Below are 144,179 nucleotides of genomic sequence, written 5' to 3'. Positions count from 1 at the left end.
AATCTAAAAATCCTTGGCAGGAAATCCCTCCAACCATTCTGCACTGTGCACCCCCTCATGAATAACACTTACAGATTATTGGCTAAATGTAAAAATCCTCCAGAAAATGCTTACATGTGGAATGCCTCTGAGATTCCCAACCTCTCCTGATTTCTGCATTCTTTCTTTAAATGTTAATAAATTCAATCAGATACAAACCAGTTCTGCTAGGCTGTAAATTATTCAGACTTGTTCAGTGATTTTTGCATATGTCAGCCTTAATTTTAATTTCCAAGGGGCAAACTCATTTCCCTAGTATGTAGTTGAAGAGAGCTGACAAACTTCGGTGCCCATTTACTAATACTACCTGCCATATCCAGGCTGCATTTCATTTGGCCTCCCCAGCTAATCTTTGAAGTAGATGCTACTGTCTTTACTCACAAGAAAGCTTCTTTCCGAAAATTCAGAATTGAGACCTTTTGCTCTTGATTGTTCAGAGACAAGAAACCATGTCTGAGTTATCTTTCTAATTGCCTCAGTCTTTCAGTTCACCAACCTTAGGATCATGTTACTCATTCATGAGGCTCACCAATGTCTCCTTGCGTCTGATAATTGACATTTCACCGGGAATGGGAATAACTTTCTAAAGATTGTAGAAGATCTAATTACATGTATTGACCCTGCCCAGAAGCAACCACAAACAATGCTGTAATTAACCAAGTCTGGCTATCAATGGGAACCATGTGGGTGATTTTTCTTAGCCAAGAAGAAAGACAAGCTCAGTTAGCTGATGGGTAACTTACCTAATATTCTGAAATTTGTTCCTTGCTTCTATAGCTTTCTTTTTGTCTTCCTTGCTTCTGCCTTTTACTCCTCCACTCCATCCTAATTTAAAAATGTTTGTCAGCTATGAAATTAACTAGATGATCATCAGAGAAAGTTTTCAAAAATACAGGAAAATGGGAAGATAAAAAAATAATCCGTTGTTTCACTCTTTAGAAATGACCACAATCTTGAAAATGTGCCTTTCCTTTTTGTGTATGTGTGCATGTGTAACAGAAACCATTTTTTGTTTGTTTTATTGTATTTTATCTTTTAAAATTTATTTATTTGAGAGAGAAAGAGAGAAAATGAGTGGGGAGAGGAGCAGAGGGAGAAGCAGACTCCCCACTGAGCAGGGAGCCCAACATGGGGCTCAATCCTAGGACCTGGGGATCATGACCTGAACTGAAGGCAGACACTTAACCGACTGGGCCACACGGGCTCCCCTGTTTGTTTTTAAAAATATCGGTGTAGATGCCCTTTGGAGATTCCATCTATTTCATAATCTCTCTTTCCCAGAAGGGGTGAGTTTAGACAGGCCAGGAGGAGACAGCCAGCTAAAGGAAGACAAGCATACATGCGAAGGCTGTGAGGAGTGTGATCACAGGGTACCAAGGAAAAATCAAGGAGTGCACAGGGCTGGAGTTTGAGATGCTGGAAAAGGACTGGTCAGGAGGTGAGCCCTGCGTGCCAAGCTAAGGGATGTGGACTGTCACAGGGAGGCTGGGGGAGGAGCCCAGGTTGGGGCTCGTAAGGGGCTGGGAGCTGTAGAACAGGGCCTGGCTCTTCTTACTGAGTGCATCCAGGGGAGACACGGTGGCTGCTGTGTTGAAGTTGGGAGGCTACCAGGGAGAGGCAGGGAAGCCCATTAGGAGTTACTCAAGGTCCGAACTAAGGTTCTAGAAATGGAGATAACGGGGACAGAGTCGGTTCTAGGGAGGGGAGACGAGGCTCCTTTCTCTCACCCAGTGCTGTGCCCTTGCCCGGTGGGGAGGATCCCCGGCGTGCTTCCCCTGTTACTCTGCATCGCCCTGCTACCTGGCCTCTGAGACTGAATTGAAACTTTTGGTTCAATGGACTCTTTGGTGAATCCGTGATTAAATTAACATGCAGAGTGTTTGCGACTTTATTTTTATTTATTTATTTATTTATTTATTTATTTATTTTTTGTGTGTTTGCAACTTTAAATACACATCTACATACGATACATTTCTGTCCTCCAGGCATCTACTTTAATAGATTCCCATCGATTTGAGTTATGTCTGGTCCTTCCTTGATCTAGAAACAACTTCGGACTATACAGTAGAATTTGGATATTCTAAGCAAGCAAAAAACTCTTGGTGTAGTAGAGATTTTAAAACCGATTTAAAACATTTCAAGCCATAAGGTCCTGTCACTCCCTGTGCTTATTTTAAATCCAGTTAATGAGGGAATTGTGAGCAGGGCCTCAAGGCACAGGCATTTGCAGGAAGAAGCTTGCAGCGCAAAATTCTCTAAACCATTTAGGTGGTGCACTCCCTTGTTTGCTGGTTGCTCTTTATTATTGTGTGTTTTAGACGGGATATATATATATATATTCACATGTATTGGAGTAAATTTAGCCAGCATATCAAATTGTGATTGCACAGGTGATATGGCTAAGTAGAAACCAACTTAGTGAATGAAGAAAATAATAGTGCAGATAGAGATTATGGATGTGCTGCATGAATGTCAGAAACAAGCAGTTCTCAAATGCGAGCCGTAGAACTGATACTTCCTGTATTTCTTTTTTTAAAAAATCTTTAGTTTTTATTTTTATTTTTTTAAAAGATTTTATTTATTTATTCATGAGAGAGAGAGAGAGAGAGGCAGAGACACAGGCAGAGGGAGAAGCAGGCTCCATGCAGGAAGCCCGACATGGAACTTGATCCCAGGTCTCCAGGATCACACCCTGGGCCAAAGGCAGGCACTTAACCGCTGAGCCACCCAGGGATCCCCACTTCCTGTATTTCTTAGTAAATTGCAATCAGTTTTCTGCAGAGTCAAAGTTAATTTGTTTTTTAATTATAATAGTAATTGTTTTATTATTATTATCTACCTTAGGCAATTGGAGTTTTCACCCGTTGGATCTGGGTGTGTATCTCCTCCCTCGTCCATGCTCTGCTCTACTGAGTACCTACCTCACTGTACAAGGCATTTATATGCTTTATCATTGGATTGTTGTCTTTCATGTTCATGTTGAGCAGGGAGCCCAACATGGGGCTTGATCTGGGACCCTGCGATCATATCATGAGCCAAAGGTATATGCTTAACCGAGCCACCCAGGAACCCCAGTAACAGTCTTTGAAATGGCATCATACCTCATTGGTTACAAGGAGTCTCAAATAGAGCACCTTCTTAATACAACCACATGACGTGGAAGAAATAGAGACCAGGCTTTCTATTCACAGTGTAGACCAAGAAGCAAAAATCTCCAGGGAAACTACAGGCTTGCCCAAGGTTATAGGCTAATTTAAAGCAGATTTCTGATTAAGCATTTAAGGCAGGATCCTTCTGAGAAACACCCTCTCCCCCCCGCCCCCCCATATTCTGTGACACTGTGTGGTGTTCCTGTACCCTAGGCAACATCCAGCAGGCTGGTAGTTCAGTAGAAGGCCAGCCTCAGGCCTTGTGGGGGCAACTGCCCCAGATGGACTCTGCAGCCAAGGATAGCAAGACAGAGGGCCAGCATAGGAGCCACACTGGGCCCCACATGTGGTTTGGGTTGGTCAAGTCAGATATCTTGACTCTTGTCAGTGTATAGTCTTTCATTCTCAACGCATTCAACCATTCATCATCATTACCATCATCACTACTAATATTGAAAGTTGCTTTGTGAAGATTCTGTGGTAAGATATGAAGTCATAAAGCCAAATAAGACTGGTTCTGTGCTTTTAAGGATCTTCCATTATGAAGGAAGAGATAGATATATAAAAATAATTATCTTATAAAATGGACAGTCTAAAACAGTGGCAGAAGGATTGCCGAACCTTCAAGAAGGAACAAGCAACTAACAGGGAGGGAGAATGCGATGTAGGGAAGGCTCCATGCAGGAAGAGTGACCCGAAGAATGAATAGTTTTTGGTGAGGAAGTAGAAGGGGCTTTGCAAAGATGAGGTTTGTACTGAGGCACCGAGTTACTGAACACACTGATATGTTTGGACAAACGCATGTGCTTCTAAATTACTGGCTTGTAAAGTATGAGGAAAGAAGTGTAGAAGTTGGGAGACAGAAATAGTACTGGGCCAGAACAGATCTCCCAGCAAGAGGGAAGCCAGGAGGAGAGCTGATTCTAGACGTGCAGAGTTTAAATGTGCATCATTTATAGAAAGTAGGGAATGTGGCAGTGTGTGTGTGTGTGTGTGTGTGTGTGCGCGCGCGTGTGTAGTGCCAAAGCTTGAGAACACTGAGAATGAATATCTAGGGGGAATCAAGAGGGTCTCAGACCTATTCGGAAATTGAAAGACAAATTGCTGGCTCTTTCAAGATTCTTAGGTCGTTTTACATTAGTTGCTTTTCAGTATTCTTAGTGATCTTTTATTTTTTTTTCTTCTAGAGAGTTTTAAAGTAATATAAATACATGTAGAAAACAAGAGAAAGATATATATATATATATATATATATATATATATATATAACCTCTGATCCCATGCACTGTTGCAGTAAGAAATTTTTTTCCCCTATCTTGTTCTTATATATCTTCATAGAAAATTGAAGGAGAGAGAAAGGAGTCCCCCATAATCTATTATGACAGCAGTTTATCCCTTGTTTCTTAAAAGAAATAAAAAGGAAAGAGGAAGGGTACAGAGGACCCAAAAGAAATCTGTGGCATCACCTGCTCATCCCTATATTTGTCCGATCTCCCGCCCAGCACGGGTCTTCTCACAGGACTGCCCGGTGATGTATGACTTGGGAGGGGTGCGATATTTGTGGTAGTTAATATTTTGTCAGTAATTTCACCACAAGGAACTCCCTTCTTTACTTGGTGTTCTTAGAGAAGCTAAAGGGTTGGTTTCCAGTGCATCCTTGTGATCAGCAGGCTGTGCTCTGAAGCAACACTGCATTTTAGGGGCTCACCTTCCACGTTGGCATCACAGGAAGGGGGTGCTTCTCCACGAAGGTTCCCAGATCAGGACATCAGAAACTGAGGTTTTGTTCTTACTGGCTTCGTTACTTCTGAAATCTACTTAGCAAAACCAGGGACATAATTGTTATTGTCTCAAAGGCTTGTTCTTGTTTGGTGAGACAAAGCTTAGTGACACTAGGAACTAGAACATTTTCATATTTAGAATTTGCTGACCCCAGTGAGCTTGTTAGGTTTGCTTTCCTTATTCTAGTATATACCATGCATGGAAAACTTGACATTTGTTCCTTTATCTCCTGAAGGGAAGTTTTTATGCATATATTAAAAAGCTTTCAAAGAGAATTAACATAAATTTATATCACATTTTGTTTTTTTAAGGATTTTTAAATTAAGGATTTTTAAATTATTTATTCATGAGAGATGCAGATACATAGGCAGGGGGAGAAGCAGGCTTCTCAAGGGGACCCCGATGTGGAACTTGATCCCAGGACTCCAGGATCACGACCTGAGCCAAAGGCAAAGGCTCAACCATTTAACCATATAGGCATTCCTATATCACATTTTAAAAAGTTATTATACCATAAGTCTTTTACATGTTTATATTTATTACATATATATACATATATGTAATATATGTTTTAGAATTCATTCATTGTTCTCCATTGTATGATCTTTATTTGGCTTCCAGTTTTTCACTATTATAAATAGACCTCTATATGCAAGTAGCTTTTTTCATAGTTTATTTTCCCAGCTTTTAGTCCAAGAAAATGAATAATGAACCTAAGTTTGCATGGTTAGGAGCACAGGTCTTAGAGCCAAATAGACCCCATGCAAAATCTCAACATCAACATTTACCTGTGACACAGTTTGTTCTGTTGTTGTTCTTGACATTTTCTTCTGAAATGCTGTGGTAATATTACCTAACACACAGACCTGATTGTAATAAATAGGTAAAATAATCTTTATACATGGCAATTTAAACACTGCCTGGAATAAGTAAATGCTTTGTAATTGCCTACATCTTAATTTTACTAGATTACAGAAGTTTAACAACACAGAATGGCACTAAAAAGTGTGAGAGTGCGACCGGCTTTGGATATTACCCTTTCTGTAAATCTTATGGGATAAAATATTTTCTAACTGCCCTACTTTTTACCTTCAGTAAAAATAAATAAAATAAAATAAAATAAAATAAAATAAAATAAATAAAATAAAAGTGAAGCGACCAGAAGCCTAATTAATCCTTCTATATGGAGCATCTCTATTTGGAGTGGCTCCTAGCAATTATATATAAATGTGTCAATGACAGGAAGGCTGTCCAGCAGACCAGCTCTCTTCACCTAGAGAGATGAAAACGTATTCTCACTTTAGTTGTCCTTTATTTTATTTTTTTTTTAAGATTTATTTATTTATTCATTCAGAGAGAGCGAGAGGGAGGCAGAGACACAGGCAGAGGGAGAAGCAGGCCCCATGCAGGGAGCCCGATGCGGGACTCGATCCCGGGTCCCCAGGATCACACCCCAGGCTGCAGGCGGCACCAAACCACTGCACCACCGGGGCTGCCCAGTTGTCCTTTATTTTTTAAAAAAGATTTTATTATTTATTTTGAGAGCAAGATGCTGAGCACGAGTGGGGGCTGGGAGGGTGGGGGACGGGCAGGAGGAGAGGGAGCAGCGGACTCCCCGCCCGCAGGCAGCTGGGGCGGGGGGGGGGGGGGGGGGGGGGGGGCTCAATCCCAGCGCCCTGAGGTCAGGACCTGAGCTGAAGGCAGATGCGTACCCGACGGCGGCACCCAGGCTCCCCTTTAGTTTTCCTTTAAAGATAAATATATTTGGGGGGAGTGAAGCAGCCTAGAAATCGCACCCATCTTCGCACGTCGCCGTGCACACGCCAGCGCTCGTGCCAGACGGGCCACGTGTCGCTCCTAAGGCCGCAAGTCCTGGCACCTCCGCCTCGCGCGCATTGCTCAGCCGCTGGTGCTGGCCTCGGTCCCTTCGGGCCTCTCCCCTCGGCCGTGCAAGGCCCTTCCAGCCGTCGAAACAGACCGGCTGTGTAAGGTCTCAGCTGCTCCAGTGAGAGGTCTAGATCCTTTGGTTCTGATGCCCCGTGGCACCCTCACCCCGGAGCCCACTTCCCCCTGGCCCAAGTATGCTAGCGCTGCAGCCCGCTAGCGCGAGCACCTGTCGCTGGGTCACCGATGAGACCACACCGGGTGGAGTGTCACACAAAGGAAAGGTTCTTTGCAGCAAGTAAGGAAACCGCGGGGCACGACTTTGCAAGCCAGGACTCCCTGAGCAGGGGTAAGTGAGGGCCCGGAATTTAGGATTAGGATGAATATTCAGGAAGGGGAGTTTTAGTCATCGCCGATGAAGGCGGGCGGAAGGTGGCCGAGGCATTTAGAAGACCAGCCTACTCCGCATCCTGGGTTATGTTGAGGAAGCTGTGCTCCTCCTGGGGTGGCGTCTTTACCATCCTAAGGAAGCAGAGGTAACTGTCAGACGAGGGGGAGAGGCTCTGGGCAGGCTCCCAGAGAGAGTGTGAACTGGATGGGATCCTGGGCTCCAGATCTCAGATTCAGAAAAGCAGGGTCTTGCTTACTTTTGCACCAGCACTGGGAATTTCTAGCACTGGCTTAGGGTCTCTGAGAGGGCGAGACTGTTTCCCCGGCCTGCTAGAGACTGTTAGGTTTTGCATTCCCTTTGTTCCCTTAAAATCCTTAACTACATTTCTGCATTTCTTTGTAATTCTGATACCTTCTAGGAAGTTCTACAAAAAGTCTGTTTGGGCAAGTAGGACGCAGATCAGGAAAAATCGCTAGGGGCTTAAAATGATTTGTCCTGTGTCATGAAAGCTGTGTCTTGTCTTTCTTCTTCCGGGGATCCTGAACTCTGCTAACTACTCCAGAACACAAGCTAATTAATGTTGTGCCAATACTGCTTTGTCTCACTGGAGAGGTGACTGATCATCCCTGTCACCTGTTTTTATTTACCTGTTTCATAACCCTAGAGGCAAAATACTCACTGTAGCAAATCCAGAGACCTACAGCAGGGAGACTCTTGATTTGGGGTCTCCTACTGATTCAGCGAGTGGCCTAGGCTGGTCCTTTCTTCAACTGGCCCTCACATTCCTCCTCTATGAAAATTAAGGAGTTGATTTGTTGCTTTCCTTGGCCCTTTTCAGCCTCTGCATTCCTCAGGCTAAAGTGATTAATAATAGGCCCGAGGCAAACATAGATTTTATGAGGTTCCACCTAGTGGCTTTGCCCCATATCGCAGCTCTAAGTTCTACTAGATTTTCCCAGGCCTTCTTTGAGTGGGGCCCTGGATGGGTTTTGGTCTGTCCATCCCACGACATTCATAATTAGTAAACAAGAGAGAATGGAGTGGGGTGGGGAGAAGAAGGGGACCAGGACAAATATTTATTCTGAGTCTCACATTTAGTAAAAGCCTCAAATTTAGACCAAATTTAGATGTTGCGTCTCATTGAGATAATCCAGACAATTAAGTCTGTGGCTGTGTACTTAAGCATTAACTAGTTAAAGGTAAACATTTGAAATAGGCTTCAGTTTTTGCAGCTATGTGTCAGCATTTCTATTTAAAATAATTACATTTGGAGCTTCAAATGATGAAAATAGTTTAGACTATGTTTTCTTTTGAGAAAGTCCGTACGTAGACAGCACAGTTGGTATATACGCCAAGCAGTGTTTGGTTGCGATAGATTCCTTGAGGGAAAGGGCCTTAGGGGAGGTCAGAGGCTGTATAAAAATAATTAGCCCTATAAAATACTTACCGTGTTTTCACACTGTACCTCCTTTATGGTTATGTTCAACACAAGGGATCGCAGAATGCAGGAGACAGTTCCTATTACCCTCAAGAGACTGATAATTCAGTGGGAGAGCACATGTTTATAAACACAGTCGCAATGCTGTATGTCAGCAGATGAGCTGTAATAGAGGTTTAAAAAATAACTATAGTGGTAATATAACAGAGAGGCCTATTTTGTTGGGAGAGTTTAGGAATTCTTGGGATCGGAGACGCAGACTAGAAGAACAGAATAGAAGGAAGCCTTCACAGAACAAGCTGGTAGTTTTCTCCAGGATCAAAGTTTTCTAACGGGAGGAGGAGGAGCTCTTCAGAGAAGCTGCCCAGCACATAAAGGCACAGGTTAGTGGGACAGGAGCCCCACAGTACTGCGGTCAAGTGTGGAAGTGTTTAGAGACCTGCAGAAGTTCATTTATCTTGTTCCTAGTCGCATTGCTCTTTTTCTTGGACAAAAGCCCCGCTCCCTTATGTTCCCCCAGCCCCAAAAGGACTAGACTCAGCATATGGCCATGACTGCCATTTATGTTTGAAGTGAGTATGGTGCCGTTGTGAAAAGTACCTTGCTTTGAGGTACTTTTGAGGTGACAGTCCTTGCTTTGAGTCCTGGCTCTGTGCTTCCTGGAGAAGTGAGTGTGGGCAGCTTCTTAGCTCCTTGAGGTTCATCTCCTCCTCTGGAGACTGAGAAAATTCTAATAGTGACTCCATAGGGTTGTTATGAAGAGTAAATGTGGGGGGCACCTGGGTGACTCAGTGGTTGAACAGCTGCTTTTGGCTCAGGGCGTGATCCGGGGGTCCTGGGATCCAGTCCTGCATCAGGCTCCCCGCAGGGAGCCTGCTTCTCCCTCTGCCTGTGTTTCTGCCTCTCTCTGTGTCTCTCATGAATAAATAAATAAAATTTTTTAAAAAAGTAAGTGTGTGCACAAATAATATCAGGAATGAAAATGAGGGCATTCTTATGAGAGTCTAAAGAAATTAAAATAGAGGGATGCCTGGGTGGCTCAGTGTTTGGGTGCCTGCCTTCGGCTCGGGTCGTGAACCCAGGATCTGGGGTCGAGTCCCACATCAGGCTCCCTGCGAGGAGCCTGCTTCTCCCTCTGCCTGTGTCTCTGCCTCTCTCTTTCAGTCTGTGTGTCTCATGAATAAATACATAAATCTTAAAAAAAATAAATTAAAATAGAGATAATGAAAAACATTTGCCATCAAATGACAATTTTGATAAAAGGAGCAAATTACTTTAAAATGCAACTTATTAAAAATAGACACAAGATGTGTTATAAAAATTGTCTAGTTCTTTATCTACTAAAGAAACATGACAGAAAATAAAAACCTTCCCACAAAGTAAACTCCAAGCACAGATGAGTTTATTGGTAAATTATTCCAAACATTGAAGGAAAAAGATAGCACCAATCATATCTAAATTCAGAATAGAAAAAGAGGGAACACTTCAGATTTTATTAAGCCAGTATAATCTTTTTTTTTTTTTAAATTTTTATTTATTTATGATAGTCACAGAGAGAGAGAGAGAGAGAGAGAGGCAGAGACACAGGCAGAGGGAGAAGCAGGCTCCATGCACCGGGAGCCCGACGTGGGATTCGATCCCGGGTCTCCAGGATCGCGCCCTGGGCCAAAGGCAGGCACTAAACCACTGCGCCACCCAGGGATCCCAAGCCAGTATAATCTTGATAACAAAACCTGATAAAGACATATTAAGAAAGAAATATTACAGGTTAATATCTGTCACAAACATATGCCAAAATCCCAAATTATACTGGCTGATAACAGAATCAAGTGAGATCAGAGTGGGTTTATATCAGATTGTTTCAATATTCAAAATCAATATGAGAAAATTAAGCAGAAAATTATATGATTATGTCAGTCATTGCAGAAAACATTTGATACCACTTAACCTGAAGTCACATGATAAAATTCTAGCATACTAGAAAAAAACTACTTTAGCCTCATGAAGAACATCTGCAAACCCTCCACTGATTAATGGTAAAATCTTTGAAATTTGCACCATGAGATAGGGAATGAAAGTAAGATGCCCACCTACATCTTTTCTATGTAAATTGTACTGGGGCTCCTAGTTAGAAGAAAATGGCCTGAGTTTTGGAACGGAAGAAATGCCATTATTTGTGGATAACATGCTTATAGATGTGGAAAATCCCAAAGAGTCTCCAGATAAACTCTGAGAATTAGCAAGTGAATATAATAAATTCAGCATACAAGTATCAATTTGCCTTTTTATATATCAGCAAAAAGTAAGTAGAAAAAATTAAAAAACTACATAGCTAATGAATGATGTGCAAGGTCTCTATCTACACAGAACACTATAAAATTTGATTGAAAGATTGAAAACATTCAGTCAGAATCCAGATCAAAAGCACAAATATTCAGAGATACCCTATAACCCATTAGCACTAATTGTACAGGAGCCCCAGTAAGAAGAAGACAACCTATTAGCTGCTCATCATAGAACAGCTGTTGACAAACTTCCATGAAAAGTGTCATTGACCTCAAAGCTTTGATCACGTCTGGCAGGAAACATTGTGGTACGTCTTGTGAATGTCTGGGACATCAGAGGAGATAAAGAAGATAATGTTAATAGTGACCTTCAAACTACAAATGAGGGAAAGGTCAGGAAGATGGACAGGGTTGTTGGAATAAATTAATTTCTGTGTATAAAGTGATCATCAGGATCTGAAGACAAAGTATAGGTCACCTGACTTGATTTTTCTGCTCTAATGAAGACATTGTCTTAAGAGTTGTTTCAGCCTTTTGACTCAGCATTAATGTGTGCCCAAATCTGGCTTTTTGTTACTAAGAATCATCTATAGTTGCTCCTCTGTCTAATTGGATTTATTGGTGAAATACTAAGACCATGAGGCAAGAAACACCAGGACAATGCTCTTCAAGTGTGGACAAATTTTCTGTGTGAACTGTGAGGCCTGTGAATTTATTGAGCACCTATTACGTACCAAGTGCTATAGAAGTTTTACATAGTGTAATATCTGTTAGATATTATTGTCTCTTTCTTAAAGATAAGGAAATGAGATTCAAAAAGCATATGCAACTTATTCAAGGTGCTCAGATGGTTAAGGGTCAGTTTTGAGCTCAAACTTACCTGACTCTCAAACATTAGCTCTTTTCATTACACCATGATGCCTACAAGCTTGAATTTGGTGATAAACCATTCAGCTCAGTATCTGATGCATCACAAGTTCTATTATTATTGTTTAAATATGACTGAGCTTCAAGAGGAGGCTACTTTTTCCTCCAATGATGTAGAGCCTGCATCTCTTATCTAACAAATGATTGTTTCTTGTTCATAATACATATTATGAAATTTTGTAGGAATGATAATGCAAAACATGGTAGAGATAAATTTCTTTAACCTTTTCTCTTAAGTGACACTTATGGTGGCAATTTGATACCTTTGAAATTTCAGGTAGGATTTAGCAAATTCTAGGTGGCAGGCTATTTTTCCCTCTACTATATTCCCATCCTAATAAACTCTTAAAAACCCATGACACTTTTCAAAGAGAAGGATGTTTTGCTCTAAAACTCTGAGGATTGTTTTGTCTTTGCAGTGTATAAGTCATTTGATGACTTTTGATGAAATCTTAATTTATTTAATAGATAGCAATCCTGAAAGCACCATAAATATACTACTAGGAACTAAATTAGTTCTTCCATCTTGATTGGGTTAGATTCAGGTGGTCGATAGAGTTGCAGAAAAGGACTCTTTTTCTGCCTTCTGAGTAGGTGGCAGATTGGGCAGATCAAAGATAATTTCCTTTTCATATTTGAGTGAACTTTAGAATTACACCTGAGTAGGTATATTCTAAACAGGAAGAGGATTATGGAAAATTGCCAGTTGTCTTAAATTTTTTCTATAAGAGTGCTCAATAGCTAAATAAAAAATGTTTCAAGTCAAAAGGAAGAGGAAATATGTAAGTTGTTTGATATTTGTTAATGCAACACATCAAAATTGTATATTAGCTTTGTATAAGCCAGAAAAATAGAATCTAGAAATTTAATTCTTTATATTTACTCAAATTTTCAGGAAGTATTCTCTTTCCTCATATCTCATTTCTACTTACCCTGATCCTGTATCTCTGCACTGCTTAGCTCTGGAAGATTTTTTCCCCCATGGCATGAACATTAAGCCGTGTTTTGTGGTGGTTTTTACACATCATTTCCCTGTAAATATCTTTTTTTCTCTCTGAAATATACAGTCCTTAAAGACAGTTGACTATTTTAAAATTTATTTTTTGTAAACCCTAGGGAGCCTAGTGCAACGCACTGCATGTGGTAGGTGCTCCACAAATGTTTGGTTGTTGGATAAAGAACAGAAAGATTCCTTTGAAAAAAGTGAAGTAGAGATTAGGAATTGAAAAGATTAGGTCTTAAACTCTCCGTGGGAAAGAAATATTTTTCTTTTTCTTATTTTGAAAAAGATATTCCAGTAGAAATAGAAGAAGCAGTTTAAGATGCATGTATGATAACATATAAGAATAATAACACTACTAATTCATTAATTATTTTTAGGGAAATAGGCATTTTTTTAAATTAAAAAAATGCAATTAAAAATGCTATCCATATGTGAATACACATTGTGGATTGTGACAAATACTTCATCTTCAGCAATCTTTTTATCTGTGACATTTAGATATTCCAAGTAAGAGAGAATTCTGTTAGTCAGCCCCATTACCTTTAAAACATGCAAGCTCTTTCTTAGTTAAGCTTAACAAAACAGTTACTGGGCAGCCCTGGTGGCTCAGCGGTTTAGCGCCAACTTCGGCCCAGGGCATGATCCTGGAGACCCAGGATCGAATCCCACATGGGGCTCCCTGCATGGAACCTGCTTCTTCCCCTTCCTCTCTCTCTCTCTCTCTTTCTCTCTGTGTCTCTCATGAATAAATAAGTAAAAATCTAAAAAAAACAAAACCGTTACTATTTCTCTAGTCATTCCTTCCTGGATTCATTTCATCTCCCACAACCTAACAGCTACAGTTCCCACTTTACACTTCTTTCTCACAAATCTCATTCACTGTTAAGAACTCAATTAGCACATTATCCATGTGGCTATTGTTTCAAAGCTCACATGTACCCCAAGCTCCAGTCCTGTGTCTGTAAATGTCATCAGGCGGTGCCACTTGAATGCCAACTATCTCGTGGGCATTTTCTAGGCAGGCCAATCTCTATCATCTAATTGCAAAATGAAAATACCTAAAATTTAAATACCAAATCTTCTCCCCACCGCATACAGTGTTGCACTATCATAGGAGCTACTGTGTACTCAGCCACCTAACTGTGCCCTATGTACATGTGCAAGTTACCGCTTACACTGGAGATCTCTTTAACTAAAAATAAATGAATGAATGAATAAATGTAGGTAGGTGGTATTATTTTCATCTTTCAAAAAAATATTTAGACTCAGAAAGTTTCACGTGCCTGAGATTTCATATGACAGAGAGGGGATTCAAGTCAAGTTTATTCCGAAATTAGAGGTCTTTCTGCTTCTCCTCACTGCCTCCAATCTTCATTGTCTTATTAAAATACAACATAGTGGTTAAGAACATTTACTAGAGTCAGACTCCTTGAGAAGTCTTAATCTGAGGTCAAGTTATTTTCCTATGCCTCTTTGTTCTCATCTATAAAATGGGTCTATAAAATACATATCTCACTGGATTGTAAGAATTAAATGAAATACAAAGCATAGGGGGATCCCTGGGTGGCTCAGCGGCTTAGCGCCTGCCTTCAGCCCAGGGCGTGATTCTGGACTCCTGGGATCGAGTCTCACGTCAGGCTCCCTGCAGGGAGCCTGCTTCTCCCTCTGCCTGTGTCTCTGCCTCTCTCTCTCTCTCTCTCTCTCTTTCTGTGTCTCTCATGAATAAATAAATAAATCTTAAAAAAAAAAAAAAAGAAATACAAAGCCTAGTACAGTAACTGGCACATTGTAAGCTCTCAATATATCATTCCTGGGAATCATCTAATAGTTATGCTATGTTATCAACCCATTATTTAAAATTCTCCTCTGTCTCTTTTCATCTTTTCAGTCATTTATTTATTTATTTATTTATTTATTTATTTATTTATTTATTTTCAGTCTTTTAAAAAATATTTTATTTATTTATTTTTAGGGAGAGAGAGACAGCATGGGGAGGGGTAGGGGGGAGGGAGAAAGAATCTCAAGCAAACTCCCTGCTGAACACAGAGCCCAATGCAGGGCTTCATCCCACGACCCTGAGATCATGACCTGAGCTGAAATCAAGAGTCAGATGCTTAACCGACTGAGCCACCCAGAGACCCTGCATCCTTTTTGTGCTGTGCTTCCTTCCACAGACACCCTCTCTGTTCTTTTCTGTCTGATTGTATCCCATCTACCTCTCCAGGCCAAGCTCAAATTTATGCTTAACCAAATTTTTCTCTGACTAATGCAACCAAAAGTCATAATTTCATCTTCCCACTGAGAAACCAGGAGTTGATCTTGTTTGAAATTTGGATAGGGTTTGGGCAGCCTGGGTGGCTCAGCGGTTTAGTGCCGCCTTCAAGGCATGATCCTGGAGACCTGGGATCGAGTCCCATATTGGGCTCCCTGCATGGAGCCTACTTCTCCCCCTGCCTGTGTCTCTGCCTCTCTCTCTCTCTCTTTCTCTGTGTCTCTCATGAATAAATAAATAAAATCTTTAAAAAAAATAAATAAATGTGGATAGGGTTTAATTCCCAACAGACCTCAGCCTTTCCTATGGACCTCACATAGACATACCCTACTCTTCTCTCCATACAGCAGCCTTGCGGTGCAGTGCTGGTGGCTGCCCACTAAAGGACAGAGTTCTGTGATTCTGTGTTCTCATCTGGCTTTAGGAAGAGACCTTTGGTTCTCCAAGGAAATCACTCTCTACTTAGTATTACCATTCACTGATTAATCACAATCGGTTGTGAGTATGATGCATATAATTGCTAATATTGTAGAAAGAGAGCTAGGCTGTGTGTTCGCCGGGATAATTATCTCTAGCTGCTGAGGAAAACAAATCGCAGTAGATAAAAATAACAGAGGTTTATTTTTTGCTTATGTTACAGTCTGCAGGTGTCAGATGATTTGCTGGGGATTTTTGGGTATTACTGGCTTCCAAGCAGTGACTTGGGGATACTGATTTTCATCATGCAGCATGATTTGCATCATCCGTGGTCCCAGACCTCACCCTTCTAGGCATAAGGTTAGAGAAAATTAGGATAAGAATCATTGGGATGGTTAGTAGCCAGACCTATATAGTAGTACATCCCCAGTCACTTTTTACTGGGCAGCTACTGCCCAGATTCCAGTCACACGACCTTAACCCAACAACAGTGAAAGCTGGGAAATTACTTTTCTTGTGTTTCCCTGGAAGAGAAAATGGAATTGATCTGCATCTAGTTAGTCTGTGGTAGGAGGCTGAAGAAACAACTGTCTCCTTACCACCAATACCAATTCATGTAACAACCATGAAGCCGTTTCTTCCTTTGCTACCTGTGAAAAATAGATCATATATTAAGACAATTCCAGTCACTCCCAGATAATGAAACATCACTTCAAGTCCAAGAAAAATCTCAGTCTAGTCATTGAAATGTCCAACCTGAAAAAAGAAGACTATGAAATCCCTTTGAAACTGAAATTTTCCTTTTCTTCAACTTGCATGAACATCATGTTAGGATAAGCCTGTTCTGGGGTAGGAACCCATGACAAGCTTCTTTTCACCAGATGAGATTCTTGAATTCTCTGGGATTGGTGTAGGGAAAGAACAAAGAGATCAGATTCAGGAAATGCCATGCTTTAATTGTATGCTTGTGACCTGGAGCTAGTGATCTCTGGTCTGGGCATGCTAGATGGTCAGTGGTTCCTCCCCACATCATGAGGCACATTTGTGGCTTCCTTGGAGATTTCTCAGTTGGAAACATCTGATTTTCACACCCTTGATGTTGGCAATGTCTTCCTGTTGGCTGTCCACTCATGACTTCTACCCTTTTCTTTATGAATCTAATAAACACATTTATAATGAGGCTGACTCTTGGGCAGTCTATTTCAAGTCTGTTTCTCCATGCTGGCTCCCTACTATTCAATCCTTATTGGGTCTTTGATGTATATATCTTTCCCTATCATCACTGGAAACTCAGCTGCTCCCCACCGTGGATACCACTTTTCTCTCTGGCACTATGACAGTAGTCACAGCCTACCAGGTTCAGAGTTCTCAAGCATTAGTTCCAAAACTCCAAGGGACCTCTATCAAATTGTCTACGTGGTCTTCTTGCGCCTTTTCTCAATAGGCCTTTACTTTTTGTCTGAGAGCAAGTAGTGGGGAGAAAGTATCATTACATCTTCAACTGCTTTCCTCTCAAATTTCTGTCATCCTTTAACCTCAACTCAGGAGGTGTCTCTTTAGGCCACAGATTCTGTGAAGAATCTGCCTTGCAGTTTAGCATCCTTGTGGAATTTTGGGGGAGTGGGTATTGACATACATTGTTTGATTTCAGCTTTAGGTTTGCCCTCAACTAGTACTGAGAAAATGACCAATTTAGCATGCTTTTTAGGTTAATATTAAGTAAAACTTCCAAGCTGTGATTTACTTTAAAAAATAAATTAGAATGGATCGACTAAATGTCATGTCACACTCTTTTGCATTCTGACTGGGAGAGAAACAGAAAGAATTAGAACTTCGCACGCTGAGAATTTCTGGGCATCATCTTAAGTGTGCTCAAGAGATTGCTGAGTGTGGGAAGCTCATTGCTCATATGTGTCTCTGCAAAGTGCATGTTGAAAGCATTATGTGGAAGGGATGTGAGAGTCACACCCGACTTCATGCCTTTCATGGTGTGGCCCGCAAACATAACCATGCTGGATATTCGGCATGCAATGTGAAGCCTTTCTGATCACTCAATAAATTGAAGGTACCATACCAGATTATTAAAATATGAGAGAAACTGCTGTGGGAGAAGGAGATGTGTACATTTGTACCTAAAACTAATCAAAAGAACTTGTGTTACTATAGTCATGTCAAAGTAGACTTTAGAAGGTGAAATATTACCATAGAGAAAAGAGTCCCATCACATGACAACAAAGAGGACAATTCACCAAGAAAGCGTAACAATCCTAAATCCTGGGGTTTAAACTGAGAGATTGGCAAACCTTTGTCTCTTTGGTATTAAAAAACCGTGGGGGATCCGACTATGTTCTTCAGAGGTTTCCACATAACTTTTGAGCCTCCTATGTCATGCAACTTCAAAATCTGGTAAAATGTCTCTAGAGAGAGGTTGGCTGTGTGGTTACATCCAACTTCCTCCCACTGGTCTTTGTATTTTCATCACCCTGAGACTAAGGGAGTTTTACCATCCCCTCATAGAATCTTTTGCTTAACTTTCAGTCTCTGTGCGCCCCAGAATTTAAGAAATATTTTATGAGGACTTTGTGATATTGTGATTTATAATAAGATATATGTACTGAGTCTTTGGCCCAGTTTCAGGCACAGAACTCCTAAAATCCTTAGACTTTCCTAAATGCCCAGAGATATAAAAGTATTCTGTTATGTTAATAAAACAACTTAGGAAGCACCCAAAGATGAGGGTGGAAGAGAGGGGCTGGTTCTCTGATTTGAGGGTTGAAACGTCCAGTCCTATCCCAATCTCCTGGTGATGGGAGGAGGGTTGGAGATTGAATTCAGTCACCACCAATGGCCAAAGATTTAATCATACCTATGTAAAATAGCCTCCATAAAAAAAACCCCAAAGGGATGGGGTTTGGAGAGGTTCCCTTGGTAGACACATGGAGATGTGGAGGGAGTGGTGTGCTTGGAGGGGGCATGGAAGCCAGGTCTTTTCCTCGTATCTTTCCTGTGCATCTGTTCTATCTGGCTGTTCTTGAGTTACATCCTTTTATAGTAAACCAATGGTCTGATAAGTAAAATGTTTCTCCAAGTTCTGTGAGCCATTCTAGCAAATTAATTGAATCCATGGAGGGAGTGGTAGAAACCTCTAGGCTCTATATAGCCAGTTGGTCACAGCCATAGGTAACAACTGGGGCCTTCAACCGGCAGGATGAAGAGTCTTGTAGAACTGAACCCTTACCCTGTGGAATCTGATGCTATCCCCCAGTAGATAGTATCAGAATTGAGTTGAATTGTAGGCCACCCAGCTAGGGCTTTATAAAGAATTGATGGTGGCGTGGAAATCCATCCCCCACAACACACTGGAAATTGGGAGCAGAATCATTGAAGCCTTTGAGGTCCTTCAAATCTCCAACTCGTTTTATACCAGCCCAATATGGTTGTGACCAACTTTTAATTTCTCTTTTCTCTTTCCCCAGGAGAGGTCCTAGGCCTGGGCCACTCCTAGTTCTCAGCCTGGGGTCAGAATGAGCAAAGCCCTTCGTGGGGAACAATGACTGAAGATCATTAGCTCACTCACCCAGGACATAAGCTTTTCAGAAATTTTAATCTAATCCTTGTTCCCACAGCATCTTGATGTCTTCAAAATTGGATTTCTGTAATTTATCTGACTTTTTCTAGGCTTAGTTTTTTTGAGTCCAGTGGGAGTGTAAGTGTGACCCAGCCTACTACATTTGAAAGTAGAGATCCTTTTCTTTATTAATTTTTGGAAGGTAGACTACCTTTCATTATGTTAAGTTTATCCTAATTTTATGAATCTTCTCTTGCTTTTGGGAACTTCTTGTATTTAGAGATACAGTCACCAGTTTATTGAAATAGATCATTTTCATTGAGGAGCAATATAAAAGGATTTCTTTGAAATTCAGTCTCTATCTGGAAACATGAGTTGATATTTGCAGAGTTGTGAAACTAATATGTATGAATAGGCTTTGGATATACAAATACAAAGGTTTTTTTTTTATTATAATGTGGAACAACAAAAGTAGGATATTTCCTTTTATATTATTTATTTTTGTAAGCACTATAGAGATATTACATCCAAAGTAAAGTCATAGACAGTCTTCTCCTAAACAAAGGCTTCTCAGACATATAAATCCAAAAGAGAACAAATGTCATTTTTGAGCATACAGTTTTTATTCAGCTATTTTCATGTAAATTTTACATTGTAAAAATAAGACAATTTGGGCTGCAAAGGGTTAGGAATCTTACATAGAATCACACAAGCAGGAGACTGAAGGGCCAGCATTCAGACCCCTGGAAGTAAGTACAAACCTAGACTCCTAGTCACATAAAAATGTGAAATGAGGTTATAACTCAAAGATTCTCTAGTTCTGTTCTGTTACAGTTGCAGCATAAAATACATAAGAAAGTTAAATAGTGTCTCCTATGATAATTCTAGGGTCACCGAAGCTCATTTACCTGGAGGTTGAAGGAAACCATCCTGGAAGTCTTCCTGTGGACCAATCTTTTCTTTCAACTACTAACCATATATTAATGTCTTATGACTACGTCGGCATGTTAGACAGCCACGGGGAAGACAGGATCCTTAGCAAAAGTCAGTTTCCAGAAGGTGGAGAGACTGTTGAGAGACACTGTTTTGAAGTAGAGGACTTTGTGGATGACATAATGGATGAGTTCCTGAGGACACAGTGGAATGATTTCAAATGCTGAACCTAGATAAGAATCGAAATGACAGTAGGGGATTCAGAGCCACAAGCAGGAGACAGTGAATGATCCAAGAGTCCTGAACTTTGGGAGGTGACTGATTGGAACAGGAATAAAGACACAATGGAATTAGTTCTGAAGGGCTTCAAGGCAGATGGCACAGCGGGGCTGTGAAGTTGGGTAGAGAGAAGAGTGAGAATTGGAACTAAGACAAACAGAGCGGGTCTTTCTGTGGGGAAGCCATTAGGGCAACACGCAAATCACAGAAGGGTAGGAAGCCAGGCCCAGCGAGGGCAAGAACTCCTGGAAGAAGCTGAATGAGCCATGCTCCACTTCTTCAGCCACGATCTCTTTTGATTATCACTTACAAGTTCTTACATTTGCAAATTTTCAAGCTCACAGTTCCAGTTTTTAGGGCTGAAAGAATATCACTGACTGTCATGATGAATAAAACCCTGTATTTCTCAGGTATTCCTTTTTAGTAAGACTATTTTTCCTTACCAGGTGTCTATTAAAATAGTCATCCCAGCTTTAGCGCAGTCAGTTTAAAGCTTTACCAAGTAATTTCGAGGGCACTCAATGATTCAATGATTGAAAAGTTAGCTTAGATCCAATCACTAATAGTGTTTTATACCATCAGCTTCCCTGGTTCTCATGCTTTCAGACTCAGATTGAATTCTACAATCAGCTTTCCTGGGTCTCCAGCTTGCAGACAATGGACTGTGGGGCTTCTCAGCCTCCATAATCATGTGGCCTATTCCTATAATACCTGTGTATCTATCTTTCTATCTGTCTGTCCAACTGATTGTCTCCTACTGGTTCCCTGGAGTACCCTAACTAATATGCTAGATGAAGTGTAAGATCTTAATGTTTGTAGCCCATATGCAAACATTTTATTTTTTTAAGATTTTATTTATTTGTTAGAGAGAGAGAGAGAGAGAAGCAGGCTCCATGCAGGGAGCCCGACATGGGACTCGATCCTGGGACTCCAGGATCACACACTGGGCTGAAGGCAGCACTAAACCACTAAGCCACTGGGGCTGCCCCAAACATTTTAAAATATAATTTTATCTTCTTTGGCTTTAGGAAGAAATTAGTTAAATAAGTATAGTATGTTCAACTAGGTAAATTCAAATATACTATTCAGTCTGAGTAAACATAGCATATTACTTTTCTGGGTAGTTTATTTTGTCACAGAATTCACCACTCCATACAGTTAGATCTTTTAAAAAATTTGACCCTTGTGTTTCCAGGGCATGTACTCTGCCTCCGCCTAGAATGGTCTTCATACTCTGTACCATTTATTTAAAACTGAATCCCAACATCTCCTCTGTACCTGTTTCCCTGACCCTCCTCCCTCTATTGCTACCATTCTGAGTGACTTATTCCATCATCTAAACAATTTCTGGATATATATATATATATATTTTAATATATAATACATATTTTATATAAAAATAAATATATAAATTATAATATTTGTCTTATTTTTACCATACTGTTTTTACCATACTGTTTTATAGTTTCTATGTCTATCTCACAGTGATTATTCATGGGGATAAATCATATCATTTTCATTTGTACATCCACAGCACCTAGCATAGTATATAAATTATAATATATCACTGAAATTTCAATACCAGTTTATTTTTTATTTTTTTATTTTTTTCAATACCAGTTTAGAATTTAATAGTACAAATAAGCATTGGCTTATTCTGTATTTTACATTTTGTGTACTTTGATTTGTTCTTTTGAGATGCCCAGACTATTCTTTGGTTATTTTTCACTATCACTATCATTTTAATGTGATTTTTAGTAGAAACATTTTTGTCACTACCGAAACATTATTTTGGCAGGCTAATTTGATTAGTGGTGCATTATAAAATTCAACATTGAAAAATTTAAAGGATCATTTAATAAAAATTCCTTCACTTTGTATTTACTGCTGTATATACTGCCAGTGAACTTGTAAAATTGGTAGGAGCAAACAAGTGACCCACCCAGCATATGTGCTTGCAACCTGCACTGACTGTTCTGCTACCAGCTCGGTATGAGTTCACCATGACTTACTAACATGATGTTTTGACAACTTTCAGCCATCACATAGCACCAAACTGGTAGAAATCCAAAAGTAAACCTGGCACTGGAATTAGTGGCAGAATTGATGTTTAATTTGGTTCTCTAGATGATTCATTTACTCCTATGTTTGATCTCCCAGATTCACTGCTACATCTTGAAAGTGTCTAGGAAACTTTCCTTCTTGGGTACTGCATCCATCAAAACATTTTGCACTCTTGGTCATTGTTGGATATAACACACTATATGCTCAAGAATTCCTGTCATTTCTTGTCTTGAGAAAAGGGGAGGTGGCATAGTTACATTTGGCACCTAAGTACTTTCCACTCAAAATAGAGGTATTGGTGGAACTCTTTGTAATTAGACCAGCTTTTCCTTTGTTGACCAAAAAAATTTTTTTTAAAGATTCTACTTATTTATTCATGAGAGGCAGAGAGAGAGAGAGAGAAAAAGGCAGAGACATAGGCAGAGGGAGAAGCAGGCTCAATGCAGGAAGCCTGATGTGGAACTCGATCCCAGGACTCCGGGATCACGCCCTGAGCCAAAGGCAGACACTTAACCACTGAGCCACCCAGGTGTCCCTTGACCAAAAAAATTCTGTCTCCATTAAGTCCTACAGGAATTTTGTTTGTTTGTTTGTTTTAAGATTTTATTTATTTACTTATTTATTCATGATAGAGAGAGAGAGAGAGAGAGAGGCAGCGACACAGGCAGAGGGAGAAGCAGGCTCCATGCACCGGGAGCCCGACGAGAGAGAGAGAGAGAGAGAGAGAGAGAGAGAGAGAGGCAGTGACACAGGCAGAGGGAGAAGCAGGCTCCATGCACCGGGAGCCCGACGTGGGATTCGATCCCGGGTCTCCAGGATCGCACCCTGGGCCAAAGGCAGGCGCCAAACCGCTGCGCCACCCAGGGATTCCCCCTACAGGAATTTTGATTCACAGTCTTCCAATCCTAGGCTGTCTCTGTGGTTGTATTCCTAACTTATTAAATGCATGCAATTAATTATAATTAAAGGTAGAAAGTTACAATCACTGTAAGAGATTTTTAAAAATATTTTTAAAAAATTTACTTAGAGGGTGTGAGAGTGTGAGCAGGGGGAGGGACAAAGGAAGGGGCAGAGAGAATCTTAAGTGAGTCTTAAGTGCAGCAGGGCTGGATGTGGGGCTCCATTTCACCACCTGAGCCGAAATCAATTGTTGGATGCTCAATCAACTGAGCCACCCAGATGCCTCTTTAAGAGATTTATTTATTTATTTATTTATTTATTTATTTATGTATTTATTTATGTATTTATTTATTTTATTTTTTATGTTTTCAAAGATTTTATTTATTTATTCATGAGAGACACAGAGAGAGAGAGGCAGAGATATGGGCAGAGGGAGAAGTAGGCTCCCTGCAGGGGCCTGATGTGGGACTCCATCCCAGGACCCTGGGATTGTGACCTGATCTAAAGGCAGATGCTCACCACTGAGCCACCCAGGTGCCCCTGTAAGAGATTTTTTATAAGATAAAACTGTATAAGATTTCAGATAAGTGAGATTGCTTTTATCTAGAATATCAGAAAAGACATAGGAATATAGTAAATGCATGATAGCCATACCAACAATCGTAACACCACGAGCATTGTAGTGGTCATTTTCTGGTTCACTTCACCCTTAGCTACCATTCTGTTCCTTTCCTTTTCCTACTAGAGTCTATCTGCCTGACCACTAGGATCCAGACCTACATAAGGTTGTATGTCAACTCTGTGCAATTAGAGAAAGATGTACCTTTCTTGCAGGTGAATGCAGTCCAGCATCAGATTTGTACAAGTTTAGTAAGCAGAGCGCATGCTGGGTTTGAGTCCTCATTTTTTCCCCTTTGGTTGGATGCCCTTGTTCAAGGCATCGCCTATGTAATTATCTATGGTGGTGCTGACATTGTAGCATAAATCAATTTAGACTAATAAGATACGAGGATACATACATGGAGGCTTTTGAAAATAAAAGCTCTTTCTCCTATGGAAGCTACTAAAAAAGACTCTATGTCCAACTGGACATGAATTAGAAAGCATACAGTCTTAGTTACTACAAGTTAATATCATGGGACCAGGTTAATATCTTGGGACAAGCCCTAGTAAAAAGCTATAGTGGTAAGTATATAACATACAAACAGGCAGAAATGGCTCAATACAATACAGGTTTGTTTATAACTTACATCAAGACTAAATTTTTTCATTGCTTTCCATACTTTTAGGGATTAAGATCTTTAACATTGTTCTTAACAGATTTATGGAGGAATAATTGACATGTGATGAACTGCATATATTTGAAGTATACAATTAGATAAGTTTGACATATGTATACATTTATAAAACTATCACCAGAGTCAAGAAAATTAACATATTTGTCACCCTAGAAGATTCCTTGTGCTCCTTTGTAATTCTTCCCAACAAGCCATTCTTATCCTCATCCTCTCCCTAGGCAACCACTATTCTGCCTTTGGTTACTATGCATTAGTTTGTATTTTGAAGGGGGTGAGGGAAATATATATATCATACAATGTGTACACTTAATTTTTCTGGCCTTTTGCACCCAGCATAATTATTTTGACATTCATCCACATTATTGCATGTATCCATACTTAACTCATTCTTATGGTTAGGTAATGTACTACTGTAGGGATATATGACACAGTTCCCCTGTTCAGTGGTTGATGGACATTTGGATTGTTTCCAGTTTTGAGCTATTACATATAAATGTACATCCACATACACGTCTTTGATGGGCATATGCTTTCATTTCTCGGGGGTAAAGACCTAGGAGCAGCTGGATCGTATGGTTGGTGTATGTTCAACATTTTTAGAAGCTATTAAACTATTTCCAAAGCAGTTGCTCTGTTTTACCTATTTTTTTTCAATTCTTTTACCCCTGTGTGTTTATGTAGGTTAGTTTTTGTTGCCATGGCCTCAAATTCACTAATAAGTCTCCTGCATTTGGTTAATATCATCTAGTGTGGTTTTCATTTCAACCATTGTAACTTTCACCTAAAAGCTCTGATCTTTTTAGTCTCTTCTCCACCAGTTTTATTGAGATACAATTGAAATGTAACACTGTATTAGTTTGTATACAACAGAATGGTATGATATATATATATATAAATAAAAAATATATTTATATATTATAAATATATGTGTTACATTTATAAATGTAAATGTATACAAATGTATACAAACTAATACAGTGTTACATTTATATATTTTATATAAAATATATATTTTTATTTATATATAAATAAAAAATAAATATATATGTATATATTATTAATTATAATTAATAATTATATTAATTATATTATTATAAATTAATATATAATATATTATATTAAGATAATATATTATATTATCTTATAGCTGGTTTTATTAATTTAATAAATTTCTGAACATATGAAGTATAGCTAGTACAATTACTGTTTTAATGCCTTTGTCTGTTCATTCTATTATCTGTGTTAGTTCTGGGTCGATTTTCGATTGATTGGTTTTCTTCTTCATTATGGGTAGTATCTTCCTGCTTCTTTGCATGCCTAGCAATTTTTGATCGGATGTCAGACAAGGTAGATTTTACCTCGTTGGCGGCTGGTTTTTGTATTCCTATAAACATTCTTGAACTTTGTTCTGCGATACCGTTATGTTAGTTAGAAACAGTTTTATCCTTTTAGAACTTGCTTTTAATATTTGTTGGGCAGGACTAGAGAAGCATTTAGTCTTAGGCTAATTTTGTCCCACTACTGAGACAAGACCCTTCTAAAACCTTTCCCCAGTATTTCATAAACTATGAGGTCTTCCAGCTTAGCTGATAAGATGTTTCTAGCCCTGTGTGATCTCCAGGAACTGTTTCCTCTAGAACATTCTTTTTCCAGCCTTAGGTAGTTTCCTCACACACATTTGCTGATGAGTATTTTGCTGAACACTAAAGGGGATACCCTCTGCATTTCTCTTATGTTCTCTCTTGCTGTTTCCTTTCGAGTACTCTATCCTGTAAACTCTGGCTGCCTGCGTTTCCCCAGATTACCATCTCTGACTTCTCAGTTCAGACAGGTGTGCTGGGTCCTCTCTGGGTTCCCACTCCCTCAACCACGTCCTGGAAGCTTTTGAGACAGTTGTAGAGCTTACCTTGTTGACTGTCTCTCGGGGATCACTGTCCTTCGCTGCCTGATATTCATTGCCTTGTAAATCATTGTTTTAAATATTTTGTCCAGTTTATGAATTGTTTCAGGAAGGAAGGAAAATCTGATCCCTTTACTTCATTCCACAGAGAAGTCGAAGTGCCTGAGCTCCTTAGATCCTATGACATCTTCATTTTCAACATACAGCTTGCAAGATCTCTGTGTTCTTTTCCATCAAGCTGTGGAAAGAGAAAGAACATGAAGGATTATGCATAGGTAATTTTATGAGTCAAGTCTAAAAGTTGTTGCTCATATCTGTGACATTCCCCTGGCCAGACATAGGTCACATAGTTATATCTGACTGAAAGTTCAGTGGGAAGTAGTCAAGCTATAATCTCAGGGAAACACAGGAAATGGTTTCGGTGAATGGCTGGCCAATTTCTGCTACTTGCACCTTTGTGGGCATCACATACCTATTTAACTCTTCCTGCCACATAGTAGAAGACAGTTATTTCATGTCAAGAGAGACTACCATCCGGGTATTTATGATCTTCAGGTGATGCTTTTTTTCCTCTACATTAAGTTTGAATCATTTTGCAGCATATAAAGCAAAAAGCAAGTTTTTTGCTCTTCCATGCTCACCCAGTAAGTAGTACTGGACCAGGGATAAGATAATTGCAATGAAAACTTCCATTCAAAGAAAAGAGTAGGATTCTACTGCAGTGTGTGGTCCTTGGCAATGTTGAACATTCTGGCAGGCAGGCTTTGTGCCTGCCCTCTTCCCTAACAAATGGAGAAGATTCCTCAATTAGACGTTTATTTTACTTTCTGAAAACATTTCATCTTTTATTTTTTGCATGTCCCGACTCTTCCCCTGGGAGGTGCCTCCCTATTAATTATCCTCCACTATCTTTCAGGAAGTTAGGTTTGGGGAGTAAACCTTTCTTAGGGGTTGCACAAATTTTAATTTTAAATGAGAGATAGAAAAGCATGAGAATTTTGTAAAATTTTAAAAACTATTCAGTTATCTAATTTACTATATTTGATAAAAAGTTACTATTTGCGGGACGCCCAGGTAACTCAGTGGTTGAGCTTCTGCCTTCGGCTTAGGGCATGACCCCGGCCGGGGTCCTGGGATCAAGTCCTGTATTGGGTTCCCAGGACTGGGCGAGAGCTTGCTTCTCCTTCTACCTATGTCTCTGCCTCTCTCTGTGTGACTCTCATGAATAAATAAATAAGTAAATCTTTAAAAAAAAAAAAGGTTACTATTTGCATCTATTTTAATATAATTATCATAGGTAAAAATGAGAATAAATGGGTTTATTTGATTCCATTTGCTATAATATTCATCTTGAAATAGAGCATTTATTTTAGTGCTCGATAAATTGAATCTTACCATATATTACATGTAGCATCATATAAAGGATATTTTTATAGATTTTTCTTTGTTGAATATCACTCTGGATTAAATCTTTAATTAAAAAAACTTTGAGTCTTTATTAAGATGTGTGAAATGCTTTGATGCTCTTAAGATAAGAAGTGCTAAGTGCGAAGTATAATTAGATTTAGCAAATTTGCACATGCTAAAAATTGTGTTCAAAGACCACATTGATTTTTTTGTGAAATTTGCATTTTGGATGAACTCCCAAAATATATGAAGGATAATTTATATAGCTCAAGAAGACTATTTTTATTACTCCCTATTTCAGTTTGGAAAAAAAGCCCCACAGATGTTTTATTATCTTTTGAAAAAGGAAATGATATTTCCTTAACATGCCATTTCCTGTGATATATCACTTCATACATATGGGGTTAAAAATAGAAAAAACTCATTAACTGTAGTGATGTTATACCTAAAAAGCTCTATTTGGGTTCAAAACTAATAATTGCCTGAGCATTATCTTAAATACACTTTTAAGGGACAATGGAAGATGACTGTTTGGAAAAAATACATTTCATAATGCTTGAAACAAAGGAAATCCCCATTATGTAAACAATTAGATTTAAGAAATCAAGATACCTATATGGTATTGTTTTAACTGTATTTACATATCTATGCGTATATACACTTCAGAGGAATAAACATAGAAATAAGTAATAAAATACAATGCAGTAAAATGTTGGCAGTGATTATTAGCCAATGAAATTATGAATGATTTATTTTTTGTACTTTCTGTATTTTCCACACTTCCTGAAAATGTGCTTACATGAATGTATAATTTTTAAAAATTAAACATAATCTGTTTGTCTCAATGTGATGAATAAAAGAAAGAAAATAAATTATTTCTTTTTTACTGACTACGTTTTGCTCCTTCATAAATTAGATAATGATGCATGTATAGAACAGACTGGTGAGAAAAAGTTCAGAAATCATTGCTATTAAGCAATGATTATATAGTTTTTAAAATATTTACTTATTTATTTGAGCGAGTGGAGACAGAGGGAGGGAGAGGGAGAGAATCCTCAGACTCTGCTGAGGGCGGAGTCCCACACTGGGCTCCACAAAGGGTGGGGCTGGGGGCGGGTCTCTAGGCTGGATCCCAGGACTGTGAGATCAAGACCTGAGCTGAAATGCTGAAATGGAGAGTCAGATGCTTAATGGACTGAGCCACCCAGGCTCCGCAAGCAATGATCATATTTTTTATGTACTTATTCTAAGCATTTATATGCATTAACTCAGTACTCAGAACAACCTGACAAAGTTGCGCTATTTTTATCTCCATTTTACAGGGGAAGAGATTGAGGCACAGAGAGACCCTCACTCTTAACCAGCATACTATGCTTGCACTTGCCAAATATCTACTATGTGTTCTGAACTTTTGATTATGCATGATTGCTTGACAGTAAGCGCGAATATCTCAGACCTGGACAGTTCTAGGTTTAAATTCCAATGCAAGTATTTCTATGTAGTGTGACTTTGGAGCAGGAACATAGCTTCCCAGTCTGAGTTCCTTCATAAATGAAAGGGGATAATGGTAAGATTCAGCTATAAAAAAAGAATGGGGCTTGCGATACCTACTGGATACAGACATGAAAACTCCAAGACCCATGGCTAAGTGACTTCTCCAAGATTATACAGATAGTGAGTGGGAAAACCACAATTTGAACTCAGGTCTGGCTCGATGATCCATCAGTAGCATGTGTCACAGACTTTTAGAGGGGCTAGAGAATCACTCTAGCCGGCAATGTTCAGTGACACTTTCTTAGAAGAGGTTGAATTCTTTTGGTTTTTTAGTTTTATAGCCTGGGCAATAAAGTTCTCTTAGCCTTATAATAAAGGCCTTAGTAGAGTATTAGTACTTAGTCATATAGCAGAGTTCCTTTGGTTTTATAGTGTGGGCAACAGGAGTACTGAGAAATCATAACTCACCTTTGTATAGTAATCTCCTTAATTTCCTAAATAATTGCTCAGTCATTTATCCAATTTGGTTTTTACAGTGAGGGAAGACAGATAATATTCATCACATTTTACTGTTCAAGAATCTGAGGCTGAGAGAGATCCAGGGACTTCCCAAGGTCAAACTGCAAGTGAATTGTAGAGCTGAGACTAGAGCAAATAATTTGTCTTTTTCAGTGGAACCTGAAAAGGCACGAATGAAAAGTTAAGAGTATCCACTGGCCTCCCTGCTTGTGTGTACCAGGGATCTGCTATAGATGTTTCCTCCTCTCAGCCAAGATGGCCGTCACTTCTCTTGCTGGGACCCATAATTACAGGCTTTTCAGTAATGCCTGTCAGCCCAGTGTCCCAAATCTTGTTTTTCTTAGTTCTGCTAACTTTTCTGTATAATAAATGCCAGGCGGCACTAGCTAATTAGCAAAGAGCAGACAATGCACGTTGATACATAACTTACTCTTCCAAGGCCACTATTTACTGCCAGTGACTTGTGACCTCACTGTGAACCCTGGTGGCAATAAAGCTACCACTGTGATTAGGGTTAGAATACATGTAATCTTCTTAGCCTTAGTTGAAACTGTGAAAATCCCTTTCATCTTCAATTATTATTTATTTGGCCCTTTTCTCTGGAGGGCAAGGGGCTGTCTAATCCCCCAGGCTGAGCCTCGGGAGTCTGTATCAGTAGAAAAGAATGCCAGCCTTGCATACCAGGAGCTGGAAGACTGGACCATGGATTGGGGAGGACATGACCCTGACGGGGGTGGAGATGGGGCTGCAGCAGGAGCTTGCTTTCTGATGGTTATTCTCCAAGGGGACTGCTTTGAAAAGGGCTCAAGAAAAGTTCCTCGCAATGTAAAGTTTTCATAAGGGGAACAGAATTAACAAACCATAAAACCTTTTATTAAAACCACACTATGTAACATTGAGTAGAATGAGGTACTACGACTCAGAAATGATGCAGCTGACTGAACTGTTGCACTCCAAAAGGATCCCGTGTCAGCACAGCCAAGATATGCTCATTGGAGATGCACAAATTTTATCCCAGAACAGTTGAGAGTGTTGGAAGATGTGCTCATCCAAGTTGAATGCCTGGATTGTATTACCTTAGGGTACCTTGACTTTAATGAATCAGTAGTAAAGACTTGGTTGAAGAATTATTTCATTGAATGAAGGAAGTAGCAGCCAAAAACACTTAGCAATGGCTGTCACCAGAAACTCTTAAACTCAGTGGCGGAGTCCCTCTTCCTTACTTTGCCCATGGGTCCCAGAGTTTTAAATGCCTGTAGCCCTGATCTTCCTGCCTTCTGGTACCCAACAACCTAAGGAACCTGAGCCTTTTTTTTTTTCTTTCTTTTCTTCCTTTTTAAAAAATTTATCATGGAATTACCAGGCTCAAGAAGCCCAACGGACATGTCTGGGAGACCTCTGGTCCTCTTTTTGGCTCTCTTCCTTATAACATAGGCCAGTTTGTGTAAGAGTGTGTCTTCCTGGGGAAGGTGATCCCAGCTGTCATGCTAAGTAGCTCTTCTCTGAGGGGAACTGGCCGAGGGAGGCTGGCAGCTGCTGACAAAAATCTGACCCGGGTACCCAGCTGCTGACAAAAATCTGGGATCCAGACCCTGATCAACAACATATTTCCAACCCCCTTTAAGGGGCATACTGGAGTCTAAACAGACTCGAGCTAAGAGGTTTATTTATTTTTTTAGAATGATGACAAAAACAAACTCCCATCCTTCCTCTGTGTCCACATTTTCTCTTTCCTTTGAATTATTCCTAATTCAAACTTCTGAAACAAAGAGGGCCATTTGGTAGGTGGGAGGAAAAACAGCAAAAACTAGTCAGTTTTCCCTGCCTTCTACCTTGCCCCAAAGTGAGCTGAGTTCAATGAAATGGTCTTCCAATATCAATCAAGGCAATTGAAGAATTCCTGCTCCCCAGTGGCCATCTATTACCTCCTTCACAAAACTCCTAGGTTATGGCTGAGGCTAGGGATTGTCAGAGCTTGTAGATCTGTAGGCATCATACAATTCCAGTGTTATTTAAACACTTCCACTGTAGTGGGGTAGGGATGGGGAGAGCTGGTGAATTCTCTAATAATGTTTAGGGAGCTGCTAGGAAATTCTTTGCAAAAATCAGCAGAGAGAGCTTATTGATCAAGGTTTGTATTTATGTTTTTGGAAGCCATCACATTTTAAAAAAGTAGTAGCTAATAAAAAAACTTTCAGTGGAATACTTGGAAAAGGAAAAGCAAGTTGAGCAAGTCTTCCAGAAAGTAAGATACAGAAATAAAAAGAATAAAACACTAAAAAGAAAAAAAAAGCCATAATAATAGTGGTTTAAAATTAGATTAAAACAATTTAAGATACTGCAAAACAGAAAAGAAGACCAAATTATCAAAGAAATAATGCAAGAATGCTGCTGCCAAAACGAAGGGCAGGAGATCACATAGTCACTTAAACAAAGATATATTACTGTAAAATTTCAAAATACCAAGAGTAAATAAAATAAAAAGGGTTTTAGTAAGGTGTTGAAAACAACTGCACAGTATACCTGAAGGGCTCTAATTAGAACCTCTTCTTAAAATTCTAAGATTTGGAGGGTGGCTGTGGGGATCCATTTGTCTTGCTGCTGCTCAAGACAAGCCTTATATGTAAGTTCCCTTTGCTTTTTAGAACTGCCACCTACCAACCTGGAGTGGCAGGCTCTATTCCTCTTCCTGCCCTCCAAGTATGGGGGTTGGTTTCAGATTATGCCTGGGAAGCTCCCAGGAGTGTTGTGAATAGACAAATGATAACATGGATGTGTTTCTTTTTTTTAATTTTTTTTTTAAATTTATTTATGATAGTCATACAGAGAGAGAGAGAGAGAGGCAGAGACACAGGCAGAGGGAGAAGCAGGCTCCATGCACCGGGAGCCCGACGTGGGATTCGATCCCAGGTCTCCAGGATAGCGCTCTGGGCCAAAGGCAGGCGCCAAACCACTGCGCCACCCAGGGATCCCCAACATGGATGTGTTTCAAGTGTAATTTCATAGTTTGCTTTTTTCCCCAAATAATATCCTAAACATTACATGGCACTATTTTTTACAAATGTGATATTTAATAGCTACAAAATATTAAGTTTTGTGGCTATGACATTGTCTTTTTTTTAAAGATTTTATTTATTCATTTGAGAGACACAGTGAGGCTGAGACATAGGGAGAGGGAGAAGCAGGCTCCCTATAGGGACCCCGATGTGGGACTCGATCCCAGGACCTGGGGGATCATGCCCTGAGCCAAAGGGAGATGGTCAGCCACTGAGCCATCCAGGTGCCCCTGACATTGTCTTTTTAACCAATTTTCTATTGATTGTACTTGGGTCACTACTAAAAATCTTGTGCATAAATCTTTGAAAGACTGATTATATTTTCGGATGGATTCTTAAAAAAGGAACAACTAGTTAAAAGGCTACTATTTGTTGCATAATCATGCCTGTTTTCAAGACTTTTAATAATGTATAGGGCCAGATAGTCTTAGAGAAGTTCTTACCAATTTAGAGAAGGTATTCAAAGGGGGTCTGATGGTGTAGGGTGAAGTGACTGGGCTGACCTGGGAGTTAGTGCCAGAGTTAAAAATGGAACAGAGCCCTTAAACTTCTAGTCTAGCAGTCATGGGATTCTCCCCCTCCCTTCCCTTTGCTTTCTCTGGAAGCCAGCAGCAATGCCCAAGTCCCTTGTAGAGAAAAACAAGCAGCTTATTGCATCCAGGGCTCAAAGTGGTTGGCAGTAACATAAGACATGGTCTCACATGGTTTATATTTTCCATTGTCTTTAAAACATTTACTGTCTACACAAGTCAGGACACTAAATGCAGCCCGGTCTGAAGAAGACAGACCTTGTCTTAAGTCCATGGGTGTGACATGGCAGGTACTGTGGCAGGTGCTGGTAAGGTACACGATCAGTAGGATAGACTGGGAGGAAATCCACAAAAGTCATTCTGGTAGGACGCAGGGCAGGGAAAGGCATCCATAGAACCTGCTGTTACACAGGTGTGCTACGGAAGGAGACGACCTTGTTGGACTCCAGGAGCTTTATCATTTAGGATTCGGTTTGGTTGCATACAACGGAGAACAACTCAAGAAGTGCTAAATAAGACCGAATTTGTTCCTCTCAAGCATAAAATAAGTTCAGAGGTTGTGAGTAGAGGAGTGCCCTACTGAAAGAAATTATTTTGAAGAAAATTGATCTCAGAGTGGTAACAGACAGGCCTAAGAAGGGGAAACAGAGGCAGGGAGATTTCCTTAGGAAGCGGCCGCTGGATGAGATGTCTAAGAGGGGCTGAAATGAAAGGCACAGGGCGAATCAGAGGGATATTGGAAGGAAGGATCAGCAAATTGGTGTCCAAGTGGAAAAACAGGACACAACAAGCAGGAAGGAGACGAAGATGATATCAAGGTTTGAGAGGGCCATCTCTTTAGGGGAAAGATGATGTTTCCTTTAGGGCACGTGGAGCCTGTGGGGCCAGCTTCCATCAGCGCCTCGTGAGCTGAGCCTGGGCTTCTGTGGTGGGGGCTCCAGGACCGCGTGGGGACCTCGCCTGACATTCTGGAGCCTGGGCCTGCTTGTGCCTCCCGTGAAATGGTTCTTTGGTACCCTTGGCAGGACAAACATCTCAGCACTGGTAAGATCAGTGGAATCAGGATGAGAAAGATTGGCTGGAAAAAGACAAACCTAAAACACTGATTCTAAGCAACTGGTGGAGAGGCCTAGAAAATGCTGTTACACAATGACCCCTGAAGCCTGGAACTGGGGCTGTTGGCCATCCTGCCCCAAAACCTGCACAGTGTACATTCATTTAAAGATATTTTTTTCTTCCTTTGAAATCAATAATGTTTTTGTTTTAAAAAGAAATAAAAATATATATAAATAGAAAAAATACAATACAGCAAAGTAGTAACCTCATCATCTAGAGATAATCTCTGAACAAATAGATAATTTTAGACACCTTTCTGGTATGTGTATTTATGTATATATGTAAAATGGAAATTAGATAGATATGCCAAATGGGGTATTTTAATATTTTATATTTTTAATATTAAATGTTTTTATTTTTTTCCAATTTTAAAATATTGTGAAAAATATTATGAATACCTTGCCAAGTCATTCAGTATTTTTCTTTTATCTCATTTATAAAGGCTATATAATGTGCCATTACATATTTATGCCATTATTATATTTAACCTGATGCATATTTAGGAAGTTCCCATTTTGTTCTATGATAAACAACACTGTAATATGCATCCATGAGATTAAATGTGTACAAACCTCTAATGATTTCATTATCACAAATTCATACAAATGGCATCATTTGGTCAAAGGACACATACATTTTTAAGGTTTTTGGTACATATAACCACATTTCCCTCCAACAGCTTTTTTTCAAATTATAGTCCCGCCACGATCATATGATCATTTCAATTTCTTTGCATCTTCTTCAATATTGGATATTTCTAATATTAAAACATACTGGTCTATTTGAAAAGTGGAAATGGTATCTCATTGTTCAATTTTCCTACTTCTATTACTACTGGCTTTTCATTTTTCTTGTGTGGTGGTGGTTTATTTATATCTCTGTCCCTTTACCTATTTGGAGTTTTAAAAATAATTTACAAGACCTTTGTATATGTAAAGTATATTCCTTTTTTGCCTGTCTTAAAAGCTGCAAATTCTTCCTCAGTTTGCATTTACCATTCATCTTGCCTCTGGTAATTTTTAATATATATGCATTTAAGATGTTTTTCCTTTTATGATTTCTGCCTTTTGCATAATGCTTAAAAATCCTTTGCCCACAATAATATTGAATAGGTATTCACCTCTATGTTTTAATAGTACTTTTATGGAGTAGAAGAAATACTCTCAAGAATTTGTCCGAGATAGAATCAGAGGACTCAGATGATGGGATGTGAGGTAATTCAGAGGGACGAGTGGAGTGTGACTGAGTTTTCAGGCTTGGTAGACTTTGGTGAGGGTGGAACCACTGACCAAAACCAGGAATACAGGAAAAGGAACAAGTCTGTTAGGGTAGATAATGTGTTCAGTTTTGCATATGCTGCACTTGACATGTCTGCCAGAGAGCCTGGTAGAGATGCCCCAAAGGCTGTTGGAACAGGGTATGGAATGCAGGAGTAAGGTTGGAGTCTTAAACACAGATCTAGAACTCATTGGCAGACGTTTGATAATTGAAAAACATTTGGTTTTCAGTGCATATCCTGGGTCAAACACAGGTAGAGGCACTTCACTGCCTAATCTCATGCAGATGTCTTAAAGATTTCAGGAGGTGGAAATGATTATTCTCATTTTACACCTGAAGAGGCAGGTTTCCAAAGGCTGTGTTTCTTTGCCAAAGTCTGTAGAGCTGTAGAGCTGGATGGTGGGGAAACTCCAGTGTGCTTACCTAGTGGGCCTGTTCCAGAGTTAAGTCGATAGCCTCATTGGCTCCATTGCCACAGGAGTGGAAGAGATCAGGCAGGGAAAGGCAGAGTCCCACGGATGGAGACTAGCACAGTCGAGTGGTGGGCAGCAGAGAAAGGAGGGAGCCAGAGAAGGGACATGGCAAGGAGGCCGAGGGGAGGGAGGAAGGCCATGTGTGTACCTGTTGACCAGTGCTCTAACCAGAGTGCAAACATGTTGATGGCAGGGACATGCTTTTTATTTTATTTTATTTTATTTTATTTTATTTTATTTTATTTTATTTTATTTTATTTTATTTTATTATTTTATCTTATTTTATTTTATTTATTTTATTTTATTTATTTTATTTTTATACCAGCTTATTATAAAATGACCGGCAATTTAGGTAAAGAAGATATCCTCCAATATGATGTATATTTAGAGAGAGGGATATTAGTCAAATTTTAAGGGAATAAGCTCTCAAGTCCAAAAATATACATGAGTTTTAAATGCACATTTCATAGGGAAGAAAAATATATTAAGGCTACATTTCACATCATTGGAATCTCACTGTATTTTGGAAGAGGGGGGAATCTAGAGGTGGTAAGCAGGCATGTGATTGACAGCAGGTGGAGGAAGGAGGAGGGTGGGTGTGTGTGAGGTGACTGTATTTGTGGTGATGTCACTCTCCTATACGGCACCGTGAGGGCGGCCACACCACACTGCTGTGTTGTCACAGCTCAGTAAACTGTACCCCAGAGCGACAGCACCTTCATGCAGGCAGAGAATGTCATCTAGGAGTCTGGGGTCCATGACGGGGCACAGGGTGACATCATTCCATCCACTGCTCCAAGGAGGTGTGACCCCATATCCCCGAAGAGAGAAAACAGGAAGGTAGGGATGTGAGGGAGTTTGAACAATTTGAAAAGGGAGCAAAGAACCTGCACATGAGCCCCTTAGTCCAGATGACAGAGTGTCCCCTGGGCTGAGGGCTCAGTCATTGTAATGTGTTGGAGCCTTGCCTGGAATTGAAATACGACGTCCATGGTCACAGATGGTGGGAGCCAGGGTAGGGACATGCTTTCTAAAACATTTTTATTTATTTACTTTTAGATTTTATTTATTTATTCTTGAGACACACAGAGAGAGGCAGAAACATAGACAGAGGGAGCAGGAGGTTCCCTGCAGGGAGCCTGACATGGGACTTGATCCCAGGACCCCAAGATCACAATCTGAGCCAAAGGCAGACGCTCAACCACTGAGCCACTCAGATGCCCCTCTTTTTTTTTTTTTTTTTAATTCAATTAGCCAGAATACAGTATGTCATTAGTTTCAGATATAGAGTTCGGTGATGCAGTGCTCATCACATCACGTACCCTTCTTAATGCCTCTCACCCAGTTACCCCATCCCCACCGCCCATCTCCCCTCCAGCAATCTTCAGTTTCTTTCCCAGAGTTAGGAGTCTTTCATAGTTTGTCCCCCTCTCTGATTACTATCTATTCAGTTTTCCCTCCCTTCCCCTATGATCCTCTGCACTGTTTCTTATATTCCTCATGAGTTAAACCATATGATAATTGTCTCTCTCTAATTGACTTACTTCACTCAGCACAATACCCTCCAGTTCTGTCTACGTTGACGTAAATGGTAAGATTCCATGGTAGGGACATTCTTGTAGATAAAGCTGAGACCCCACTCCTGCCCCCGCGCCTCAGAAAACTCCTGTCACAGAGCTTTGCACACAAATACTCTTTGATTGACACTGTCGGTAATTTGCTTGAGTTACCCTCTCAGTGAGACCGTACCAGTCCTGCTGTCCCCACTTGTTATGGCTGGGGGCTCACTCCAGGGAGATCCTGAGCATTACTAACTATTGCCGTCTCTGAGAGCATCAGAAGTAGACTCCTTGTTTTATGCTCTCTACCTTTGTTGATCAGCTCACTCCCACAAATGGACAGCATGCCGTTTTGCCTGAGTTTTGAGGGAGTGTGCCATGTACCTTTTTATGTTTGAATCACACATCTTTCTTTTACTCTTTTATTTTTTTTTTAAGATTTCATTTATTTATTCATGAGAGACATAGAAAGAGGCAGAGACACAGGCAGAGGGAGAAGCAGGCTCCATGCAGGGAGCCCAATGTGGGACTCGATTCCGGGACCCGGGGATAACGCCCTGAGCGAAAGGCAGATGCTCAACTGCTGAGCTACCCAGACGTGTCCATCTTTTACTCTTTTATTGGATGTTCTTCCCTCCATGCTTAGGACTTTGTAAAACAGAAATAGAATCACCTCCCCTTCCCCTTTAACAGCCTTGATATCTGGTATCATAGCAGAAACAAAGGTGGAGAAGTCTGGATCTTTACTGCGTCTATAGGAGTGTGTAGAGTAGGGAAAGCAGGGGTGATTTAGGAATCATGAGTTACAATTTTCATTCTGTCACTTTGGGCAAATTACTTAAATCCTCTGATCCCCATTTCCCTCATTTTCAGAAAGTGGGGAAACCTACCAACAGTTTAGTTTTGAAGGTTAAATAAATTAAGACAAAGGCTTGGTGCATTGTAGGCCCTCAGTACAAGGAAGTTGAAACTGTGAGTCATATTGAATCATTTCACTCAGTGTTCTCAGATGCTTGCCTTTAGGCCATTCCTTAGCCCATTTATACTCATCCATGTTGGGTGGGTTAGAAGGAAAATGAATCCCAGCTCAGCCCCATCTGTTGAATGCAAATCAAATATATGCAGCTTTAGCATATAAGTGTAGCTGACAATAAATCTACTGCTGAAAATGGTTTAGGGTATAATCTGCTTTTCTTGGTCCAAACTAAATGGTACATTAAAAACTCACCTGCAATCAATTTCTGATGATAACCAGTAAAAATCCTAATATAGTTTTTCTTTCTGGGTAAAAAGTCCAACATCAAAATTCTTGTAGACTGAAGTATATTCAATTCAAGCATTTTCCATACGGAATCTAACTTGGCCTCTCTCCAAATACTTTGAAAATGGTTGCCTTCCTCCAGACACCTGGAGGTCTACTTTCAGCCCTGGATACTGGATAACTCCCACTGCAAGTCAGCACAGGCTTCTGACAAACTAGTAGATAAAAGGGGGATTCTTTGAAGACAACAAGAAATTAGCTCCACCTTAACTTGGCAGAAATATTTATTAAAATGGTGATTTAAGAGATTTTTTAAATGTCACTCTTAGTTGTGGATTTTACTTGAGAACTCCAGCCCTCCGCTTCAGGACTAAACACTCTTTTAGACTCTGGCTTGTTCCTATGGTTTGGTGTAATTATTAATATGTCCCCCTTTCACTCTCAAGAGTCCCTGTTTGGATGATAAATTCTATGGCAATCTTTTACAGACCTTTTTCAGAAGATCTATTGCTTGCATTAATCTAAGAAAAATTACTTTACTTTTCCTCCAACCTCGTCTTTGGTACCCTACCTTGCGGTCATTTAAGTAATTCTCCAGAGCTATAATTAAGAGCTATATGAACAAGGGGCACCTGGGTGGCTCAGTGGTTGAGCGTCTGCCTTTGGCTCAGATCATGATCCTGGGGTCCTGGGGTCCTACATCAAGCTCCCCGAGGAGAATCTGCTTCTCCCTTTGCCTAGGTCTCTGCCCCCTCTCTGTGTCTCTCATGAATAAATAAATAAAATCTAAAAAGAAGAAGAAGAAGAAGAAGAAGAAGAAGAAGAAGAAGAAGAAGGAGGAGGAGGAGGAGGAGGAGGAGGAGGAGGAGGAGGAGGAGGAGAAGAAGGAGGAGGAGGAGAAGAAGGAGAAGAGGAGAGCCATATGAACTGATGAATAACTTCCTACTGCTCTCTTCTTGGTGAAGGCAAATAAGGTAACCTTATAGGGACTCGTCTAATACAACAGCCCTGGGAGAGAAACGTAGGCTTCATGTTTATGTTTGCAAAGCAATTTTCCAACCATTTTAATTAGTTTTACCCCTGAGTATGTGCAAGAATATATACCCACATTGGATAGCAAGGGAATGGAGATGTAGAGAAATCTCCATCTAAATCTGTGCTTTCTGGAGTGCCATTCCATGCTTGAATTCTGAGCACTTTGCGGTCTCATACAGCTTTGACAGACTTGAGTCACCTCCCTTCCTGTTCTTCAGGAGAGGGTGTACTGTGGTGTAGCAACTTGAGGGTAGTAACTATCAGAACATCGCCAGAGATACTTTAAGAGTTACTGCAGGAAAATGGGTTTCCATGGTGCAGGTGGCTGCTGGGAGCAGCCACAAGGCACAACCCCAGCCATTCTCTCTGGAGGCAGGAGAGCCAGCTTGTCAGGATAAAGCCAGGCATTCTTCCGGATAGTCCCGAGGTATCTGAGGCAGATGGAATCTCAGGTTGGGACAGATGGGATCTTATGGACTCTCATAATCTAGGAGTAGGGGGAGGATAAGAGGAAAGGACGTCTACTTGTTTGCTAATGTCCTCTTCATCTTTTTTTTTTTTTTTTTTTTATGACAGTCACACACAGAGAGAGAGAGAGAGAGGCAGAGACACAAACAGAGGGAGAAGCAGGCTCCATGCACTGGGAGCCTGATGTGGGATTTGATCCCGGGTCTCCAGGATCGCGCCCTGGGCCAAAGGCAGGTGCCAAACTGCTGCGCTACCCAGGGATCCCTAATGTCCTCTTCATCTAAAGGTGCTCTACCCTGAATCCAGCTGATATCCTGTCCTCAGCTACCCGGTTTCCTGATTGCAGCCTAGTTCTGAGGGTAGAAAAATTCAAAGCAAAGAAAGGGGACACAGAAAGGTTTGCCATCCAAAAAAATGTGCTTGGAGGGCCCTTATCTGTGGGACAAATATGTAGCAGAGCTGGGGAGAGAATGGAGCCTTGAAATCGGAAGCAAACCTTGCCATGATGTTTGTTTTGAAATGGCCCTTCCACAGCCTTCTCCCAAATGTCCTCACTGGGTCAGGGGAGCAGATGGAGTGCAGGGGAGAAAACACCACAGCTCGGGTAATGGTGCCATTGTGGGGGGTGGTTAGAATTGGTTGGGGTGTCACTCCTGCCGGAAGGTGTCTAAAAGGCCCAGACTTGAGTCTGACATGTTAGTCAGCAGTACACCCCAGAGATCTTGCAACCCAGTTCTCTCATTTTACTTGGAATCTTTCAGGATTTCACTGAACTGCTAGCCTGGCAAGCTCACTGAGCTGCTTTAGTCTGAAAGGTTTAAAAAATATAAACCAAGAGTAATTTCTTCCCACTGTGAAGAATTATCATGAGACCTAAATGAGTGACCCTGGAAACTAGTTGCAATACTTCCTGTCTAGCCAGGGAGCTTGCTCTCGCTCGTGGGCCACTGCCCGAGACAGAGGGCTCTCCTGCACCTGAGGCTGAATCTTTAGGACTTATTCCTTAATTCTGTGTTCTTTCGCTTAAAGGCTACTCCCTGCCCGCCCCCCAATTTCAGAAGCTTTAGGTCTCAGAAAACCTGAATCTTGGTCTACCTGTCCTATGCGGTAATCTCACCGTCTGGCGCTCCAGCATGCTCCTGATTGGCAGAGGAGGCCAGGTGAGGGTGGGGATGACTCAGCTTGGACAAGGCTGGGAAAACAGGCTGGGGCCTGTAAGCAGCTGGGTCAGGCCTAACATTGAGGGCTGGCTCATGTTGTGCCTCAAACTCCCACCCCCTCCCTGTATCTACCACCAGCTCCTTGCCCAGACCAAACTTGTCTTCAGATCTCCAGAGCCACGATTTTAGATCTGGGGAGGGCCTTTGTCATTATTGCTGTTTTCAAGCTCTAAGAAGGGCCTAAGGCCCCTCAGGATTGTGGACCCCCCTCCCTGCAAAATGAAGCCACAGCGTTGGCCAGCACTGAAGGTAGGTAGAACACTTGGTTCGCTCGTCAGATATAATCTGCTTGGTGTGTCCCTGCGTGGGCAGAAACCAAAGAATGATGTCTACCTATCTAAGCATTCAATAAAACACAAACCAGGGCAATTCTGCACACCTTCATGTAGTGCCCATTATGAGCAAAGCCTCTGAGTTACCCCCCGAGGGGTTAGAAAGCTGACCAGACATGATGTGGGTCTCCAGTATTCCAGAGACCGTGGTGTGAAAAGCTTGTCGGTCATTTGCTATTAATAGCTGTCATTCAGCACCTTCTACAGCCTTGGCATTTTATTATATGGTCTCTACTTTTACCAACAACTCTAGAAGGTAGATCTCCTTCTTCTCATTTTGTGGATGTGGAAACTGAGCTTCAGAGAGGTTATGTGATTCATCCAGGTCAGGCAGCGAGGGTCCCCCTCTGCTTGTCTGGGCTTATAGAGGAGGAAGGCCTCAAGCGCAGTGTCAGATGGAGGCAGAAAGCCAATGGGCCCACCAACCTTTCTCTTCTCCATTTCACACAAACCTTTATTGGAATCTCCGTTTTAACACTTCATGTGGGTTTGGGAAAGCTGCTCTCTGTCTTGCTTTCTTCATAAACTGGATGAAATCCTCCCTGACATAGCTGGGATGATGAGATGACATAATGTGGACGTTGCTGAGTTCCTGGAATATTCAGGTGAAAAATGACTCACTCGGGTACAGGATGCTCATCATCTAGATCTGCATGACACTTCCGGAGAAAAGGATGTTTTTACTCAATTGTTCCCTTCTCGGCAAGGCCTTCCCTGGCAACCCTATCTAAAAGACCAATCCCATTCCAACTCTTCATACCCATTCCCTTCCCTTATTTTATCACCCACTAATATGTTACAAATCGTACTTATTTCTTTTTGTTTGTCTTGTCTGCCTCCACCCACAAGGATGTAAAGTTTTTTTTTTCAAAGAAGCTATTCAAAAGTAGTTTTTAAATTTTTTACTATTTTTAAAGATTTTGTTTATTTATTCATGAGAGACAGAGAGAGAGGCAGAGACACAGGCAGAGGGAGAAGCAGACTCCTTGCAGGGAGTTTGATGTGGAACTCGATCCCAGGACCCCGGGATCACACCCTGAGCCAAAGGCAGATGCTCAGCCACTGAGCCATCCACGTGTCCCCTAAAAAGTATTTATTTTTATAAGTGTTCTCTCTGGCCAGTCTATCTCAAATTGCACTTAAGATACAGGAAAAAAAAAATCTGTATTTAATCCTGTGAAAAACTAAAAGAATAACCAGTAGCTTCCATTTCTTGTTTTAGGTTGTTATTAGCGTTAAGTTATATTCTCTTGGTATAAAAATCATTTTCAAAAAATCCCAAACTAACACGTTAACAAGCCACAAACCTACCAATGTATAAATGCGAACACGGCCAACACCCGACAGGTCAGGTGAAACAGGAACGGGGTTTCTGGGGGATCAACAGTGAGGAGTCTTTGTGTTATTTCTGTAGCATCCCAACCACAAATATATATTGGCTAAAGGAATACATTAAACAGAAACACACAAAGTCTTTGGTTCAGAAAATTGAGTTTTAATTTTTTTTCTTTATTAGTGATTGACATTGGGTACATTACGTAGAATGTCTAGAACTCAGTTTCTTCCTTTGTAAAATGGGAAGAATTATGGTATCAATTTTAAGACTGCTAGGATAGGGGATCCCTGGGTGGCTCAGCGGTTAGTGCCTGCCTTTGGCCCAGGGCGTGATCCTGGAGACCCGGGATCAAGTCCCACGTTGGGTTCCCTGCAGGGAGCCTGCTTGTGTCTCTGCCCCCACCTCTCTCTCTCTGTGTCTATCATGAATAAATAAATAAATAAAATCTTTCAAAAAAAAAAGACTGCTAGGATAATAAGATGATATGTATATAAAAACTGGCACATGGCAAGTCTGGATAAATGCCTGCCATTATTATCACTTAAAATAATCTGACTAGTTATTGACATTGTCTTTCGGGGCTTCCCGGAGCTTTAGGAGAGGAGGCGGCTAAAAGCCAAGGATGCCGGCTGCGGTTTCAGCCCAGGTGGTCCCCGTGTATGGCCGCTGACAGCTGCGCAGGTGGGGGGGCGCCCGCCAGTTCTCCCCCGCGGCAGCGCAGCCCGATTAGCGTTAGCGCCGCGCTGGGGAAGAGGCTGGCGCAGGGTCAAATGACTTATCCAGGGTCGTTCCCCTCCAAACCCCAGAGCTCAGGGAAGCAAGCCCCGGTGACGGTCTCCCCAGCGGTCCGGGCGGCGCGGGCTGCGGGCGGGCGGGGGCTCGGGACCCGGGGTCACCTGCCGCCCGCGGTGGCCCGCGCTTTGCCCACGCAGTTGTCGCGCACGCAAACAGGGAGAGCAGAGCCCGCGCCTCACCGCTTGGTGTTGAGGCTCACAGGCGCGGGGGGCTCTTTGGGAACCGTCAGGTGCAGCACGAATGAGCTTTGCAGCAGGCGTTGGGCCGCGAGCCCCCGCCTCGCGGGCCCGGGCCGCTCGGGTCTCCGCCCTGCGGGGCGGCGCGGGGAGGGACCGAGGGAGGGAGGACGAGCCCCGGGGCGCCGGTCGGCGCGTCCCTCGGCGGCGGGAGGAGTTCCGCCCCCGGCCCGGCCCGGCCCGCCCCGTCCCCGCCCCGCGCCCGCGCCCGCGCCCGCCACTCGGTGCGCCCAGGCCCCGGCTGCGCTCCCGGTCGGCTCGGCACGCGGGCGGCCCGCCAGGATGCAGGCCCCGCACAAGGAGCACCTGTACAAGCTGCTGGTGATCGGCGACCTGGGCGTGGGCAAGACCAGCATCATCAAGCGCTACGTGCACCAGAACTTCTCCTCGCACTACCGGGCCACCATCGGCGTGGACTTCGCGCTCAAGGTGCTGCACTGGGACCCGGAGACGGTGGTGCGCCTGCAGCTCTGGGACATCGCAGGTGAGCGCCCGCGGACGGCCGGGCCGGGGCCTCGCGGCGGCTCTGCGGGCCCGGGGCAGGGCGCGCGGGCCAGGCTTTCCTGGTGGCTCGGGAACTTGCTTCCACAACAAAACCAAAGTTTCCCTGCGCGACTTCCAGCGCAGCCCTTCCCCGGCGCGTTGGGGCAGCGGCCGCGGCTGGCCCTCCCTCCCACACCCTCCCCTGGGGTCTCTCGCCCCGGCGCCCCCCGCCCCCCGGGCCCCAGCGGGAGCCCATCTGCAGTTCTCGGTCTCCAGCTCTTGTTCCGGACTTGGGCGACGCCGCCGGTGACGCGGCCCTTCGTGTCCCGCCGGCCACGGCCACCGGAGGGGGGGGGGGAGCCCCTGGGCGGGTTAAGGGCTGCAGCCAGGAGAGCGCCAGGCTAGAGGGATCTGTCCTCCAGCTGTTTTTCATCGCTCACTTTGCTCCGGCTCATGCCGCCCCGTCCACTCTTCAGTCAAGCGAGTTGGAGGCTCTCAGCTTTGAGGAGCCAAGAAGGGTCCTTGTATGTAGGTGTTGGGGGCAAAGTATTATTTCTCGGTCTCTCTCGAGATCCCTGTGGTCTATGAAAAGGAGCCTGTGCACATGCCTTAGGGTCACTTTTGGCAAAGAGTCGATGACATTAGCCCTAAGGTTTCTTGATTTGTCCTTAAAGTTTCCACTGGGAGATCTGGGAAATGAGAAGCTTCATTAGAATGTCTGAAACCAGAATTTGTCTCCAAGGGAGGCGGGGGAGTTGGGCAAATGTGAGTCTACGGCAAGAGTGAGTCCTTGCTCGGACTGAAGCTGTTTGCAACCCCTGCCTGTTAGGCCCCTCCGTACAGATCCTGGCTCTGCCACTCACTAACCTGCTCACTGGCTTCAGACAAGTGGCTTCAGCTCACTTGCATCCCTGTTGAGTGGAAGGGGGTTGGGCAGCTCAGGAATATTCCTGCTCTGAGGTCGCAAGATCCTCTGGGATTCCTGTTTTGTGGTCTGTGGTACCAGGAACCTTTGTAAGTGCTGCATGCAAACCGGCCACTTCTCTTTCAGAAAATAGGGTCATTTTTAGCTGGTGTGTTTGCCTGGAAACACTTTATCACGGCTTGAAGCAAGAACAAATGTGGAAAATTTCTGAAAGGGCATTTCTGTTTTTGAGGGCCCCAGTTGCCTCTTTAATCATGAGCTGCTAAGTCTTATGATACAACTTTTGACATGTGAACAGATTCACGCACTTGGCCTCATCTTCGGCAGCTCTAGTAGCACAGGGGTTATCAGAGACCGGAAGATGTCATCGGCCACTATCTGATTGGGCTTTTCATCTGGAAAAGCCACTGTGAGGCTCTGCACTGGGTTGATGCATGTTTTAGCGTCTGAGACAGAATTCTTCTGGCTGCACTGATGTATGTATCCAGGACTGAAGCTTAGAATTAGCTTACTGTTTCAAAGGCCATGTAGCTGTCATGTAGACCTTTGGGTCAAATGCAAATAAGGATGTGACCTCAGGCATGTTAGAGAATGTTCATGTGTCTCATGTCCTCACCTAACAGGGAGGATAGAAAGGTATAGTAATTAAGAGCCTAAATTCCAGGAACACCTGGGTGGCTCAGCGGTTGAGCGTTTGCCTTTGGTTCGGGGCGTGATCCGGAGTTCTGGGATCAAGTCCCACATCGGGCTCCCTGCATGGAGCCTGCTTCTCTCTCTCTCTGTCTCTCATGAATAAATAAATAAAATCTTAAAAAAAAGAAAGAGCCTGAATTCCAGAGTTGAACTATTTTCGACTGAATCCTTGTTTTACCCCACACATCCTGGGCGATTTTAGGCAAGTTCCTTAACCTCCTGATCTTGGTTACCTTATCTATAAATTAGGGAGAACGCTTCCTCCCAGTAAATGAGAAGTGAGCAGCCAGCTAAAGGTGGTGCTCCCTACTATCAAGGAGAACTGCAAGGATTATTGTTAAACTAACATATATAAATGGTAGGCAAGAGGGCCATGATATACATGTGCAAAGTCATAATAAATGATGATTCCTATATTACACACATAATCTGTCCCCGAATACCCAGCACCATTTTTCAACTTTATCCATATTACAACATGCTGTCATGAGCAGTTTAAGTCCTAAGTCTAGAAATGCCTCCTGGGTGGTTCAGTCCATTCAGTGTCTGCCTTTGGCTCAGGTCGGGATCCCCAGGTCCTGGGATTGAGCCCTGTGTCCAGCTGCCTGCTCAGTGGGGAGTCTGCTTCTCCCTCTCCCTCTGTGCTTCCCCTCTCTCTCTTTCTCTAATAAATAAATAAAATCTTAAGAAAAAAAGAAATGCCTCCTGAGCCAGGTTCTGGATTGAACGAAGTTGCTGTGAAGGCTCTAGTGACAGAAGTCTGTGTAAATAAGAAATCTGAGGAGCCTTGGAAAGTCAGTTGTATGGGTACAAGGTATGTAGCATTTCAGTAGGGGAACTTCTTTTTCCCAGAACTCTGAAGTTCAGTGGGAACCTGTCTTTGGCAGCCTACAGCCCAGAGACCCCGTGAGCTGAGTTAGAAGCAGGGCATCGGGCGCCGCTCGTTGTAGGAAAGCAGGGCCCTTTTGGGAAAGGATGATTGGGGCGTCGCGGTGACATAGAGAGCCCTGTGAGGAGTGAATTCGTATGAAATCCAGCGTCAAGGGCCCATTCAGACTCTAGTCAGCTAAGTGTACCTTACAGCACCTGCACATCAGCCTGTCTGTCCAAACATGGGAATGCTTCGCTCTCTCCTTTGGCTCAGCTCTGGGGAGTGTGTGGAAAGAAGAGGTGAGGCTAAAAGATAACTGGTTGAGCTTCACTTTGAGATGATTGGGAATGTGGATGAGATGAAGAGGATGGCTCTGTCTTGATAGAATATCTTCTCTTTTTTTTAGGTATTATTTATTTATTCACAAGAGAGACTCAGAAAGAGGCAGAAACATAGGTAGAGGGAGAAGCAGGCTCGATCCCAGAACCCCAGGATCATGACCTGAACCAAAGGCAGATAGATGCTCAACCACTGAGCCACCCAGGTGCACCCTTGATAGAATATCAGATCCATCTGCTATAGAGCATATCTTTGCCCATTAGATCGTTTTTTAAATATTATTTATTTATTTATTTATTTATTTATTTATTTATTTATTTATGAGAGACACACAGAGAAAGAGAGAGAGAGGCAGAGACACAGGCAGAGGGAGAAGCAGGCTCCATGCAGGAGCCTGATGTGAGACTCGATCCCGGGTCTCCAGGATCAGGCCCTGGGCTGAAGGCAGCGCTAAACTGCTGAGCCACCCGGGCTGCTCTGCTCATTAGATTTTTGATATTCATTTGATTCAATGCCAAGTCAGGGCCTATTTGTCCAACTAAATTACTTGATAAATCTCAAGTAGCCACTTCAACTGGCCATTCTGTTCCTGAAAGACTCCAAAAAAAAAAAAAAATACCTCTCAGGGGGTGCCTGGCTGGCTTAGCCTGTAGAGAATGAGACTCTTGATTTCTGGATCACGAGTTCGAGCCTCACATTGGGCATAGAGATTACTTAATAAAAAAAATTATATATTTTTTAATACCTCTCAGGGCTTGTGAAGTAGGCCTGAAAACCAATATGGTAAATTCCATAAACCTCACAGGGAATGGCAATCACCCTGAATCCCAAAGATTCCATCATAGAGGAGCAGCTGGGGCAGCTCAGGGTTCCAAGGCTCTTGATGGCATCAAGAGAAATTAAGTCACTTTGCCTGAGGTCACCTAATAAGTGGAAGAGCTGGATTAATAGAATTTTGTGTGATTTGGAATCAAGCCATGCTCTTCAAGACCATAGGCCTGTGAGTGCCTCAGGCACAGTCGGCCCACTGGGGCTATACCCTCCTCTTCTTTAAAGCTGCTACTTCTTTAGATTTACTAAAGGTTATCCTTGGCGTCTCCTTCCTATTTCTAACATGTTTTTGGATATTAATCAGAACGACTGTGCGGGCAGTGGGAAGAAATAGAATGAAAATCTATTTCTGAAAATTTGACTCTAAGTTATAGGGTTTTTAAAATAGATGTATCAGGAAAAAAGTAAAAGAAAAGGTTCCCCTTTCAGACTCTCCTTTTCTATTCCTCTCCAAATCTAATACTATAATTATTCCATTAGCATTTTCAAAGAGAACTATACAATTTTGTCTAGAATTCTCGATGTGCTTTGGGACCCTAGCTGCAGGAATTAGGTCAGTCATAGTAATAGTAGCTAACATTTCTCAAGCATTTATTCTTACAGTTGTCCATACATATTTAATTTTTAATTCCCCAGTAAAATAGCTGGTTAAGTGGTACTGCTGAATTTTAAAATTTGGCTGTGGAATTCAGTACCAGTTTCCTAACAGCTTTGCTCTACTTCTCACGATTTAAAAATAAAATACTTTTGGGGTGCCTGGGTGGCTCTATTGATTGAGCATCTGACTCTTGATTTCGGCTCAGATCATCTCATTGGGCTCTGAGCTGGGTGTGGAATCTGCTTGAGTTTCTCTCTTTCCCTCTTCCACTCTTGCTCTCTCTCTCTCTCTCTCTCAAATAAACAAATCTTGAAAAAAAAACTTTAAAAATAGAAATAAAAGTAAAATGCCTTAGATATATTCGAAATTATTTTTAAAATATACTACTTGGCGTTGGGCAGGCCGTGAGAGCTTACTGAACCTCAGTTCCCTCATCTATGAACTGGCTCCTGATTCATTTTCCTGTGATGTCACGTATTTGTATTATGTAGTCTCCTGTGGTTGCTGTCAGCTCTGATATGTCTTGAGTGTGCCCAGGTAGCATGCCGCAGCTTATTCCACCTTCTTCCCTTGCCAGCTTTGGGACTGATGCAAGCCACTTAAACTTCTTTGCCTTGGTTTCCTGTCTGTAAACAGGGGACTGTAGCAGAACCTGCTCCTTAGTGTTGTTAAAAGAATGAAATGAGGTAATTCACGTGGAGCTGTGCCTGACACATAATAAATGCTGAATAAATGTTAGCTATTACTCTTATTCTTAATCGCCATTTCAAACTACCTTCACATACAATTTCCTTCTTGATCTGCCCAATATGGCTAAGGATATAGATGGATCAGGTGGTATGAAATCTATTTGGGGCCCCCGAGTGGCTCAGTGGTTGAGTGTCTGCCTTCAGCTCAGGGTGTGGTCCTGGAGTCCCAGGATCGAGTCCCGTATCAGGCTGCTTCTCCCTCTGCCTATGTCTCTGCCTCTCTCTCTGTTTCTCATGAATAAATAAAATCTTGAAAAAAAATCTATTTCATAATAGAAAAGAACAAGAATCAGAGAGGTAAGGGACTTGCCCAGGGTTGTAGGAGTTAGCAAGTGGCAGAGGAGGAAAAGTGGCTGAAGAAAAATAATTCCCTCAGGGCACGCATGTGTGCTAACTTTCCCTGACTGAACTCTGTGACAAACATTGGAGGACATTGACTGTCCCACAGGCCAACTGGTGGGGAGGTGGCCTGGGCCTAGCGTCAAGCCAGTGGCCAGGAGGTTCATCTGGATCACAGTGCTGTGTTGTTTCAGAGTTTATAAAATGTTCTTACACCTCATGAAATTCAACGGGGGGAAGCTTTTGGACTTGACTATCTCTTCGGTGTCTATTTCTAAAAGACTGTAACTCTCCAAGGTGTTTTAGAAGAAGGGTCTTAAATGTTAATAGATCTAGAAATGTAGAGGGAGCTAAATTTGGCAACCACACATCAAGCCAAAAATAAATAAGTAAATAAATAAATAAAAATGCATGTCAAGTCTGGGCCACTCTCTTCTGGGCAGTTTATTGCCTTGTTTCTAGCCTGGCTAATTATAGATTTTCTAAATACCATGTGGACTAACGTGGTCTGTGCTTAGAGGTAAGCAGTATGTACACTGAGCAAGATGGGGAGCTTTTCTTTTCTTTTCTTTTCTTTTCTTTTCTTTTCTTTTTTTTTAAGATTTTGTCTATTTATTCATGAGAGACACAGAGAGAGAGAGAGACAGAGACACAGGCAGAGGGAGAAGCAGGCTCCATGCAGGGAGCCCGATGCGGGACTCGATCCCAGGACCCCAGGATCATGATCTGAGCCGAAGGCAGACGCTTAACCACTGAGCCACCCAGGTGTCCCTAGAGGACTAGTTCTGACAAGAGAGCACATAGCAGTCTGCACAAGGAGTGCTAAGTCATTTGAGAGAAAGAAGGGATGAGGAGGAAGAGCTCTAATGTGTGCGTCTGGGTTCTTTAGCACAGATGGTAGGAAGTGGCACAGTGTGTATGAATGTGTTAGAGACGTTCTAGGTGAGAGGAAGACAAAAGTGGATAAAAAATCGAATAAGACCTGATTCCTGACCTCAAGAAATTCACAGTTCAGTGGGCACGATGGCACCAAAGCAAATCACTATAATAGTGAATGAACTGTATTGAAATAGGCCACTTGAAAATATTCTGGTGGTGCAGAGGGGGTCCAGCCTGCACCACATATGTCTGCTTTTTGAGCTTAAAACTGAGCAGCTTGGATAAAGCCTCTGACTCCTAGGGTATTTCTAGTGCTCTTACCCAGCACCGGTTACTCCCTGAGGGTGATTTCAGGGCCATGCAACCTGGGGCTTTCTTCAATTCTGTCTCTTTCTCTTGAGGATCTTACACATTCCCATGGCTTTAAATTCCATGCAGACAACTCCAAAAATGTGCATGTGACCTTGACTTCCCACGATCTTCAGACCTACCATTTGGTCTTCCTGCTGAGCATCTCCTTCATGATATCTCACTTATATTGCAAGATCAATATATCATAAGAAAGTGGCATAAAAAACCCAAAGATTGTTGGTTTTTCTCTATTGGTGAAGTAATATATGCTCAATGTATCAAAATTGGAAAGTAGGAAACAATAACAACAACAAACGAGTACAGAGAACAGCCACAATAACCCTTCCTAATGATAAGTAGTAAAGGATGCTATTGTAAGTCTAAACTAGGCATCCTTCCCCACTCGCTGGACTTGGTATACACCTTTCCTGTAGTCACATGGACTTAGAGCCTCTGCCATCTTTTCTTCTTTGACCCTCCAAGTCAGATAGTGATTATGCTTCTCCTGCCACTGCTCTAGACCAAGCACAGCAGTATTATTACTTCCCTGTTCTTCTGTAATAGCCACCTGGCTAGTTCTAGTCTCTTCTTTCTTCAGTTGTTATGTGTACCTGGGTCAAATTCATCTTTCCAGAAATTGTCTTGGTGGCCTTCCCATTGCTTATAGATTATGTATGTCATGAAAAGAGGAATTAAAACACTAGAGATGGGATGCCTGGGTGGCTCAGCGGTTGAGCATCTGCCTTCGGCTCAGGGCGTGATCCTGGAGTCCCAAGATCGAGTCCCACATCGGGCTCCCCGCATAGAGCCTGCTTCTCCCTCTGTCTGTGTCTCTGCTTCTCTCTCTGTGTCTCTCATGAATAAATAAATAAAATCTTAAAAAAAAAAAAACACTAGAGATGAGGTGATAGGAGGGCTGATGGCTAGAAAGAGGACAGATTTCAGGTCATAGAGCCATTGAGGGAGGAGTTGGGTTCTTCGCTAGTAGAAGCGAGTGGTGCCCTTGAGTCCTGACTAGATCAAAAGAAAACCCAGGATCCATTTCACTGTGGCTTATTGTCATGAATACAGTTATTCGCATTGAGGGTTGAAGTGGTACTTAAATATTTTTTTTGTTTTATTTTGCTGAATTTTATTGAAAAGGTCATTTTAAAATTTGAGGATTTGAGAAGTGTAAGATTTTGCCTGGGAAAGTTTACTCATTCACTTGATAAGCAGAGGGATTTAGGGTAAACAAAATGGATCAATTTTTGCACTTATGGAATCTGATAATCTAGTGGGACATAAAATATTTAAAACAGAAAGATAATTATTTAATCTCTGTTTTGATGAGTGCTCTGAAGGGGAATTGTCAGATACTGAAAGGAAGTCAAAACAGGACACCTACCCTAGCTGTGAGGAGACATGGGATGGACAGCAATAATCTGACATAGCTACAGGTTACAAGGTGTGAGAAGGGGGTGGTGAATGTGCAGTTTACAAACCATGAGAGGACACATATGTTAAGCTAGAGGTTAAAAGTGATGATCCGTTACATTTATCAGTTTGTAAAGGCAACTTTTGCAATTTAAACACCACAGTGATTCTGGCAAATAGGTCTTATTAGTTCCAATTTTGGAGGTGAGGAAACTGGGCCAAGCCTAAGTAAAGCATGGTGCCTGGTGTGTAGTGGTCGCTCAGTGAAAGTGGTTTGATACTGGAGTCATCACTCACCTGAAAAGTTTTTGAGAATGGTTGCTTAGACTTAGGCTTAGACTTTTTCTCCCTCTTCTGATGATTTACTCTGTGGAATCCTGCAAAGCTTTCAAGTCATTAAGAACTGCCCTGCCCCCATCCCCCTGTTTTTCTTTCTTTCTCTTGATTCTTTTTTTTTTTTTTTTTTTTAAAGATTTTGTTTATTCATAAGAGGCGCAGAGGGAGAAGCAGGCTCCCTTATGGGGAGCCTGATGTGGGACTCGATCCCAGGACCCCAGGATCATGACCTGAGCCAAAGGCAGATGCTCAACCACTGAGCCACCCAGGTGCCCCTCTTTCTTTCTCTTGATTCTGAGATGGAAACTGCCAGGAGGATATGCTGGCCCTGCTGCTCCTAGGGTGAAAATCATGTTTATTCCACCAACGGATGACACTCATCTTCCAGGTTGATGTACCAGCGTAGCGTCTGACTTGGCAAGGCCAAGACTATGACTGTAGCCTGGGTTTGAAATCATTGAGTTCGACTATTTTTTTTTCCAGCTGTTTGAAAATTTAATTAAGAAACTATGTGATTTTAAGTTACTCTTTGAAAAACACTCAGGTTTTAACCTCCCATTCCCCATTCCTTTTAGTTTCTTACAGGTAGATATTAATCAAATTCTATCTCTTCTGTCTTGAAAACTCACTCTGTCTCATCCCTCTATGAGTGGCCATGTCTTCTTCACGATGCATCAGGACTACTGTAGCAGCTTCCTAATACCGACCCTTCCTCAAGCTTTCCCCCACGTTGATTTGTAATCCACAGAGGTGAGACTTTTGAACATGGCCTCATTCTCCTTTTTGGCATTCTTCAGTGGATCCCCATTACTTTCAGAATTAGAGGCTAAACTTTACCATGAAATTGAGGTCACTCATTCCAGTCCCATTTTACATACCTCTGACTCTTGACCATTCCACACATCTTACTATGGCTTCAATTCACCTACCTCACCCTCTGTGTTATGGCTCATATGGTTGTCAGTGGCTAAATACACTTTCTTCTTTTCACTTAGATGACTCCTATGGATTCTTGGTCACTCAACCCGTCTCACCTCTTTTAAGAAATGTCTGTTGAGCCCGTGTGCCCATGGGAGGCACTGTTTCTCTGTTCCCATAATAGCCATGCTTTTCGTGGATTTGAAGCCTTCTACTACTTCTCTGGAATGTCTTTTTCTTCCAATCTATAACCCCAATTCTAACATAGTCCTTGGTAATCAGCAGGTCCTCAGTGAGTGTTCATTCAGAAGTTTTCTAGTCAACTATCCATCATTGCTTCAATTCCAAGATATATCATTGATCTAAAAATTTCTCCAGTAAAACAAAAAAAATAGAGCTTCATAATTTTATGAATATTAATGTATTACAAGTGCATACATTGTAAAATTGATAAATATGGTAGTCACTTTTCTTACATTGGCATTCTGTCTCATTTTTTCACCATAAAAATTGGGGAGCCACCCTAAAGACCATTCTTAAAAGCTGCACTTCATCATTTAACCAAGTCTTCGTAATTTGGAATGAAGTGTCATTCATCTGGAGGTCAAATGGCAAAGCTATCTTTATGATTTTTTGATACATTAGATGGAGTAATAATTTTGAAGGGTAATTTTCACAGAGTTAAGATCTTGAGAGCTCATTAAACCAAGCTCTGCACTGAAAGGGAAAAGGGAGGGGGTTTGTATTAGCTTCTCAGGCTTTTAGAGCTAGTTAATGGTAGAACTGGAACAAGAGTACAGGCATCTCTGGTTTACTAATGATGAGATTTGAAGAATTGATTTTTTAAACACTAGATGTTTTGATATAGTCTTAAGCACTGAGACAGACAATAATTGAATTTAGTGGGCACCCAGTCCTATGGAAATTCATGCAATGAAGAAGAGAAGATGAAGAGACTGGGAACATCCAGAGACATCCATGGTCTGGCTCAAATAACATTTGTAATATTTTCCTCTGCTCTCCATTATGAGGCTAAGAATCTGGCCTTTTTTTTTTTTTTTTTTTTTGCCTCCTAGTTCACACCCCAAGTTCACTGCCTCTGAGACTTTGTTCCTGCTCTTCCTGCTGGTTCACATGCCCTTCCCTTTGTTTCCACATATCCAAATCCTATCAAATGTTTGAGATCTACCTGGAAGGGCAACTCTTCTATAAAGACTTCTATAATTCTCTCATTCTTCTTCCCTTGAATTGCATGCAACCTTTTTTTTTCTCTCTCCCTGTAGCACTTCTTCCTTCAGCCGTGTATTAAGAGTTATTTCCTAGCTTCCCAGATATGCCTGGTGTGGCTTAGCTGGCCTTGCCATAAGTTGTGACATAGTTTAATTAAATGACTGTGGAGTCAGCAAAGAGGTAGAGAAGGAGAAAGCATTATACAGGGGAGAACCAAACAAGGGAAACCAAGTTAATAGTTTCAAATATCTGAGAGAAATCAGAATTATTTCTTTGTGCTGAGTCCCTACTTTTCGTAGTCTCTGTTAGCCTGATACATTATTTAACCTGTCTTCCTCATCAGCCTTACACAAAACTGCTCTCTCAAGAAAAGGAATGAAAAACTTTGCTTCTTATGGAGCTCCTCAGCCTAATGGGGACAAAGGAAATATCCATTGTCGAACGGGTCCACACAATTTGGAATCCAACTTCTAGGGCAAAATTTAAAGTAAATTGACAAGTTATTTGTCAATTTCCCTACAATGTAATGTGTTATTAATAGCCATCATTATTGAGTGTCAGGCATGATACTGTGTGTTTTTATGTATCATTTCACTTATTGCTCACAATGAGCAGATCCGGCGGGTCCTGTTACTAGCCCCATCACAGAGCCGAGAGAACTATGCTTAGATGAGTTAGAAAACACATAGGCAAGGACAAAAAACATGTAAAACTTTTCAAAAATCATACAGGTCATGAGGGATACTGCTGGGTAGGAACAGATTTGTTGGCTATTTTCTGACTACTCCATTTCTACTGTTTCCTGAGTGTGATACAGCAGTGCAGTCATTTTCACATTCCTGAGATTAAGTTGAATTTAGAAGATACACACTATATATTTTAAAGGAATAATTTATAATTTTTAGAATCTTTATATTTTTGGATAGAGCTAAGAATTAAATGAGCTGAATTCTTTGCACATATCACTGCTGAGACCAGAGTGTTGGCTTGGCTTAATAACAACTTTTTTTTTTTTTTAAGATTTTATGTATTTATTTGAAAAAGAGAGCATGAGTGGAGAGGGGATATGGGGTGGGAGAAGAAAGGAAGATGGGGAAGCAGACTCCCTGCTGAGCAGGGAACCCTTCATGGGTCTGGATCCCAGGACCCTGAAATCATGACCTTAGCTGAAAGCAGACGCTTAACCAACTGAGCCACCCAGGTGCCCCAACAGCCATTTGAATATACTCCTTCTAGGCAGAAAAACCACAGTGACTATGGGGCGCAAGTCTCTAGTTTGAAAATTAAAGGTAAGAATAGTTTTGACGCTTGATGGTATTGGAATAAAAATTAAGTCTTGTGTAGGATAGAGGGGGAGGTATATGTGTGTATGTGCATGTGAGTTTTAAACTTAAAGAAAACAGCACTCTAGACTCTAGAGGCTAGAGCAGAGGTACTCAGACTTCTTAGGTGTCAAAGTAATTTTTTCACGGTGCCTCTAGGTCAATAGGATTAACAGGCCAAGTTCTATGTAGTCAGTAGTTAGCACCAAACAATTCAATAAGTATTTTGTTCTAACAACTTAGTAGCCATTTGAAAAAAAATTGAAACACAAGTTTAAAATTTTTTCATTACATTTTTAATAATTTTAATTATTTACTATTGGCATATATGTGCCTTTGGGCCATGGGACAACATCACAAAGTTTTGAGTCAGAATAGACATCAACACTCTCATTTCCTGTTTCACGTGACTCTTGCTTTTTTTTTTTTTTTTTTTTTTGTAAAGACTTTATTTGACAGAGAGAGAGAGAGCACAAGCAGGGGGAGTGGCAGATAGAAGGAGAGGGAGAAGCAGGCTCTCCATGGAGCAGGGACCCTAACGTAAGGCTGGATCCCAGGATCCTGGGATCGTGACCTGAGCCGAAGTCAGACCCTTAACCGACTCAGCCACCCAGGCCCTTGAGTCTTGGTTTTTTTATCACCTAAACTGTGAAAACTCTAGTTTCGAAAAGATAAGATCACATCAGAAGGAATATAGCAGATCTAATGAGCTGTCTCAAGCTAGAAGTTCCTGAGATCAAGTTCCTTGATGGAGCTTGAGTACTGCTGTGTCTGGCTTGAGATTTTAAAATATCCTGTTTATCCTGTTGCACCCCTGTGGGTTCACTGACACACCCTAGAGCAACCTGGTACATGTTTCGGGAATTAGGGCTCTAGAGGAATCTGGAAATTCTTTAAGTGAAACCCTTAGAGTCTAGTCATAAATTTGTAAAAGTGTTATAACTCGTGAATTTTTTACTGTCTTGTGAGTTACTTATAAAAGTATCTTTGAAGGTAACTTAGAGGTGATGTCAAATGCTAAGTAATTCAAACGTACCTTTTTATGAATACATTTGAGCTTCTTGTTCAGTGGATATATTTTTAGGTTATTTGTTAGGCATTTGTTTAATTTGTTTAGGTGACAACATGGAATGCTGGTTTTTTTGTTTTTGTTTTTGTTTTTGTTTTTGTTTTTTTCTCAATTTGTGCCAACCTCTCTTCTGTGACTTGGTTTCATTTCCTCCCACTATCCAGTATTGGACATTACATTATTCTCTATTCAAGTGAGTTATTTCATCTAATCTGAGTAGTGTTGGACCTCAGTCAAAATAAATTCTGACCAAAAAATCTGGGATAGTGGGGTACTAATTGTCTCTCTCTCTTTCTGTTTCTCTCTCTCCCTGCCCCCACAACAGCCTGAAATTTAAATATAGAATTTAATTAGAATATTCTGTTATTATTTTAAAAATAGGTCACTACAAATCATTCACCCTTCCTTTCCATAATGTTATTGTTTATTGACACCTGAAAAATCAATTGTTACTTTTTATGTCATCTTACTCTCACACACTTTGGCTTCATTCGACATACCCTATCTAGCTATGAACTGAGGGAACTAAAGAAGTTGTGGAAAGAGCTTGAGTGGTTCTGAACAGGGCGGGAGGGCAGATTATTTTTTTCAAGGTGAATCTTAAGAATGAGTGGGAGTTTAGTAGGCATAGATAACAAATGAGTTGGATGAGAGATCTTGCTTTCTTCAGTTCACTGTTCTCCCCACTGGGGTTCCCCCCTCACTAATAAGAAATTAGTGTTAGTTGTTGCTTCATTATGTAAAGAGTCCTTGTATTATAGTCCCCTTCTATCACACAGGTTTGTTGTGAATGTAGTAGCCTATGAGCCTCTCAGAGGGTGTGTGCTGTGGAGACATAGGGAACAGCATTGAGTAATTCAACAGTGGGCTCAAGGCGTCTCTGTGCAATCAGGGACATAGGCTGCAGAGATGTGCAGCATATAAAAAGCCATGCAAGATGGGGGGGGGGTGCTGCATAAATGGGCAAACAAGTGACACAGTCAGTGCTAGGTGAGTACAATGGAGGAAAGAGTTAAGAGTGGGGTCAAGTTAGTCAGAAAGCTCCAAGAAGTAGGCCTTGGTACAACCTTGAAGAATAGTTAGGGTTTAGTTAGGTAGAGGGGAAAGGAATGGATCTGTTCCAGCAGGAGTGAAGGGTACCCTGGAGTGAGTGTGAATGAAAGCAAGAAGAGAAATTTAGAGGAAAGCCAGGCAAGGCATGGTTTCAGGCACGAGGATCCTCAGTCTGAGGATTAGCCTTTAACTTGTAGATCAAGGTATGCAACTTTGAAAATCCCATAGGAGCCCAGAGGGTAACGTACATGAACTCTTTTGTCTACCTGACAAACTCTTACTCATCTTTTGATGAGTTTCTCCCTGAAAAATCTGTTCCCAGTTTAGGACCACTCAAGCTACTGCTCCTTGTTTTCCTAGGAAGTGGGAACACAGCTTCCCCATAATCCTGGATCACGTTTTGTTTCTCTACAAAACTCCACTTATAGCTAAGTGAATAAGCTGGAACAAGCCCAGTGTGTTAAAGAGTATTTTGATGCAAAAATAAACAAACATGGGATCCTAGGTAACCATTTGGAAGAGGCTTATAGTAAGAAAAACAGATCAGTAGCAACAACTTTAAAATAAAATTATATCAATTTCATTAAATTCTAAATATTTTGTTAGAGTTATTTTTATAAAATGGATGCAATTATACACATTTAAATTTAAGACAGTGTTTTTGTGGTATATGACAATGCAAAAGGAATAGCATCTGAGCAAATTATCTTTCCTTTAAAATTGGGTGTTTGGTACTAGTTAGCTCAAATAAAATAAACTAGCTTCTAGACATCACTCTTATTATGTGAACTTGGTAGTTCTATATGCTCTGAGTTTTCAAGAAATTCCAATATCTGTCTTATTAGAGATCTTCCTATTTTTAAAAAGATATATTTATTTATTTGAGAGAGAGAGAGAGAGAGAGAATGAGAGAGAACACACCAGTGTGGGGAGGGGCAGAGGAAGAGAATCTCAAGTAGACTGACTCCCCATTGAGCTTAGAATCTGATGCAGCATTTATCCCATAACCCATAAAATCATGACCTGAGTTGAAACCAAGAGCTGGAGGTTTAACTGACTGAGCCACTCAGACATGCCTAGAGATATTCCAATTTATGACTGTTGGAAAATAGGTCAAATTGCCTTAATTTTGTGTGGGTCATAGAACATGTTAGCAGCCCAACCACCAGTTTGTGGCATCTGCTGTTAGTGTGGTGGCTCTCTGAATGTGTTTAATTATGGAAATGATAGGATGAAAATAGAGCTTTGGAAGGTGAATTTGGCAGAGGCATATAGAAATTAAAGTACCAGTTAGCTCTCCAGACCTGACCATCCTCTGGAACTTCAGCATTATATACACAACTGCCTACTCAACATATCAGCCTAATAGATGTCTCAAACTTAATGTATCAGAGTCCTGATCTACTTCCACAAAACCTGCACCTCCAAAGTCTTCTTTAAAAAAAAAAGATTTTATTTATTTATTCATGAGAGACACAGAAAGAGACAGGGGTAGAGACATAGGCAGAGAGAGAAGCAGGCTCCATGCAGGAAGCCTGATGTGGGACTCGATCCTGGGACTCCAGGATCACACCCTGAGTCAAAGGCAGGTACTAAACTGCTGAACCACCCAGATGTCCCCCCAAAGTCTTCTCTATCTTAGCTACTAGCAACTCTGTACTTTTGATTTTTTTAAGCCAAAAGTTCTGGAGTCCTGCTGGAATCATCTCATATTCAACGTCTCTCCTCTATTATCTTGATTACCAGTTATATCCAGGAAGCAACCAATCTTCACCACCTTTCACCATCACCATGTTGGTCTATATCATTGTTTCTTGCCTGGATTATTGTCTCCCCACTTCCAACCTTGACTCCTATAGGTCATTCCTTAATGCGACAACCATAGTATCCATTTAGTCCTGCCCCTGATCATGTTTCTAATCTGCTCACAGTCCTTCACTGCTTTCCTCTCTCATGCAGAATAAAAGGCAACCTTCATATAATGGCCTGAAATTAGCTCCCCTCTGGACCTTGAGGTCCGCCTGCCTCAATATATACTCTTCCTCTTGCTCTATCCTCTCCAACAGAGACTCCTTGATCTTCTCTAAACACTTAACCGACACATTTGTGCCTCAGAGTCTTTGTTGATGTTGTTCTGTCGAAAACACTCTTCTCCTAAATATCCATATGGCTTTCTCCTTTACTTCTTTTTGGTCTTTACTTAAGGGACACTTTTTCTGTGGGCCTTCATCATCCATCCTGCTTAATTTTGCCTTCACCCCCACATACCATATTCTCCTTTCCTACTTTATTTTTCTTCCTAACACTTAACCAGCTAGTGTAGCGTTATGTGTACCTTACCAACTTTTTATCTCTTGCTGTTAGAATGTAAGATTCATTAGAACAAGGCCCTTTAATTCTGTTTTCTGGTTGCTAGAATAGAGCCTGAAAAATAATGATTCAAAACTTTGTTCTTCAGTGAATGGATGGGATGAGATGAGGCGATCCTCCCTATAGTGGTGATGATGAAGGCAAGAGACATGGCAGAGGGTGACTCTTAACATCTTGTTAAGCCTGCATGTATCTGCTGGGAAAGGGGGGGAGAATCAGGGGCTATTCCTTCACTCAGTGAGGCCTTATTGAGTACTCACTGTATACTAACTGCTCAAGATACTTGTCATGGGGGCTGCTGAAAGGTGGTTCTGGCTAGGGGGAGCTTGTAATTTTGTGAGCGAAGATTACACATGGCTAATGCCAGTATGTCAGCATAGGTGATTTGGAAAAAAAAAAAAAAGTGATGGTTTGATGTGTTTCTGCTGCTTGCTTGGTGGGGCAAAGTAGGGAAGAGAGAAGATGAATGAGTTTCAAAACGATGGCCAGAGGGTCAGATGGGCTCTTAAAAACTGGAGGAAACCTATTCACGAGGATGTCCTCCAAACTCTGAGTCTAGTCTGTGGGTTTCCCTGAGTCTTCAAAACTAGTTAAGCTATTTTAAGTTCAGTGTCCATTTGGCCATCACAGTCATTAGATAGATTTGTTTTCTTCTAGATTCCTGTCCAAAGTCCATATATACTTTTGGATTCATCTTCCTGCCTTTCATACTATTATTTCCGAGATATAAAGAGAGTATCTTGGTAGTACTCTTAACTCTATGGATTATGCCGTGACCCAAAACATACGTTATTTTGAATAGAGTAAATTGATTCCAAGAGATTATTTTTTAAGAGGATGAGAATGATTACAAAAACATAACGTTCCAGTGTCAAACTTGTTACAACAGATATGCACATAACCCTTTCAGAATGTTAATTTTCTCCACTATTGATTATTTACTGGAAATGAGAGTATAACATAGAGTGAGTGTATTAGTACATAGCACTAGTTCGTGATGATACATGATGATGTTGTATTTTAGAGGAAGAAAGAACTTTAATTTCAGTTTATTTCTACAATAGTACCTTGAGTTTTTATTCTATCATACAAGTAGAGAAGAGGCCTCAGATTCGCAACATTAAAATATGATCAAGGCACCTGGGTGGCTCAGTCAGTTAAGCATCTGACTCTTGATTTTGGCTCAGGTCATGATCACAGGGTTGTGAAGCCTAAGATATTCTGTCTCCCTCTCCCTTTGCCTCTCCACCAACCCCTGCTCACATTCTCTATCTTTAATATATATATTTTTTCAATTTGCTCTTTAGGATTTTACAGTACCATGGTGGAGATATATAGATAATATAGCATGACAAATATGAATAATGTAGGATAAAGAAGATGCTGTGGGAAAAGGAGTTATTAGTTTCAGCTGGGGGGCCAGGGAAAGTTGCACCAATATAATGACATTTCAGGGCACAATTGCAGTTTGCAAAGGATTTCATGGAGCAGAGTAGGAGGAAAGATGGAGAAGGAATTCAGGCTTTGGGAACAGAGGTATGAAAAGGCAAGAAAATCCGGTGAGTACTGTAGAATGTGTTTTAGGAAGAATAAGTAATCCAGTGAGGCTTGGCTGTGGAGTATGTTGAAGGAAGTGACAGAGGGGTTTGGAAAGGTGATTGGAGCCAAAATCTCCTTACGTGCAGTGTTAATAAAGGTGTCTGTTTTTAAGCGTGTAAGAGTCAGTAAGGGCTAAAGCAGTAGAGCGCACTGTTAATGCTTACATTTTGAAAGTGAATTCTCCTAGAAATAGAGTTTTAAGACTTCACCTAGGGAGTGCTTAAAAACAGATTCCTGGGCCCCACAGAAAACTAGCACAGTAAAAATCTCTGAAGAGCAGGGCCCAGGAATGGGTATTCTAGAAATACCTAAGGTGATTTTTCTTTTTGGCTTTATTGAGGTATGATTGGCATATAACATATACATTTAAGCTGTACAACATGATGGCTTGATATTCTTATATATTTCAAAAGTGATTATCACAATAGAATGAATATCTCTATCACCTTACATAATTACTGTTTTTTGGTATGTGGTGAGAACATTTAGGAACTACTCTCTTAGCAACTTGCAAGTATATAATACAATATTACTAACTATAATCACCATACTGCACATTAGATCCCCAGAACTTATTTATCTTAGAACTGGAAGTTTATACCCTTTGGCTAACATCTCCCTGTATTTCTTTCTCCCAGTCCCGGCAACCACCTTTCTACTTTATGTTTCTACAAGTATGTTTTTGTTGTTGTTGTTGTTCTGTTTTTTAAGAGAGAGCACCTGAGCGGTGGGGAGGAGGCAGGGAGGGGCAGAAGGAGAGGGAGAGAGAGAATCCCAAGCGGGCTCCATGCCCAGCATGAAGCCCAGTGCGGGACTCGATCTCATGACATGAACTGAAATCAAGAGTCAGACGCTTAACGGACTGAGCCAACTAGGTGTCCCTACAAGTTTGGCTTTTTTGGATTCCACATATAAGGGAGATCATACAGTATTTTTTCTCTCTGACTTATTTCATCTAATACAATGCTCTCATTCCTTTTGTCCATGTTGTCACAAAAGTCAGGATTTCCTTCCTTTCCATAGCTGATACTATTCCACTGTACATATATGATATGTTTTCTTTATTCATTCCTCCACTGATGGACACTTAGGAGGTTTCTAAGTCTCAGTCCTTACGAACAATGCTGCAGTGAACATGGAGTGCAGACAGCTCTTGAAGGTAATGATTTCATTTCCTTCCAATGTATGCCCATCTGGTGATCTCTTATGAGCATGTCTGAACACCTGTGTTTATATTTATATTTATTTTAAGGGAGAGCAGGGGTAATGGAGCTGAGATGCTGGGAGTCTCAGTTAGGGAGCTATCAGGGCCTGAATGGGAGCAGTGGCAGTGCTGATGGTGGGGGAGGGCCAATCACAACCTGCTTCTAAAACAGAAACATTGGTAGGATGTTGGAGACCCATTAGGCAGCGGGGTGAAGAAAGAGTCAGAAGGTGACATAAAGGTACTAGGGGGGCAATATTACTAGTGATGTCGAGAACTGCAGGGAACACTGGGTAGTAGCAGGTGGAGAGCTGGATGCCTGCATCTGAGGAGGTTGATGGGAGGGGTGGCCAGAGGCAGTAATGAATTTCATTTCAGGTATCTTATCTACTCTCCCTATTTTACCAATGACAAAAACTGAGGCTCAGAATGATAAAATGACTCATCTGAGCTCACAGAGCTAGTAGGTTAGTGGTAGAGTGGTAAGAGAATGTGCCCATTCTAACAGAAAACCCAACTCACTTCCTTCTGTTGTTTCTATGTCTATGTAGAAGATTCCCAGCTTGGTTATGCCCACTGAGAACATCTATAGAGTACTAATTACCAAGTGAAAATACCATTAAATACACATTATAGCTGTATTGCTTGTGTATATTTTTAACTGAGTCTGTGAAACCAAATGGACCATTTAAGGCTATTGGGGCAGAGGGCCAAGCGTTGATTTACTAGGAATATTTTAACTCTAGATGCAGAAAGCAGAAAGGGAACTTAGAGGTCAGCCAGAACAAATTCATTTTACAGGTGAGAAAACAGTTTCAAAAAGAGAAATGCATTTGTCTAAGGCTGCACTTGTAACCAATGATTAAAATGAAGACCCATGTCTTCTGACCATTCGATTTATTGCCTTCTGCAGCAAGATTGTCCAAATTATTACAGCAGCCATTGTATTAACTTTTGTGATTCAGTTCATTGCTTTGTCATTTAACTTTCCTGGAAGCTGACACTGAATCATGAGTCACATCGACATGGCCATGGATGTATGTGTAGAGCCTAAGAGAAATGGGAACCTACATGATGAATCAGATCATTTTTGGTGCAGGCATTCAGTATGACACTTCCTAGTATAGAAGTTCCTTAAGGGCAAAAGATATGTATTTGCAGCACAAAATACGGAGCCTGGACCTATTAGCTATTCAGTAAATGTGTGTTGAATGAGTGATATAGCCCCACTGGGAATTTTTGAACTATATTTTTGTTTGTTTGTTTGTTTCTGTTTTTGTTTTTGTTTGTCTTAATTACCTGTGATAAATTCATTAGGTCTCTACAATGCCCATATGTAGGCATTCATGGAAAGTCACCTGGTTCTCATTCTTTAATAAGAAACAACAGAGAGACTATCAGCTGACAAAGGAAGGATAAAATGTGAGCTCTGGAAATGCCCTTGTCTGAATGTGACTTCCTGCCAGAACACTGGAAATACAGACTTTTCAAGTCGGCAGGCCCAGTAACCTCAATATACTTTTTTCTCTTTGTTTCTGATCTGGCACACTTGCCCTCACAAACTCAAACACACACAGAGGCATACACACAAACACACAGATGTCCTTTTTGAATTCCTCCAGAGGTGTTAAGCCGATATATTGCTTTTTTGCTTAGTCTTAAAAATGACCCTTTGCCATATATTTGAACTGTAAAGGTCTTCCTTCTTGAAGATATCCTTATTCTACTATGAAAACCTCTGGACAAGCAGATTATTGAATAACCCATGACTTTGCTTTTCATCTGATTAGTTCTCTGCAAGGGATCATAAGACAACTGTACAAAGCCTAGAGGCCTTCAGAGTCCTGAATGATCACAGAAGGCTTTTTTCTCCCGTCTTCCCGAAATGTCATGGCCATCCTGAGCAGTATCAAAGGGGATCACTGTTTGTATTAGGAACTAAAAAAAGAAAGTAAAAGAAATTTAAAATTCATTTGGGAGAAATGAAAGTTCATCTGCGGGTTGTGTGTCATATGAAGAGCATTATACCACTTTCTTTCATTGGCTAGACAATTGTGGAGGAGTACAAAGAAAGGCTTCTATGGTAAATCCCGTGTAAGAGATGTTTTAGGATCATCATGTGCTGGCCCTTACAGGATGCTCTTCTCTCCAGTGATACATGCGTGGGCACACAGCTCACCCGCTAGGGCAGAACCTTGATCTGCATCCATTTTTACTAAGTGCTCGTGGATCATGTCCTCCAAATCTGTAATGCTCATGCCCATGTGAATGTAACAACCTGCCAAAGTATTTGTTAATGTGAATAAAAACTCAGCATCACAACACGTTGTGCTCAAAGTTAAGTGTGAAGTGTTCTTAGAGCTGTTGACCTGGATATTCTTAGATACCTGCCAGTTTTGGCATTTTATTCTTTTTTGCAACAAATTGGCTTATTAAATACACACCTTGCTTTGTTTTAATTTATATAACTTTCTAAGACTCTTACCATAAATAAATGACCAAATCAGAAGAAAAGGCCTTTGTCTTGTCCTATACTTCTGGAGTTTTGGGTTAAAAAGAAATAAACCCCGCCTTCATTAGCTCCTGTCTTCAGCTACTATTAGTGGCTAGAGTTACAAGCAATAGGATTCATTTCATCAGCCGAAATCCCAGTAATTTTTTTGTCATAAACTCTGCTCTGGAACTCTGATTTCATATTGTCTTTCTTAATTTTTAACATGCTGGAGAAAGGCAGGGAAATCTCAAGGGCCAGTTAGTTCTAAGGTCCCGTGCTGGGCGCTTTCCATATGTTGATTCATTTCATCCACACCACAGTCCTGTGAGGTACACATTCTTGCTGCCATTTTGCAGATGAGGAAGGCTAACCTTAGAGTGTTTAACAAACTGGCCAACATTTACTTAAAAAATGAAGAATCAGAGCAAAAGTGATTCTGATTGGTCTGAATAAGACCAATGCCTGCCTACCTAAATCTTTCCTTCCTTCCTTCCTTCCTTCCTTCCTTCCTTCCTTCCTTCCTTCCTTCCTTCCTCTCTCTCTTTCTGTTTCTCTCTTTTTCTCTGTCAGAAGACTTATCTTATTCAATAGATTGTAGAGGACTTAAGGGTAGAGGCCATCTAGTTTATTGTTGTATTCCAAGCAGGTAGTCCAGAAACTGGCATCAATGTAAATATCTGTTTTCTGTTCAGTTGAGTTGAGTGTGACCCTCTTGGTATGTAAGCCTGGAGGAGAGATAGTCAAAGACTAATGGTTTAGTAGTTGAGAGTATTCAATGTTGGCAAATGACTATGGGCTCTGGATTCACGAAGTTCAGATTTGCATTCCAGCTCCAAAGCTCATCATCTGTATACTTTGAACAAGTTATTTAGCCTCTTGAGGTCCAACTTTTTCACTGTAAAATGGAGATAGTAATTCTACCTTTATAATTACTTATGAAAACTGCATTTTTGATGGTTATTAAATATAAATAAATGCCAACCAACACTACCCTTAATTGGAATTGACTGTGGGCACCTTTTAACATATTTCATAATTTAGGTATGTTTGTTATGTTTATAATTTATAATCTATCACTCCACTAAAACGTAAGCTCTATGATGGCAGAGATTTTCACATTTTAATCATTGTATCCCAAGTACTTAAAACAGTATTGTCCAGTAGAATATCCAGTGATAATGGAAATGTTCTATATTGGAGTTGTCTAATTCTGTAGCCACTGGCCACATGTGGTTACTAAATACTTGAAATATGGGTAGCTAGTGTGACTGAGGAACTGAATTTTAAACTGTATTTAATTTTAATTAATTGAAGCCTAAGTAGCTGTTTGTGGCTAGTGGCATGCTGTTCTAGCACAGTTCTAGAACACTACATGCTATAAGAAAATACTTGTTAAATGAACAAATCCCTTCCAGATTCAAAGATGAAAAACAAAGCTGCGTGATTGTATCTTCCGCTTACTCTTTAAAGATAGATACTGAGGCACTTTACTGAGTGATCTGCTCATATAATAAAGGCCTCATGAGGTTCTGGTATGAAACTCAGTTTACAATTGTAATCAGGTTTTGATTTCTATTTCTTTTTGGTGTTAGGTCAAGAAAGATTTGGAAACATGACAAGGGTCTACTACCGAGAAGCTATGGGTGCATTTATCGTCTTCGATGTCACCAGGCCAGCTACATTTGAAGCGGTGACAAAGTGGAAAAATGATTTGGACTCCAAGTTAAGTCTCCCTAATGGCAAACCAGTTTCAGTGGTTTTGTTGGCCAACAAATGTGACCAGGGGAAGGACGTGCTCATAAACAATGGCCTGAAGATGGACCAGTTCTGCAAGGAGCATGGTTTCGTAGGATGGTTTGAAACATCAGCAAAGGTAATGTGACCTTAAAGGATTAACTTATTAGGCAAGATTCCCACAGAAAATAATCATATCATCATCAGCATCATTATAATGATACTCATATGTGTTTGTCTAGTGGTTTATGGTTCCCAAATTGCTTGAAGCTCTTTCTGATTTCAAGGGGATGAGTGGGCAGGGTAGAAATTACTATCCACAATTTAAGATGATCTTGGCTAAGAGGGCAAAAAGTGACCTGGACATGGTCATAGTGATAATAGCTAATAACTTTGTTTGTTTATGGAGTGCTTATTATATGTCAGGCATGTTTTATATGCACATTCTCATCGAGTCCTCACACAGCCCTATGAGGTAAGTATGATTTTTAGAATGAATGAAAGAAATGGGTTCACATGCAGTGTCACTACCTTATCCCATGTATTAATTAATTTATGCCATCAACATTTAATATGATCCTCTGCCAGGAATTGTGCTTTGCCCTAGAAATGAAAAGATGGCAAGAACGCAGAGCTGTCACATTGGGAATACTGGCATAGTGGAGTAAGAAAGTAGATGGCAAGTGAAGAACATCGTGTGGTTTGGCACTGTTCACTCTCCTGGATGACAGAGGAGTAGCAGGGAGTGGGGCAGAGTCAGGGCTGGAAGATGAAGAATCTGATGTGGCATGATAAGTATATTATTCTTCCCATTATGCCCCAGGCTGCTATCTCATTTGTCAGATGTGTGGCTTTTGCTCTACTCCCTTTGTTTTTGCTTTTATTTTTGCATGTCAGTATCAGAGAGAGAGAGAAAAGTTTTTACGGTAAATTTTGAAAGTTAAAAAAAAAGCAAATTAGAAAAGTAAATGTATTTCACTATATTTTTTTGCTGTTTTTGGTGGGCATATAAATATATTTTACATTAATATATTTTTAATGTACATATTTTAAATAAAACATAAATATATGTATATTTATATAAATATAAAATATATGAAAATTTATATATAATTTATAAATAAGTTGTATGTTGAAATATATTATTTATATAATATGTATCTTTTATATATAAATGTGGAAATATATTTTACATTATTAGGATTACATTCTGCATAGTTTTATATCATAATTTTCCTATTTTTATGTATTTGTGGAAAACATATTTAAGACTTATGGAGCATAGGCACTGGGCTAGGTATTTGGAATTCAGCTGTGAATAAGATAGATATTGTCTCTCTACTTCTGGAAATCACACTAAGGCCTTATTGTAAACATTTATGCAATCATTAAAGAACGGTTTGAAAATATAACGAATGTCATTCAAATAGACTGAGGAGGACTCTTTGACCCGTTTTATGCTAGAGAGCAGAATGGTCAGATTTTCCCAGGGACTAGGGAAAGACGGGAGGCAAGTCAATCTGGAAACAGAGTAGTCATTGCGTTCCTATGGGAAAATACCAAGGCTTTGAACAAGGATAAATGCTATAGGGATTGGAAAGAAATACCTGATTTGAGACTCTGACTGAAGTTTATTTTTGGTTTTTTAAATATTTTATTTAAATTCAATTTCCCAACATATAACATAACACCCAGTACTCATCCCAATAAGTGCACTCCGTAGCGCCATCAACCAGTCACCCCATCCCCCCACCCTCCTCCTTCAAGTTGATTTTTTTTAAGATTTCATTTATCTCTTTGAGAAAGAGAGAGAGAGAAGAGAGAGAGAACACAAGCAGGGGGAAGGGGCAGAGGAAGGAGGGAGAAGCAGATTCCCTTCTGAGCAGGGAGCCCAGAATAGGGCTCTATCCCAGGACCTGGAGATCCTGGAGATCATGACCTGATCCAAAGGTAGAAGCTTAAGTAACTCAGCCACCCAGGCACTCCTCAATGCAGTTTGAACACCATCAGGGATTAAGCAACTGCTTGGGTTGGGGGATGATGGCGATGGAGAGGAGGATGGTGGTGTCACTTTTCGGTCATAGTTGGGATATTCTTTTATTCTGGCCATGTCCTGGACAGTTTTGGTGCCTGCCTCCTTTCAGTCATGTCTCTGAGCTGACCTGAGTCTGGAAGTTGCTACTTCCAGAAGTTCCTGGGGGTTTTGCCTTCCTTCTTGGCACACTAGAATGCTTTTCTCCTTCTCTCTTCCAAAACCCTTTGTTTCCCCTATTTCTTAGGATTTTTCCTTGGATTCAGGACATAGTATCCATCATTTGCTGCCATCTTTCTACTTTTCTTGTCATTGAATCTTTTTGATTTGTTTGTTTGGGGGATGATTCTTGTAAAGAGAGAAATGTAGAGCAAACTCACAGGTCTGATGAGGTTACAGAATTTGAGAAATACGACTTTGTTTTTTTTAAAAATGCAGGGCTTGAACTCATGGCTCTGAGATCAAGACCTAAGCAGAGATCAAGAGTTGGCTGCTTAACTGACTGAGCCACCCAGGTGCCTTAGAAATAGGACATTTTTTATAGTTTAATTTTCGGACATTCTTCTGGCTTTTTCATTTTAAATTGCAAAATGTATGTGAATTCACCTATTCCCCTTATTTCTTAGCTCCACACTCAGTTTTGTTCTATGGCTTCTGCATATCCCTTCACGTTTCTTTCTTTCAAAAGAATTGCTCTCCTGCATGCAAACTCTAGGTACAGGGGTAGAAGAAGAGGATTTTACAGAACTTCTTCTCTTAATAGATTACTTTACATCTGAAGGGTAAATTGAAATGAGTGACTTATATCTATATGGTGAGGGAGTCTTCCATCACTAATTCACTCATTCATTCATTCATTCATTCATCCAACAAATGTCATTAAACACCTCTTCTGTACCAGGCTTTGGAAATACAAAGATGTATAAAACAGACAAAATCTTGACCTCATGGATAATGATAACAAATAATAAAATGTAAGTAAAATATATAGGGTAGGATAGGGGATGTGGTAGCCAGAGAGAGAGAGAGAGAGAGAGAGAGAGAGAGGAGGAAGAAAGAAAAGAAAAGACCTATGAATTTGTAGGGAGGGCTGAAGTTGCTTGTGGACCAAAGGACCTCCTAGACATTTTCTTTTACCTCACTCTGACATTTCTTGCTCAACCACGGCATTCAAACTCTGCTTAAGAGCATGAGGTTCATTAACTTAAGGCCTGACTGACCCACTGTACTTAGGGGATTTTTAATCCTCCAAATCCCTGCCAGTGTAAACTTTGAAGAGAAGCTTTGTACAGAGAGAGGGTGGAGGGATTTCACAAGCCTGAAGTGTGCTGAAATGCTAAAAAGGGTACAAGGCCTCATTGTACTGCATTCAATGTCATCTTCCCTCCAAACATACCGCTATTGAAGTTGTCCTGAAAGTCTTAATAATGAACATGCCTTCCCAATGCCAGGTTAGTATTCAAAGTTAACATCTAGAATCTCAGGAACAATACTGCAGCATTGACACTGGAGTGTCAAACTGCTCAAAAAGTCTTTTTAAAAGACCTCTGATAAAACTCTGCTTAATTTCTGAGGCTAGTATTACAGCATTTACAAAACAGGCCCAGACCAGACTGTCTACCTGAAGACAAGATGGAAGCATTTGGATACTGTGATCCACTGCTTCTTTGATTACAATGTTTGGGATCAGGGAGCATTTCCCATAGAGATCTTAGTCTAAGAAAGTGAATCTACTAATAATTAAAGTCCTTTTGTGTGATCCCATAATCATTCAGTCTGGTCATCGACATCTGATTTCCTTTTTTTTTTTTTTTTTTAAAGTCTCTAAAACTTCGAATGAGCCAAAGGCCATCACCTTTGGCTTTGTCCCCATGGCCACATCCTGAAGCAACCCTGTATCCTGGCCATTTCTGAAGCTGAAACTTCCAGGGTGTTAGAAGACTTTGTCTTTGGGATTAGCTTCCATCTTGCTGCTGACACTCCTGCTGAGGGAAATTTGCTGTCTTGCTCTTCAGTCTTCTGGAATAACTTTCCAAGAGTTTTCTTTCCTTTCTTTTGTCTTTTTTTAAAAGATTTTATTTCTTTATTCATGAGAGACAAAGAGAGACAGGCAGAGACATAGCAGAGGGAGAAGCAGACTCCTTGCAGGGAGCCTGATGCAGGACTCGATCCTTGGCCCCAGGATCACTACCTGAGCTGAAGGCAGGTGCTCAGCAGCTGAGCCACCCAGGCATTCCTCCATGAGAGTTTTCATGTTTCATTGCTATTGCTGGAACACTCATGGTAGCCTCTGACTATGAATTAGGAGAGAAAAAGTAAAATGTATGCTAGCTTGCATCTCTGATTTTTACACCATCTCTTCAAATATTAAAACCAAAGGAATAAAAGGGAAAACTCTCTCTTAAGTCGAATGTTCTTTAGTTTTCAACCTTTGCATTCTTGTCCTTTCTCAGCCATGTTTACTTGAATTCTACTTGCAGACTCACTAGGACCAGATAATGTATACTTGTGGTGATCACATGTCCCACTTTCCAAGGACACTCCTGCCTTATCCTACTGTCCTAGAATAATTATGATAACACCCCCATTCCTGGTTTGTAATTTAGATTTGCGCAGTCACCCCATAGATCAGGAGCTCTAGTACATCTCACTGCTAAAGTATGCTTTAACTCTAATAATGTCTATTTTATGCAGTCTTGTGCCCAAGCCAGTCTTTACTGGTAGATTTGTCTCTTTAGGATGACAGCCTTGGTCTGTTCTTGTTGGAGCATCCACAACATTGGGAGTCCTATCTTCTGGGCCCTTCTCAGTGGCCGATAGGGTCCTGCTACCTGCTGACCCATATATCTGTATGTTGTGTTGTTGCCTGAATCTCCACCAGTTGCTCCTTTAGGATTCACTTTCTGGCCACACCCGCCCATCTTTTAGGGTTGTCAAGAGCATTAAGGACATAATGTATATTTTATGCCTGATCACACATATACGCCATACCTGCCCCTCAAACATAACGTCCCTATCATCTGTTCCCACAGCCCATCTGCTGGTGTAGATGTCACCATCCATACTTAGCTCTGATGCACACAACAGCAGCACTTGGTGGAAAGGTCTGTTTCTATATCTCAGTCCTTGCCAGGCTGTTCCACACTGCATTTATTGTGAGGGGGTCCATGTGTGGGTATGTTCAGAAACAGGACACCAGGAAAATGCCTTGGTGGATGGGAAGTAGTGGAACGGTAATATTTAGCCAGCGGTGGTGGTAGGAACCAAGGGCACAGAAAGAACCACAGTGCCCTTTCTTCATGCTCCCCTCCACCTCGTGCCCTACTCCTGGCAGATTTCTGTCCTATGTATAGTGACTTTTTAGCCCCACTCCCTTTCTCAGAATGTTCTCAAATCAATGAGTACTCCAGGAAGAAACTTTCTTACATTAAACTCCACTCAATTTTAGTCTCCCCCACCACCCCCCACACAGTTAAAAAGAAAAATGCTGATGTGTGTCCTTCTGGGAGAAGGAGTATATTCAGTAGTGTTCTCTATAAGAAGTTATTCATTTTTTCAAGGAGGAGTTGGTGGTCCTTAGTATAGTGGATATTTTTCATGTGTTTGGATTTCTAGCAATTAATACACGTTTGCTATCTTCGGGGAGCTTCTAGCCATAGCAGGCTTACCTCTCCAGGAAGAACCCATAAAACTTTCTTCTTTTACTTTCTTTGCAGCCAGAGCACAGGCATCTGACCTAGATTCCACCAGTCATACTGGTTGAGCAACTAGACGCAGAAGGTGCAAGTCAAAATCCACTTTTTGGTAGTGGGGTGCGTGGGTGGAGGCAGAACAGGCATCAGTCCTTGGGAGACAGCAGAACTTGTGCCTGACCCAGAAAGAGAATCAGTGCTGGCCCCGGGGACAGTTGCATTCAAGTTGAGCTCCTTGAAGCTTCACAGATTTACAGGACCCAGTACTCCATGGTGGCTGGCAGCTGTGTCCTCATCAGGCTTGTTTTATGTGGGGTTTGAGTTTCTGGAAGCTTAGGCTTGAACCTCTTTATTTACACTGCTGAATAATTCTGCAAGCTACACAATATCCCTTGAATAAACTGTTTCATATTTAGCCAGCTTCAGATTCTGCATTTTGCCACTGAGAACCTGGATTAACACACATGGTCAAATACATTTGAGAAAGCCAACCTGAACAACTGCTTCTCTTGTTGTGGGATTTCTCAGAACTTCGATATTCTAATGTACATTCTGAGTCTCCAGTAAGAACCATGGCTGTATTTTTTTTTATTTTTGCTCTATGTTAGCTTATGACAAGATTTTTCTGCATGTGAACCTCATTCAACAGTAGTCTGTACTGCATGGTGCTATGAACCTATGGAGTAGGCTTTATTATTATTTGCCATTTGAAAGAAAAAAAAGTTGAGACGTAGGTGACTTCCCTAAAGCTGTATAACTACTATCTTATTTTTATTTATTCTAACATACTCTTTTTGTTCTTTCACATGTTAACATTTCAAAATCAAAATATGCCCTAGAGCCAGTGTGGATTTCTAAAATAATGGTGTGCCAGACAAATAATAGCTTTTTCTAGTATCTCCTTCAAGAGGGGACTACATCATGCATCAGTTCCTAAATATATTTATCATGTAGAACACTTAAAAAAAAAAAAAAGATTGTATTTATTTATTCATGAGAGACACAAAGAGAGAGAGAGGCAGAAACAGGCATAGGGAGATGCAGGCTCCTCCCCACTTAACCAAATAGAGGGACTTGCTTAAATTCTGGTCTAGATTTCTTATTTAAAGGGAAAGTTTTCTGTGTTTCATTGTTTACTGAGTTCTTTATTATTATTATTATTATTATTATTATTATTATTCAGGCTGAAATATGCAGCAATTAAAAAGTGACTAGTTTTTCTGGGAGCTGCTTGAAGAGTAGTATCACATAGCATTTATTTTATAGGCTTCTAGAAAATAGGCACTTAGAAACATAATGTACTTATACACTTTGGAAACGCATAGATAATTGCACCTGGGTATGGGTGGAGAGTCATTCTAATTCACTTTTTAATGGAGTAAATATAGAACACCATTAAAAAAAACCTTTTATTTTTATATTGGGTAGTAGGCCATCTCTGATTATTCCCATTTTTCAAATGTCAAGCCATGAAAATATTCTTGACAGTCACTAGTACATTCACTGATTCAACACAATTTGTATTGAGTGACTGTCCAGGTCTGTGCTGTGAATGATGTATATTAAGGCCTTTCTGAGTTCAAAGCATGCTATGAGGTACCAGCTCTTAAAGTGTCAGAATTTCCTATAGGAAATAGATATTCCAGGTTTTAGGCATCCATTGCCAAAGAATTTAGATGAGGTTGTAGGATGTGCCTTCACTGACTTACTTGCTTCTGGCACACTTAACCCTGGATTTTTAGCTCATTTGATTAGAGCTCTGTACTTAGGGACATAAAAGGAAGGGCCCCATCTGAAATCTAAAATTGGAAGAAAGTTAGAAGACATCATTTAAAGGACATGATGGCCAGGGGCCTGGGTGGCTAAATTGGTTAAGCAGCTGATTCTTGGTTTCAACTCAGGTCATTATCTCAGGGTCCTGGGATTGAGCCTTGTGTCAGGCTCTGTGCTCAGCAGGGACTCTGCTTGAGATTCTCTCTCCCTCTCTCTCTCCCTGCCTCTCTCCCTGCTCTGTCTCTCTCAAATGAAATCTTCAAATTATTTTTAAAAATAATGGAAATGGTGGTAGTACTTAATGGTCACAACTGTTTCATACTCCAGTCTGGAGTACAACCATTTGAATCATTGCTTCTGACAGATTCCTAATGCCCTACAATGAAAAATGGGAATGGTTTCTTAAGTTGAGAGTATCCTAAGTACAATATCCTCAAACTCAAACTACTTACCCTATTTAAGAATCAGTATAAATTAATAATAATATTTTAATTTTTATCTTTAGCTAAGTTGGTTCTCCAGAGGCTTTCTAGGTCTGTGCTTACAGCTGAAATTCAACTATGACTAAACCATTATAGGAAAGAAGTTATGGATCCTCAGAGGATATCATCATAGCTTGGTGTGCAGGAGGCACGGTGTGACATATGTCCTTCTCTCCTGCATGGTTCACATTTTCATTACTTAAAGCTTAGGTCTTCCCTATCTTATACTTGGACAATTTTAATAGTCCATCTCCAGACTTTGCCCATGGTAGTCTGTACTGCATGGTGCTAAAAGCTCAACCTACCGAAGATAATTCAAGATCTTCTGTAGGCTCTACTTCTTGATTCAAGTTTAGACACCTTTAAACAGGGGTCAGTGAACTATAGCCTGCAGCTCAAGTATAGCCTGCTGCCAATTTTGTAAATGAAGTGTTATTGGAACACAGTCATGCTCATTAATTTATGTTTCTGGAATCAGCTTTCCTCCTGGATCTTGATCTCCAACAGTGACTCCCTTCCCAAACTTCACACTTCCATATTCTTCTGGATCTCTACTTGAATATCTTCAGACAACTCTTCAAACCTTACACGTCTGAAACTGAATTCATTAGCTTTTCTGACCATTATATCACCTGATGCGGAGACCTCACATCCACCTGGACATCTAAGCCATGCACCCTTAGAACTAGGTCACTCACCCTTCAGAACTCCCCATTCCTGAGCATAGAAAACCCCACAGTGAGGTTCTTTCTTGCCCCTCCAGGCCTGCCTCTGGCTACCTTGACCCTCCATGTGTCCCCGAGTGATATGAAACTGCATCACATGCCCTGTTCACATCTTGCTATTCCTCCTGCCTGGGACATAGTTTCCTTCCTCTTCTTTCCTACAGTTATTCTCCTGTCTCTCAATTCTTCCTTCGGGACTCGGCTCAAGCACTCTGCATTACTGACTTTCAGGTAGTTGGCCCCATCCCTTACCACAATTATGTTAAGGTTCTTTCTTTGTGGGGCTGGTTCCTGCACTGTCCTGGGAAACCGTCCTGGTCCTTCACCAGCTCTGTGGCTTACACATGTAGAGTGGTCACTTGGTCAGAGGTCTGTGGTTATTGGACGGAGCTGAACTGTTTGCCACACTGCTATTCAAGGACTCTTTCAGAAGATTCTTTTACTGTATTATTCTTTCCTTATCCTTTGTTGGGGTATTTCTGTCCTTAGAGAGCTGTGCAGAAGCAGAAAAATTAATTTACTGCTGTATTTCCCAGGAGGACTCCCCATTATATAACTCCTTTCATCCAGAAAGCTCTATAGACACTTTGCACAGCAGGGAGGTTGTAGTGCCCTGCAGTGTGGAGGGGGAGCAGAGAAGGAAAATGAAGATGAAGGCAACAGCCCCCCTTCAAGCCTTGGGCCGCAGACTGGGAACTGCAGGACTGTCTGCTTGGTAATGCCACATAGCAGCCTGCAAGAATCACCCATGAGCCTGTAGATCTGATTATCCAGCCTATTCCTCCTTCACACCCCGGGACCACAGTTTAACAATTTTTTTCCTCATTGAAATTCCCAGCATCTTGTTTACATGCATCTCTCATTTTCTTCAGCTGCCATCATTTGAGCCATGAACAGTGGCTATCATATTGCTTTTTTTCTTGCAACTAGTAAAATGGAGTTCCAGAGAGGCTTTTCAGTGATTTTCATTGGAGAAACCATGCTAAGACTTCTAGTCCAGAACTTTATCCAGTGACAATACTTTCTTTTTTAAAGATTTATTTGTTTCTTTTAGAAAGGGAGTGAGAGAGCATGAGTGGGGGGAGAGGCAAAGGGAGAGAGAGAGAATCTCATGCAGACTCCCCATTGAGTGTGGAGCCCAACTGAGGGCTCAATCCTGCGACCCTGACTCCATGACCTGAGCCAAAATCAAGAGTCGGACGCTCAACCGACTGAGCCACCCAGGCTTCCCCAGTGACAATGATTCTTCAAGAGTTGTACATGAGGAACTCCTGAGGAGCTTTCTAAGATTGCACATGGCTCAACCCTGCCCTGAGATGTCTGGAGGGGCACAGAATGTATGTTTTTGGAAAACAGTCCTTCGGCGATTGTGATATGCACCCTGGTTAAGACGCATTGTGTTATACTTTGTTCATTCATTCACTCATTTATTCATTCATTCATTCCTGAAGTATTCCTTGAATAGCTACTATGTATTCTTTGCCAGACACTGGGGCATTGATGATAAAGGGCACAGATTCTTCCCATTAAGAAGTTCCAAGTCTTCTGGAAGGAAACTCATAAACAAATAATTGTAATACAGTATCAATTTCTATAAAAACTGGTGGCTACCTCTGCCCAAGAGTGAGACAGCATCCTTGACGTTTGATCTGTGTCACCAAGAATGAGAGAGTCCCTAAAGGAAGTTCCAAGGGGGACTGGTGAGAGGAACTCCTTTTTAAAGGATGCTATGCAGAGGGGCGTTAGAAGCCACCATTAGGAGATTCTTAAAAGTGAAGCCAAGCTTTTCATCTTTATTCTGAGGTATCTTTTTTTAAAAGATTTTATTTATTTATTCGAGAGAGAGAGAGCTCATGCATGAGTGGGGGAAGGGCAGAAGGAGAGGGAGAAGCAGACTCCCCGCTGAGCAGGGAGCCCAACATGGGGGGTAGATCCCAGGACCCTGAAATCATGACCTGAGTTGAAGGCAGATGCTCAACTGGCTGAGCCACTCACGTGCCCCTCTAAGATATCTTTAGTAAGAACATGTCACTACTGCAGAATTAATAGCTTTATCACTCATCAGAAAATTCTCAATACAAGACCACAAAGAATCTCACTATTAAAAATAATAGTTAAACTTTATATTTATGAAACACACTCTTACTCTTCTTACTAGGCCTTGTCCTAGGTGCTTTATTTGTTTCATTTACTACTCACAAACCCAATGAACGAAGTGCTATTCTTCTGCCTGTTTTACAAATTAAAGAGCTGAGACTTACAGATGTTGAATAATTTACCCATCATCATATGGTAAGTGGCAAAATCAGAATTAGAACCCACATCCCTCTATTCAAAGCCCTTGTCCTTGTAAATCCACTGCTATTACCCATTATGTTCAGATTTCTACAAATATGTTGGAAGGTGCCTAGGTGGTTCAGTGGTTGAGCATATGTCTTCAGCTCCCTTCAGCTTCTGGGTCCTGGGATCGAGTCCCACATCAGGCTCCCCACAGGGAGCCTGCTTCTCCCTCTGCCCTATGTCTCTGCCTCTCTCTGTGTGTCTCTCATGAATAAATAAGTAAAATCTTTTTTAAAAATGTGTTGGATTTTCTTGAATACTGCTGTGCATTTTCTCATTCTTTTAATTCTTGGGAGTCTAAATGAAATATTTTGTCTCTTTGAAATAATTTTTTTTCAGCATTTTGGTAAGGAAAGGAAATAAACATATTTCCTCAGTCTGCCATGTTTAACTAGAAGGTACCCATGCTCCTTGGCTTTTTGTTGATTGTCTCCTTCATTTCTGACTCAGTCTTAGTCATTATATAATTTAACTCATTACAGTGTCTCTTAAAATTAGGTTTTATCCTAGGATTATGTGGAAACTAAAGCGCAATGGGATTTAATTAACTCACCCAAAGTCACACAGCTAGTGAGTCTCAGAGCTAGGATTTAAACTCAGGTCTGATTGATTCTGGATATGCTTGGTATTTTCTAGACCAGCTTTCTACCTTGAAAAGAAAAACCACAGGCAAAAGCTTTGTCTCCTCTATCAGAACCATTGTTGAAACCTTCTAAAAAGGGTTGCTTCCTGTGTCAGTGGGGGTTTTGTTACTAAGACATATTTGCCTTCTCCCTCCCTGTGTTACTTCATTTTTTTCAGTATTGATTTTGTTTGTCCCTGTTTTGTGGTCTTTTACCTTCTTTGATGCATCTTGTTTGCCATCTTTGAAGCAAGTGGTCTTAGATTTGTGGGCAGCAGCCCTGCTCTCCCAAGGCCTTCCATTTCATCTCTGTTTGCTTCACTGACTAGTGAGGTATTGATTTCTCAGGCTAGTCTGCTGGGATTGGAGGAAAAACCAATATCCCATTAGATATAAATGAGAAGCAACAGCAGCTTCTCAGCAGCTTGTTCATTGACCTCACATGCTAGGACACTATTCAAAGACTAGTTAGCCTGATGTGTCCACGGATATTCTGAAGTGATTAGATTGTCTGAGATATAAGGTAGAAAAGCCAATGACAGAAAAATCAAGGGTTGTAAATCTATTTCCTTGAACTAAATGAGGTGGAATCATCTTTGGGAATCATTTGCCTGTCAAAAGTTGCTCCAGGAGAAGGAAGTTCTCTGTGGAGAAGTTTTCCAATTCTTGGTCCCTTTGAATTTTCTAGGGTCAGCACAATCTTTGTGAATCATAAGATAAGTCCTCTGGTTTTCATATTCCCCAGGGTTCTCAAGATGAAAGGATGTCAGCAATGGGGTACCTAGCTTTACCCATACAATATGTTTCTGAAACATTGCATGTAAATCCCACTTTTTAACAATACCCCAAGATGCTCATTATGACAACTATCCCTGGATGAGTCCCTTTGAAAAGGAAGGGTTCCCTTGGAAGGACAATTATCACCTTCTGGCTCATCTGGTGATAAGTTTAGTTCTTAATTTTCAGATTTTGTAAATGACAGACATGAGCACTAGTATCAAATGGTCAAGGTCTAAAGAGACAGTAAGAGAAGCCCATAATTAACCCTCGAATTTTCATGTCATTATATCTTCCTCTACCATTGGCTGGAAACATAGGAAAAGAAGATTTGGAGAATACTTCAAAAGCATCTTGTGGTCTAACTACTTATTTTATAGTTTCATTCATTCAGTCTTAAAATAGTCATTGAGCACCTCTCCTCTATGTGACAGGCACTTTGTAGGCGCCAGAGCTATACTAGGGGACCCAACAGATCAAATACCTGCCTTCCCGGGGCTCGCATTGTAATGGTGCAGACGGCTAATGAAAAGATGAATAAGTGCAATGTGTAGTGTGTCAGTGGAGCTAAATGCTCAGGAGAAAATTCAAGCAGGGAAGGAGTGTAGAGCTAGTGTGGTACAAATGCATGGGACAGGAGAGTTCAAAGAAAGGAGAGCACTTTTGGGCAGGTCACCAGGGAAAGTTCCATTAGAAGGTATTGTGTGTTTTTATTTTATTTTATTTTAATTAATTAATTAATTAATTAATTAATTTTTGTTTTAAGTTAAAGATTTGAAAGAGGGACAATACTGAGCTGTATAGATTCCTGGCAGGGCAATGCACCAGGAAGAGGGTATAGCATATGATGAGGCACTATGGAGGGTTCAATAAAAATGAGGTCAGAGAGGTGATAGGGGTCATGTTGATCTTTAGAGCATTGTAACAACTTTGGGTTTTCCTCTGAGTGAGATTGGAAGACACAGAATATGGGATATGATTTGATTTAAACAATTATTCTGGTGGTTACATTGAGCCTGGATTGTGGTTGGAAGAACTGGAAACAGGAGGTGAGCTCGGACTCTATTGTAGCATCTATGAAAGAGAAATTTCATGTCGATAAAATGAAAGTAGGAACGTTCGACATGTGTCTTTGAACATGTAGTAGAGAGGATTTCCTAATAATTTGGATGGAAGTTATGCAAGAAAGAAGGGATTTGGGGAGGGCTCTGCAGTTTTTGGCCTGAGCAGTTAGAAGAATAGAGCTGCTATTTACTTTCTTAATTGGCTTTCACTCAAATCCTCTGAGTTTTCACTCTTTTGTGAAACTCTTTGTTAAGACTCCTGCTTGTTGTTCATGGGAAATGGCTTTAAGAACTCTTATCATTCTCATTCCCGATCTGGACACTCTGTAATCTGTCCATCTGCCTTTTTTTGAGGTAGTGGCCAGGTCTGTTGATAACATACCAGACAGACTGGACAGAGCATGGTATAACAAGGCTTTAACTTACCTTGCTTATGTTGTATTTTTAATTTTATATAGTAGTATATTGTATTAATTTAACAGGTGTAGCAAAACTGATGACACGTGTTATACTCATGGTCATCGAAAAGCCTCCTTATTTTTGCAAATGGTAAGCTGTCAAAATAAGGTCTTACTCTACTGATTTAAACTGCTGATAATTTAAGCTTAAGTGTAAGATTTTATACTAAGGTCTATTAAATTTTCTTCTGAGGCCTTAATCTATGAATCCAGCTTCATTTTTTTAAAGATTTTTATTTATTTATTCATGAGAGACACAGAGAGAGAGGCAGAGACACAGGCAGAGGGAGAAGCAGGCTCCATGCAGGGAGCCCGACGTGGGACTCGATTCCGGGTCTCCAGGATCAGGCCCTGGGAGGAAGGCGGCGCTACCACTGAGCCACCTGGGCTGCTCAAGTATCCTATTATATTCATAGGTCCTACCTCTACTCAATGGCAATGGACCCCAGAAGGTGGGAATCTTGGGGACAGTTTAGACTTCTGTCTGCTTTGTTGGTTTCTAGGTAGGAACAAATATGTTGGAGGGTTAAGGGTAAAAGACATGTAACAGTTGAGTTTGCCCATCCCACCTCCTGTTTTCTAAATTTCAGGGAACAGTAGTTTTACTAGAAGTTTACCTGGTAGTCTTCTGCTTATATTTCATTAGTCTTAACTACCCTTAGCGCAAAGAAGTGAGGGAAATCAAGTTTTTGCTACTTACACATAATCAGGATTCCATCAGAAAGGAAGAGGAGATGCTATGTAATGTGTAGATAGTCAGGGTGTGAGTGGAAATGCCAAAGTGGAGAAAGTAAATCTTACCTAGTTTAAGAAAATTGGGACTTAATAATGAAAAACAAAATCACACATAAGCTCCCACCCAGGATTAATCACTGTTAACCTCACATTTCCTAATTGCATCATATTATATGCAACTTTAAAACTTATCATGAGCATTTTTCATAGCAAACTCTTTGTAAATGTAATTTTTAGTAGCTGAGTAATTTTGCATCATAAGGATGCACCATAACATCCTCTCTATTGACCCTCCTATACTTGTTCTGCATTTAGGCAGTTTTCAGTTTTCACTATGATAAATAATGTCATTATGAGCATCTTTATACATAAGTTATTTTATGTATTTAAGATTATTTTATTGGGCTTTATTCTTAATAGATTACTAGATCAAAAGGAATGGACATTTGTATGATTCTGATTACATGTTTTCATATAGATTTTCAAAAATGATGAGCTACTTTATACTTGACAAGTATTTGTATGTCTGTGAGAACACTCTAAAATCAAAATTTCATCATGTCATTTCTGTCTGTTACTTGTGGGTCTACCAAAAAGTTGCTCATTATGCTTATGCCTTCATCCAAACTTCTGATGAAAATGAGGTTAGTTCCCAACCGGGATTTGAGCTCTGTGCCACCATCTACCCATTCTGCGTGAAGCCACCTTGTTCACAGAATGTGATGACGGGCATCATGCTAAACCTAAGATTTGAGAGGCAGTCTCCTGATTGTTCAATCTGAAATCCTTATTATTAGAAGAAAAGGAAGTTAGTTGGTTTGTGTTAGGTCTGCCTTCTCTGTTCATCTGTTATCCTTGCACCACATTATTTAAACATTAGGCTTTCCCTTCATGATCTATACTTTTGCTCTGAATAAATTCCAATACTGTCTCCTTCTGCTTTTATCTTTTTCTCCAGGCGTGTCCTTAGACTTGGTTTGAGCACCCTGACCTATTTGGATGGGTTCAGACCACCCTCGAATCTGTTCTGAGTTTACTTCCCTTCTCCTACCTGTTGTACATATTATTTTTAAATCTAATCTTAACGGAGATGTTCCTCTAGTCAAACGGGTTTCTTTTTGATCTCCTTCCTCTTTCTTCTTCACTGGGTTACTCGTGACTATAGAGTTAGAATTTCTGTTTCTGAGCTTCTTGTCCTTATTTTTCTCCAGACTCAATCTTATACTTTGCTTTCCATCTGTGAGAAAAACCTACATAAGTTTCCATTCATTCTCTATAATTCTGTTTTTCAGTTCATGAAATATTTATAGATGTGCTGTTTCCTTCCTGTTGTCTGGGCTTTGAGAGTAAAATAAAGATATTAGGATCTACCCTACTCATGGCTCAAGATTAATCACTCCTCTGTTCACACCTTTGAATGTGAATGCTAACATAGTATGTACACCTTACAAATAACTTTAAATAACCGGAATTATAAAATAGATGATTAAAATTATCTGTAATCAAATTACCAATTGATTTTGCTGTTAACATTTTCATCTGCCTTCTAATCAGCAATAAAGGTCTATTAAAAAGAACCTCATTCTATCCCTTTTAGGCTATATTTACTCTTAGCTCCTCAACACATAGAATTGACTTATTAGCTGTAGACTTAAATATACACAAGAGGAAGGAAGAAACAGGTAGTAAAAGGAACCTGGGTTCCACAAAAAAAGCTAAGTCATTTTCTGAATCATATTTTATAATGCAAGAAAGCAGGTAATACATCTTAAATGGTTCTCGGGAACAAAGTTAAGACTTTGAAAGTTTGCATTTGAAACAAATGTCCTTTACCTGGCAAAGTTATTGTCCTTTGAATTGACTGAATTCAGTGGAAATCTGTAAAAATAACCAGAAAATCAGAACTAAGTTTAAGTCTTAAATGCCAAGAGCCTCTTTTATTCCTTTTTTAAAAAAATTAGTAAGCAACTACTTCATACCTTTCTGAAGGGGGCTTCTTTTCAGATCATTTATATTTCAACTCTACTTACCTCTTTTTGCATATCCAATATAAAAACTCCAATGTCCACTTATTCTGCATATGTGAAAGTTATCAGCTGCCACTGGATATGTATCTGTTTAATAATGCACAACTTTATGGAAAAATATTTTTCTGTTTCTTTTTAAAATCATACCTTGCTTATGCCTGTCTAGAACATGAAATATGTATGTTAGTGTAGATGATTATGATGTTCATGAAGCTGTATAGTAAATACAACAGAGAGTTCCTGACTTTGCAGTGATTCCTCCGTGACCAATTTTGTACTTCTGCTCCCAAACATTCCCTTTCAGGTCCCCCCACAGGTTATCCAAATGGAAATTACCATTTCCTGCGTACTCTCTCTCAAGTCATTGTAATTGGCCAGTAGTGTCCACATGACCCGAGTGGGGTTTCCCCTGGGGCCATTCTCTCCTGGACTCAGAATTGCTCTAATCTTGAGTATGGGGACACCTAGGTGGCTCAGTTGGTTAAGCATCTGCCTTTAGCTCAGAGTCCTGGGATCGATTCCCACATCAGGCTCCCTGCTCATAGGGGAGTCTGCTTCTCCTTCTCCTTCTGTCCCTAACCCCCTCTCCAGCTCCTGCTCTTACTCTCTCTCTTTCAAATAAATAATAAATAAATAAATAAATAAATAAATAAATAAATAAATAAAATCTTAAAAAAAAAAATCCTCAAATGTGAACATGTGACTGAAGCCAGACTCATCCATGTTTTTCCCCAGCACTTCTCCAACCGAGTTTTGGGTTAAGAGGCCTTTTCTTTTGGGTGGCAAAGCTGTGGGAATGTAAGCCCAGAACCTGCTAAAAGCTCTCTCCCCCTTTATGTGCAAGAAGGTGCTGGGCAGATAGAGAAAAATGAAGCTGATCTGATGGCATTTGAGAGCCTGATTTTATTTTAAGTCTGGGTCTTTTAGGTAATTCCCTCACTCCCGCTGACTACCCTTCAGATGACTTAGGTAATTCAATGGATTTCTGATTTTTGCAACCAAACATTTATGGCTAATCATGTTGATAGAGTGTACTTGCTCTAGTAAATGATTGCTTAAATAAACATCTTGTTCTTAAACTCTCAATTTGAGAAATCTTTCCCATTAAGGGAACATTATTCTTAGGACTTCTACCAGTTAAAAAGCATTAGTCAAGGGCTGAAGATAGTCTCGAGTCACCTTCAATCCTGTTTGGGAAAAAGGCAGAATATAAATTCTCTCCTTTCACAGCTGATGAGACTGATGCCAAAGAGTAGACTTAACCTGTTCGTAGTGACTAAGCTAGTTTGTAGTAACATTAGGGCGAGGACTCAGCTCCCTTAATTAATTATCTGTCTAAAGCTGTCCTGAGTTTAAAGGAAGTTCAGTATAATAGACCTCAACATAAAAGACGTCACAATATTTTCTTGTGATTTTAATTGGTATTAGTCCATTTCTCTTTCCCTTTCACAGCTCAGTTCATTCATAAATTACTTGTTGAGCATGCAGGTGCAAACAAGCCCTATATAAGCTGCTGGTAACACTCCAGGTGCCTAAAAGTGCCACTTCTGCTCTCAAGAAGTTTAATATCTAGTGGGAAGGTAACCCTTCTAGAAGTCATTGTAACCATGCATGATTAAAGCTACTGTAGAAGCTGCTATGGAAGCACCTAAGAGACCTTGACCTAGCTCAGATTATCATCACCAATCAGGTGCTTTGTCTTTAAATTTATTATTAACATTATCTCTGTCTACTCTTTTAGTCATATTGAAAAAATATATATAAACCTCATTTGGGCCTAGGCCCAGAAAAATGAAAAATGGCAAAAATACCTAGCACTACCCTAGGTAAAGGTAGAAAACCGCAAGTATAACACAAAGTCAGTTAATAAATATCTCTATCCACTCCACCCCTTAGCCATCCACAACCACTTCTAGATATGTCACCACAACTCCTCATCAGTAATGGCCAAATTGTGCCAAGGCAAACACTAGCTCTGTAAGACAGAGCATGAAATAAGGGTTCTGTGATCAGATGAGTTGATGAAATATTGCATACTCATTCTCGACTTGGAGATGGGAGGAGAAAGTGGAACTGCTTGCTTCTCTCCAACCCTCCCATCCCAACCTGCATCTGCCTTTCCTCGATTCACGTTATTGTGTAGACCTTTACCCTTTGCTCCCCTTTCTTCTGTGTTGCTCTGGTTCTCCTCATGTCCTGCCACCCAAGATGCTAAACCTCTTTTCCGTTTAATGCAAGAAGTTTGATCACATGCCACATTCTGTGAGCTGCTAGGACTCTGAGGAGTGATAAAGAAACATTTTTGAATTGTTTTTAACTTTTCATTAAATGATTTAACCATAAGATGCCTTTTTTTTCTGTACCACGTCATGAAACCTCAGACATACTCACTCTAACAAAGAATTATGTTTGTTCCCCCAAACATATACATATCTCATATACAACCTAATATTTAAGCAGGTCGCTGTGTTGTTCCTCAGATGTCTTCTTTCTTTTTTTTCCCCAGAGCTTATTATATGCTGACACTATTGCTGAGTTCTTTCACATAGCTCACCTTGTTTTCATAACATCCTCAGCAACCTTGTAACAATTGACATTATTTTTTAAATCACAATTACAGGTAAAGAAACTGAGGCACCAGTTATGCACGATTGCCTGCCTGGTGACATTTGGTTACTTCCCTGAGGTTACATAGCTAGCAATTGGCAGAGCTAGAATAGTCTCTTAAACACACAAAGAGTAAAAATTCAAGATACCCTGAAGATTCTGAACCTGGGAAATGTACCCAGATTTCACCTAAAAGTTAAAAGCAGAGTAAGATGAAATCCTTGTGAATCAGTTAGATGTCAGTAGCTAATTACTTCCAAATGAGATCACTCTGTAGGCAGAGGACCTACAGACAGAGAAGTAAGAATAATCCAAGCAAAGCACATTAAGAGAATGGCCTATAGTTTTAGTTCATTTGGAGCCCAGCTAAGTAAGGGGCACCAGGGAAGATGAGCCAGGAGAAGTAAGATGGAGTTCTGTTGGTTGGCCCTCAGTTAGTGGTTTGGACTGATTCTGACCAGGCAACATGAGTCGACAAAGTTTTTTGAGCTGGGAATTGGGGCAAAGTCTGACTATTACTACACTTTAGGTAGAGTAGTCAGGAGACCATCTGGAAGGAACATGGAAGAAAATTGCCATGGGAAGAAAAATGGAGGCATGTGACCACAGAAAAGACTACACAGGTCCTGGCTCAGAGCAAAATGTCACGGTGATTGTGACATGGAGCACATAACTATCATCATGTCTAAGCAGAGGCAGGAGAGGCCTGGACTAATAAAATAACCACATAGGGACTGGCGCCAGAGTGTATTAAAGTGAAGATTATAGATACTTTGATGAATAGTGCTTGGTCCATGAAAAACGATCAATGACTCTTTGCTGAATAATAAATTATTTCATTTGGTTACATAATATTTCAATATTACATAATAGAAATTCCAAAATGAAGTATCTCCTCCTCCTTTGCTACTACAAATTTCTAGAATGAAAAGAAGTGAAGTATTATTCCCCATCATAAAAAAGAAAATCAAATAGCACATGCTAAGCGCTACCTCAGGAAGGTTTCCCAGTCTACAAATGACTAGTTATCTGAGTGTGGAATTTAGGAGTTAGACATCAGAGATGTGGTAGGGAAGTGGAGACTTAGGTCTATCCCTTAGTGTAGACCTAGGGTTAGAGAGTTCTGATAGTTAGTTAGTAGCATGACATTTGAACATAAAAAGGGGGTTAAAAGATCGATTTGCTTAATTTTATCAGCACATCACCTTTTACACATGGTTTTTGTTGATACATGTTTTTTCCCAGGCTAATTGTACTCTAACAATTATGGTTGGAGTTTCATTAATGCTATCCGGAAAAACAGGTTTCAAACTCTCTGCTGGAGAGGGCTGGACAAAAGGGCTGTATATAAAGATAAAGGACAGGCCTAAGAAGTGATCATGAAGCTTGAATTGATCATTCATTCAGTTTCATAAAAGTTCTTAAGGAAAGATGATACTAAAATATTCAGATATAACATACAGTCTTAAATATATATGATGTTGCCCAATTTCTACTTTTGCCTCATATCTAATTATGTCTCATTCTCATAATTCTGTCAGTTGGGTGCTATTACCTTTATATTATAGGTGACATGCAAGAAAAGTGAGTATTTTGCCTAAGTTTATCATCTAGTTATTAAATAGTGGAAGTCACCTGAAATAGCTTTTGAAGCATCAGGATATAAAGACATTTTTTAAAAAGCAAAATCAGTATTTAATGTCGGTCTGTTTGACTGCAAAGCATTTAATAGTTCAGCTTGATTTTTATAAAGTGGTTCAGTCAGTCTTCCTTCCATTTCACCCAAAAAGAATGGTGTCAAATCATACTTGGAAAACAAGATAAGAACAGGCAGTTTGACTTGAGAAATAAATTCTGTGGTGAATACGTTTTCCTTTTCACTCCCTGCAGATATCGCCCACATCTGAAGTTATTTTCAGGTTGAAATCTGGACTCGTTACTCTTTGGAGGGCCCTTGTTAACTTGTTCATTCATTCATTTGTTAGAATTAACAAATTTACCTAATATATTTGCCCAGTATTTTCCAAAGCTATCCACCCAAAGGTATTTTACCCAGTATCTTCCAGGTACCTCCTGTCTGCAGGCACTGTGCTATGCATTGGGATGCAGCCATGAGACCCACAGGAGCCCCCAGTTCAGTGGAGGATACGTACTAACAAGCCATTCCATACTGACCAGTGGCAGGTGCCAGATTAGAGGGGTGCTTGTCCGCGCCCGGGGGAGGCAGAGGCAACTTCTCACAAGAAATGATGACTAAAGAATGACCCAAAGGGAGAAGATGAAGAGAAGCAGACATGTTAAGGGGGCTTGTATTTATCTGAGGACCTATATGTAATGTCTAAGTTATTCATCTGTGTATCATTTAATTCATAAATTCTGACAAGAACCCTATGATGTGTAGTTATCATTAGCCCCATTTTCTAGATTAAGCAGGGGAGGCTCAGGATTTGGATTTGCCCCTGGTCCCGCAGTCAGTGACAATACCAGGTTTTAAAGCTTGACTCCAAAGCTCATTCTCTCTCTCTTTTTTCCTCTCAAAGCTCATTCTCTTTCCATTATATCCTGCTGCTTCCTGGGACAATATTCTAGTCTCGATCCTCCGACTTGTTCATGGAGGTGCTGGAATGAAAGCATTTGATTATGATAGAAATGAATTATTAGGTAATTTCTGCTCATAGCACTCGATAAGTGTGACTTTAAGTTGAATTAAGTCCAGCAAATCCTGTGGACACACAGCTTATCCTATATGTGTCTCAGTCTTCTAGTCTGTAAAATAGATTAGTAATATATCCAGTTCCCAGCATGTACTAAGGGTGAAATGAGGTTATTCATGAAGCATATATAGCATAGCATAGTACCCGAGTAAATGTTCAATAGTGAATGTTCAATAAATGTTAGCAAGTATTACTATTAATATTTTGTGTCTGGTGGGGCATTTATCTTCTTAAGCCTTGTAACTGAAGGCTTCTTTGTCTTCATTAATGGGATTTAGAAAGTCTGGCTAAATGATAGGTTTTCTGCTTATGTTTATTCTTTATTTTCTTTTCAAGACTGATTACTGTGTACCCTACCACTGTTTCAGTATAGGACTCACTGTGAGGGAGATTTAAAAAACATTAGATTAAAGCCAAAATTAATAGAGGCAAAATCTATGAATGCTTTGATTCTTTATAGCCATTAGTGGTAATCTGCACACTACATATTGAATTTGGCAATGTATCACAGGAATGGTAAACTCTATAAAAGATCTTGGGAACGGTGCCTGCTTGGTGCTAGTGTTGTCAGTCTGGTGTGAGAGAAGAGACGGGAATGGTAAACTCACATTCCTACAGGAGCCAGGAAGTTAAGGAAATGAGTCAGGTAGGTGGCAAGCTGTAGACTATGCATATGTGTCATTTAAAGACATTTGAAATAAAAAATAAACACCTATGGGCCAAACATACCATGTTGCAACTGCTCATTCATAATTTTTGAAATTTAAAAAGAAAGCACTGGCTATCAAGTTAAGGGACTTGCATCTTCATTCCTTTCACAGACATTTACAGAGAGGAGTGGGCACAGTAGGTTAAGAGCAAGGGCTCTCGGCTCTGATGAGGTTTGCCATTTAATACTGTTGACCTTTCAAGGGCCGGAGGAGAAGGGTTTGAGCACAGGCTGGGGAACCAGGTCCCAAAAGTTTGATTTCCACAGATGTCAGCTAACTTTGGTAATTTTGTTTAAAGAGTTCTTATGCACCAAACACTGTGCTGGGAGCCAGGAACACAAACATAATAAGATAAAATCCATTTTTAAGGACTTAGATGATAGGCACTTAGGAGTCACTGGTAAGTGCCAGGTGGTTAGAAAGTGCCAAGGAGCCCTGATGACACATTTCATAGTGCTGAGAGAAGGCTACTCTGAAGAGATAATATTTCTAGAAACAAGGAAGTGTGCAGACAGCAAGAGCTGAGAGGTAGTCTGTGTGATGCCAGACAAGTCACTGTCCTTCTCTGTTGCCTTGGTTTCCGGATGAGTCGATGAGAGCAGGTTGAATCAGGGGTATCTGATTTCCCTGGTAATTGGCATGCTTGGGGATGTTTCATGCCTGAGGTCGGGTTCCTGGGGCTGCCAGAGGGCTGGTGAGGAAGAGAGCTGTAAGGGACCAGGAAATGAACTTGGACCCCTAGTGAAGTGAGGACAGAGGCTGGGGCAGGGCTATGGTGGGGGCGGTGTGGGGGGAGGTTGTCAGAGGGACACTGTCTTCAGAGCTGATTTTATCTGTGAACTTTGCTCTTCTTCACCAGTATCTACATGTTGACACTGTGATTCTGTCCTGTTATTGAAATCAGAGACACTATGGCTCCATCTGTCCTTCCCAGAGCCTGTCTGGTAAACTAAAAGTTACTGCCAGATGACAGGGCATCATGAGGACCTGGTTTATCTGAAGCACACTCTCTAGTGTGGAACCATGGGGGTGGGGTTTGGATTCAGGCAGACCTTTGCCTGGGCACCAACCAACTGTTGGCCATAGACTCTAAGAAGTCAGCAGGGAGAGGGAAAAGAAAATACAGAAGCCCCAAGGATTGGAGCTGGAAGCCAGGTTCTGCCCCTTGCAGTCCTTGACACCTTGTGTGCATGCCATTTAGCCTCTGTGCTCCTCACTTCATCAGTAAAAGGAGGGCCATGCCTCCTGCCTCAGCTTTGTTGTGAAAATTAAATGAAATGCCAACTCCTGAGAACAACGTCTGAGATAGAGGACTCAATTTAGAGGCGCCCCCGTAGAAGCTCAAGATTGGGAGGCAGCAGTTATCGGAAGGATGGGGAGAGGGATATTAGGGATGAGAGAAGGAAGAGGTGCCAAGCAGACAAAGATACTGCTTGGTGTCTGCTGTGCCCTCCCCATGTTAGATAGGAGCTAAAGCAAATGGAAGCAGGCAAACTGTTTAGTGCTTATGCGCTCAATGAACAAGTACTAAATCTTAGAGAAAGGCTATGAAAACCGCTGTTCTGCGCGCGATGACTTCCAATGGTGGTGTTATCCTGCGGGCCATCTGCTCTAATTAAAATTTCACAGGGCTGAGGAATTTAGTGTCCTAACCTCAGAGCCTCTGGTACACTTGGTGTTTTGTTTGAGGTTGATGCATTTGGAAAGATTAGAGGAGGATGAAATCTTTGCCAGTTTCTAACTAGGCAGATGTGAAGGGTTTCTGCTAGAATATTTTTGCTCTCTGGCACTGGGGGGTCAGAGATTAAATAATTTGCCACCAGACAGATGTTCTGAAGAGCTAATTAAAAAACTGACAAGTACCCAAGACCTCAGATAGTTAGATTTATATGCCATCCTCTGCAGGAAGATCAAAATCACTGCAGCTTAAAATCACTCTATTAAATGATACTTCCAGAAAGTTCACCGTTGAAATTAAGAAAAAAAAAAAGTGCCATTAAAGACATTCCTGATTATACAAGTGTGTTTCAAATCTGGCTGTACATTTTAAAGAAACGGAGTATCTTTAGGATGCCTGGGTGGCTCAGCAGTTGAGTGTCTGCCTTCAGCTCAGGGAGTGATCCTGGAGTTCCAGGATGGAGTCCTGCATTGGGCTCCTGCAGGGAGGCTGCTTCTCCCTCTGCCTGGATCTCTGCCTCTCTCTGTGTGTCTCTCATGAATAAATAAATAAATAAGTCTTAAAAAAAAAAACTTAAAAAAAGGAAAAAAATGGAGAATCTTTTTAAAAGGTACCCATGCTGGGCCCCATCCCAGACCAATTATATCAATATCTGGGAGGAGGGCCCCAACAATAGTTTTTTTTTTTTTTAATTCTTTAAATGATTTGAATATGCAGCCGGGATTGAGAACTGATTTAGAAATGAAACTATTTTAATATCTGTTTTAATCTTGGGAGACAGTACAATGTAATATATGGAAACAGGAAGTGGAGTGAGGCCAGTCTTAGCTGGAAAGACAGATTGAGGTCATATACTGCTCTGGGTAAGTTACCTAACCTTGTTAAAGGTTAAAGTTTCTTTACCTTTAAAATATGGCTATTAGTTTTTTAATAGATTTTTCTGAGGATAGGATGTGAGCATTATTTCATGACTACAGTACCTGCTATATGCCCAGCATGGAGTAGGCACTCTATAACAATAGCAATAGTTACAACTATTTGTTTTTACTAAATTGCTTTGTTAGGAATTTTAAGCCTTTTTTTCAGCCATGCTTATTAATATGAATGAAAAAGTTCTGAGCAGAGATACAAAGAGAAGCACACATAAACCTGACACAGTGTGCACAATAACCATCCTGCAACTTGTAATAAATCAGTCAGATGCAGTCTAAGCGTACATATCTTGAAAGTCATAGAATGTATGCATTTCCTCTTGGAGATGTTAGTACTCTCTAGAATAAATCCAAATAAAAGTCCCCAGGTAGTGTTTTGCAATTAAGCCAGCAGCTGTGTGTTTTCACAGCACCTAGAAAATGTGAACTTGGCTGTGTCCACTGGGATGCCAAATAGCTCAATCGATTATATTGCAATATCATTGCCCAAAGAGTCTGAACCTGTAGTTCTAGCAGGCAAGTTTTGATTATCCATGCTAGGTGTAGACAGAAGGAGAGAGGAAGTTTGCTCTGTCTTGCCATCCCTTCCCCACATTTAGGCCCTTGGCTGTGATGTCAGTGGTGGATACAAAGAGAGTAGGACCTGCAATAGAAATCAACTTTGCTGGAGGCTCTGAGTGCCCATACTTTTTAAATGCGAGACACATGTGCTCAGACTGTACCGTTCTTTATTTATTTGGAAAACTATTCTGGAGGAGCTGAGTGTCTGGCTCTACGCCAGCACTCTTAACATTTTATACCTTGCTTCTTGTAGTAAGCATATGGTAAATATTGTGGTAGGTATTCGTGTTTACTCTTCTCCTTGATCTCACACCTGGCCCCATTGCTTACCAGTGTGTGTCTTGAGATCAGCCAGTTACTCCATTTCCTCTGCTGCAAAATAGAGGAATAGAATGCACACATTATTGTGTTCTGATGATTAAAAGACAATATCGTGATAACAGGTATTGATTATGTAGACCATGCCCTTGTCTGAGTATTTGTCTACATAGTTCATGTGTCCTAAATATGAATATGGATTAACTTACAATTACCTGTAAAGTAGATCTCTTAATTCCCTGTTGACAGATGAAGACACTGAGGCATGGAGTGGTTAGTCATTTTTCCAAGGTCACACAACCACAAAGTGGAGGAGCTAAGAGTTTGGCTTCATGCCCGTGCTCAGAACACTAGGTACCAGGCCTTTCTGTAGAATGAGTGCGATAAATGATCATATTTGCCCCTCTTCTAAGCTTCTGCTTTCAGTTTCTAATCTGAACTGGATATGCCATGGCAACAGCACCATGGTTCACCCAATAGGTATTTACTAAATACTTACTGATAGATGAATTGATCAGGCAGAGTGCTAAGGGTCTCTCTAGTAATGGATGTGTATCATATTGTGTTTATTGACACCTCACCTGCAGAAAGTCCTCAGTGACTCTACCTGGCCTCCTGAGCACTCGAGGCTCTGTAGTGATGTGATACCAGACACCCTTTCCAACCTCATTATATTTTTGCTGTTTATACAAACCTTGCTAGTGGTGAAGCTCAATTAAAAATGGGACTTATTTTATCATCTTTTCCTTTGTGTGTCTACTGCTTAGTGGGACTCTGAATTATATCAATTGAATGGGCTAATGAATGTCATTGAGCTGCCGTGTTGTTCATTATTCGTATGCACCACCTGAAAGCAGGCGATCCTTGGCTCTGATGCTTTCCTTTATTGACAGCCTCATCCTCCATGGTCCCGAATCCTAGTCCTAACACCAATTAGCCTTTATTAGGTGTGTTCAACTTAATGAACAACCTCAGCAGCATCATCTTATCTTTTGATAATCCAAGTAGTCCCACTACTTGGGCTTAGATTATTGTTGTCTTTCTCATAGTGCTGATGAAGTTTTATAAATTTATCCACACTTGCATTTCACTCACCTCATTAGTAGATTTTGCCAGTTTGCACATTAATGAAAGAAAACCCTATTTAAATGGCATGTTAATATATGAGTGGAGGTTTAAAAAATACTACTGACTAGTCTAACTTAATACTGGGGGCCCTTTTGAATGCTTAAAATGTGTTTTTCCTATCACATAAACATGTTTTTTTCCCCTAATGTATGAAAGAGAAAGAAACTAAGATTTATTTAGCACTGGGCCTTAACACTGCAGTAAGAACGTTTTATTTGTTTTTGCACTTGGTTTCCAAAGCAATCTTGGAAAGGAATATGGCATGGTAAGAGCCGGCTTTGATGTCAGAAAGACCTGGATGTGAGTTTTGGCCCCAACCCACTGTGTGATCTTGGGGAAGTTTTCTAATGATACCAGCAGGCCAGGTCCAAGGAGCCAGAGGGGGTCCTGTAGGACCAGCCAAGAGGGTCTTTGGCTATACATAGGATGGAAATCAAATGTGAGCCAGCATGAGGTGAAAGCAGAGTTTATTGAAGATGTTGAGAGAGCCGATATAGATGGAATGTCCAGGAGACTTGGAAAGGAAAGGAGCAAGAGTCTCGTCTTTGTTCAGGGTCTGGGGTTTTTTACTGGGGTCAGTGGTCCGGTGTACATGCCCTCTCGGGGATTCAGGAACTGGTTAGATGGAGGCCCAGGCATCATTCCTTGGAGCCGGGAGTCCTTGGTGTCAAGATGTCTAGTGCTGATGGTCTGGAACACACAAATGCTATTTTCAACTGGTCATCCTCACCTGCTCCTACCTTAGATGTTATCTATTCTAGAGAAGTCATCAACTCCTTGTCTGTTACAAGGAGGACGTATGCTATATGCATTTTGAGGCACTTGTAAAGTGGGGTGGGGTTGCAGGTCTTATCAACAATAGAAGCAGGGAAAGGAGCAAAAAGTAGATATTTACGGAGTCCTTTAGTTTCCCTGTCTCATTAATCTACCTAAACTTAAGTTTTCTTATCTATAAACAGACATAATAATATCTTGTGTTCAATATTTGAGGTGAGATTTTGTTGCCTCCTTCCCTACACACAAGCAATAGCCAAATGGGAACCCAAGTGTTGGTTTATTGATGGCTTGGCGAGCACCTAAAAACCAGTCAGAAGTAGGGCTTCCTCAATGAGATGTGCTGGCCCATGAAGCCAAAATCTGGAAAGCTGTGTGAGGCTACCCAATAGCACTTTCTTAAAATTGGAGATAGCAGAAGACCTGGATCAGGCTTCTAATTGTTCACGTAAACAAGTGGCTGGGTGCAAAAGCAGATGTTGAGCTGGGTCTCTCCCAAAGAGCGGGGCCCCATCTAAGTCAGATTACTTTCTGAGAGGAGATAGTTCAGGTGTGACCCCTGGGCATGACACCAGGCAGAGGAAGAGTGGCAGAAGGCATGCTGAGAGTGGGCAATGACTTGAAGGCACAGTAATCCACTCAGCAAGGAACAAGGCTAGAGGAAGCCGATCTCTGTGGACCGGCTTCCATGGAATGAGGCACATACTTGAGCTAAAGCTAACAAAGCCCAGCCTAACAATAACAACAAAATCAGTAAGAAAAAACAAACTCTTACCTTATATGGCTTTAACTGGAATTAAGTAAGATTATGTGTATAAAGTGCCCAGCGTGTACATATTGTGCAGGCATCAATGACTACTATACCCTGTAAGGAGAAGCAGTTTTTCATTAAGTAAGTATTGTCATCAAGACCATTGTATAGGGATCCCTGGGTGGCTCAGCGGTTTGGTGCCAGCCTTTGGCCCAGGGCGCGATCCTGGAGTCCCAGGATCGAGTCCCATGTCGGGCTCCCTGCATGGAGCCTGCTTCTCCCTCCTCCTGTGTCTCTGCCTCTCTCTCTCTCTCTGTCTATCATAAATAAATAATAAATAAATAAATAATAAATCTTAAAAAAAAAAAAGACCATTGTATAGTTGAGGAATGGGAGGCTCAGAGACATGAATTCTGGCCTGAAATAAAAACCAACAACAATGAGAACATTATAAACAAGCAAAAAAAAAAAAAAAAAAGCAACCAGAATTTTACCTTGTTTTATACTTAGAAAAAGTATTTTCACTAAGGCTCTGTAAATAAGAGAAAATAATCAGTCTGTTTCCTGGAACTCCAAAAATTTCCTTAAACTTTGGTCACAGGTGAACTCAGGATTGGGCTTGAAAGATGGGGAACATGCTAATGAATATTTACATCAACTGCCATTAGCCATAGGTAACATTTGCAAACGATCACTACCTCTTACATTTTCCATGAGGTATGACTTTTTGCAGTGATCTCAAAATATATCAACAAACATGACACACATACAAAATTCAGAGATAAGTAGTTATACTTCAGGCCAGACAAGGCCTTGTAGTAAAATAATTTGATAAGAAAATCCTTATCTCTTTACATTGACTATGAGGAAACACTCAGAGAAGTTCTACACATTTGACTTTACTGCAGATCCAGGTTTTTTGTTTAGTATGCCAGTAGTAAATATTCTGTATTGCTCAGTTTTCTGATTAGCAGGAACGATTTAATCTGGAAGAACTGAATAAGCAATGTATTTTTTAAAAAGATTATTATTTGTTTTAGAGAGAGAGAGCACAAGTGGGAGGGGCAGAGGGAGAGGGAGAGAGAATCTCAAGCAGCCTCCATACTGAGCATGGATCCCAAAGTAGGTCTTGATTTCACCATCTTGAGATCATGACCTGAGCTGAAACCAAGAGTTGGACAATTAAGTGACTAAGCCACCCAGGCATCTCCATAAACAATGTATTTTAGATTTAAATGTTTGCTCCATATTTTCCCCAGATTGAAGTTTATTTTATTCTTGAACACATACTGAAATTTCTGGTTTCATGTTTTCCTTTGAAGAGTTCTATCCACCTGGATTGTCTAGGTAATATCACAGTAATGACCTTAAATCTCAGTGGCTTGGAACAACAAGGTCATAATTCTGACTCTGCTACATACATCATCATGAGATACTTGTCTCCTCTTGACCCTCATTCATAGACCCAGGTCAAGAGCATTTCCATCTCTGTGCTTCCATGATTGCAGAAGCAGGGAGAAAAGATTGACGAAAGAAGCACTGCCTTTTATTCCATCTATATGAAAGTGAGCCACATCTTCCCTCACATTCCATCGTCTGATGAAAGTCACATGTCCATGAGTAACTTCAAAGAGGTCAGAGCAGCGTGCTCCTACTGTTTGATTGAAAGGCAGACAGCCAGAAAATACTTGTGAAATCACTATTGACCACTATAGGAGGTGTCTTATTATTCCTATTTCTTATCAAGGTCACAAAAATAGTATGTGGCAGTGGGCAATTATGAACCAAAGTCAGACTGAAGACACATACGTGTCTTACATGTGACACTATAGTGTGTAAGAGTATGTGAAAACAAGAAAATTGCCCTCTAAGTTAAATCCAACATATTAAAAGTAAGTGAGCCTGTTAAACACTTTCTCCTAAGGGACAAAACAAATATGTTTGCTTTTGTGAAGGACTGAAAAGGAAAGTTCTTCGAAGGAATGAGAGTGTGGAGAATAGAAAGAGGATGCATGGGTAGGATATAGAAGAGGTATTCCAATGAATTACCAAAAATACCGCCCTTTGTCACACATAGGACCCTGCTCCAGAATTATTTTAGTATATTGATAAGAAAAGTTGTTTTTTTTTTTTCCCCCTACAGGAGAATATCAACATTGATGAAGCCTCCAGATGCCTGGTGAAACATATACTTGCAAACGAGTGTGACCTAATGGAGTCCATTGAGCCAGACATCGTGAAGCCCCACCTCACATCGCCCAAGATTGTCAGCTGCTCCAGCTGTGCTAAATCCTAGTAGGCTTCTTCACTGGCATCTGACAGAAATAATCCCATTATCTCACGTCTTCATTCTTAGCAATTTGTGTAAATGTCAAGATAGGGATACACATGTCGCAAGCCAAAGATCTATGCCTATACCTTTCCTATAAGAGAGAAAAAAAGCAAGTGTTCTTTTTTATGTTTTTTCCAACACCAGCACAGTGTTTACAGGCTTGTTAAATATTTAGTCTGTTACAAAATTCTGTCTTGTAGCTGACCACAATTCTGCAAGGCCAGCATCAGCCCTGTTACTTGCTTCTTGGAATCAGCCAAGGCCTCAGGTCTTAAAGAGAAAGGGGAGAAGAGCAGTCTAGCTGTCAAGTTAAGCACTGGCTCTCACTTTGCCCCTGATGCCTTTGTCCAGACTCCAATACATTCTCTGCTGGGCTGACAGGCCTATTAAGTAGAAACAACTTTTTTCTCCAGAGATGACCTCCATTTTCAACAGACCTAAGAGTCATTTCCTATTTAGCCCTTTAGAGTCAGTACACAGGTTTCCTGAGCTTTTATGGCTTTTATTGTCACTTGTGATGCCCTAAATGTTGTTTAACTGAAAACTTATGAAAAGACCTGCCTCCATATGTGCCTTTCTGTTAGCTTTCTTTGATTCCAGCTGTGGGACTCTTCTGTTCATGTAATATATATTATATATATTTTCACAAGTGGAAAATAAGACATTAAAAGATGCTGTTTCCCTATTTCTGAAAAGGCTGTGTCTTAGTATTGTGATTTTTTTTCTTTTTGACTATGTATCCATGGTTCTCAAGACCCATTTCTAAAATTCTGTTTTGAAAACAGGATGAGAAACATACACTTAAAGGAACTTCTGGGCACTATTATACTGAGATGAGTCTGTCTATTGTTCATATCAACATTTAGGCCAAGCAGTGTATCCATATTTTCTTGGTTAGGCAGAGGAATATATTCTCATATATTCTCATCAAGAAAGGTACCAAATCAATCAACATGCAAAGAAACAAAACAGATATCATAATGTTTTGGTTTACACAATGGATATGGTGCTGATATGCTGTGGGTAGCTACTACTTTTTAATGGCATTGAATGGCAGCACTGAGGGGTGCCTGGGTGGGTCAGTGGGTTTAGCGTCTGATTCTTATTTCAGCTCAGGTCATGATCTCAGGGTCATGACATAGAGCCCCACATAGGACTCCACACTGAGCGTGGAGCCTGCTTGGTATTTTCTCTCTCCCTCTTCCTCTGCCCTCTTCCCACTCACACTTACAGTCTCTCTCTCTCTCTCTCTCTCTCTCTCATTCTCAAAAAAAAAAAAAAAAAAAAGAATGGCAGCACTGACATTCGTAATATGCTCATGGAGCTTTATCTTTTGTAACAGATGTTTTGAGCGTCCTGCCCAAATATTATCTTGGCATTCCCTGTTTCTATAAGCACCAACCACTCAGCCTCTTACTATGAATGTTTGTGACCCCATTCCCAGAGGGCATTCTCTGGCCTCTGGAGCACTTGACACATGAGGCAGGCAGGTGAGAAATTCCAGGAGTTAATGTCTCTCAACCAATGGTAACAGGAGTTGAGGGATGACTACCCTAGGTTCCTTGCTCCTCAGGAACATTGTTCTGAGGCATGCTTTATGAAGCCTTACAGAAGTTCCCAGTGGGATGAAGCCCCTGGTTCTCATAGGGGAAATCTTCCATCTGACTCATCCTGCATGAGCTTCCTTTTCTTTTTTCCTCACTTCTCTACTCCTCTACTGGTCCATCCTGGGTTCACTTCCCAAATAAACTACTTTTACTCAAGTCCTTGTTTCAGGGTCTTATGGGGAAATCCAACCCCAGCATAATAAGTTAGCTGGGACTAAGATGACCCAAGAAGCAGATTCTCAACACCAGCTTCTTGAACTGAATCATTCAGCAGCTAGGTGGTACTAAGGACCACTTTGCTGATAAACAACATGGTGGAGCTAATCCCTAACAAACTGTATGTAGCAACATAATTACTAAGACTGTCATCAAGTGGATTAGGATAGAATATAGATAGAAGGGGGATACCTGGGCGGCTCAGCGGTTGGCCGTCTACCTTCAGCCCAGGGCGTGATCCTGGAGACCCAGGATCGAGTCCCACATTGGGCTCCCTGCATGGAGCCTGCTTCTCCCTCTGCCTCTGCCTGTGTCTCTGCCTCTCTCTGTGTGTCTTTCATGAATAAATAAATAAAATCTTAAAAAATATATATAGATGGAAGGAAAGTCTATTGTTCTTGTCTTTGAAAGACATGAGATTATGGAGTTGGCTAACTTCCAGAAACTCTGTAGGAGGAAACGTTACAGTCTTGAGTCAGCCAACACTCATCTCAGGATTTGGTGTAGAAGTTCGAAGACCTCCAAACAATCAAAGTGATCCTCATTTCCTTCTGCTATAGGATAGAGAGGATGGATGCTAAAAATCAGGCCTCAGATCTGATTTTAGGAGAAGCAGAGTTTTAAAGGAGACTCCCTACACAGAGCTAGCAAGTCTCCTCCACTAAAATGAGAATTCTTTTAGGAAAGGAGTCAGACACTGAATATAGGAGGAGATATTTGGATAGATACTCTTAGGAGTCTTGGCCCCAAAGATGTTTCTGAAATGAGGCCCAGAAAAAAAAGACCCTTGCCCATTCCTAGGGGAGAAAAGTCACTTGCCACATGAATGCTCCACCTGAATAGGATGTTTTATAAAGTGATACTTTTCCTTCTCGAGTTCTGCTACCAACTGCCCTCATTGCTTCTGGACAAATAACTAGGATCAGGTCTCACTATGAACTGAGTAGAAAAATATGTTCTATGTTGCAGGGTAAAATGGATTATTAATCAAATGAACTATAGGACCTGGCTAATAAGTACTGGTAGGAATCTGGAGAATGTTCTTGATTTGGTCTTGAGATGCAATCAGGGAGGACAGAATGTAGCACAAGATGATAGATAATCTGTTTCTAGGAGAGCACTCCTTAATGAGTTAATTTTTAACATTCTGGCAAGTAAACCTGGAACTGATCCCAATGTGCTACTAGAATAGCTCTTTGAAGCTTGGAAACAATGTTGGCCCAAAATAAATGATGTGGAGATGCCAGAACTACCTTGGCAAAGTATTAGAAGAGAGTTCCAAGGTCTCAGAGAGGTGGGCATATTATAATGTATTTATTTTGTGATATCAGATAAACTACCAACTGATTATGTTCCTCAGGAAAGCCCATAGACACTCCCTTCACTAAAACAATAAGAAGTGTCCGCCAGAAAGGGATACCAGCATCAATGAGAAGCTCAGTGGTCACTCTTCTCTGTACCAGATTTGAGACTGTAAATATGTTGCTGTGTTTCACTGGGAATGACACCAATGTGGTTAAATTCAGTAGGTGGTACTACTTTTAGATGATGTTAGTATATTTAGTGCTAGGTCCTGAATAGCTAGCATCAAAGGTGGAAGTGGGAGTGAAGCCTCCTACCATCACTTTAAAGAATCAACTTAAGAAAGCAAGCTTCCCCTTGTTGCAACTCCGGGTTCTGCAGAGTTAGAGGTCTTGATAATTCTACCAGGGGACACAGTAAGGGCTCTGCTAACTCTATAGCTTCAGCTGCTGCCTGATTATTTTTGGCTCCTCGTGCCTACAGGCCTGTTGTTGGAGAAGGCTGTTAGCACACAGGCAGGGGTAATTCATCCCGATTACCAAGAGGATACAGTTGCTGCTAAATAATGAAACAGGAGGAGTCTGACTAGAAATCATGGCACTCGTTGGGGTGCCTCTTGATGCTTCCATGCCTAGTGAGAACTGAAAGGGCAATTGCAGTGATAGCATCTTGCTGAGGACGAGCAACCCGGGACTCATACTCTTAGAAATAAAACTCTTGAGATTTTGCCCCACAGGGTGACCCTAGCCTAGGAGCAGGTTGGTCAGGGGAATGGAAGTGGTAAAGGAGGGAAATGCGGAATATCAATTCTCGCCTCAAGATTGACTACAGCAGTGGAGACTAGCTTGTCCTACCAACCCTTGTTCTAAGTTCTCTATTTCTCTCTCTCTCCCTTTTGGAATTATGACCAAGAAGTTCCTTTAAAAAATCAATGAAAGGGGGACGCCTGGGTGGCTCAGCGGTTGAGCATCTACCTTTGGCCCAGGGCATGATCCTGGAGACCCAGGATCAAGTCCCACATTGGGCTCCCTGCATGGAGCCTGCTTCTCCCTCTGCCCATCTCTCTCTCTCTCTCTCTCTCTCTTTCTCTCTCTGTGTGTGTCTCATGAATAAATAAATAAATATTTTTAAAAATCAGTGAAAGGACAGACTGAACTTAACTTGTGGCATAAATGAATCTGAGAAAGGAAGACATGGACTATGGTAGTGAGACAATAGTGAGGAAATGCCCACACCCCCTCAGCACCATGCTTCCAATCGCAGTCCCCTGCATCTCTGCTTATAAGCATTCCACGGATGCATGGGGTGTGTCTGTCTTGCACATTGGACAGACCAGAGTGCTACAAAGTTAGCACCCCCAGGAACAGTCTCATCTGAGGCTGACATACAGGGAAGTAAGTTCTTCAGCATCCTCCCCTCCTCAGGTGGAATAAATCTGAATCTCATGCTATGAACGCTCAGAGGTCCCCCTGGGACTGAGGCAAGGTTTCACACAGTGGTAACTTGCTCATTATCACAACCCTTTTGCTTTCCTTTCCTTGCCTGTCCTACTTCTCTACTCCTCTGCCAGTGCTTCCAAGGATCATCTCCCAATTAAGAGATTCTCATTTTTTAAAAAAAATTATTATTTATTTATGTATTTATTTATCAGAGAGAGAGAAAAAGAGTACAAGTGGAGGGAGGGAGAGGGACAAGCAGACTCTGAGTTGAGCAGAGAGCCCAACTTGGGGCTGGATCTCACCATCCTGAGATCATGACCTGAGCTGAAATTATGAGTTGGTTGCTTAACTGACTGAGCCACCCAGGCACCCCAAGGGATTTTCATTTTTGATTGAGCTTCAACTGCTAATAGTTCTTAAAACATCAGAGCATCCAGGCAACAATTTTTCATTACCATGGAATCTCTAATTCACTGTTTTTCTTTCTAAACATCCACTGAACTGTGGTGTCTAAAATATGCGTGGTAAGATTAGAATGGCCTTCTAACCCTAATCCACCGCAGAAAATTGTTATTTTCATGGTCTTCAAAACGAATATCCATTGATTTATTGATTTCCTTACTCCCTCAACTAATATTTGTTGGATAATGACTCAGCTCCCAGGATTTGGCTAGGTATTTTTCTGGAGATACAAATGACTAAATCATGGTCTCAGATCTTTTTAAAAACATTTTTTTGCAAGAAGATCCTATCATCTTTAATATATGAAACACTTCACGAATTTGCATGTCATCCCTGCACAGAGGCCATACTAATCTTCTCTGTATCCTTCCAATTTTAGTATATGTGCTGCCGAGGCAAGCACTATGCTCTCAGACCTTAAGATAGCAACTCAAATATGTAAATAATTTACCACGTATCAAGAGAGAGGTCAGACGTCCAAACTAAGATATCTCTTCCAAAAACATAAGTTGGTTTTAAATCAGGAAAAAAAAACAAAAAAAAACAAAAAAATAAAAAATAATAAAAAAAATAAAAAAAATAAATCAGGGACCACAGCTCCAATTGTGTTTAAGGAAATTGAACATATGTGCCTACAGTTTTCTTCCTAAAACACCAGGATCTAGGCACACAAGACTATTGTGTTCAGCTAGCACTTCCTGATGTTAACAATATCCTTTGCCCCCTTTTTTTTTTTTTTTGGCCTGGAAACCCTACTCATTCTTCAAGGACCAGCATAATGGCACGGCCTTGTAGCCTTGTAGGCCACTGTACGTAATTCAAATCTCTTTCCACACTTGCTTAGCTCTTGACCATTATCACTCACATGCTGCATTATGGTGATATGTTAACTGTTATTTATAAAATACATACTATGGGAGAGTCACTGATATGTAAGCTTTCCTTTATTATGTCATTTAATCCTCATGGCTGCCCTACATGGAATTACTCATCTCCTCTCTTATATATGTAGAAATTGAAGGACAGAGATACTGAGCAACTTGCCAAAACTCACACAGCTACAGACGGGCAAGGCAAGCCTTCCAACCCAGGGAGCCCAATCGCAATGTCCCTGCTTTTAAGCATTATGCTGAACTATCTCCTCTTAGCCAGTCCAGGAAATGCTAACAGGGCTTACCATATGCCAGACACTGCTAAGCACCTCTCTTACCTATCAGGAGAGGTGGTGTCCTCTTGTGATAATATGTGAAAAACCCTTAGCACAGCACCTAAACTATAGCAAGTAATTGATACATATGGTTATTATGATACTATTCTGTATGCTTAGTTATTTATTAAATCCAAGTAGTGCAAATAAAACAGATAAAAAATGGCATCGATTTTTGGAGGTATCAAAATTAGGACAATACCAAATCTATAGAGATAGAAAGTAGATTCATTGTTGCCCAGGCGTAAGGGGATTAGGTGTGGCTGCTAAAGGTTTACTTTTGTGGGTGACGGTAACATTCTAAAATTGATTGAGGTAAGGCTCGTACAATGATGTGAATTTACAAAAATCCATTGAATGGCGTACTTGAAATAGGTGAATTGTATGGTATGCAAGTAAATAATAAAGTTGTAATAAAAAACGAGGGCCATAGGAGAAAGCGGTATGTGGTTATTACCTCCCTCAGTGCATTATCTTGTGCCTCCATGGAGAATCATCCTGCTCTTATTCCCTAGGAAGGAATCCTTTACCACCACTGGCATCTGTCCGGTGAGTCATCACTGCCAAATTCATGACTTACTCTCAGATGTCAGAACTAGTGTTATACCTGGATTTGGATTTGGCTGCATCCGAGCCGTTTCAGTGTGAAAATAGCCTTCGTTTTCTGGGCTCCCTGGGGAACAGAATATTCCCCAACACTAGAAGAGAAAAGAGTGTGAGACATCCCAACAAAAAGAGGTCAGAGGTGAGGATGGACTAAGCTTAACTAACTCTCAAAGATGAGGACAAAATCTGTCTGGGAAGTGTGGATGCACTATCTCCCTGCCTAGATTAATCTGAAAATTTCCATTTCAACAAACCAACTTATTTTGTTCCATTGTATTGATTTTCAGAATATGAATCCCCAGGCCCAGGCCTTAGTATTTTCCTAAGTGCAATGTACTCCTTCAAACTGTAATTAATGATAGACATAAGACTCTGGAATTCAAATTTCTAACTGGCCCAGATTATGCTTTCTATTAGAACAAAATGTTCTTATAAATGGGCTTAACGGAACCTTATGAGAGAGGGGCTTTTTTTTTTTTCATATGTGAAATATCAAAGCATTCTATTACTTGTAATACAATACATTGTTTTCTGTTTTTGATTGGACTGCACTTTTAAGAAGTTACCTATTCAGACGTAGAGCATCAGTCAATTTGCATTCCCTGAACTTCATCAAACAGCTATCAAGTGACTGCTCTGAATAAGAGCTCTACAAAATGCATAGTGCTACTATATGCTAGTTTCTTTCCTTTTTCTGTGATAGTTGTTGTCATGGAAACATGAGGACTAAGAGTCATGGGTCCCTGCTCTTTGCTATTTTCTTAAGGAGATGGGGATGGGTTAACAAGACAGGCAAAATATATGGTTACAGAACAAAAAAAGAAGGTCATTTCTGTCTCTACCACATAACATTCTTAGTTTTTATCTTGTTATTATAATAAATGTTAATAGTTATTGCTCAGGTCTTATATCTTTTCCAAACAAAATGCCATTTCATCATCATGATCTCCCCTACTGGGGTGGTGGGTGATTTCACAATTTACAGATAAGAAAACAGAATGGTAGAGAACAATGTCCACACATATTATATGATTCTGCGCAGGAGTCTTAGGATATCATCTGCCCATTTGGCCACAGTGGGTTAATCAGAGTACTTTATCCTTCCTGGCTAAAGTAAGAGATCTAGGACTGGGCTAGTGATTCAACTGAACCATTCAAAGTTCTCTCATATGTCTTCCCCTCCAAAGCTTTAAGAAAGAGGTCCATGGAAAACTGTCATAATTTTCTCACACCACGGGATGTGTGACAGATGAGCACATGCCAATAAGGATGAAGAGCCAAGAATGAGAGAAAGGAGAGCAGGAAGAAACGAAAGCCCTATTTGAGTCCCTCAGTCCATTTATGCCTGAATCCTGAATTAACCTTTAACTTTGCAGTTGTGTGATGCAATAAATTCCTCTTTGATTTCTTTGTTCATCTCTTCAGGGAAGATTGAGTTGATTTTCTGCCGCTTGTAACTCAGATGCCACATGGTCATTAAAAGTGGAGCTATTGATGTTGAATATCTTTTCATGTGTCTGTTGGCCATCTGTGTGTCTTCTTTAGAAGAATGTCCATTGAGGTCCTTTGCCCATTTAAAAAATTGGATTATTTGTGTTTTCAATTGTATAAGTTCTTTACATATTTTGGATATTAACCCCATATCAGATATATCATTTGCAAATATCCTTTCCCATTTAGTAGGTTGCCTTTTCGTTTTGTTGATGGCTTCCTCCACTGTGTAAATGCTTTTTATTTTGATGTAGTCCTGATAGTTTAATTTTGCTTTCTTTCCCAGAGGAAATGAATATAGAAAAATGTTTCTATGGCTTATGACAAAGAAAGTATTGCCTATGTTTCCTTCTATATATGGTTTCAGGTCTCGCATTTAGCTCTTTAATCTAATCTTGAGTTTATTTTTTTGTGTATAGTGAAAAGAAAGTGGTCTAGTTTCATTCTTTTACATGTAACTGTCCAGTTTTCCCAACTTCATTTGTTGAAGAGGCTTTTTCCCATCATATATTTTTGCTTCCTTTGTTGTAGATTAATTTACCATATAATCATGAGTTTGTTTCTGGACTCTCTATTCTGTTCCATTTATCTATGTATCTATTTTTATGCCAATACTATATTGTTTCCATTACTACAGCTTTGTAGTATAACTTGTAATCTGGGATTGTAATACCTCCAGCTTTCTTTTTCTTTCTTAAAATTGTTTTGGCTACTCATCACTAATTATCAGGGAAATGCAAATTAAAACCACAACAAGATGTCACTTTACACCTGTCAGAATGGCTAAATCAAAAACACAAGAAACAACAAATGTTGGCAAGGTTGTAGAGAACAAGGAATCCTCGTGCACTATTGGTAGGAATGCAAAACTGATGTAGCCACTGTGGAAAACAGCGTGGAGTTTCCTCAAAAAATTAAAAAAAGAATTACCATATGATTCCAGTAATTCCACTACTGGATAGTTACCCAAAGAAAATGAAAACACTAATTTAAAAAGATATGTGCAACTGCATGTTTATTGCAGCATTATTTACAATGGCCAAATTATAGAAGCAACCTAAATGTCCATTGGTAGATGAATGGGTACAGAAGACGTGGTATATTTTTATAATGGAATATTATTCATGCTGTAAGAAAGAATGAAATCTTGCCATTTGCAACAATATGGATGGAATTAGTATAATGCTAAGTGAAATAAGTCAGTCAGAAAAAGACAAATGCCATATAATCTCACTCATATGTAGATTTAATAAAATAATAAATGAGCAAACAAAGGAAAAGAGGAAACAAAAATAACAACAACAATAAAACCAGACTCTTAAATCCAGAAAACAAAGGGGCCAGAGTGGAGATGGATGGGGAGATGGGTGAAATAGATGGAGGAGATTAAGAATATACTTATCATCAAGAAATGTACAGAATTGTTAAATCATACTGTATACCTAAAACTAATATAACACCGTGTGTTAATTATATTTAATTTTAAAAACGAGAGTTAAGACTTTTACCCAATGTGTCTGTGTACATGGTCCTCCTGGTCCATGTTCTTGACCATAAGGTTTATTTATAAATAATAACAGCTTCCACTTAAATGGAAGACTCTTACAGGCATTGAAAACTTTACTTCAAATATTCTTCTGCTAGGGAAATGTGTAAAGACACAGTTGATAGAAGAACCGGTGCTTTATGCTAATAATAACTAAACAGTCAGTATCCCCAAAATAAATAGATAAATAGTGACAAGAGGCTTACGGAATAAAAATAAAGCACATAAATACTTGTGGGGACTAGGTGATATTGTGAAATTACTGTAGAGGAAGTTCTAATAGACACATCATACCACATGTTGTATTTAAATTAACATTTAAAAATTAATATAAAAAATGCTCTAACCAGATGGTGTTTGCCTATAAAAATCAGGAAGCAGTTATTCTTAAAAGTCCACAAAGTATGATCTGGGAATCTCTCTTTCAGAAAGAAAAAATAGTGAGCAGAATCATAGAAGGATGGAAAATAAAAGACTTGTGAAAGCATAATTGGGGTCAGAGAATCTCCCCAAAGAAACATGAGAAGGAATTGGATAAACACCTTAAATACTGATTAATTTTAACAGAAATGATATTCAACTATAATCTTTGGCAAAAGAAACAAAGTGAGAGAACGAAATTTAAGCTACGTTTAGAAATGCTTTGTTTGACATAAGTACACAAAGATCTACAGTGAGGCTATGGGGGACACAATCACTTGAATATGACAAGAGAACGAAAGATTGCTCAACCACAGGTACTGAAAAATCCTCATAGTGAATTATTATTTAAAATACCATTTAGGGGATCCCTGGGTGGCTCAGCGGTTTGGCGCCTGCCTTTAGCCCAGGGCGCAATCCTGGGGTCCTGGGATCGAGTCCCATGTTGGGCTCCCGGCATGGAGCCTGCTTCTCCCTCCTCCTGTGTCTCTGCCTCTCTCTCTCTCTGTCTATCATAAATAAATAAGTAAATCTTTAAAAAAAATAAATAAAATAAAATACCATTTATTTGGTACCTACTTTGTGCCAAAGATGTACAATATGCTACTTAATCTCGATAGCAAGAGAGATATTTAGAGACCCTCCAAAGGTCACAGAACTAGCAAGTGACAGAATCAGTCCTCAAACTCCAGACTACCTTACTCAAAATACTTTATTTTCAATATGTCTCCATGTGGCCATATTTTATATTACTATAGATTCGGATGGCACCGATTTTTAAGTTGTGTATTTATTTCGTGCATATTGGTTAAGGTTCAGTAAAGAAACAGACATTATTCAGTAAGTTGAGCAGGGAACATTTAACATTAGGAATTATTAATTAGCAAAAACAAATTAATTATGAAGAGAGAAAGAACTTTACAGGAATAGCAGGTGTAGGGAAAAGCCACCACTTCTGTGGCTGAAGGAGAGCATCCAAAGAATGAAAATGCTTGTCAGAGCCTGCCCACTTCCCACCCACTTTGTTGCAGAAGGTATTGCTGAGGCCCATTGGATGGTGGAATCGTTCACTTGGGTGCCTCATGCCTTGGCTGATGAGCAGAAAACCACTTGCTGGGCAGTTGCTTGATGGTGCCCCACTGAAGCTCTCTGGAGGGTGTGCACCTGTAGGTCTCCATTATTGCCAGTGCCTCTGGCAAGAAACCTGTCTGCTGGTAGGAAGATGGCCTCTGGCAGCAGTGGTTCTAGATAAAAACAATCCCCTCCTTCCTACAGTATTCCTCTAGCACCCTGCACTGGCAAAGCCTTTATACTGTGCCTGCTGGAAAAGGAGAAATGTTTGTAGCGTCCAGCTGTAGAATCAAAAAAGAGGATGGGTTTGGAAAAGAGGATGGGTTTGGAACACAGAGGCAATAAATGGATAACTGGCAAAGTGTATTAATTAGGATAAGTCATAATAACTGTGGAAACAAATAACTACAAACCATTAGTGACAACATAATGAAGGATCACTTCTACATACGTTTAAGTGGTGATCTGGTCGCAGGTAACTATAAAATGCTACCCTTCTACAAGCAGAAATTCAACTATTTTGGCTTCTTCCCTTATGTGGCTCCACCACTTTGCAGTCCTTTGTTTCTGGATGTACAGTAGGAGAAAGAAAGAGAGAACATAAAAGACTGAGGAGCATACTTTAAAGCCAATCCTATAACATTTGCGCACAGTGAACTGACCAGAGCTTACAACCTTCCACCTCGTTGTGGCTTGGAAATGTACTGCAGGAAAATGAAATGGACAGTAAACAGGTAGCCTTATTTCTGCCCCACTAGATTTCAAATACTTGGTCTATTATTACTGTTAAGCAAGTTATTATATCTCTGAGTCTTAAATAACTCATCTTTAATATAAAAATAATAAATTAACCTCCAAGTAATGCTGTGGGATTTAAAGAAATATAAAGCATTAGCCAATTTATAAATATTCAATAAGTATGAGATGCCTTAAATCAATGATTATCAAAAGTGAAAGAGGAAATGGATACGTATTAAAATCTCAAAGCGGTGATGACAAGAGGGAAGATATTCAATCTTATAGTTCTATGTATGGAAAACTAAAATGCCTAATATTTTCATGATACAAATCTCAGACGATTTAAAAATCTTCTGTGGATGGGATATGTAGAAGTTAATTGCACAGGATGGATTTGCAACAGAGGGTCATGGCTGATGGGAGTAAAATGTAGAAGGTACAAAGGTGCTAGGTGAAATGACATATCAGAATCTGGTGTGTGTGTGAGAGTAAAAGAGGGTGGAAAGAGCAGAGAGTGCTGATTTAGTTCTGATTAAAAGGAGCATGTTTGAGGCACCTTGGTGACTTAGTTAAGCATCCGACTCTTGATGTCAGCTAAGGTCTCCCATCTCAGGGTCATAAGTCCAAGCCCCACGTTGGGTTCCTTGCTGGGCGTGTAGCCTATTTAAAGAGGGGGATGGGTTAAGAGAGGTTGAGAACCACTGCTATAAATGCTTGTTAGGTATCTACAGTAGTCCCTGCCTTATCTGCAGTTTCAGTTATGCCCTGGTCTGGAAGCAGATATCCTCCTTCTAACGGTGGTGGGGTCAATAGTAGCCTAACCCTGCTTCATAATACTTACGTCCCTCACTTCGCTTCATGTCATCACATGGGGATTTTATCATCTCACCTCATCACAAGAGGGGTCAGTACAGTGCAAGAAGATATTTTAAGACAGAGAAACTGCATTCACATAACTTTATTTACAGTATATTGTTACAATTGTTTTATTATTATTGTCGATCTCTTACTATGTCTAATTTATAAATTAAACTTTAACATAGGAATATATGTATAGGATAAAACAGTACATATGGGTTTCTCACTTCTGGCATCCACTGTGGGTTTGGGAACCTATTGTGGCAGGTAAGGGAGAAACTACTGAAATTTATTTGAAGCATTTAGAAGAGTCCCTAGAATCTTGAACTGAGTATGTGCTGTTATTATTCTGATATGAATTAAAATTCAAATTATCACAAGGCAAGACAATTTCACATATCCCTATGTGCCAAGGGTTTTTCTGTAGCAACCATACTTTTAGAGAAATTAGATCTGACACTCTTATCCTAAGAGAATGTCAAGCACTCTAAGTGTTGGAGGATGTTCATGTGGCATATTTTAACATATGCTCTCATTCATTAAGCTCCCTTGAAAGGGAGCCCACTGTGGTGTATGTATGTATATGTATGCACACATGCACCCCCCCCCCATATTGTCTTTTAATTCTACTATGCTCTTACTTTGGGTTAGTTTACTCTCTTCAGGACATTCTAATCCATAGCAATGGAATGTTAATATAATTAAAGTAGAATTCCCACCTGTGTCCATTTTAAGTTCTCTTCCTTCTTTTGATTTTGGAATAACACACAAAGAAGGCCTCAGAGACTCAAAAAGAGGTCACAAATTTTGTGAAAATTGAAAAACAAAAAAATATGACAAGGAAAAGAATTTCCTTGAACTCTACAACATAAGCATCACTATTTAATAACAAACCAGGCTTGATTTTAACTCCAGTCTATTTTTCATAATTTTACTTCATTTAAAGATATATTACATGTAATCAGTTTGCATAATAGGAAATTACATACACAGATTTCTTATTCTGTTGAGATTGTGTTTGATGTTTTTATATCAGTTATAATTCTATTTGTGTTTTAATCATTATTAAAGAACTTTATTTGAACCAAAACAAATACATGGAAAGGCTTTTCCATTTCCACTGGTCCATTCTATGCTCAATTCAGAATAAAAATGATTTAGGGTAGAATTAGCTTATCTAAAAAGAGCTGTTTTGTTCAAGTTTTAATTTAAATTCCAGTTAAAATAGTGTTATATTACTATTAGTATATAGTGATTCAGGGCTTCCATACATCAGCCAGCGCTCATCATAACAAGTGCATTCCTTAATCCCCATAACCTATTTTCCCCATCACCCCACCGACTCTCTGGTGACCAGCAGTTTGTTCTCTGGAGTTAAGAGTCTATTCTTTGGCTTTCCTCCCCCCCACCCCTCGGTTTTCCTTTGCCCATTTGTTTTACTTTCTTAAATTCCACATATGAATGAAATCCTACAGTATTTGTCTTTTTCTGACTGACTTATTTGCTTAGCATAATACTCTCTAGCTCCAACCATGTTGTTGCAAATGACAAGATTTCATTCTTTTTTATGTTCCATTATATATATATATATATATATATATATATATATATATGCCACACCTTCTTTATTCATTCATCAGCTAGTGCACACTTGGGCTTTTTCTATAATTTGCTAATCATAGACATTGCTGCTGTAAACATTGGGGTGCATGGTATCCCTTTGAATTAGTATTTGTGTATTCTTTAGATAAATACCTAGTAGGGCAATTGCTGGATCATAGCATAGTTCTATTTTTAACTTTTTTAAGAAAACTCCATACTTTCTTCCACAGTGGCTGCACCAGTTTTCATTCCCACCAACTGTGCAAGAGCGTTCCCCTTTCACCACATCCTCACCAACACCTGTTGTTTTTGTGTTGTTGATTTTAGCCATAAAAGACTTTTTGCCTTAAAAAATGTTTTTAGTATTATGCCTGTTAAGAAGATACAAAATGAAGATGAACTATTTTTAAATAACATAAGGGTTTCTTCTGTTGTCTAGGTAATGATGGAGATGCCAGGAGTAAATACAATATATAGGATGCCCTTAGCCATTAACTGAACCAGAATTCTAATAGAAGCAGCAAACTGAGGTCAGCTGAATAATCAATTTACAACCTTGGCCTTGAGTTTGAGTCTTTTGACTCACAAAGATCTAGAGGTGCTCTTGTGAGGTATCAGTAAAAAAAAAAACACGTTACTATATATATAACCTAGGTTGCTCCCTTAAAACCTAGGTTGCTTTGAAAACCTTTATCTTTAGGTTTTCTTCCCAGCCACTCCTTTTACTGATGAAACTGAAGTCCAAAGAAGTTTAGTGACATATGTGAAGTTACACAACTAGCTAAGACTTAGAATAATTGCTAAAAGCCATATCTCTACTATTCCTCTAATAATACCTCCTGCTCCTGAGAGTCTATTGGGTACTAGGTATTCGACTTACATTAATTTATTAAATTGGCATAGCAGATTTTCAATGTAGAATTAATTTCACAGTTGGTGAATAAAGAAACAGAGGCTCTGAGAGAGTAAATAAATTGTACAAGGTCACATAAAAGTAAAGATATAGACACATATATATAGAGAGAGACTATTTTCTATGTATATATATATATATATATACATACGTTTTTCTTTAAAAAAATTTTAAAAATAGGGTACCAAATTATGTATATCCTGTTACCTCAAATAAAAGGTATATACAGAACTTTTCTATATACAGAACTTTTTTAAAACACAAAATCTTCTTTCCTTCCTTCTTCCTTTCTTTCCTTTCTTTATTATTTTTGTGTAATGGGATCCTTCTCAACAAGGATTTATTTATTCAACAAGCTGTCAACATTGTTGAGATTGCTGTGGATGGAGGAATGAGTAAATCAAAGTCCCTGCTCTCATGGGGGTTGCATTCTAATGGCCTGCAGTGAGCAATACACAAATAAATATATGTTACATACTAATGAATTTCATGGAGAGAAATAAGGACATTTAAGAAGAAGAGTGTTTATTGGGGATACTGTTTATATAAAGTAATCAAAGAAGTCTTCTATGATAGTACAATAATTGAGCAGAGCTCTGAGGAAAATGAACTAGGCCATGTAAATGTCTGAGAGAATAAAATCCCAGACAGAAAGACAAGGAAATACAAAGGCCTAACATGGGAACGTAAATGAAGCTTTCCAGGGACAATGTGACTTAAAGACCTGGAACAAGGAAGAATTAGCAGTGAATGAGGTAAGAAAAGTGGTAGGTAGGGAGAAGATGATGTACTTTTACCCTGATTTTCCATAGGAATAAAATAGGGAATTGATAGAGGGTATTGAGGGAAGGGAGTGGCATGATTTAATTGGCATCTTAAGAAAGCCCGTCTGGGTACTTTATGGAGAAGAGTTTATAGGGGTCAGAGGGAAGCGGAGAGGCTGGAGAGGCAATTATTATGATAAACCAAGAGGATGATGCTGAAGATGCTGCTGGACTGAATCAGGGGAGCTGTAGAAAAGGTTTGAGGAGAAATGAAAAGGTGTGAGATAATTTGAGGAAGGAAGATGACTTGACTTAAAAAATATACTCAGGGTTGGTAATTGTGAATTTAAAATGAGGGCAGCCCGGGTGGCTCAGTGGCTTAGCACCGTCTTCAGCCTAGGGTGTGATCCTGGAGACCTGGGATCAAGTCCCATGTCAGGCTCCCTGCATGGAGCCTGCTTTCTCCCTCTGCCTGTATCTGTGCCTCTCTGTCTATCTCTCTCATGAATAAATAAATAAAATCTTTAAAAAATAAAAATAAAAAATAATAAAATGAGGTTAGTAAGTATGGTTGTGCCTTTTTTTCTCCAGTCACATTCTACTAAGCAGGTTTAGGTCAAAATAGGAAGAGATTTAGATTCCGCATGAGTTAGTGATTTAATAAGAAAGTGCAGTAGAGGGAAAGAGGGGCAGTGGAATATGCAAATGAACATAAGAGAATTAATCTAATTATTGACAGTGGAACTCAAGTGAATAAAAAGTGAAGACAGGAGTTAAGGGACAGTAAGGAGGTGGTAAGATCAATGTATAACAGGTACAGATGGGGTTAATGGAAAGTGAGACTCGTCATTCATAATGGCAGGGCTAGAACAGATCTCAGAGGCAAGTTGCTGAGGTAGGTAGAACAATAGTATTAAGATCAGGTCCACAATACTAGAAAATTTATTCACGTGCATGTTGTAATCATAACAGGTGGAACTGGAGAGTGATGTCGAGCTACATGATAAAATCTCTAATAAAGGGGAGGAGAGTAATTTTGGAAGTTCTGGTCTATCCAGGAAGGGGCAAGAATGATGGTACATTGGAAAAAGCACTAAACCTGGCTTCATTCATTTACTGAGTCTCTATTGAATCTTTGTGTCAGGGAGTGGAAATGTCAACATGCATAAAATAAAAATCCGCTTCCTCAGGGCTTCTGGCCAGTATGAGAGAGAGAACACATCATCAAAGCCACATCCTGTGCAATCCAATAGTCATGAAAGCCCCCATAGTGTGGGAACAGCTTGTTGTATCAAGGGGCTGGAGAAACTTTCTCAGATAAAGTAGAAAGGAAACCTTGGAAGGATAAGTATACGTTTCAAGATAAAGAGGATAGGACATCTGGTAGAGAAAAATGAATAGGAAGAGAGTAGCAAATGAAGTGGAAGGTGAGGGGAGACTTAATTGGCAGATGTGGCAGCGCAAGTCCTACATGGGTAGCAGAGAAGCTGCAAAGCTGGGGCTGAAGCACAGGTTGAAACCATCATTAGAAAGTCTTATATTGTAACCAGTTAGAGTCACCATTGAGCTTAAACAACGGAGTGACCATGAGATCTAGATTTCAGAAAAATTCTTCTGTCTGTGGGATGGAAGATGGATTGACAGCAGCACTGGATGTAGAACAAGTTAGGATAATACAGTTAAGAATTGGCAAGGGCCTTGATTGGCAAGAGGAATGGCTGGGGGTATAAAGTTGCAGCAGATATATTTTTTTTAAGTATGTGATTAAAATATTTTCCAATATACTCACAAAGTTGCCTGATGATGACTATAATCAGTTTTAGAACATTGTCATTACTCCTGAAAGCAATCCCATAACCATTAGCAATCACTCCCAAATGCCACCCCTCCACCCCCTGAAAATCACTAATCTATGTTCTATATCCATGAATTTGCCTATTCTGGACATTTTATGTAAATTGGATCATATAATGTCTTTTGTACCTGGCTTCTTTCACCTAGCATTCATATACAAGCATTTTTGTGGACATATGTTTTCAATTCTCTTGGATATATAATTAGAAGTGGAATTTCTGGCTCATACAGTAACTCTATATTTACTTTTTGAAGTACTGTCAAATTCTTTTGCAATATTGCTGTACCATTTTGCATTCCCACCAGTAATATATGAGTCTTCTAATTTCTCCATGTCTTTACCAACACTTGTTATTGTTTCTCTTTTTGATTATAGCCATCCTAGTGGATGCGAAATTGTAACTCATTGTGATTTTGATTTACGTTTAACTCACTTCTAAGGATGTTGAATATCTTTGCATCTGTTTATTGGCCATTTGTATATCTTCTTTGAAAAAATATTCAGATAATTTGCCGATTTTAATTGTGTCTCTTCTCCTTTTGTTACTGAATTGTAGATTTCTTGATACAATTCTATATAGAAATCTTTTGTCAGATGTATCGTTTAGAAATATTTTCTTAAATTCTATGGGTTGTCTGTTCACTTTCTTGATAGCATCCTTTGAGGCGTAAAGGTTTTTATTGTGATGACATTTCATTTATCTCGTTTCTTTTTTATATGGTTGATGCCATATTTGAGAAGGCATTTTGCCTAATTCATGATCCTGAAGATTTATCACTATTTTTCTAAGAGTTTTATTTTTTAGAGATTTTATTTATTTATTTATTTATTTATTTTTATTTTTTTTTTGAGATTTTATTTATTTATTCATGAAAGACACAGAGAGAGGCAGAGACACAGGCAGGGGGAGAAGCAGGCTCCCCGCAGGAAGCCCAGCGCAGACATCCCAGGACCCTCCGGATCACTCCCTGAGCTGAAGGCAGACGCTCAACCACTGAGCCACTCAGGTGCCCCTTTCTAAGAGTTTAAAAAATACTTTTAGCTCTTATATTTAGGTCTGTGATCCATTTTTATTTAATTTTTCAGTATGATATGAGGAAGGGGTCCAACTTCATTCTTTTGCATGTGGATATCCGGTTGTCCAAGCAAGAGTCCTTGAAAAGACTATGCCGGCAGCTGATTGTGCCTGACTGAGCTTCATCTGAGGCTGGACTCTCAGAGCTGGGACCATTACAGAGCCAGCCTCCATATTCTCAGAGTCCACTTCCCTCTCATGGCCCAAGGGGATGCTGCTGCTCCAGGGAAACATTGGATGAACTGAAAATAGAGGGTGGTAAAATAGGAAAGGGAGTACATTCAGGGCAACTATCTCTATATTTTCCTCCATCTGGGTTGGGGATGGTTGCAGAGGGCACTAGCTCAGGAGATAGAGGAATATGGGAAAAAATGGACACTCTGATGACCATCTACCACTTGGATACATAGCTGGAGCTAATGGAGCAAACCCAAGCTCCAGTGATCCTCCATCCCTTCAGAGACGGAGAAGTTTCCTCTAAGTAGGAGGAGATAGTCTTCAGAACAGGGGGTAAGGAGACTTCCTGAATTAAGTCCTTGCTGGGTTCTTTTTTTCTGCTCTACTTGCCTGCACTATAGTTTATATTGTTAGAATTGTAAATGAATTTATAATTGTCTCAGTGAAAATGTCAATTAAAAAAGTAAGAAAATTGAGCTAAGGATTTTAACATGCGTTTATTTAGCCAAAAATCTACATATGTCATATAAAAATACATGCAAAGATAGTTAACATCAATTAGTTATTAGGAAAAGCTAGTTAAAAGCTGTGAATGTGTTAGGATATGGAGCAACTGGAACTCTCATTTATTGCTGATTGAAATGCAAAATGGTACAACCTCTTTTGAAAACAGTTCAGTAAAAAAAAAAACAGTTCAGTAGATGTTTTAAATAAAAGTTAAACATGGAGCTGTTGTATGAACCAGATATCTTATTAAGTAGCCAAAATGAATGAAAATATGTCTAAACAAAAATTGTACATACATGTTAATATGATAGCAGCCCCAAATGAGAAAAAACTCAACTATTTATCTACTGGTGAATTGATAAAATATGCTATATCTATAGGATGGAATACTATTTAGCAATATACAAAATGAATGAATTATTGATAAATGCATTACCTTGTATTGAAAAGTCATTATGTTAAATGAAAAAAAAAAGCCAGACACAAAAGACTAACAGATCTATTTATTTTTTTATATAAATTTATTTTTTATTGGTGTTCAATTTGCCAACATATACAATAACACCCAGTGCTCATCCCATCAAGTGCCCCCCTCAGTGCCCATCACCCAGTAACCCCCCCCCACCACCCCTAGTTCGTTTCCCAGAGTTAGGAGTCTCTTATGTTATGTTTCTCTCTCTGCCATTTCCCATTCATTTTTTCTCCTCTACCCTTTATTCCCTTTCACTATTTTTTATATTCCCCAAATGATTGAGACCATAAAATGTCCTTCTCCGACTGACTTATTTCACTCAGCATAATACCTTCCAGTTCCATTCATGTCGAAGCAAATGGTGGGTATTCATGGTTTATAAGTAATATTCCAGGGATCCCTGGGTGGCGCAGCGGTTTGGCGCCTGCCTTTGGCCCAGGGCGCGATCCTGGAGACCCGGGATCGAATCCCACGTCGGGCTCCCAGTGCATGGAGCCTGCTTCTCCCTCTGCCTCTCTCTCTCTCTCCCTGTGTGACTATCATAAATAAATTTTAAGAAAAAAAATAAGTAATATTCCATTGTATACATAGACCACAGCTTCTTTATCCATTCATCTTTTGGTGGAGACCGAGGCTCCTTCCACAGTGTGGCTATTGTGGACATTGCTGCTAGAAACATCGGGGTGCAGGTGTCCCGGCGTTTCACTGCATCTGTATCTTTGGGGTAAATCCCCAACAGTGCAATTGCTGGGTCGTAGGGCAGATCTATTTTTAACTCTTTGAGGAGCCTCCACACAGTTTTCCAGAGTGGCTGCACCAGTTCACATTCCCACCAACAGTGCAGGAGGGTTCCCCTTTCTCCACATCCTCTCCAACATTTGTGGTTTCCTGCCTTGTTAATTTTCCCCATTCTCATTGGTGTGAGGTGGTATCTCATTGTGGTTTTGATTTGTATTTCCCTGATGGCAAGTGATGCGGAGCATTTTCTCATGTGCCTGTTGGCCATGTCTATGTCTTCCTCTGTGAGATTTCTAACAGATCTATTTATAAAACATTTTAGAAAATACAAAACTATGTTGACATATCAGATTAGTGGTTACCACAATTATAGAAAGAGCCCAAATGTCCATCAACTAATGAATGGATAAAGATGTGATATATATGTATATATAAAATCTGGTCTATATATATAATAGAATACTACTTAGCCATCGAAAAGCATGAAATCTTGCCATTTGCAACAATGTGGATGGAACTAGAGTGTATTATACTAAACAAAATAAGTCAAAGAAAGATAAATACCTTATATTTTCATTCATATATGGAATTTAAGAAATAAAACAGAAGAACATAGTGAAAGGGAGAAGAAAGAAGGAGGCAAACCATGAGACTCTTAACTGTAGAGAACAAACTGAGGAGAGGTGGATGAGAGGTATGGGAGGATGATGGGCATTAAGGACGGCACTTGTGATGAGCACTGGGTGTTATATGCAACTGGTGAATCACTAAATTCTATCCCTGAAAACAATAATATGCTGTATGTTAACTAGAATTTGTTTTTTTATTTTTTAAAAGATTTTATTTATTCATGAGAGACACAGAGAGAGGCAGAGACACAGACAGAGGGAGAAGCAGGCTCCCCGGGGGACCCTAATGTGGGACTCCATCCCGGATCCCAGCAGGCGCCCAGCTGCTGAGTCACTCAGGCATCCCAACTAACTAGAATTTAAAGAAAACTTGAAACAAACAAAAAATGCTAGCTCATTCCAAGAAAAAAAAAAAACACAATGTAATAATGTACCACTAGATTAAAATAATGGTCTATTTTAACACTATCATATTGATAAAGACTAAGAGGGCAGTTGAGAAAAGATAAAATCCTGGTGAGATGAACCAGTACAAATGATTTGCTGCTTTACAGGATTACATATGTTTGTGTGCATGTAAACATGTATAAAAGAATGCTGAATGGCTACCTATCTGACAGTTATAAAAATGAATATGTGATTTCAAATTTGAAAATAAAATATCAAACAAAGGAGATGCATACTAAAACAGAAAAAAAAAAGATTAGTGGTTGCCAGAGGCTAGGATTTACTATAAAGAGACATGGGGACTTCTGGGCCATTGGAGATGATCTATACCTTGATCATGGTAGTGTTTACATAGCCATATGTGTATTTGTCAAAAAGTGTTGGGCTGCACATCTATAATGAGTGAAATAGATTTCATGTAAATTATACCACAGCAAAGCTAATTTTAAAACATCTTCAGGAAAACCATAAGTAGATTTTCCTATAATTAAATTGGTGATTTCAGACCTATGTCTTATTGTGTCAGTTTGTTTTAAATCTCAGAATTGGAAGGAATCTTAGACATAGATATCTGGGTCATCTTCTTATTTTCAACATGATGAAACTGACGTTTAGAGAAAAAAGTCTTCCCCAAGGCCTCACGGTTAGTTAATAAGAAGACTAGAAGCCACTCTCCTGAAATTCTAATGTGCCTTTTAGGTTCTTCGTTATACAGTAGTCTCCTCTGAAGATACTGACCATGCCTTATCAATCTCTTAATCAATCTTTTATAAATCTCTCAATTGGGATCCCTGGGTGGCGCAGCGGTTTGGCGCCTGCCTTTGGCCCAGGGCGCGATCCTGGAGACCCGGGATCGAATCCCACGTCGGGCTCTCGGTGCATGGAGCCTGCTTCTCCCTCTGCCTGTGTCTCTGCCTCTCTCTCTCTCTCTCTCTGTGTGACTACCATAAATAAATAAAAATTAAAAAAAAAATTTAAATCTCTCAATTTATCTTATCAGTTCTATTTTTAAAATTTCAATTTAATGCAATCAATTAATTTCAGATGTTTTAGATGTTACATATTCTAATTCTACAATCTGCATTTGATGGTTTTCCTGAAGACTAATGTTTAGCTAACTTATAATCTATTTATCATCTCCCCTCAACCTTAGTCCTATTAATCATAGAGTCTCCATTACCTAACTGCAGTAGCTGAATGGCTTGTGGGTCTTTTTTTGCTGTAATTTTCTATTTTACTTTTTTTGGTTATGCAATCTCTTACTAGTTTTTTTAAAAGTTGGTTGTCTATTAAAAAAATAGACTTCAGATTATATCTTTTACCCTTTTCTTTGTAGGGAGGGAGAGTGGGGGGCCTGAATCTACTCATGGGCAGTTCTGAGTCAAGGCTGAGATGCAGCTCTATCAAGAGTGAGCTTCTTTTGGTTCTGCTTATCCCTCTTTCAAGAGGGAGCTTCATAAATTCCTTACCCCTCCTCGTGAGCACAGAAATGTTCTCTTCTGTTCCTGAGTCTCCCAAAACTGCTCTGCTCTTGAGACGCTTTTCACTTGAGTTCGGCCTTCTGCCCCACGTAGCCTAAGTATTCAGCACAAGTCCTGAGGGGTAAGGTGGCAGAGGCTTGGAAGCCCTGTCAAGCTTCTTCCAAATACTCTGCCAGGTTTTCTGTGCCCTCCATGGATTCAAAGCCTGAATTGTCAGACTCCTGTCACACCAAGAACCAACAAATGCCCCCCGGGGTAAAGGAAGCAGAGAAGGTCAGGCCACATGAGGAGGCTCCTCCTTCCTGGAATTTCATTCCCTTCATATCTGGAGGCATCTGAACATTTTGACTACTTTCAAACATATTTTCTAAATTGTATAGTTTTTTTTTCTAGTTTCTAGTCAGGGGCACTACAGGGGCACAACATTAGCTAGTCCACTCTACCCGAAATGCAAATCTAACCCAGAGAAGTAAATGTCGGTAGGTAAAATATCTACAGTGTAAGTATTTTATATAAATTGGCAGAAAACTTTGCAGGATTTAGAAGATAAATCTAGTAACTTTTCATTTTGTCAAAAATTAATATTCTGTTTTCATCTATATTAACAGTAATATTACCAACTTTGTTGACATTTATTAGACACCAAGTAGTGTTCATACATACATAATCTCTTTTAATCCTTGCATCAGTACTGAGATGTGGGCCAACTCTTCCCATTTACAGATGAGGTTATTGAGACACAGGGCAGTCACACAGCTAGTGAGAGGGAACGCAGAGATTGGAGACTGAATTTTCTTTCTCTCAGCCACTAAACCAAACTACCTCACATGAGAACCACTTTACAATGAACTGCCTATTGCACAATTCACAGTTTACTCTCTCAATGACAGAGTACACTTCCCAAGACTCATTCACATGTTGTAATATAAAATCAGTTCTTGAATTGGAAGAAAGGAAGAGAATTCCAGAGGTTTTAGTCCTCAGGGCCTTTGCATTAATTGGTCACATTGACTAAAAGTTCCATTATGAAATTCAACACATATGCCTCTAGTGAGGAGCTGTTGATCACATTTTCCTGGAATTCATTCATCAAAGATGGGCAGTTCCAGGAAGAAGGATCCTGCACATTGATTGCCCCATGGAGGGTTCTAGTTCACAGGGCCCTGTGTTTCCATTAGAAAGTACTGGGGGTGAATTCTCAACCTTTCCAAAACCTCTTATGGTAGAGCAGAAACCATTATGGGGCAGCCTCTCAGAACTGAATGAGGCCACATGTCTTAGCACTGTGGCCAGGACTGGTGTATCTCTAACAGACTGACCATCAGATGTGGGAATAAAACATATTTTGAATTACCTTATGGATATATGTTTATAGCAGGGTTTCAGACAGCCCTCGGCACCCTGTGTGCGTGTGTGTGTGCGCATGCACACACACACACACATACACACACACATAATGGTGGTATTAGATAAATCCTGGGGGATGGGAGTGACAAATGCTGATTTTACTGAAAAGACTCTGAAAACTAAGAAATTAAGATTCTGTTAAAAGATGGACTAAGGTTTGGTAGAGAATGTATGATCAATATAGAAAAATAAAAGTTACTTTTTCAGAGACCTCAATTTATAGCCTATGAAAATTGTATCACTAAACTATTAACTAGATTTAATTTAGATAGATTTAAGCATAGGGTGCTTTTAGGATGCAAGAAAAGCTGCCCTGATGAGCAGCTTAAGCAAGGTTATGAAAGAGTAAAGAACCAGTCTTTTGAATAAGAACAGACAGGATATTCCAGGGAAAGAAATGGACATTTAATCCTACAAAAATCTATGGGGTAAGTATAGTCCTATTTTGTGAGAAACTAGTCTTAAATAAATTCAGCAATTTGCCCAAGGTCTCAGAGCAATTAACTGTTTGAACCAACTATCAGTTCTGGATATATGTAAATTTAAAGGTGTTGCCTTTTTACGACACCCCACTGCTTCTCAAGCCATGGATGCAAGTGGATACACCTCACTAAGCTGTAGTTATGGAAAAGGACATTAGTAAATGTCTTGTTTTATAAGATTATTATTAGGTGCTCTTTTTCCATAAAGCTTTAAAGCTTTTGCAGGTGATCCTCTCTTCTTCCAATCATAACAATGAAAATCTCTCCAATGAGGAGATAACTCTCCAATGAGGAGATAACTACGTCCAGGTCTCCTAGCGCTCCACGTTGGTATCTTAGGCCTCTCCAACCTGTGACATGAGCACTATCCTAATTACTGACCCAAGGGATGTCCTCTTTTAAGTTGTAACATGAGGTCTCTGTTAATCATCATAACATAACATTTCTTTTTCTACAAACTGACCCTTGAGAAAATCCACCCACTAAATTGTATAGGCCCCATAATCTATTTTGAACAAATTTATTAGTACAGCTGCTACCAAAATCAATTCACTTTGGTTAGAAACCAGCTCTACCATTAAAAATGATTATCTCCTACCCTTGTGAAACCCACAGACTTGGTTAAGGCTCACGTTTTTCAAGTTTTTAATTCCAGTTAGTTAACATAGAGTATGATTTTACTTTCAAGTGTATGATATAGTAATTCAACAATTCTATATATCATCCTGTGTTCATCATGACAAGTGCACTCCTTAATCACCATCACCTATGTCCCCCACCACTACCCTCCTCTCCTCTGGTCACTATCAGTTTGTTCTCTATAATTAAGAGAACTATAGGAACAAACCTATTTCTAGGAACTAGAAACTATAGGAACTAATATGTTTCTTTTTTTTTTTTTCTTTTTTAATTTTTATTTATTTATGATAGTCACAGAGAGAGAGAGAGAGAGAGAGAGGCAGAGACACAGGCAGAGGGAGAAGCAGGCTCCATGCACCAGGAGCCCGACGTGGGATTCGATCCCGGGTCTCCAGGATCGCGCCCTGGGCCAAAGGCAGGCGCTAAACCGCTGCGCCACCCAGGGATCCCAGGAACTAATATGTTTCTTGATTGTCCCTCTCTCTTCTTTTTTTTCCTCCCTTTGGTTTGTTTTTTGTTTGTTTGTTTGCTTGTTTGTTTCTTAAATTCCACACATGAGTGAAAACATATGACATTTGTCTTTCTCTGACTGACTTCACGCCTAAGTGAAGGAGTGTATTCTCTAGCTCTATCCATGTTGTTGCAAATGGCAAGAATTCATTATTTCTTATGGCTGAATAATATTCCATTATAGATATATACCACATCTTCTTTATCCATTCATAAATCAATTGACACTTGGCCTGCTTCGGTATCTTGGCTATTATAAATAACAGCTATACACATATGGGCGCATGTATGCCTTTGATTTAATATTTTTGTACTTTTTGGATAAATACTCAATAGTGCAGTTGCTGGATCTTAAGTCTTAGGGTAGTTCTATTTTTAACTTTTTGAGGAACCTCTGTACTGTCTTCCATAGTGGCTGCACTAGTTTGCATTCCCAGCTACAGTGCGAAGGGTTCCCCTTTCTCCATATCCTCTTCAACACTGTTTTTCTTGTATTGTTGAATTTAGCCATTCTGACAGGTATGAGGTGATATCCTATTGTAGTTTTGATTTGCATTTCCCTGATGATAAATGATGGTGAGTATCTTTTCGTAAGTCTGTTGGTCATCTAGATGTATTCTTTGGAGAAATATTTATTCATCATCTCTGCCCATTTTTAAGCTGGATTATTTGTTTTTTGGGGGGGGTTGAGTTGTATAAGTTCTTTATATATTTTGGATATTAACCCTTTATTGGGTATCACTTACAAATATCTCCTGCCATTCAGTAGGTTGCCTTTTAATTTTGTTGATCGATTCCTTTGCTGTGCAGAAGCTTTTATTTTAATGTTGTCCCAACAGTTTTCTTTCCCTTGACTCAGGGGAATGTCAGAGAAGTTACTGCCTGTTCTAGGATTTTTTATAGTTATAGGTCTCACATTTAGGTGTTTGATCCATTTTGAATTTATGTTTGTGTATGGATAAGAAGTGGTCCAGTTTCATTCTTTTGCATGTTACTGCCCAGTTTTTCCAACACCATTTGTTGAAGAGACTTTTTTTTTCCATTCTATATTCACTTCTCCTTTGTGGAAGATTAGTTGACAGTATAAATGTGGGCTTATTTCTCAGTTTTATGTTCTATTGATCCATGTATATATTTTTGTTCCAGTACCATACTGTTTTGATTACTAGAGCTTATAATATAAATTGAAGTTTGGAAGTTTATAATATAAATTGAAGATTGTGATGTCTCCAACTTTGCTTTTCTTTTTCAGAATTGCTTTGGCTATTTGGAGTTTTTTGTGGTTCTATATAAATTTTAGATTTGTTCTAGTTCTGTGAAAATGCTATTAGTATTTAATAGAGATTGCACTAAATGTGTAGATTGTTTTGGTAGTATAAATGTTTCAACAGTATTTGTTCTTCCAATCCATGAGCATAGAATGTCTTTCCACTTCTTTGTGTTGTCTTCAATTTTGTCCATCAGTGTTTCATAGTGGTCAGAGTACAGGTATTTTACCTCTTTGATTAGGTTTGTTCCTTGGTATCTTACGGTTTTTGGTGCAGTTGTAAATGGGATTAATTCCTTGATTTCTTTTCCTATTGCTTCATTATTGCTGTATTAAAATGCAACATATTTCTGTACATTGATTTTATATCTTATAACTCTACTGAATTTGTTTATCAGTTCTACCAGTTTCTTTGGTGGAGGCCTTATGGTTTTCTATATAGAGTATCATGTTGTCTGCAAATAGTGAAAGTTTTATTTTTTCCTTGCCGATTTGGATACCTTTTATTTCTTATTGTTGTCTGATTGCTGTGGCTAGTACTTCCAGTATGATGTCGAATAAAAGTGGTGAGAGTGGACATCCTTGTCTTGTTCCTGATCTTAAAGAAAAAGTTCTCAGTGTTTCTGCATTACAGATGATGTTAGCTAAGAGTTTTTCATATATGACCTTTGTTATGTTGAGGTATGTTCCTTCTACACCTACTTTTTTGAGGGTTTTTATCACAGATGGATGTTGTACTTTGTCAAGTGCCTTTTCTGCCTCTATTAAATTGATCATATGATTCTTATTCTTTCTCTTACTGATGTGATGTGATCATGTTAATTGATTTGTGAATATTGAACCACATTTGTAACCTGGGAATAAATCCCATTTGAGCATGATGAATGATTTTTTTAATGTATTGTTGGATTTGGTTTGCTGGTATTTTGTTGAGGACTTTTACATCTATGTTCATCAAAGACATTGGCCTGTAGTTCTCTTTCCTTTGTGGTGTCTTTATCTGCTTTTGGAATCAGGGTAATACTGGCCTCAAAGAATGAATCTGGGGGCACCTGAGTGGCTCAGTTGGTTAAGCAGTTGACTCTTGATTTTGGCTCAGCTCATGATCTCAGAGTCCTGGAATTGAGCCCTGCATCAAGATTTGTGCTCAGCTGTGCCCAGTGAAGAGTCTGCTTGAGGATTGATATTCTCTTTCGCTCTTCCTCTCTCTCCCCCCTCTCTCCCTCTCTCCCCTTCTGCCCCTTCCTTTAGTCCCTCTCTCTCTTTCAAATAATAATTAAATATTTTTTTAAAAAGGAACAGATTTGGAAATTTTCCTACCTTTTCTATTTTTTGGAATAGTTTGAGAAGAATAGGTATTAACTCTCCTTTAAATATTTGGTAGAATTTGCCTGTGAGGCCATTTGCTCCTGGACTTTTATTTGTTGGAAGTTTTTGTTGTTGTTGTTGTCATAGATTCAATTTCTTTGCTCATAATTAGTATGTTCAAGTTTTCTATTTCTTCATGTTTCAGTTCTTGTAGGTCATATGTTTTTAGGAATTTATCCATTTCTTCCAAGTTGTCCAAGTAGTTAACATAAAATTTTTCATAAATGTTCTCTTATAATTGTATTTCTATGGCGTTGGTTGTTGTTTTTTCTTGCTTATTTGTGATTTTATTTGGGTCCTTTCTCTTTTCTTTTTGAGAAGTCTGGCTAGGGGCTTATCAATAGTATCGAATGTTTTCAAAGAACCAGGTCCTGGTTTTGTAAATATGTTCTATTCTTTGTTTGTTTTTTTAAGTTTCTATATCACCTATTTCTGCTCCAATCTTTATTATTTCTTTCCTTCTCCTGGTTTTAGGTTTTGTTTGTTGTTCTTTTTCCAGCTCCTTTAGGAGTAAAGTTAGGTCGATTACTTGAGATTTTTCTTGCTTCTTGAGGTAGACCTGTATTGCTATAAACTTGCCTCTTAGAATAGCTTTTGTTGCATACCAAAGGTTTTGGATTGTTGTGTTTTCATTTTCATTTGTTTCTCTGTAATTTTTTATTTTTCATTTCTTCTTTAATATTGTTTAGTAGCATGTTATTTAGCCTCCATGTATTTGTGGTCTTTCCAGAGATTTTTCTTGTGGTTGACTTCTAGTTTCATAGTTTTGTAGTCAGAAAAAATGCATGGTATGACTTTGATCTTCTTAAATCTGTTGAGGTTTGTTTTGTGGCCTAATATGTGATCTATTCTGGAGAATGTTCAATGTGCACTTGAAAAGAATGTGTATTTTGCTGTTTTAGGATAGTATGTTTTGGATTTACCTGTTAAATTCATCCGGTCCAGTGTGACATTCAAAACCATTGTTTCTTTGTTGATTTTCTGTTTCGATGATCTGTTCATATGTAAGTGGGGTATTAAAGTCCCCCACTATTATTGCATTAATATCAATTAGTTCCTTTATGTTTATTATTGTTTTATGTATTTGGGTGCACCCATCTTGGATTTGTAAATATTTATAATTGTTAAATCTTGTTGGATCGACCTCTTAATTATTATATAGTCTTTGTCCCTTATTACAGTCTTTGTTTCATTTGGGGAATATAAATAATAGTGAAAGGGAATATAAGGGAAGGGAGAAGAAATGTGTGGGAAATATCAGAAAGGGAGACAGAACGTAAAGACTGCTAACTCTGGGAAACGAACTAGGGGTGGTAGAAGGGGAGGAGGGCGGGGGGTGGGAGTGAATGGGTGACGGGCACTGGGGGTTATTCTGTATGTTAGTAAATTGAACACCAATAAAAAATAAATTAAAAAAAAATAAAATAAAATCTATTTTGTCTGATATAAGAAATGCTACTCCAGGGGCACATAGGTGGCTCAGTCAGAGCCCTATTTCAGTCTGCTTCTCTCTCTCTCTCTCTCTCTCTCTCTCTCTGCCCCTCCCCACTGCTCGTGCTGTCTCTCTCAAATAAATAAAATCTAAAAAAAATAATCACTACTCTGGCTTTCTTTTGATATCCATTTGCATGATAAATGTTTCTACATTCTCTTATTTTCAATCTGCAGTTGTCTTCAGGTCTAAATCTTTTGTAGGCAGCAGAGATGGATCTTATTATTTAATCCATTCTGTAACCTTATGTCTTCTGATTGGAACAGTCCATTTACATTCAAAGTAATTATTAATAGATATGTATTTATTGCCATTTTATTAACTGTTTTGTGGTTGTTTTTGAAAATTTTCTCTGATCCTTTTTTGTCTTTCATGATTTGCTTCTATTCTCTAGTGATATATTTGGATTTCTTTCTCTTTATTATTTACATATATATTAGTGGTTTTTGATTTGTGGTTAGACTTAGGTTTGTGTATAGCCCCTTCTGCATATAGCAGTCTATATTAAGTTGATGGCCTTTTAAGTTTGAACCCATTCTTTACTTCTCTCTCCCTATGTTTTAGGTATATGGTGTAATATTTTACATTCTTTTATTTTGTGAGTTCCTCAACCTATATTTCCACTCAAGGAGTCCCCTTAAATATTTCTTGCAGGGCTGATTTAGTGGTCATGAACTCCTTTAGTTTTTATTTTTCTGGGAAACTCTTTATGTCTCCTTCTATCCTAAATGACAGCCTTGCTGTATAGAGTATTCTTGGCTGCAGATTATTGCCATTTAATACTTTGAATATATTGTACCTTTCCCTTCTATTTGGGAAATGTCTGCTGAAAAATCCCGTGATGGCCTTTTGGGGTTTCCCTTGTATGTAACTGTTTTCTTTTGTGTTACTTCTTTTAAATTTTTATCTTAATCACTATATTTTGCCGTGTTAATTATAACATGTCTTGGTGTGAGCCTGCTGTTGTTGATTTTGTTGGAGGTTCTCTATGCTTCCTGGATCTGGCATCTGTTTCTTTCCCCAGATTAGGGAAGTTTTCAGCTATTATCTCTTCAAATACAAGTTCTGTCCCCTTTTCTCCCTCTTCTACTCCTAGGACTCCTATGGTGTAAAAGTTATTTTTGATGAAATCACTGCATTTCCTAAGTCTATTCTCTTTTTACGTAATTATTCTTTCTTTCTTTTGTTCAGCTTGATTACTTTCCATTATACTCTCTTCTAGATAGCTAATTAATTCCTATGCTTCTTGTAGCCTGCTGTTCATTCTAACAAGCTTGTTTCTCATTTTATCTATTGAGCCCTTTATCTCTGCTATGTTATTCCTTATTGTTGTATTCATAGTCTCACTCGTGTCTTACATTCTTTTCCCAAGTCCAGTGAGTATCTTTATGATCATTACTTTAAATTCCCTATCAGATATATTACTTATAAATATTTCACTTAGGTCTCTGGCCATGGCCTTGTCTTGTTCTTTCATTTGGGACAAATTCCACAGTCTTCTCATTTTGTGTAAGTCTCTGCCTGCTTCTTTGTGTTAGGAAATTCAGCTATTGCTCTTGTTCTTGAGCATAACGGTCTTATGAAGAAGAGATCCTGTAGTGCCCTGCAGTGTAGTGTCTCCTGTTCCCTAGGGCATGATACTTTAGTGTGTGTCTCCAATGTGTGCTGTGTATACTCTGCTGTTCTGTCTTGGCCACTTTATCCTTTAGGCCAGCCATCTGCAGAGGTTCTCTTTGTCTATTGCAGTCAGGATTTGGTCCCTGGCCTACATGTGGTGCATTTTGACTAGTTGTGCTCTGGTCTGTTTGTGAAATGAGTCCTGTTGCCAGCAGTGCTGGTACTGAGGCTCCACAAAGCTCCTGGGTCAGGAGGTATGATGTGAGCAGGGGCTTGAACCAGTTTTCTGGAGGTGGGGGCCCACCACACTGGGACTGAGGCAAGAATGATTGGGAAGGGCGGTTCCACTGGAATGTGGAGGTGGGGCTTGGTGAAGCACGTTAGATGGAGAGTGTCGGCACTGTGCTGGTCCTTGCAGGTGGATCTGTGTTTATGTTGAGGGGCAAGACAGGGAAATGGTGCCTGCCAGTTCCTTTCTTCCTGGAGGGGTCTCTCCATGAATGTTGTCTCTCAAAGACATACTCTGAGATGAGCAGATAACCTTCCCACTGTGTATCCCAGGCACTCTTCAGATTACTTTTTCCAGGCTGGATGTCCATGGGTTATTTGCCCACCTTCTTTCCAAGAGCAGCCCCAATATCCTCCAAGCTCTCCTTGAGCCAAGCCTGCTGACCTTTAGAACTTTAGGCTTTAAGCCCTGCCGGTTGCAAGAACTTATGAAATTCAGGCCCTCTCATTTTATAAGCCAATTGCTATGGGAATTCATTTTCCCCATATTCTTCCCTATGTGTTAGTCTTTTTCTCCCCACTCTCTGTGACAGCACTATGCTCCCCACCCCAATGGGCACACTCTGTTTCTCTCCCAAACTGTGTCTCCATACTTCCCACCTTCTTTGATAGGGTCTATTCTCAGCCTTTAGTTCTGGAGATTGTTCTGTATGTCTTCAGTTCAATTTTTGGGTATTTAAGGTGATTTGATAGTTACCTAGTTATATTCATAGGATGAGATGGGCCTAGGGTCCTCCTATTCCATGACCATTTTCCAGAGTCTGAGTTACCTATAAATAAGAAAGTGCCCACCTTGCATATTTCAGAGGGTTTGGGACTTGAACTACAGATAGTCTTAGAAAAGACAGTGAAAAAGCAATAAGAAACTCTAACTATTTATCTGTATTTTTCTGCTTGGCCATCTAGTTGACACCAATTTCCCTTGTTCTTTACTAAGGTGTTAAAGAACTTCAACCACAGAATTGGTTATTTGATTGATTGATCCCAAAACTCTGACTTGTAATCTTACCTAGGCTTATATCTGAGTCCTAACACCCAGCTCTTTGAAAAACGTAAGGCCCAGTAATTAGAATAGTATATGCCACATCCCACCAAAACTCAACAGAATTAGGAAATCTTAGTATCTTAAATCTTAACACTTAGGTGTTGAGGCAGAGGACCATTTACTTTGTGCCTGGGCACAGGAGGAAGTGACAGCATCAACCCCAATTTTCCCATATCCTCCTTGGACAATAATTGTTTTACTTCTTCACTGAAAGTTTGACTTGTGATGGATGATACAACATTAGTGACTCTTCCTGGACCATTGACATCACAACTGTTGGACTTCTTTGGGGAAAAAATAAGAAGCTGTATAAGGAAGGAAGGAAGGAAGGAAGTCAACAAGGAGAATGTACACCAGATAGCCCATGTGCTCCACCAAGGCTTTACTAATAATAGTATTTTTGCTTTCTTTTCACCTTCTAGGCTGCCATACTTCTTCTCTTTTGTTAACTCACTTATGAGATTGCCATGGTAAACTAGAATGTATTTCCTATCGACTCATCTGCTAATCCTTGTTATAACAAAATAAAATATTACTGAAATTTAGTATATTTTTGCAGTTTTGTTAAGTGAGAAATCAAAAAAAAATTTTAAATATTTTTAAAAGATTTTTCATTGATTCATTTGGGAGAGAAAGACTGTGAGAGCGTGAGCAGAGGGGAGGGTCAAAGGGAGAAGGAGGAACAGACTCCCCACTGAGGAGGGAAGCCTGATGCCAGGCTTGATTCCAGGACCCTGGGATCATTACCTGAGCTGAAGGCAGAGGCTAAATGTATTGAGCCACCCAGGTACCCTAAAATGTCCTTTTTTAAAATAATATTTGCAATACTTTATGATTCCTAACTATCCTATTTATCTCTTAAGGTAGCAGAATCATAATTATGATTTAGGATTTCCTGAAATGCATATATTATATCATTTAGTTCTCATAATAACCTTATAAAACGTCTTAATACTAAATCACATTTTCCACATGAAGAAAGGGAAGTTTAGAAAGATTAAGTAACTTACTCAAGATTGTACAGTTAGCCGGCTGTGGAGCTAGAATTCAAACCAGCCTACTGACTCTAGTTGTTACAATGCTACATTAACCTGCCTTCTTAGAGGTTAATGCCGGCCTCTGGACTTTACCCCTGAATCTACCAAGAAAGCTCGGTTCAGGGGTAAGAATAGCTTCAACTCATGTCCTTCTGTAAATCAGGGGTTGTCAAACTTTTTCTGTAAATAGTTAGATAGAAACACTCCAGGCCTCACATGCTTTATAGTCTCTGTCCTAACTATTCAACTCTACAAGTGCAGCCATAGACAATATGTAAGCAAAAGAAAATAAACTGTGTTCTAATAAAACTTTATTTATAAAAATAAGTGACAGGTGAATTTGGATTATGGGCTATAGTTTGCTGACTACTAGTATAAAGAAATCTTCCAATGATCGTTGCTCAATCATCTCTTTTAGAATAAATCACAACTTATTCCTTGCAACCATGTAGATTGCTGAAACTGTTTTCCTTAAAGACATAACTTAAAGTTAATGAAGTTTTCTCAGCCTTCATCATCATTTTTAACTTCTTTATAGCATTTTGCACCAGGTGGTGACATAATTTAATGGAAATACAATTAGGTTTGAGTACTGCTTTTGTCATTTCTGAACTATGTGACTTTGAAAGTCACTTCATTTCTTGTGTTCTATTGCCTTTGCTCCTTCAGATACACCCTCTACTTACTATTAGCCAGAGGCAATCCTAGGAGCTAGGGATATGGTACTACACAAGAGAGAGACCATTCTTGAAATTTATATTCAAATGAAAATAACTAATAAACGTTGCCTTATTCAATTGAATCTAAGAGGCCGATAGCTATCAAATACATCCTTATTTTATTTATCACCACAAAAAAAGACTCTATCAATTGTGAGATATTTTGATTTCAAAGATGTTAAAATATACTAAATATGAATTTTTATTGCTTTAGATAAATGAAATTCAATAATGTAAATGCCTGTAATATCTCAGATAATGGGAAGTGCAAAGGAGAAAAATTAAGTGGAGAAAAGGGATAAGGAGAACTAGGGATGAGAGATGTAGTTTTAAACAGGGCATTCAGAAAGATCCTATGGCAGAAATCATATTTTAAAAGGAAGTCAGCCTTGTTTTTCTGAGGGAAAAACAGATCAACAAACAAAATAGTAAATACAAAAGCCCTGAGGCAGGAGTATATCTATTCACACTCAAGGTACAGTGAAGTATCCAGTATGACTGGAGCGAGGAGTAAACTAGAAGAGTAGTAGAAGATGAGGTCAGAAGGAATAGGCCAGATTATGTAAGATCTTGTAGGCTTTGTAGGACCTTTGTTTTTACTAGCGTGACACAAAATGGTAGGTCTTTGCACAGAGAAGTTAAATAATCGGATTTATGCTTTAAAAGAATGACCCTGGCTACTGAATGGAGTAAAGACTGGAGAAGATGAGGCGAGGAGCCAGTTAGGAGGCAAAGAGAAAAATTAGGAATGTGGTACTGGTGGCTTGGACCTGGATGCCTTCAATAAAGTTAGTAAGAAACGAGAGACTTTTGGCAAGTATTAAAGATGGAGTTTTGGGATTTGATGATGTCTGAGATTGAGATGAAAGAGTCAGTGATTAACACATCTGTCTTTGATCAGGGACCCTGAAAAGGTGGAGTTGCTGTTTCCTGAGGTGATGTACTTTATGAAAGAAGCATGTTTGATGGGGAAGGTTAAAAGTTTAAATTTGGCTGTCTTAGATTTGAGAGTCCTATCAGGTATCCCAGTGGTTAAATTTTCTGACACTGTTTACTCCCTACTGCTTCTGCCAGTCTGACACTTTTCCTGCTCAGATTCTTAAAACTGAGCTCCTTCTCTCTAGACTTTGCATGTCCTGATTTATTCAACAAATTATTTTTAAGATTAGGGTGATTAACATGTTTATTATTTTTTAATTTTAATTCCATTATAATTAGCATACACAGTTACATTAGTTGCAGGTGTACAATACAGTGATTCAACAATTCCATATATTACTCAGTGCGCTCTTCAATCCCCTTCACCTATTTCATTGATTCCCGTCATCCACCTCCTCTCTGGTAACCATCAGTTTGTTCTATATAGTTAGGAATGTTTTTTGGTTTATCTTTTTTTTCTTTTGCTCATTTATTTTCTTTCTTAAATTCCACATAGGAGTGAAATCATAAGGTATTTGTCCTCCTCTGACTGACTTATTTCACTTAGCATACTATTCTCTAGCTCTATCCATGTTGCAAATGGCAAAATTGCATCCTTTTTATGGCTGAATAATATTCCATTGTGTCTATATATTATATATAATATATACATGCACATAAACCATATATATATATATATATATATATATATCACCCTTGTGGCATATAGATATGTGTATATCTATATATATGGTTTATGTGCATGTATATATTATATATATATACACATATCTATCTATCTATCTATATCTATACCTATATCCACATATCTATATGCCACAAGGGTGATTAACATCTTTACTCAAAAACTTTCAGTGTCTCTTCAGTGTCTTTGTAATGGTGTATGTAGCCACCCTAACAATTAAAATTTTTATCATTTCTATCATCCCTAAAAGTTCTATCTTGTACTTAATTCTCATCTCTCATCCCCAAACCCTGACAATTATTGATTTGATTTTGTTCCTAATTTCTAGCTTTTTCTAGGATGCTGTATAGATGCAATCATGGAGTAGGTAGCTTTTGTGTCTGGAAAGTCTCACTTAGCATATCTATCCATTTGTTACATGTAAATAGGAATTTATTCCATCTTACTGCTGAGCTATAGGGGTAGGTTCCACAATTTATTGATCCATTTACCAGCTGAAATATATTTGGGCTTTTCCAGATTTTGGTGATTATGAATAAAGCCACTATAGTGGACTGAATAGTGGCCTTCCAAAAGACATGTCCTCCTAGAACATCAGAATGTGGCCTTATTTGGAATAAAGGCCTGTGCAGATGTAATTAAGGTAAGGATATTGAAATAAGAGTATCTTGAATTAGAGTAGGCTGTAAGTACAATAATGAGTGTCCTTACAAGAGATGGAAAAGGAGAAGACATTCAGGGACACAGAAGGGAGATGGCCAGGTAAGACAGATGCGGAGATTGGAGTGATGTATCTATAATTAAAGGGTGCCAAAATTGCAGACAGCAGCCAGAAGCTAGAGAGAGGGAGGGAATGAATTCTTCCTCCCAGCCTCCAGGAGGAACCAACTCTACTGATACCTTCATTTTAGCCTCCTGGCATCCACAACTGGTGAAAGAATAAATTTCTGTCATTTTCAGCCGTGAAATTTGAGATGATTTCTTGTCATAGTAATCTTTTATGATCCTTTGTATTTGTGTGGTATCAGTTGTAGTGGCACTTCTTTTATTTATAGTTTAATTTAGTCACCGTTTTCTGGGTAAGTCTAGTTAAAGATTTTTGTATTTTGTTTACCTTTACAAAAAACAAGCTCTTAGTTTCATTGATCTTTTCTATTATGTTTATAGTCTCTATGTCATTTATTTCTGCTCTGTTCTTTGTTATTTCCTTTCTTTTACTAACTATGACCTTAGTTTGTTCTTCCTTTCCCAGTTCCTTGAAGTGTAAAGTTAGACTGTTTATTTTGAGATTTTTTTCTTTTTTCTTAACGTAGGTGTTTATTGCTCTAAGCTTACCCCTTAGGACTGTTTTTTCCCCCCTGCATCCTATAGGTTTTGGCATGTTGTGGTCCAATTTTCATTTGTCTCAAGATATATTTTTATTTCTTTTTTTATTCTTCTTTGAATCCTTGGTGGCTCAGAAACAAGTTGTTTTATCTCTATGTATTTGTAGATTTTGCAGCTTCTTTATACTTGATTTCTAGTTTTATACCATTGTGTTCAGAAAAGATGCTTCATGTGATTTCAATCTTCTTCAATTTATTAAGATGCTGGATGCATTAAGCAGCGTCCTATTAACAATAGGTATGGTACCAGGCTCCAAGTGTCACTGCAGTAGGACATATATTTTAATCTTGTTTCTAACATTTCATTTTACTAGCAAGAACTATTTTATTTCACTGTATTCTTTGTAATTCTAGACACTAGCATATGTAGTTGAGTCTCTTCATAGTATCACACAATGTCTGCCTTTTAATTTGGGTGTTTAGAACATTTATGTATAACAAAATCATTGATACATTTGCATTTAAGTAAAACACCTTGTTAATTTTCTCTGTTTATTTCACCTAATATTTTTTTATCTTACTCTTCAGTTCTTCTTGAGTAATGGAATGTTTTTATTATTTCACTTTATCTCTAATTTTAGCTTAGTAGTTCTATCTCTGTGATTTAAATTTTTAGTGTTTATTCCAGCATTTACAATACACATCTTTAATTTAGCTCTACTCTCAAATTATGTTTCACCACTTTCTGTATCATTTCAGAAACTTACAACAGAATGCTCCACATTCATTACTCACAGACTTTTTGCCATTGTGGGCATACATCTTACTAAGTATGTACACTTTCCATAATATGTTGTTGCTCTGTTTGCTGTAGAAAGTAATTTCTTTTATAACAAATTTAAAAAAGAATATCTTTCATGGTTATCCTAATTTTCACTGTATCTGGCACCTTTGATTTATTTGTATAAATCTAAATTTCCAACTAATAGTATGTTTCTTTTTCCTGAAGAAATTATTTTTAACATCTCTTAAAAGTGCTGATCTAGCAATGAACTCATTCTCTTTTTGCTAAAACATTTTTTTTACCTTTAAATTATATTTTTACTTGGTATAGAATTCTGAGATGACAGTTTTTTTTTCTTTTCTTTCAATACTCTAAAGATGTTCTTCCATTGTTTCCTTGCTTGAATAATCTCCAAAGTTGACTGCAATTCTTATATGTTTAATTTAATTTAATTTAATTATGATAAGAACACAATATGAGAGTTGTTTCACCTTATGTAATGTTTATTTCCTGTGGCTTTAAGATTTTCTTTTTATCTTTGTCAAAAGTTTGAATATGATGGATCTAGGATGTTTAATGGATTATTATTATTATTATTTACAATTAAATCTGCTTAGGATTTCCAGGAGTTCTTGTTGTAAGTAATTTTGGAAATTCTTTGCAATTAAATCTTAGTTATTCTTTTATTTTAAGGTTTTTATAACTTTTATTTATTTTAGAGAGAGAGAGAGTGAGCATACACAGGAGGAGGGGCAGAGGCAGAGGGAGAAGGAGAGAGAATCTGAAGGAGACTCTGCACTGCATGTGGAGCCTCACACCAGGCTTGATCTCACAACCCTGAAATCATGACCTGAGCCAGAATGCAAGAGTTAGTTGCTTAACCAACTGAGCCACCCAGAGGCCCCTTAAGTAGTCATTTTTAACACTCAGGTTCTCTTTCTTCTCCTTCTGGCAATTCAATTACATGTATGTAGGATCACTGCTGCTGTCTTACAGGTCAATGATAACCAGAAGTGAGTGAGTGTGTGTGTGTGTGTGTGTGTGTGTGTGTGCACGTGCACCCGCGTGCACCCACGCACACAAGCAAAGTTTCCCTGCCCCTTCTCCAATGGGTTAAAGCATTTGCCTTCCACGTGTCCTGGAAGGCAGGAAATGTTTTGTGCTTGTCTTCCAGTGGCAGGAATCACAACTTGAATGCTTGCTTCACATAGCAGGACTCTTTCTACTTGCCCATCCTAACTGCATCTTTAATTTGAGCATCTAGTTAAGGCCCATAAAAATGAACTTTTGAGCATGTAGTTGCCAACTCCTCCTGAGTTCTTTGGGCTCCCAGGTATTTGAAACTTTCATGCTAGCCCATAGTTGGCCTTTAAAAATCCATTAAAATTTTACTTGAAGTTTTCTTACCAACATAATGTCAGTCTCTTCTTCCTCCCATGTTCTAGAAACAGTGACACAGTTCATGTGTCCTATCTCTCCCTGAAGGAGCTTATTACTCTTTAAAATTCAGTCCAGGTCTTACTGTTTTGCAACCTCAGCTATCTGATGAGCTCAAGAGAAGTTATAATTGTGTAGGCTGCTTGTTTTTTGTTTTTTGTTTTTTTTTCTTGTTGTTCAGATGGGACCACCATTTTCTGCTTTCTCCATCCAGAGTAAAAGTGATATTTTTGTCCATTGTACTGATCTTGATATTCTGACGTCTGGGATAATAGTATGTCATTCTTGACCTCAATCCTCAGGCTAGTTTCTTTTTTCCTCTCTCTGTCTCTTTCTGATGTTAAAACTTAGGAAAATATTGCCAGGAGGACATCCACATTTTTAATTTCTGGGAAAGTTCTTAAAATAGGTCAGGATCATGTTGCCTTCTAATGCCCTACTTAAGATAACTGTGTGTGAACTGAGAAAATTGCCTCAATATATTTATTTTCATCAAATTAGAATGGGTTGATGCCAGGGTTGAAGACCCTTTGACTTCACTTGGTCTCCCAAATGTCTTGATTTTCTAATTCCTTGTTATAGATAGCAGTAGTGTGTTTAGTACAGCCTGATTTTAAAAATGACTTGCCATTTTAAGGGAAGTATAAGCTTGAATATAAAATTCTGATTTGGGTCCATGTATATCTATAATAGCTTTATAAAAATGTTTCAATATGGAAGTATCACAATATTTTATTTTGATTAAATATTAGTTGAATAAAAAGGAAGGTACTTATGGCTTATTTGTAGTGATCTTTTGTAATGTCTAAGAGTCCCAAATTCTGTTTTGTTCTCCAGCTTGCATTCTAACCTTGAAATTTACTGTTTTTAAATGCATTTCTTTTAAGATTATGTAAGTTGTTGAGTTATTGATTGCTTTATTTCTAGATCCCAAGATCAGACAATGCTTCCATATATAAAAGAAATAACAGAATTTTAGTATATGTGCTGCCAAGCTGAGCACTACAGAATTTTAAAAATAGCTACAAAATCTCAGAGTATAGATGATATATCACCCAAAGTAGCTATGATTCAATTGGCAACATCTAGATATTTTACGCAAACCCACCTATGATTTAAAGTGTATATACAGTGAGTAAGAGTGTGCCTGCTTAGACCTGACATCATACCATATTTTCTTAGTTTTTGATCACCTTCTTTAACCTCAAATCTAAATATTGAGATTTCAGTTGTCCCTTTTGTGGACTGTGTTGGGACATCTGAGTATTTGTGGCCTGATTTAACTCAGGCATTCTTCCTTTTGACAGACACTTAGAAGATATTGTTACTTGAAGTTAGGCTAAAATTTTAATTCTGACTCCTGAAATGTGCAGTGTGTGTGTGTGTGTGTGTGTGTGTGTGTGTGTATTGATAGGGGGTTGAAGGAGAAGGAATAACTGCTTTAAGGATTAAGTGAGTTAATACATGAGAAGCATCAAGTTTAATACATTGTCATTTTATGACTCAGTGTTGTTTTCCTTTTCTTTTATGTGTCTTTTAATATAGGGATCAGAGTGGTCTATTAGAATAAGTGTAGTTCTAGAGCTGGACAGAGGCTTCACTCTCAGTCCTACTACTGAACAGTGCTTCGTGATATTAGGAAGCTACATAGCTTGCCTGAACCTCTGTTTTCCCATTCGTTAATAGGGGAGATGGTTATAACTCTTAGAATATTGTGGAGATTAAATGATGTAAACTCTTAAAGCACTGGCATCTGAAAGAATTCAGTGATGGTTAAGGAATATCCTGCTTTTTCTTATTTTTCTTTTTCCCTTTTCTTAATTTTTCTAGTGTCTACTGTGCATCAGCTACCCCAATGATAACTCAGAAGAACTATTAGTCATCATACTTAATACAATGTATTGAATACTTAATAGATACCCAGAAATATTTTGAGCACTTTATAGACATGATTTCATTTCAAACGGAGTATTCCTTAAAAGTAAGGATGACTTGTAATAAAAGAAATCAGAACAGTGTTGTCTTCAAAGTGGGATAGTCAGGGCTGGACTAGGAAGGAAACTAGAAGAAGTTTCTGAGATGATGAAAATGGACTATATCTTGATAGAAGTCCAAAAGCATTTGAAAGACTCATCAACTGTCCAAATAAAATATGGGTATTTCATAAAAAGTCAAATTATCCTTTGATGAAAAATTTAAAGAAAAAATTAATCTTTTTAAAAAACATCCTATGGGAAAAAAATTAAAACTATTTTCAGATGAGAAAACCAAGGACCTGAATGTTCAGGTTTACATTTTATTCAAGTTCACATTTACTGGTGGCAGTACCAAAATCAACTGTAGGTATGTTTAAGCACACAAGTCCGTGCACTTAACCATCAGGCTAAGCTGTTTCTGGTGAGGCAGGTGCATCCTGACCCATGGTTTGTGATTTAACTTATTTTATCCTTTGTAGCTGTATCACGCAGATTGAAGCAGAGAAACATATTTTAAAATGTTCTGACTACTGACTGGGGATATGAATTGTATATTTGGATAAAACTCTAGAAAAAATATCTATTCCAAAATATTTAGCTAGGATGATGTGACCCAGAATATATCTAGTGGAATCAGTTTCTCTTCCTTTTCAGCCTGTGTTTCTAAGAACTTTGGAAGGTTTTGAAAATAATAGCTCAGCTATGGTAACCCCAGGCAGCATATTCGCATGGTAGCTCAATAAGTCCTATGGTATAAAAGCTGCTGCCAATGTCTGCTGTGCAATAAACCAGCAAGGAATCAGCAGTATCTCTAAGACAGGGTTTTAGCAATCAAGTAAACCTATTATCTCACCCTCTGTTACAAAGCATATGTTTAAATTTCCAAATCAAAAATGTCAGCAAAGGTCCTTTGCTATTTTGGTGATTACAAAACAAAGCAGTCTTCAGTGCCTTTGGAGGGCTTGGGTCACTTCAGGGTTGTTTCTTCCTTAAACGAGGCAGCAGCTTTTAAATTTACAATAATAACCTTGCATGATATTTCTCCTCCCAACTTCCCAACATAATGGCCGTAAATATACAGAAAACAGAATCTGCAATGTAAATGTAGCAAAAGGACAATTGATTAAATCAAAGGGACATTCTCCCTCTGTGTCATGATGAATATAAACTGAAAAATGCCTTATTGTGCTGTAACCTATGTGGTTCACCCTCTGAAACCCAATATTAATGCAAAGCACTTTATATGCTCATTTAATCCTTGCAGCAGTCCTATGAGAAATCTGCCCATTCATAAATTTAAATGTGTTACCCAGGTTAATTGATTTAACCAAGGACATACATGATACAACTGGAGAGGGAAGAGCCAAGATTCAGGCCTCTTTAGCTGCCCTCCATTCCCCACTACTAAATATTCTCTTCCTTCCCCCACCACATTAGAAAAACATGTTGATCTAGTCTCCTATCTCTACTGTGATGTTTCTGGGAAGGCACTGGCCTTCGCTGACTAGTTAGAGCTAATCATTTTTTCCTTGCCCTTTGAGCACTCCCTCATTCCCAAACATCCTTGAGACTCTGAGCTTGAAGAGACTTGAAGAGCTCAGAGCTTCAAGGTATTGCACACAGAAGCAGGGGATTAAAATCTGGGTTAAGGCAGGAAGAATATTAACAATAGTAGATGTCAGGTTATGTGATCTGTCTTGTACTAGACTGATCAGAAAACTATAATTAAAACCTTAGTTTCAATCAAAATTATAGAACCCACTATTGTGGGCATTGAGTAGAGGGGAGTCTATGTTTGTAAAGCAAGCATACACCTGAGCATCACACATGAACCTGGGAAATAAATATAAAGTTTACACC

At 39.7% G+C, this 144,179-nt stretch overlaps 1 protein-coding gene, 1 long non-coding RNA gene and 1 other non-coding gene across 3 annotated transcripts; 1 reads left to right on the top strand and 2 right to left on the bottom strand.

The window, feature by feature from the left end:
- Positions 1 to 44,850: 44,850 nt before the first annotated feature.
- Positions 44,851 to 100,374, top strand: RAB38 (RAB38, member RAS oncogene family). The gene is made up of 3 exons (XM_072794964.1): positions 44,851 to 45,128; positions 68,306 to 68,586; positions 99,491 to 100,374. The coding sequence occupies exons 1-3, from the start codon at positions 44,927 to 44,929 to the stop codon at positions 99,641 to 99,643; spliced, it is 636 nt and encodes a 211-aa protein (XP_072651065.1). The 5' UTR covers positions 44,851 to 44,926; the 3' UTR covers positions 99,644 to 100,374.
- Positions 96,289 to 111,620, bottom strand: LOC140615126 (uncharacterized). Its single transcript, XR_012015796.1, has 3 exons — positions 111,498 to 111,620; positions 97,372 to 97,461; positions 96,289 to 96,512 (listed from the first exon to the last, which is right to left on the bottom strand). It is a non-coding gene; the product is annotated as an uncharacterized lncRNA (long non-coding RNA).
- LOC140615669 (U6 spliceosomal RNA) lies at positions 105,002 to 105,108 on the bottom strand. The gene has a single exon (XR_012016152.1). It is a non-coding gene; the product is annotated as a U6 spliceosomal RNA (small nuclear RNA).
- Positions 111,621 to 144,179: the final 32,559 nt, after the last annotated feature.

Source organism: Canis lupus, chromosome 23 (assembly GCF_048164855.1).
Source record: "Canis lupus baileyi chromosome 23, mCanLup2.hap1, whole genome shotgun sequence".
NCBI classification, from domain to species: domain Eukaryota; kingdom Metazoa; phylum Chordata; class Mammalia; order Carnivora; family Canidae; genus Canis; species Canis lupus.
This window is presented reverse-complemented; position numbering and strand designations above follow the sequence as displayed.

Bases quoted from the DNA above. Each gene is read 5' to 3' on its own strand.
- RAB38 (XM_072794964.1), top strand. From the start codon at position 44,927: ATGCAGGCCCCGCACAAGGAGCACCTGTACAAGCTGCTGGTGATCGGC. The intron at 45,129-68,305 runs GTGAGCGCCCGC...TTTTGGTGTTAG, and splicing joins GCAGCTCTGGGACATCGCAG to GTCAAGAAAGATTTGGAAAC. The intron at 68,587-99,490 runs GTAATGTGACCT...TTCCCCCTACAG, and splicing joins GGTTTGAAACATCAGCAAAG to GAGAATATCAACATTGATGA.